General features: G+C 39.5%; 3 protein-coding genes across 3 annotated transcripts in view; 2 read left to right on the top strand and 1 right to left on the bottom strand.

Annotated features, from left to right (window-relative positions):
* The first annotated feature begins 15,659 nt into the window (after nucleotides 1-15,659).
* Nucleotides 15,660-75,418, top strand: LOC140241400 (uncharacterized). The gene is made up of 17 exons (XM_072321131.1): nucleotides 15,660-15,909; nucleotides 36,472-36,533; nucleotides 56,363-56,585; nucleotides 57,092-60,208; nucleotides 60,580-61,026; nucleotides 63,997-64,147; nucleotides 64,760-66,206; nucleotides 66,935-67,170; nucleotides 68,044-68,166; nucleotides 68,935-69,045; nucleotides 69,758-69,911; nucleotides 70,181-70,345; nucleotides 70,939-71,163; nucleotides 71,641-71,925; nucleotides 72,877-72,999; nucleotides 73,733-73,950; nucleotides 74,531-75,418. Exons 1-17 carry the CDS (start codon nucleotides 15,660-15,662, stop codon nucleotides 74,760-74,762), a joined length of 7,569 nt encoding a protein of 2,522 aa, XP_072177232.1. The 3' UTR covers nucleotides 74,763-75,418.
* A 6,267-nt stretch (nucleotides 75,419-81,685) lies between these two features.
* On the bottom strand, nucleotides 81,686-110,556 carry LOC140241497 (WD repeat-containing protein 11-like). Its single transcript, XM_072321225.1, has 24 exons — nucleotides 110,379-110,556; nucleotides 108,801-108,870; nucleotides 107,949-108,144; nucleotides 106,998-107,171; nucleotides 104,823-105,036; nucleotides 103,374-103,583; nucleotides 102,657-102,784; nucleotides 101,535-102,065; nucleotides 100,928-101,012; nucleotides 99,672-99,851; nucleotides 98,907-99,015; nucleotides 97,447-97,564; nucleotides 96,612-96,852; nucleotides 95,771-95,885; nucleotides 94,775-94,943; nucleotides 94,364-94,475; nucleotides 92,948-93,164; nucleotides 91,694-91,864; nucleotides 91,060-91,155; nucleotides 89,235-89,400; nucleotides 87,900-87,997; nucleotides 85,086-85,231; nucleotides 84,138-84,217; nucleotides 81,686-82,731 (listed from the first exon to the last, which is right to left on the bottom strand). Exons 1-24 carry the CDS (start codon nucleotides 110,441-110,443, stop codon nucleotides 82,592-82,594), a joined length of 3,831 nt encoding a protein of 1,276 aa, XP_072177326.1. The 5' UTR covers nucleotides 110,444-110,556; the 3' UTR covers nucleotides 81,686-82,591.
* A 1,882-nt stretch (nucleotides 110,557-112,438) lies between these two features.
* Nucleotides 112,439-121,265, top strand: part of LOC140241873 (alpha-N-acetylneuraminide alpha-2,8-sialyltransferase-like) — a 14,048-nt gene continuing 5,221 nt past the window's right edge. Inside the window, exons 1-5 of the mRNA XM_072321627.1 lie at nucleotides 112,439-112,641; nucleotides 114,678-114,989; nucleotides 116,552-116,699; nucleotides 118,771-118,883; nucleotides 120,075-120,167. Of these exons, the coding sequence (XP_072177728.1) occupies nucleotides 112,496-112,641; nucleotides 114,678-114,989; nucleotides 116,552-116,699; nucleotides 118,771-118,883; nucleotides 120,075-120,167 (812 nt within the window). The 5' untranslated portion in view covers nucleotides 112,439-112,495. The remainder of the gene's footprint in view (nucleotides 112,642-114,677; nucleotides 114,990-116,551; nucleotides 116,700-118,770; nucleotides 118,884-120,074; nucleotides 120,168-121,265) is intronic.

The following is a 121,265-nucleotide window of genomic DNA, read 5'->3' as shown; positions in this document are numbered from 1 at the left end:
ACACGTTTAACCAAACATGAAGGGCACCTAAAGGTCAAAGGTCACAGGCAGAGGTTAATGAACTTTAGGGCCCAATATTAAGTTTTTAGGGCACGTTTCGTTTATGGCTCGTAACTTTTGGTGTATCTGTCTGTTTGTGACCAAACTTAGATGGTAGATGTCCCTTGGGAAGTTGAAGGTTACCACAAGGTCAAAGGTCACAGACAGGGGTCAACAAACTTTTAGGGCCCAATGTTAAGTTTTTATGGCGCGTTTTGATTATGGCTCATAACTTTTGATCCCTTTGTCCGTTTGTGACCAAGCTTGGATGGTAGATGTCCCTTGGGGAGGTGAAGGTCATCACAAAGTCAAAGGGCACAGACAGGGGTCAACAAACTTTTAGGGCCCAATGTTAAGTTTTTAGGGCGCATTTCGATTGTGGCTCATAACCTTTGATCCCTATGTCCATTTGTGACCAAACTTGGACGGTAGATCTCCCTTGGGGAATTAAAGGTCATCACAAGGTCAAAGGTCACAGAAAGGGGTCAACAAATTTTCAGGGCCCATTAAAGGTAGAGAATCCCATTTGCATGCCTTAAATGAAGAGTTGTATAAATACAGTGGTATGTTGAAGAGAGTATCATAAGTACAGTGGTATGTTGAAGAGAGTATCATCTTAGAAACTCCCATAAAGTATTGAAAGTGGAAGGCAACATTTAGTACATTTTTATTGACCGTTAGATTTTGAATTGATTTTTTTTTCGGGGCTCACCGTAAATTCCAGTACATTGCTAGGCTACCTTTGCAGACCCATGCACTGCATGTGTGTCCATCATGTATATTTTGTGAAGAAAGTTCATCAAAACTTACAAACATTTCTATATACATTCTTGCCACACACTCTATTATGCTATTACATCAGCTCTTATACTTTAAGATTTGTGTTTATAGATAAAAAAAAAAAATACAGAAGACTGCAACAAAAAGGCTTAAGTGTGGCTGACACACAGAACTACTGAGTAGTTGAGTTTTGTGCATTATTCAAATTGTAGATAACTGTTGACTTCCAAATTTCTCAGCAGTGGCCTAAACAAGTCCCCTGAGGTTCATATTTCATGTTTTGCTGCATTTTGGGAGGTCTGTAAAAGGTATTCCCTACCTTTAAGTTTTTATGGCGCGTTTCGATTATGGCTCATAACTTTTGATCCCTTTGTCCGTTTGTGACCAAGCTTGGATGGTAGATGTCCCTTGGGGAGGTGAAGGTCATCACAAGGTCAAAGGTCACAGACAGGGGTCAACAAACTTTTAGGGCCTAATGTTAAGTTTTTAGGGCACGTTTCGATTGTGGTTCATAACCTTTGATCCCTATGTCCATTTGTGACCAAACTTGGACGGTAGATCTCCCTTGGGGAATTAAAGGTCATCACAAGGTCAAAGGTCACAGAAAGGGGTCAAGAAATTTTCAGGGCCCATTAATTTTTTATGGCGCGTTTCGATTATGGCTCATAACTTTTGATCCCTTTGTCTGTTTGTGACCAAACTTGGATGGTAAATGTCCCTTGGGGAGTTGAAGGTCATCACAAGGTCAAAGGTCATAGGCGGGTCAATGAACTTCTGGGAGTTAGAAAAATACCTATTTCTTGTACGCGAATGGGTGAGACACAATTTGGCACTTGCCTTGTTCTTCATATTATACAACATATACTTAGTCTTTGATACATTGAGTTGCAATTTATTTGCTTAAAACCAGTTTTGAAACCTTTTCCAGTTCAGTATTTGCTACAGACAAAAGTCTATCTAAGCTTGTATCTGCAAGAAAGATGATGGTATCATCCACGTAAAGACATTGTAAGTGACTTTGAGACTCTCGGAAGGTCATTGACAAAGATCAAAAAGAGAAAAGGTCCTAAAATACTTCCCTGGGGGACCCCTATTGAAATTGGTGCAAAGGTAGATAAAGAGTCTTTAACCTCGACACATTGTTCCCATTTGATAAGATAACTAATATTTGAAAACCACAGGTGAGCTATCCTTCTCACACCAAACCGTTTAAGTTTGTAAAAAAAAAAAAAAAAAAAAAAAAAAAGGTTTCATTATCAACACAATCGAAAGCTTGACTGAGATCAATGTAAACACCCAGTCCTAGTTTCTTTTCATAGTAGAATTAATTGAGTAATTCAGTTGCATAGATCGAGCTACGCCAACTCAGTTGAATGGTTAGCTCGAAAACCGAATTGTCTGTTCGTTTGCACAACATGTAGGTGGTCAGGTGGTTGTACAGCCTATCATAGACAATGCGCTCAAGAATTTTCGACAATGTTGGAAAAGGGAAATATAACGCTTGTTGTCATGGTAGTTAATAAACCCCCTACTTAATTAAGCACTCAGAATACCGATTCGCCAATTAAGTGCTAATCAAACGCTAATTACGACCTCAGAATATCAATATCAATTTGACCTCAGAATATCAATATCAATTTGACCTCAGAATATCAATTTGCTCAAGACCAAAATGAACAATAAAGGCATATTTCTTGTCTAAATGTTGTAATTTCATAACTGAAAATGCAAAAATTTTCGCTCCTAACGGGGCGAAAATCATAACACACTAGTAACAACATACATTATTGTATCTATACATTGATAGTAACTTAAGAGTAAATTTAGTGTATAGATGGTAGCCTCGTGTCCTCGAGTGTGCCCGCTGAAACATACCTATAGTAAACCTTACATTTTTCACTTTCTTCTTTGCTTTCTAGCAGTATAAGAATATTTTTTATTGTTCGAACTATGCGATCACGTTTAAGCTTTTAATGAGTACATTTCAGATAAATTGCAAAGTGAAAGTGGCTCGCTCGTTCTGCCCGTACTTATAGTAAAATGAAAAGTTTTCATATAAGTTATTATCATAGTCCTTCGCAGTGATTTCTTTTACTATGTTTAATTCTTCAGAAATTTAATTTAAAATGCTCTATAAAAGCGACTTTTATACTCTGTTTTTACAAAAAGTCCCTGCCGTGGGAGGGGGCATCCCCCTCCCACACCCTCCCCCACTCGGTCGCTTCGCTCCCTCGACGTGGATCTCACACCATTACATAATATACCCCCGTATGTAAGATCATAGTCCTTCCACCTGATTTTTTTCAATATGTTAATTCCCTAGAAATTTGCTTTTAAATGTTCTATAAACGCGACTTTTATACTCTGTTTTTACAAAAAGTCCCTACCGAGGGAGGGGGTGTCCCCCCTCCCACATCCTCCCCCCGCTCGGTCGCTTCACTCCGTCGTCGAGGATCTCACACCATCACATTATTAATGTACTCCCGTATGTTATGATCATAGTCCTTCCAACTGATTATTTTTCACTATGTTTAATTCCTTAGAAATTTGCTTTTAAATGGTCTATAAACGCGACTTTTGTACCCTGTTTTACAAAAGCTCCCTACAGGGGGGGGGGGGGGGGGGGGGAACCCCCGGCCGCTCGCTCGCTTCGCTCCCGCGCCGAGGATCTCACATCGTCACATAATGTGCCCCCGTTGAGATTTTGCCCCCCCCCCAAAAAAAAAAAACAAAACAAAACAAAACAAAACAAACAAACAAAAACAAAATAAAACAAAACAAAACAAAAAAAAAAAAAAAAAAAAAACAGAAGTGTTCCGGCGCGCTTGTTCACACAACCATATTGTACACACTACGTTTGGGAGAGGACAAAGAGAGAGAGAGCTGCCACTTGCAATACAAAGGTTTCAACTGTTCAATGAGAGACCAGTTGCCAACATGAACCAATAATGTACGTGTCCATCACTTGTCTTTTTTTATTCTTCCCCCTTTTCTCTCTTTCCACTTTTACTTTGTCCGATGGATGCATCCACACGCATACTAGTCATATTATATCCGAGTGTGCATTGCGTGACGTTCAAATTTGTTTGATTTGTCCCCTTTTATTGATTTCCGAGGAACGTATGGCATATTGTTAGATTGAAGTGAAAGGGACAGAACATGTCCAAGTTGAATAATGACATGATAAAATCAATTTGTGGCTCTTTTACTCAAAACTATTTGCGTCACAATCGACCTTCCTTGAGACGATTAAATAGAAGCATTTGAAAGGGTTTTAAAGAAGAACTTTGAAAAAAAAAACCCATAAAATCATGATTCCATTCTAATAAAAAAAAATCTACAAAAGCCATTTTATTTTGCAGTGAATGTCACTTAGGTGGTAGAACAAAATTATTTAATGCGAGTACTGTGCAAACTAAAACACACATACAGACACACACACAGATAATCACATTTACTGTAGTGCCTCTGCGCTGAATACATGCGGTCTACATAATACATACAGGCATACTATATTGTATGTACTTTAGTATAGGTTTGTTCTCTTCAAGCGTTTAACCGCTGTAAATAAACGACGACCCACTTATCTTTTCTTGTGTACATTTATTCTGACTTTGTCTGGGAATTTATTTTACATGAAATACACCTGACAATTCAATGGTCACATTGTTTTTTAGATGTTTAAAGGGATGGTCTATAGTAACTTTTGAGGTGAGGATTCAGTCTTTACCTTTTTGCAAGATAGGCCTAATTAGAAAGCATTCAATGAAGTAAGAGGAATTCAAAGTTCATTGGATGAAAATCGGTTTTGAAATGGCTGAGATGTAAAAACAAAACAAAGTAAAATAAAGCGATCCTAATAAAAGTTGGGTCCCACCTTTTAATAGGATTGCTTTGTTTTTGATATCTCAGCCATTTCAAAACTATTTTTCATCAAATAAACTTTGAATTCCTCTTAAATGATATGCTTTTTCATATCTCATAAAAGGTTTCTCACTATCTCAAAAATTTATCATGTAAAACTTTAAATCCCATCCCACCCAAAACTATACGACACCTTTAAAGGGGCATTACCAGACGATTTTCATAATTTCACATCATGTAGTATCAATCGACAGCTCCATATAGATTCGTGGAAATTATTGTGGTCCTTAAGCAGAGAAACCAATAAACTGAAAGTCTTAAACACATTGCACTGAATAGTGTTGATGACATCAGAGCCTCACATGTATTCAGATAAGTAGCAGTGTAATTCCATCACAATACCGCTTGCTCAACAAAATCACCTGTGTATAGAATCTATGCATGCCTTCATATTTTGTTCTGCTTCCTTCAGCCCCGACTCACGCATTCTTATGGTGAGGCTGCATGTCATTCTTGTTCATTGCAATATACATTTTGAAAACATTCTCATTCCTCATCCCAATCACTATAAAGTCTGAAACTCTGTACTCAGTTTAACTATAGTTGTTCAAATGTAAAAGTCTGAAAATTGTCCCCTTTAAAGTCCCCTTTAATAGTCATCAACAGAGTCCGTTCAAAATGTTCTTTGTTGAGGTACAGAGAACCGAGAGGTCGGAGGTCCGTGGACTCTAGCAGGCATCAGGCATGTCAGGGGCGGGTTCTGCTCGTCCGCAGCGTCTTTATGCTTAATACATGAAAACATATAGAGGAAAGCAAGAAGCTGTACATACTTCATTGCCATCATTAGTGCCGCTATCGCGAGATGAGAAGGCTATACTGCAGTGATGTCATAGAAATTTGGAACTACATGAAAAAATTATAAAGAGCATACCATTTTAAAGCATAATGAAAGAGTACCTCATGGCCGACGGAACCGCCCCTCCCACTTTTTTTTCTTTTTTTTTTAACCCTGGAAGTGCGTAAGTGGCAGTATAGAAAGAAATAGATAGAAACCTTGAAGTGTGAGCGCGGTAACATTATGCTGAAGGCCTTTTTTTTTTCCTTTTTTTTTTTTCTTGTTAGCTCATGCAGCCCGGAAGTGGCCCCCTCCACTTTTGAAAACGTTCCGCCGGCGGTCCACACCTGACTTGTCTCCTTCAGAAACCAGGGGAAATATCTTAGCCTTTGAATGATATTGCGGCAACGAAACATGTATCTAAATCAAACCTTTGAAATTCAAAGCTTTTTATTAGGCTATTGTCAGATTTCCTTAAACATTACTGATGCATAAAATGATTGTACATTCATTGAATCCACAAACATAATGTTTAGGATAAATTTCCGAAAATTCTACCGATATCGGTCCTTAAACGACCCAGGACGGTGCTGTATGGTGTAGATAACTTAAACAGGCACATACAAAAATGTTTACACACAATGATATGACCCCCCGAAAAAAAAATGAATTGAGCTGAACATGCTTGAAATAATTTAAGCAGCCATACTTCTCATGTGGATCATGTATTTTGTCTACTTCCAATTACATCGACACCGTAGCTCAATAAGGACCTCTTTCCGAAAGCTGGGATTCATCAAGACGTACACGAAAGGATTGACGGCGTTGCTGATGTAGATCGTCACCCCGAGAAATGTAAAAAACAGATAGAGGGTTTTATTGCGAGAGGCGATGAGGACGAGATTGCTCACGGGTATGATGTAGACGACGATTGTCGGCAGCCACGTCAGAACGAAGACAGTGGTGATCACCAGCATCATGTTGGTCACTCTGCGTTCAGCGGGCGAGATCGAAGATTCCACTTTGTCGACAACGTCTTCATTGGACACGCTGCGATCATTCTTTCTGGTTGACAGTTTGCCTAGTTTCTTACTGGTGGCAGAGGGAGGACCGGATGAGGGTTTGACTAAAGTGGATGTGTGAAGTAAAAGATGCGGTGAGTCTATTGTTGCCAGGCTGGTTTGAGGATTGTTGAAGGAGAACGGTGTCTCTTTCGCATCGTTATCGTCAGCTATTACGTGCCCACGCGAGGAAGGGACCGTCGATTGAGTATCTTTGCATTTCGTCTCATCGCTTTCTACAATTTCTGATACGAAACTAACGCGTGTAAGCGTTGATCTTTCGTGGTCGCATATCACTGCGACAGACATCGGACTTGATGTCGCATGACATGTACTCGCAGCGCTTGTCGAAGCCTTTTCCGTGAACGTGGACTCTGAGCAACCCGAAGTGTTGTTTCTTGTCTTGCCTGGCTGCAGGATGGAGTCTCGAATTTGCCTTTGCCGTCGTAGTGCGCTGTAAACTCGCAGGTACAATACCGTAATCGATATAATATTCAAGATCGCAATGGCGATTACCAAAAAATTAGCGTAATAAGCGACAGACCCACCTAGAATTTCGCAACGAAATACGCCGTGGTCAAAGGTCATCATTTTTATAGCGGACATTGGTAACGAAAGGAGAATAGACGCTGCCAAACACATGATGGACATCACGATCGCTCTCCTTCCCGTGAAATACTTCGAGTAAGGACGACAGACCAGCAGGTAACGGTCCAAGGCAATCATCGTCCCAATCAAGAGCGACTGCATCAAGGAGACCATAGATAATACGTTGAGGACGATGCAGAGCTTGTCGGTGTAGACTTTGCCGATGGCTGCAAAGATGAACCACGTTAGTGGCACGATGATGCAGACAAACAGGTCCGTGATCGCTAGAACGAGCATGAAGATCTGCGTGCTCGTCTTCCGATGTCGTTTCGCGACTACGCGGATGGTGATGGCGTTACTTGGGATGCCAAGCAAGGCAAGCAGGGTGCAATAGACCAGCTGCAAGACAATACTTGACGACAACATAATCATATGCTTCCTTTTCTTTGCTACGAATTGAGATTCACGTCAGGCCGGACTCCACAGAGAAATGCTACATTTTGTACCAAATTTTGAACCTATGACTGTCCGTTGCCATGTAATTCGTATTATGTAGTACTATGACGATGATAGTTATTGAATACAAATTGCGAGGAGCGATAGTAATTTTTTATGTTTTTGCATACAGTGGCATATGGCACGATGAGACGAGAATGAAAATTTCAATCATACCTGAAGGACACGCAACAAAGTCACTGTGCATGGGTTATGAATAAGACAATTGATGCCGATGCCACAAGAGTTAGGGTCTATAATCGATACTTAAGTGAATGCTGTAACGCAGCCTCTAGTTTGCAAAATCTCTTGCTCCTGAACGCTATCCTCCGATAAACAAGAGTCATCGTCACATGCAGTGACATTCTTCAAATATTGGCTGACGATCGAAACCGGTCTCCATGGAAATGTTCCCAGTGATTTGCGATGTGCGACCTGCAGGAAATCAAAACTCAATCGCAAAAGTCGTCAATTTGGCACGCAGAAGGAGGTGGCACAGGGTAACCAAACCCAAGATCATGAAATAAAGGACCTTGAATATAATGTATTTATAACAACGGGAAGGGGGGGGGGGGGTACTAGCCAATCAGGCCTAAATTGATACTCATAGCGAGATGTTCTTACGCACATTATGTTTATTATATGCAATTGGAAATGAGCAGCGCGAAACAACTCGACGAATGTGTTATTTTCCGGACATAGATTAGGCATCCTTCAATCAGGCTGAATGGGCGTGTCAACAGTATATAGAATAGGAAGAAACGACATTCGATTCAGCTTTCATGACACACTACAAACATAATCACGCATGTGTATTTTTGTTTGAATTCGGCGAAGAACTTGTCCTACTGGCAGATGAGCCTCTAACTCCATGGTCGAAGTCATAACAAATCAAACTTGTTGTAGTAAACTTTAACGAAAGTAGAATTTAACCCTTGAAATTGATGTTGAATTTGTCCAAATGCGATTGTATAGGCCTACTGTTCATTTCATACAGGCTCACGATAGTAGAAGCTATGAGGGTAAGATAGAATTGATAGAGCGTGGGATGCCCTTTAGCCAATCAAATTCCAGCATTACAACATTAATGTCATGTAGGGAGGATTAATTGAGGAACAGGAAAAGACCTTTGACCCATTTGAACACACAATTTAATATAGTACCGTCAGACTCCAATATTGATAATCCCTACATGATAAATTATTCGAAGCAATGTACAGGTAGCGTTCAATTCTTTTAGCATATTCAGACGTGTTAAATGACTAGAATTCTAAAAGATAGTACACACTAAAGGTGTGATTTAAAACTTAGAACATTGAATAAAACATGCACGAAAAGGGATTATGTATACGGTATAGCGCACGGGCTTACCAGGGTATCACGTTCATTAAAATATTGGATGGTTGTTGGCGTGCGCGATCTGTTGCCCGTATTCACGCCATCGAAATTTAATAATCCAATGTAAATAGATTTAAAATACCCTTTTTAAGGTGCAGTCATGGTGCAGTGGCACCATATATTTAATTTCATGCGGCATAGAAAAATTATATACAATATAGCACCAATAAGTCACCGATATACGGTATAGAGCAGCAAACAATGATTTTTAGCTTCTTGATATCTCGACAACGGAGCGTTACGTCCATCCAACAAAAGTTAAAGGGATCGTATAGTTTTGGTTGAGACCTAATTTCAAGTTTCTAACATTTTTGGTGAGATGATTAGAAACCTCTTATGAGTATGAAAGAGCGTGTAATTCCATGAGGAATTCAACGTTTATTTGATGAAAATTGGTTTTGAAGTGGCTGAGATATCCAAAACAGAGCGATTCTGATAAGTGGGACCCACACTTTATTACGATCGCTTTGTTTTACTTTGTTTTTGGGTGTTTCAGTCATTCCAAACCCGATTTTCATCAAATAAACTTTGAATTTCTCGTAAAATGGTATGCTCTGTACTATTTCATAAGTGTTTTCTTGGTATCTCGCAAAAAGCCCAATTCTCATCTCCACCAATACTGTACCAACCCTTTAATGTGTTATAACGTAGGTGCAGTTCACTTGTCTCATTATCTTGTTGGAGTGACATAAGCGTCTACTTCATTGAAAAAAATAAAGAGAATATGGAATGAGTTATAAAAGATTGAAAGCATGCAGTCTGAAATTGTTGAAAGATGTACGTGCAGTTTTCAAATTCTTTTATACATTTATGCCAGCTATTGTACGTGACAGCGATTGACACGAGAAATATATCAGACAGTAAGTATAAATTTGGGTGCTGTTCGTTATTCCGAAGGTTCGTTATTCCGAAGTTCGTTATTCCGAAGGTTCATTAATCCGAAACACACAAATTCGCTATACCTAGAGGTTCGTTAATCCGAAAATGAAAAAGAGTTCTTTAATCCGAACAAAGATGTGGCGTTATTCCGAAGGTTCGTTATTCCGACAATTCGTTAATCAAAAAATGAAATAGGGTTCGCTATTCCGAAGGCTCGTTTATCCGAAAATGAAATAGGGTTCGTTATTCCGAAGGTTCGTTAATCCGAAAATGAAAAAGGGTTCGTTATTCCGAAGGTTCGTTGATCCGAAATGAAATATATAATACAGGGTCCGTAACGAACCTTCGGAATAACGAGCTTTGTTTCAATTTCGGATTAACGAACCTTTGGAGTAACGAACCTTATTTCATTTTCGGATTGATGAATCTTCTGAATAACAAACCATATCACATTTTCGGATTAACGAACCTTCGGAATAACGAACCTTCGGAATAACGAACCTTCGGAATAACGAACGTAACCACATTTAGTGTGTCAGATGTGATTGATAAGACTTAGTGTTTGATACAGTCCTAAAATTTCTTCTCTTGAGTTTCCGTATTCAGCGAACCACAATCATGAGCCATCCACGAGTCACACACACATACACACACACACACACACACCACATCGTTCGATAATGACATTTTAAGTGCGATGATTTTGAACATCAAGATGAATTCTGTTTATATACGAAAGCTGTCTGAACAAAGCCGCGAGCAATGATTCAGACTGTATGAAAAGTGTGTTTTAGTATCGCTAAATCCCCAAAATGTACGTCGTGCGAACAAAGGTACACCATAATGTTCGCACGATTCCAATATATAGTATTATCTCCCAATATCTCAGTAATATTTATTCTGTTCTGTCCCCTCTTTCCGATGGCAATTATACTAAAAAAATACATTCATCTTTGAATCAAACAAAGAGAGATAGAAAGATCCATTACTAGAAACGTACCTCACCTTTCTATATGTAGAATAAAATATACAACCAAAATAATAACAACATCGCTTCTTTCCGGTTTCTGATAAGCTATATTCCTTACCATAAATTGACCTATTGTATTCATGAAGGAGAGAGAGAGAAAAAAAAAAGAGGGGAGGGGGAGAAAATGATACAACAGAGAAAATATCATAAAACTTTAGGCACACTTTATAGTTTAGAAATCAACCGCTCCAAACTACGTATGCGAAATACTATTGCTTTCAATTACTTTCGCTAAACAGTTAAGTGATTGAGTCTATACCCCGATAAGAATCAACAGTTTAATATAGTACGTATATATTGCGTGATTATATACATAGTCTTTTTTTTTTCTTTATTGTCTAAAGGCCCAACTCGACTTTTCACCGGTCGTCAATGTATCAAGGAGAATGGAGCCACAACTGTCTTATTTCCTTTGAACCCATGTTCGAAGCCGCCGCTCAAAAATATTTGAAGCATGTGCCAAACAGGATCTGCCGCGCAGATACGAAGACAATTGACTCGTGTCTCATTGCATAATCACCAGCCACTTTCAAAGGAAGATATGTCTTTGTGATGGTAATTACTTTTCCCTATCCCTTCTTATAAAACGTAGCTTAGGAGGTACAGACACGAGGATGCGCGAATAGAAATTGAGCAACAGATGCTGAAATAAAGATGAAAATTACTCGACTGGGCATACCCGGGCACTAATCTGATATACTTCAAGATTATTCCACATTAGTTTCAATAATAAAACCAGCTTTCCAGGATGGTACAGTTTTAAACATTTTCACATGATACAGCTCTGATTTACACTTTTGCACAAATTTCGGGACGGGATTGACTTTTGTTTTACATGCTTTATCATTAAGTGAAATTTCATTTCATTTAATAAACTAATAAGCAAAATATGGCCAACAGAATGATAACGTTCAAAATAAATCTTCAGATTGCTCAGCAAGACGGCGGCGTCGAACATCGATCATCAAAGGCACAAGAGATCCGAAAAACATGGATAAGGAGGGATTGCCCATTCAGCTGTGTTAGCGAGGACACCGCTGTTCTTCCATGGGGTCCCGAGAGTATTGATGAGACGAAAAATTTTCATACCAACCATTATGAATAATCAACTAATTCAATAAAATGCGATCGCTCTTTTTCCCGTGATGTACTTTGAATAAGGACGAAAGACCAAATGAAATTGGCATGTGAAAGACAGTGGAATATGTTTAATCATTCTGAGTGAATGAATAAATGGATGAATGAATAAATAAATAAATAAATAACAAATAAACAGAACATGCACATAGAAATAATATAGGAATACAAGATATTAGGAGAAAATACGAAAGTTTGCTGATAACTAGATCGATCTGAGGTATTGATAAAGGATATCTACAGCTGCAGCCAAAATAATTTTATCATCCGTTTTGGGAGTGAGTTAGATTTCTTGCTCAACTAATGCCGTAATTCTTGAATGAAACATAATGGGAAAATGAATAATTTCTTATTTCATTATGATGACATCTATGGTTCAGGTACGTTTACAGAATGTGTAATGAGAATGTCTTAATCATAACGAACACATTTTTGCACTGAATACGCACGGTAACAATTCAGTGCGTCACTGTTATATCCTTCTTATACAGTCACTGGCTATCTATATAAAATTATAGTAGTCAGAGAAACTGACCTTCGGTTGTGAAGAACAGTGCTCTCATTCGGCACTGCTGGAGAAATCCTAAGGGCGCCCTCAGTTCCCATACGATTAGTCTTGTTCTCCTTTTGTTAGTATCGTTTTTAAATGTGATTTACTCTTGTTAATCATTCACTGCAGGGGCAGTGGATGACGATAAAACTCATTTGTAAGGAATACGAATTAATGAATTTACGTGCTTTTTATGACTGGCTATTCCTCTAGGATGATTAGATACAGCTTTAATCTTTAACCGTGTCTTGATGAGAGTCATGAAGATAAATGATCTTGAAAGCGAAAGAATATTAAGCCATAGATGCCAAGTTCAAAAAATTTTTATGAGTGAGATTTTCATGACTCGGCATCTCGGCGAGCATGCATGTGCGTGAGCGAGGGAGCGAAGCGACTGAGCGAGGGGAGGGGGGTGTCCACCCTCCCACAGTAGGGAGCTTTTTCAATTTTTAGCTCTTAATGGTGCAAGCTGGTGCATACTTAAGTGACTATTTTTTTTTACTTATTTTGAAAGACAAAAGGGAAATATGCCTTCACTTGCAACTCTGACTTTAATATTTTGGGCTATGCTTCCAATGCGTGAGAAAAACGGGTGTCATGCGTGAAATTGTGAGACAGACTCTAAATGCTTGAGTCTCACTCACAATGCGCGAGACTTGGTAGCTCTGTTAAGCAGAGTGGGTGAAAGTTGAGGTGTAAAAATTTTCTACAAGTTTTTCTCACTTTACAAATGAAATTAGTATGATCGCAACTCCTGCTCTGTAATTTAAAATACAAAAAGGAACGACGGGACGCGAACCTGTCTCATAATAGACGGGTCTTCTAGTCTTTAAATCAAAACTCAAAACACATTAATTTTATCATTTTAATTGTGCATTATTGGCAAGCATAATTCGTATTATCAGAAGCTTCTGCAGCGCAGTATAAGTAGGTCCAACAAAAGTACAGTGCATAGGTTTTTGCGCTTTATGATTTAGATGGATATCATCATTTTATTATGTTTCCTATATACCAGTTGCCAGGTAATATGACAGGGCTGACTGGTTGTAGATCCGGCATGATTATGCATTTGTTGTTTGTTGCTGTTTTTCACTTACTTGCTGATATACAAACAAGTTTCGCACAACTTCGCGCAAACCAGTAGCGGATCCGGGGGGGGGGGGGGGGGGGGCTCCCTGGGCGCCCCTCCCCTGTATTTTCGCCTGACTTTTTTTTTAAATTTTTTTTTATAAGTGGATATTTTCACTGGATTGGTAGGCCTACGATGAAGGCTTAGTCGATTTCAAGGCTCCCTCAAAATCGTTAAAAAAAAAAAAAAGTAATAAAGGGGTAGGGCCTACGGGCCCGATGCGCCCCGCCTGGATCCGCCACTGGTGGTGCAAAGTGGGGTGTGTTTGTTTGTGTGTGTGTGTGTGTGTGGGGGGGGGGGGCTGTTACTGGTATCATTAATTTCTACGTTTCCCACTTTCCAGCCATATTGTACCTCCCTCGCTGGATCATCGGGGGGGGGGGGGGGGGCCACGGGGGGTGAGAGGAGCTCACCTCCCTGATCATACATACCAACCAATCTTTGTCATCTGAAAATGAGTAAGAAATGCACACAAATGAGTTTACCTGTAGGTGTCGGGGCAGTACCTTCGAAATCGCCTACACGCTAAGAAATACGGGTTCAAATTTGAACACCCAAATTGTCGCTATACAACCACCCTATAGGGTGCAACCTTGCTCCCCAATAAGCAATTTGCACCCGTAAGAGGTGCAAGTACGCTGAATTTTGCAGGGGTGCGAATTTGCACCCTCAGTTTTGTGCCTATCAAGGGTGCAAACATGCACCATAAACATACATTGTGAATTAAAAGTTTGGACCACGAGTTTCAAGGTTTTACTCGTAAGATACATTCTGATGGATGTCTGTATCTTTGTAGGTACTCTACTTGCATAATAAAAGGTGCAATTGTGCACCTCATGGTGCTGCTATAGGGACATATAGGGTGCAAATTTGAACCTTTATTTTTTTTAGTGTGTTTACTACAATCACATTTCAGGAATGAAAGAAAAGTAGTCATTCATCCCCCGAAACAGCCTGCTTGGCGCCTCATCCCCCTATTTCCCCCATCACCATCTCCAAAAACCGCGTTGTCGCAACTAGGGCCTACCTATTTTCTTCTGTGCGTTACCGAGGTTATTCACATTCTGTAGTCTGATTTGATAATAGGATTACGCACAAATTATTGATCATGTCTTTAGGACTGGAGAATCATGCCCTGACTGTTGATTGTATTTCTCTCCACGCTATCTTGCTCGCTTAAATTGTTCCTTTGTGACAAGCGTTTGAGAAAGGTTGATGCATTCGTGAATCTTTCCCCTCGACCCAAGTGCCGATGCAAAGAGAGCTTGGTAGCGCTCAGCGTAGCCGCAGACAAACCTTCGCAAGCTACTCAACCGTGACAGGCAAAGCTCCCACGCCGGCCACGGACGTAACGATGTTATTTAATACACGTTCTCTACCCTCAATGGGAAGCGGAGCTTCTGATGATAATAATGAAGTCTGCAGAAAGGAAGAAGCCCACCCGCCCTGTCAGGCGGATAAAGGAGTCACTCATCTTCTTTAGTCATTGTATTGTAAGTTAAAAGGTTTGTTTGTTTGTTTGTTTGTTTGTTTTTCATTAGACTGTTTGATTGGTGCGGAAAGGAATCGTTTGAACCGATGGACGGAGAAATTGTTTTGAAGAAAGTAGAACACTTGCAAGTGGCGACGATGATACAGTATCGCATGCTCAAGTCAGTGCAGTGACTGAGCTCCAAAAACAGGTGTTATTTCATCACGCGTGTATGTCTGCATCGATGACATCCGTTGCTCACATGTTGTCGGTTTCTTTACCAGTGGCATGACAAATTTAGGATTAATACCAGGAATACCCTCTTCCCAAGATGTTGTGGCCGACATTGATTGCAATTCGGAACGATCTCCTCTGATATGTTGATCGAGCAAACTAACCCGGTATGGCGGAAGCATCTCCTCTTCGCTCCGGATCTGGCGGGGACGGAGTGCCCGTGTCCCTGGCGAAGCTCGCGTCCACTGAGCACGGGAAGCGTCACTTCTCGGACGACGAGATTTGGGCTATTTGCAAAGAATGCTGTTCAGCTCTGCAGTCCCTCCCTATGTCGTCTTGGACGGGAATGAAACAAATGCGACTCTGTCCCGAAACCATGGTCTTCAATGCCAATGGAAACATATCCATCGTCAAATCAGGTATACTAGACCCATGGCCATTAGGTCAGACTCGGTAGTAAGAGACCTGTCCAACAGATCTGAGCCTTGTCATTCTCAAATCGAATTGTAGCACAGTACTACATTTTGTATTACATGTATATACCACACTGTTGGCGTGCCACTAGTACAAGAGAGATAGGCCTACTGTAGAAGATTTGATTTGATTTTAATTTACTTTTTCTACATGGTAGTTCTAAACATTTCCAGGCGTGAAACCTACATGTAGCTGCACATAAAAAAAAGACAGATCTAAAAATTAGACTCATGAAAGGAGAAAAGAAATTTATTAGTTATAAAACCAGTAAACAAAATACAATGAGGATCAAAGAAACACAAGGTACTTAATTAATTAAAAACATTGGAAATGCTTGTCTGTTTATATGGGAAGAAAAATATAGAGAAGAAAGATATTGGTGGCATTAGTGAACAGACTAGTATCATCTTTGCTATTGAATATCAGAAGTGTATGGCCACAGTTTTACTGGGCATTGCAAAGCATTTTGTGCATAAACTTTCAACAAGGAGGTGACTTCAGTTAGTATTTTAGAGACTCTCCAGTCATGCCATAAATGATGTTCATTATTTCAAAGATGAGTATATTAGATCTGTTTAAAGGTACATGTGTATACTGATGACATAATTAAAGAATTCAAGATTAAACAGGAAATGTAAGGTGACAATGTAGTCTACAAAGCATACAAGTATTTCATTGAGTGCTCGAGTATCGTGATGATATACTTGATAGTACCTAATTGCAAGTCTTCTGTTATACCTTTGGGTTGGTACCAGGTGCGAGCATGCTTAGAAAGTAGCGTTCATGAAAGCAAAGCACTCGGTGAAATTTTAAAGAGCATACAATTCTAAGGGATATTGAAAGTTTATTTGATGAAAATCGATTTTGAAATGACTGAGATCTCTTTACCTCCTAAAAGTCTTGGCCTGTCACATTTTATTGGGATCACTCTTTGGATATCTCAGCCATTTCAAGACCTAATTTTATGAAATAAACTGTGATTTCCTCTAAGAATTACATACCTTGTATGTGCTTTCAGATTTCATAGAGGTTTCTCATTCAAATTCATGAAATTCTTCCGTCTAGATGCAACTGATTGACAAATTGCCCTGCATCGACGTAAGCATCGATGTAAATATTTACTTCGATGAAGGGCAATTTGTCAATCAGTTGCAATGAAAGCATCTCGACGGAAGAATTTCATGAATTTGAATAATTATGCAGTACCCGCTGCATGCTATAAGGATTAGAACCAACACTTGCTGTCGGGCGAAAGCTCGGTGGTCTAGTGGAGTTGATGCCTGTCCGTTGATCAGGAGGTCATGGGTTTGAATCCCACTCGAGTATGTACACCCATGATTTTTATCATGGCTGCTACTAAAACACTGATCAATTCAGTGCTTATTTACGTTGATGCAGAGCAATTTTTTTTTTTTTTGGTCATCAGTTGCAAAGGTTTCTCATTATCTCACACACTGTGTACACATGCACACACAAAAAGTTGGAAACCTACAGCCCTATAATCGACATCTAATTCAAAACTGTACCCTCCCTTTAAGTATCGAAGTGGCAGCCATAATGTTGTATTCAGGAAGCAGTAAAGATTTCTATTCCAAAAGATCTATCGTTTAGGTAGGTATTGATTGGTATTTAAAAATCTTCACTGAAGGTCAATCCCTCTTATTTGGAATTCTTTGGCAAAATTGATCACATGGCTTAATCCAGTGTGAGAGTGAAAGGGAATCCCAATTGACTTTTCTAAAGGTCACTCTTGCATCAGCAGTATCAAGAGTGTGTGTCAGGCTCATTTTATACATAATAGTGCCAAGACTTCACGTGTATTCAACGAGTTAGGATTACTTAAATGTGTTCAACAAAAGCTTGTGCTGCTCAGTACTGGGATTACTTGTTCAGTTCAAATGTGATTGTAATAATGAAGTTGAATCTAGTGCACTATTCTTCATAAAGATCAGGGAACTTAATATTTGACATTGTACGTGTAGCCTGTCAAGTAGTTTTTAAATGCAATGTCCCTCATTCAAGACAGGAATGAGTATTTTGTCTCATACATTTTAATATCTGCCTGGTCTTTGAAGTACATGTACATTGTATTAGGGAAATACCTGCACAGCTGTCATTGTTAGCGAGTAGGATGTGTGAAACAAATTAATGTTGTCAAAGGAGTCACTTAGTAGATTTTACATTTAATCCTTGTGCCTTGGGATAATATTGCCCAGTGCATCATTATTTTTTTGCACTTCTTATGCATTTAAAAATGTTGTCTTCGTCAACTGAATATTATGTGATTTCTACATTGGCATACAGATCTACATACTATGAAATGAGTGCAAGGATAAGTTTAGTGGACTTTTCTGACCTTCAAATTTAACTTCATTCAAATTGCCTCAACCCTCAAAAACACCATTATTTTGAAATTACATTAATATTATGCCACTTGTAGGAATAAATGAAGTATCACATCTTTGTATAATTGTACATTTCACTACCATGCCATGCAGAGGATACTTCCTACAGCCCCGGTGCTACGGTGCAATTAACTCACTGATAAGAGGCCAAAGCTTTTGAATTCTTAACGGTCATCGAAGCGCTGTGCGGAGGGAAGGACAAAAAATCTCGAAAGTTCACCTCCTCGTATCTCCCTTATTTTACAACCAAATCCCTTGAAACTTCACACATATATCAAATATGAATATATCATCCTTCATATGATTTTTGGGCAAAAACGCTGATGTATCTTTCGAGATATGTGTATTTTTCTGCTTGAGTCGACTGTGGGAAAGGGTTACGATTTTTTCCCGACACAAGTCTGCGCCTGCATGAATATGCATTTAATCAACATATTACTAGTCTGTATACACCAGACTCACTACCTGCGAAGTCTCGTGTTTGTGCAATTAGTAGTTAGGTAAAAATAAGAGCAAAAAGACAACCAACTTTAAGAGAAGATACTGGACATGCACAACTAGATCATCCTCCTGCGCATGCGTTTTCTACTGGTGAGTGCACGCTTACCCAATCAGCGGTGTCAGGCTCGGCGCAATGCGACAGAGGTCGATTTTCGGTCAGCAGGGTGGTGAGTGGGCAAGAGAGGAACCCTGCTTTGTGCTTCAACTGTTTCAAGCAGCACAAAAACCAATACATCGGACTGCGTATTCCTTACGCCATGGATTTTACGTGGGTCACAAGTGACAGTGATCTCGATTTTTTCCAGACATAGCTGTGCGCCAAATGATACAGAAAAGATATTTGGAGAGCAGCATGGATATACTACCATAAGTCATATACCGAAGTTTCATTTTTGTGCAATGAAGGAAAATGTGAGAAAATAACACTTGTTTTGAGACCAAATTTTCTGTTTTGGAAGCTAAGTTTCGACATTATTTTCACACGTTTATCCTCAATAAAACCCCAAATAACTAACATTACGAGTTAGAGAATAGTTTCTTCTTCAGTTTGCTGTATAGATTTAATCATTTGATGGCTTTGAGGTGAGATATTGCGATTGTCCTGCAACACTTCCCCAGCGGTTTTACGCACACAAGCTGTCTACTTTTTGCAACTGAGGCTTCGAGGTCATAAGCTTTTGGCGAGTTAATTGCACCCTAGCGCCGCGCCTGCCTAATCCTATAAAAAGACTTCAGCTTAACCCGTTGAGGATGGACTGATTTTGCTACAACACGCATTTCCTGTAGACTTCTGTCCGAGTATACTCGGGGCTCATCCTTAAAGGTCTAGTTTAATTTTGGGAGCAGTGATTTTAAAAATGTTCAAGATAATCACATTTGATGCATATGTGTAGGTCTGTTGTATCACAAAACATCCAACCATATAAGATTATTGCAATAAAGCCTAAAATATAAGGATATCAGTATTTTTCTCATCAAACCGTAACTGTAAATGGTTAAGTCTGGAAGCATTCTTATTAACTATTGTTCACATTTTGTGTATTTAACAGTACTTAAAATCAGTTATACGGATTAAATTTTTTACAGTGGTTGTTTCTATCCCTAACTCACATTTTAGAACTATTTTAAAGCACTAATGCTGGGTTTTTGTTTCATCTGCATTATGCCTCTAATGGGTTAAACTGTGAGAACAAAAACACACAACAGGAATGAAAGAGAGAGAGAGAATTAATGATTTGATGTTTTCTCTACTCACTGTGTATTCTGTTATGATATTATGGGCAGCATTTCCAGGGGCAGATCTGGGAATTCCGTAAAGGGAGGGGGGGGGGGGGGGGGCTTTACAAAATTAAAGGAGGGTGCATGCAACCCCCATCTTTTTCTTTTTATTTCTTTTGTTTTAACAAAAATTATGGGGGGTGCTAACTGCTCCCCTGCCTGGATCCGCCACTGATTTCAATAGTTTGTTGTCACTCTGCCCAAATAAGAGCCCTGTTGTCACCTAAAACATGGCCAGTCAACCATATCCATTGATTTTTGGGTTCAATAGAATCAGATGCAGTGTCTGGTTCACAATTGCAAACATGATCCATGGGAAAGCCACAGTTTTAGATAGATTATAGAATCACTCAAAACTCAGAATACAAGCAAGCATTGTAAGAGAAAATATGCTTCAGCTGTTATAGCAGAAACTCCTTGCACCGAGGATAACTGGCTGTGGTGGGAGTTTGTACCGGTAAATGTTTGCATTCTCAAAGCCGTGTGAGAATGTTCTGTACATGTGTGAAGATGAGCAAACACACCATGCCATTATTCCCAGGTCTTGTGACAGTTAGGACGCACCTCTATTATGCTCATCACAATCACAAGACATTACCTTCTCCAATCAAAGTGTAGCTTCCACTGGCCGACGGACACAAAGCGTACATGTATGCAGAAAGGACACAGCGGACGAGCAAAATTTCGGGGATGGCTTCATCTGCTTTCATCCGCTCCAGAAATTGACAAAATTGGCGAAAATTGGCGGTAACAGAACGGAAATAGAACGGACGTGGGTAGTATGTAGCGGGGATGTTAAACGGATGTTCATCGGAAGCCTAGCGGATGAAAGCGGATGGAAGGGGATGACAGCTCCGAAGGGGTTACCGGAGATAATTGCGAAACGGACGCATAACAGAAAAAGCGGATGCAGAGTGGATGCAGAGCGGATGCAGAGCGGATGCAGAGGGGATGCTTTCAAAATGCTTTATATACGAGATGCATGCGCTTCCATCCTTTCTATTAAACGTGCTATTAACGATGTAAAGACGTTCCACGTACCATATCTTTCCTCCCTCTTTCCGTTTTTAGCTGCAGCGGATGTGAGTTGCGAGGATGCCCAGAGGATGCAGAGAGGATGCAGCGGACGTTTAAGGGATGCCGCACGGACATACAACGTTTGTTGCTCGTATGTCGCGGATTTACATCGTACACAGCGGAAAGTTCATCCGTTCTAAAAGTTTTAAGCAGCTAAAACTTTTTGCGCGGATGAAATCACAGTGGACGGATGCTCGATGGATAGAGCGGATGAAACACGTATGCGATGGGTACACAGCGGATTCGTAGCGTTTTCCAACGGATGGCAAGATTTTTTGTACGCTTTACATCCTCTTTGCATCCGTAAGTGCAGTGGGACCGGGCCTTTAGTGGTTTCAAACATGTCATAATTCTGTCAGCCAGGCAGCATGTCATGGAAGAAGAGCTTCCTTTGATTGACTGATTGACACTCAACAAGGAAGGAACCATGGAAAAAAACCCTCCTATCAAATCAAATACACACACACACACACAACACACACACACAAAATAATAATCATTGAACTGTGATTAAACACTCAGAAGATGTAATGTGATTTTAAATGAAATTGTTCAGTCACTTCCAAGATTATTTGAAGTCTTGTACAGAGACCTCTTGTTGAGAGCCTGTTTTGCTTTGTTTCATTTTCCATCTGAGAAGATGTTTGGATAGCCCAAGAATCAGCTACACGAGTTGGTCTTCCATGGGATCCAGTTGGATGTGAGGCAGGACATCTTCAGTGGGTTAAACACCCTGCTCTGGGGTCTAGCTCCGGTTTATATGCTCTCTGGTGCTCTCTTAATACCGGTAGTCTTATTTGTGAACATGTACAGTATTCATCGCATAATCGGGCATCTGATAATCGGGAACCTCGCTTAAATGACATACACTTCCCAGAAACATTTCCAATGCACGTTATTTTCACTGGATAATCGGGCGGGGACCTCTGATAAACGGGACAATTTTTCTTCAAGCGATCTTTGATTTTGTTGATATTTTACACAAAAAATCTACCAAAATACCACAACAATATTTCAAAGATTCCCTATCAGTTGTCGTTTACATCAAACTTACAAAGCAAGCTTCGGACTGGTGTGTTTTGACCTCCATCCATCCAGTACACATACATGTACATTTCAGCTCGCTGCCCGCCTTCGCTTTTCTGTACATGTGTATATATGGCGAGCTAGATCGCTACATATTGACAACACATGTACAGTGCAGTGATCGCGGTATGTAAAGTAAACAATGAAGCCGTGATGATTGAATGATTGAAGGACTTTTCATTGACGTTCCCACATCAGTTCTGCGTAATCATTTCCCATGGTTGTGGATATGTATTTATACGGAACGCCCTACGTGTCCAAGAATTCTACGAATATAAGAAAGTGCTAGCTTTTAATCCACATATTTTGTGTTCGAAGAGAGGTGACAGAAGAAGAACCCGGTTGCGATTACTCTACATCATTGCGAGAATGCAGGGAGAGCTAGAGGGTCGCGCCGAGGGGAAGCGTGGTTGTGTATTCATGTACATGTACAGTACGTCAGTATATGCATGTGTGTGTGTGTGTGTGTGTGTGTGTGTGCGTGTGTGTGCACTACATGTACATGTCGTATGCCGTTAGTGTATGGTGAGTGCTCATCGCGAAATCGGGCACCCCGCTTAAAGGGGCCGTGTTTGCTACTCCCAACCTGTCCCGATTATGCGATGAATACTGTACCTGTACACAAAACTAAACTTGGGTGGAAGAAAGCTAACTTTAAGCAGGAGACATACAGCTATTTATGGAGCTGGCAAAATTCAAATTCAAGCAGGAGAGTGGGAAATTTTGTGAATAATTTTGCGAAAATTGCAGAAGAAGAAGAGCTGGAGTCTCTGCTTGTCAGAAAGATGATTCTTTTGTAATTATCTTGTCATAGTTCTGATTTTGAATACCTTGGCAGGGTGCTGCAAACCCCTTTGCTCAGGGCAACTACTGTAACAAGCATGTGCTGTAAACCCAATACAAAATATGAGACCTTTGTCCAAATGCTCATCATAGCCTAATAGGAGAAGTGTTATTAGTGGAATTCACACTGATGCGAATTACTGTAGAGGGACACACATCTCAAGATTTTTATCACGATCCAAATCTGTAGATTTTTGCCTTTGAGACATGGACACAAAAATCCCACTGTGAAATACTGTAGTGCAATCCAGATCCCAAGAAGTCTTGCAATTATTTTGGAATTATTATGATAATCTGAGAAGCAGTGCCATAATAGACACTGCAGCAAGTGTTTGAAGGCTGAAGAAAAAAAAAAAAAAAAATCTTGAAATCTTATATCCCTTCATTTAAAACACCAATAATTAAGCAGTGTACAAACACAAGGCACTTCTACAAAGGGGCACCATTTGGGTAGATTTTGGGCATGCGCAGTTTGGTTGACAAAGTACGGTTGTATAGCGATCACCAATAAGCGCGATATTTCTGTCTATCTGAATGGGTGCAAAAACATCCTGAGATTTGGATTGGAATTTGTATCCCGCTGTTTTGTCTGTGATGTGAATGCAGTTTTGTATAATACTGCCCCTACATGATAGTGTGTTTCACACTCTAAGCTTTTGCATTTTTGGAAATGCTTGTGATGAAACTTCTGTAGCTCTCCTTGGATAAATCTGTAATTACTCCATTGACAGAAGTCAAGTTTGTTTGTTTGTTTGTTTTTATTCACTTAGAACCATGAGGTTTCTACATACTGTGGTTGTGTACACATGTTGTGTTCATTGTTACATCTGATGAAGAGTAGTGCAGTCTGTATAAATGTTCCTGACCATACAATCTATGATCCAAACACTGCAGTTGAACAGTTCTTAAAAGTTGGGAGAAAACTTTGAACTTCCAACATAGAGCTATCCAGAATGCACAAAAATCAAAGTGATCATGGCCAAGATATTGTACATTGTAAATCATTGTCAAGGGGGTCATATCTTACCCCTGACACTGAACCAAAATGCTCCTGCATGCAGCGTCCCTACTGTGTGATCTGTGTATCTTGTCCAGACCACACAGTGGCGCTGTATTGTGCTGCAGGCCGCGCACACACACAATTCTGAAACCGAGGTTGGAAAGGGGAGAATGATGTTCCTATGGCAACCATTGTAAACAAAACTGGGAGTTTGTATCCACAGGCAATTTGGGAATTGGAAACCTCAATAGTGAATGCCTTTGAATAGAAAGTAACCTACTATTTTGATAAATAATGGATGAACTTGATGAATATTATCAGTCCAGGACAATAATGTGCACGGCATTATGCTTACAGGGCTCAGCAAAGTTTTTGTAAAGTGTTTGGCAAGTGCACCTGGTGTAACCGATGTGGATCATTGGTAGATAGTAGGGATTCTAACGAACCAGATCCTGTACTCGGAGAGTATTTTGTAATCTTTTTGACACACAATCCAAATGAATGAAGATTATATAAGTCCCATGAGGTCCCTCCCACCAGACACAGACTGGTGTTTGTCCACCCAATGTACAAATCAAAGGGAAGTTTCCAATCAGAGTGGGGAACAGACATTTTGTTCCTGCATATTTAGAAAACTCAGAACCTATGCTTTTTCAGGAGTGAGGGAACAAGAGGTTAAATCCCTTTACAATGGCATCACAAAAAAGGCCTGCCGTTTAAAGATAGTCGCTTCTTCCACTCATCCAGTCTATTTGCGCTTCAGTGTGTGTCGGATTGTGTGAGCTGTCATAGACTGTATTCCGTGCAGACTGCTATGGAATGACAATTTGTGTAACCGGTACCTTTTTTTCTTTTTTTTTTTTTTTGGGGGGGGGGGGGGATATACAACCGTACATTGTATTAATCACTGTTAGCTAATGTATGTGATCTGTAAGGCAGAAAGGCACTGCATTTAAAATGCAATGCTACTTCCATGTTTGGATTGACTGTAGTAGTAAATGAATAAAAAATCAGACTGATGGAATACATGTACAGTAGTACAAGTTGAATCGTAAAAGTGAGATGCGAAAATATGACAAAGTTTAGAAATTTGCAAGGTCTACATATATTTCTTGAACAATAATGTTGGTTTCATAATTATAATTTCAACATTTCAATCCTCTTTTATTGGTTTGCACCCAAGAAATGCTTCAGAATTAGTACTACAGAAAACAGAAAACTACTAAAAATCATTTTTGAAAGATTTTTGCAAACTGTGATTCAATGCAGTTACTTTGTTTTGTTTCATTTTCAAAAGAAAGACCATTAACATGGTTACAGAAGATTTGTATGCAGGTTAGGAGAAGACTTGTGAGGTGATGACATCGTCAAATTTGCATCTATATTTTTTTCACAATATCTGTCCCAGGAAAAACATGATATGAATCTTCAAATTCTGTTAATTTACCTTTGTGTGATGAATTTAACCTCCCCCAATTTTTATTTCACTCTTGTTATCAAAAGTAACTGTAGTATGGAGTGGAATTGTGTCTCGAAGGGGGCTTCATGATATAAATTTGTGGTTTTTTATGAAGCAATTTACTCAGGAATCCCTGCTAAAAATTGCAGAGACTCCAACTCTCCCGCCGAAAACCCAAATTTGCAAAATCTCCCGTTCTCCCATTTGAGATTTAATTTCTCCCGCCCTGGCTCGTTGTCTCCCGTTGGAAAGGATTTCTTACATATTTCTGTCATATGTTGAAAAAATAAGTCTTATTAACTCTTAGATAGCACCAGAGAGCATCTAGAACCCTGGCAATTTCGCGCTTCGCACACATCAACTTTGAGTCTCCCGTTTGCTAGGGGTTTCCGGCGGGAGAATCTCCAGATCAGAAGGTACTTTGGGTTGGAGTCTCTGAAATTGTGGTTTACCAAAATTGTCAGACTGGTGTTATATGAATGCTCCAATTTGGTGCATACTGATGAATAAAAAAAAAGAAAGAATCTCAACCAAACATGCTGTAATATTGGCAGCGCTGGGTAATCAGCTGTTAAAAAAAAATGATGTTGACTCATCCAATTGAACATTAAACTTATGACTTCTTTTATCGAGGCCATTTTCTTTACACTGAGAATTCACATGGGTGAAATAATTTGGGAGGTACATAAAGATGATTGATTTTATGTGGAAGTTTGACTCCTGAATAACAATTGATGGATTTATGCCTGAAATCAATTTTTAGTACATATGTTTTTATTACTTAGCTGTGATTTGTACTTAAATCACAAACATGTGTACGTGACTAGTAGCTGGTAGGAGAAAGTTGGTGGGGGGGGGGGAGCATTCTGAGAAGGGCAAGCGAGTATAGTCATCATTTGATTTTCGTAATTTGGTGGATTGGCAACTCAGCAAGAGTCTATTTCTCATATTACTATCCACAAGGTTACGTGACAAAGTGGTTGTCATTGCTTCAAATGAAATTTTCACAAATTTTCCATCTACCAAAAGCTATCTAAAGGCATTACCAATTGCAGATTGATCTAAAACCCATCTTTTATGCTTCAAAATAGTTCTTAAATGTGAGTTACATTGTAGGGATAGAAACAACCAATGTAAAAATGTTAATCAGTAAGTCTATAATCAGTGTTAGATATTGGTTAATAAACAAAATGTGAAAAATGATTAATAGAATTGATTCTAGACTAAACTGTCTACAGTTATGGTTTATTGAGAAATATAGTGATATCTTCTTATATTTTATGCTTTATTGCAATTTTTTTTTTTTATATGTTAGGATGTTTTTTGTGATACAACTGGCCTACACATACGCATCAAATTTGATAAATCACACATTTCTTAAATCACTGCTCCCAATGGTAAACATTTTTCAGTTTTCCAGTTTCCCCATGTTTTACTGGTCCATTCCTGAAAAAGTTACTGGTCCGACAGTGATTTTTACTGACCCCCAGGGACTGTTTGACCAGTGCCAGTGTGCAGCATTGTGCGAATCTGGTAGATTTTGGCAAGAAACTTTTAATGTGTGCATGAAGGAAATTTACCAGCCCAGACCGCAAGTACACTAATTATCCCATCTAAGTAAATTTCTAGAGTGAAAAATCTCAAGGTTAATTTGAAATGGTCGTTGTCAGTTGTATAGAACTGTGCATTTCTTGAAGGGAAATGGGAATTGTATGAGTCTACATGTTACTGTACATGTATCTAGAAATATTACAAGTGTGTGTGTGTGTGTGTTTGTTTTTTTTTTTGTTAATTTGAACTTCATAGACTTTATCAAAACATGTATAACAGGGTTTTTTTTCATTAAGTTTATTTAGTGCAATTGATCTGCTAGCATTTGTTGAGTTAATGTATCTTTTCAAACATGATATGGTCACCTGCTTTTTGTTGTGAGTTTCACCATCTAGATCACAAATTCTTCTTGCCAGAGGCTCTAATTACAGTGTATGCTCATAGAGTCCTAGACAACAGTATTCCAAGTGATTGAAAGATGTCCTAGTATGGAAATACATGTACCTGAACATTGATGGATTACACATTAGTGCTATAAATCCTCACTTACAAAGAGATCCCAGGGGGCATTTCATGAAGCATTTTGTCCATCAAAGTTGTTGGACAAATTTGTTCTCAGCCAATCAGATGCAAATATTTCAGTAGCTTGTAATAGTTCGTCTGAAAAATATCGACCAAAATATATCATAAAATGCCCACAAAAAACCCTGAATTTTCTGTGATCATTTGTAGCTTTCAAGTGCCAAAACTTATTTTAATATCTCTCTGTATTGTATTTTTATTTAAAAAAATGACAGAAATGTTCAACATTTAGGTTATAGATTGATTCCAAAGCTTTCAAAGTGTACAAATGATTCATTCCTGTATTCTTTTTACCTCCAAGGGGATGCAATGCTGATATTGAACATACAACTTCCCAATACAACCAGGGAGGTTTTCTCTTGCAATACCTCCCTGACAAAGATTAGAAACTGCTTGGACAGAACTTATCATGGTCATTGCTTTGGAAATACTAAGTGTAAAACAGAATCGTTGTTGCCCTCATACTATACTAGAAAAAAAAAATACTAAATTAGAGCCATATCTCAAAACAACTGGAAATTTGCCTGTCTCCATGGAATTTTTGCAAATATCTATATTTCATGACCTTACTGACCCCCAGCATGCTAGCTATTCAGCACTAACCCTCCATTGGGATATCAACACACCTTACATTGATAACTTCCAAGTTGACAGTGAACGTGATGCTATGCGTGTTGCCTCATGACCTTTGACTCCATATGTCAGACACAATCAAATTTCTCACTCATATTGATGCCACAAGGATTTAGAATTTTCTTTTCTTGGCGATTTGTAGCAATGATTTGTCGAGCTTGCATAAAATGCGTCACTGCAATGGTCAACATTTGAAATTGATATCACATTTCTCACCTCAGAGGAAGCAGAGGCAATTTTATGTAATTATTTCAGATTTTCTTGTGATGAAATATCAATTTAAATCCCAGAGTGAGTGATTTTGTTTGAATTGAAAATTACCCATTCGTATGAAACGTAGCGAATTCACAGACATCATAAAGCAAATGATGATTTGTCGAGCTTGCGTAAAATGCAGCACTGCAGTGGTGAACATTTAAGATTGATATCACATTTCTCACATCAAAGGAAGCAAAGGCAATTTCATGTAGTTATTTCTGATTTTCTTGTAATTAAATATCAATTTAAAATCCATATTGAATGATATTGCTTTGAATTGAAAATTATCCATTAATACGAAATGTAGCGAATTCACATCATAAAGCATACATTTCCCTCACCCCTCCCATACAAAAAGCAAAAAAGAAAAGAGAGAGAGAGAAGAAAAGGAAATGGGCTTTAATGTGTAAAATAATGCTGGAATAACATGATTTCAGTGGATGAACCCATTGAAGATGAGTCCCGAGTAGACTCGATCAGGTGTCTATGGGAAATGCGTGTTGTAGCAAAATCAGTCCGTCCTCAACGGGTTCAGAACAAAAATGTGAAGTACTTGCCATAAAGATATGCTGCCAGTATCGCAATCTGAGAAAATACGAAATAAAAATCTTGGGAAATATGATATATATACGTGTATCGTTCCACCTACCCACTACAATGTAAGTAAGAATATAAGTTGGATACACCGGCCATGATTAAAAAACAACTCATTATCCTGGCAATTCATGTAAACCAAACAGGTTTCCTGGTAGACCCTTTCGACGTTTGCAGGCAAATTCCAAATGGTGGAAGATGACTTTTGAGGCCTCTGAAAACCAATGTTTCCTTTGTGCAGTCTTATAACATTGTGTAATATTCAAATTGAATGTATACTAAAGTAGATCAAACAGCAGAATGGAAAGGAAGAAGAACAACTGCAAAACAAAACAAATTGTAAAGATTAAAACTTTGTAAAAGGAGAGCAGGGTATACTTGTTCAGTACTGGGTAAGTGGAAATTGTAGGATAAGAATAACTCTATATCTCCCATTGCAATGGTGAAATATGTTGGCCTACAAACCTGTGCAAAAATGTTCATATCATTTGTGTCTGTGCACAAAGTTAAATTTACCAACAAAAATGAGACAGTGTGGGATAGATACAAAGTAGACTACTAGTATTGTTCTTCATAAATAAAGTACAGTGTGATAAATGCACTTTATGTCTTCCCTGTGTTTTCAGTAATAGCTCAAATGGCCATTTGAAAGTTCCTTGCAAAAATCATGTTTGTTGTGAAATACATGTACATGGGGGCTATCTATAAACAAGTTCTGACAATGCTACCAAATATCCTGAGGTCTCCATGTGGTACAATAACCACAGCCTTGCATTTAATCCAGACTTGGCCAGTGTTCAGGACAAAGGAAATCAATATCTGACCAGTCAATCTTCAGTTGCCTTTGAGGCATGTAGGAGAACATTTTGTTCATCTTTTAGGAGCTGTTAAGGCAGAGCAGACCCATTCCCTCCGGGCGTCTTTGTCCCCACTTAATGCCTTGTTCAGTGAAAGGAGGAGATTACAGTTGGCATTAGTAGCAGACACAGAATGCCAGCTCTCCGTCTTAAATGATTGTCGAATTGATTTGAAATGTAAAGAAATCAATGAGCATGAGTTCTAACCTCTCCCAGTATAGGCGTGTCTTCATCAGCCCGAAGTTCAAACTAGCGGGACATTTTGCGGTCTTAGAAAATAGCCCGATACAGCGAATGTGCGTCTTCATCAGCTCGAACAGCCTGCTTCGGGAAATTAGTCCGAAAATTGACGCATGCGCACTTTGCAATATTACTCTGCCTGGCTCGCGGTTCGAAAGTGGATTTCCCCGCTCAAAATCTCCTATATCACCGTATGTACGATTCTACAACCAGGGAGGTGAGCAGTACAGCAAATTCTCTCCAAAGGGATATTAATAACTAAACGCTACTCTTTCTTCTGTCCAGTGAGCGGGCATCTTATATGAAATTAACGAATTGCAATGTTTAAACAAATCCAAAATGCACACAATCTGCAAGAATCTTCAGCTAAGGTATGAATAGAGTGGACCAGAAGAAGAAGTTTACAACAAAACAAAACAAAACAAAACCAGCTAGCATGCACGGCACTGAGTTTTAATAGGGAGGTGAGAGAAATAACCTCCCTGGTTTTAAAGATGACAACAACAGTAGGCCTATAGTACACACATGTGATCCTTGAATACACCGTGCGTGTAATGTACTATACACAATCACTATAGCTGCTTGTACATGCGCTTTCCATTGCCAGCTGGCTAACCAGAAGCGTGGAGGGATCGAGAAAATTTCGGGCTGATGGAGACACACCCAAGATAGCGCGCTATTTCACGAATTAGCGCTCTAGTTGACGAACTAGACCAAGATTTTGGGGGAAATTTTCCCGATCAAATAGCGCGCTATCTGCGTCTTCACTACACAGATAGCGCGCTATTTTGACATCGGACTAGTTTGGTAACCGCAAGATAGCGCGCTATCTTGAAACTTCGGGCTGATGAAGACACGCCTTATGAGTTGGGATCAGGAAGGTGGGGGGGGGGGTAGTTAAGACAATAGGAAGAGAAGGACCTTGAAGGCCTTTGTTAACCTCTTGAATGTGAAACAGATGATCTCTTTAAAGTCCCCCCCCCCCCCCCAATAAAAAAAGAAAAAAAAAGAGAGAGATGAAGATTAGAAACAAAGAGGCTAAGTTGTAGAGGAAAGGGATTTGGGATGGTGGCAAGGTTGTTTGGAATTACTGTACATGTAAACCTGATATTTTCTAGTTTTGTACTTATGATGTACATTGTATTTCTTTCAAGAGAAAATCGATTTGTTCTTCATTCATGTAATATTTTGTAAAGAGAAATTTGGTTGTACCTTTAGGTTGACTTCAGTGAAAGGGATGAAACTCTATACAGTATAAGTTCCACATGTTTTCACAGTAGTTTTATTGGTGACAATCAAGTGCAAAGGAATGGTATACAATGTAGTTTTTGTTGAGACCTGATTTCAGGTTATTAACTTTTTTTGTGAGATAATGAGAAACCTTTTATGAAATATGGAAGAACGTAAATGTTTATTTGATGAAAATTGTTTTTGAAATGGCTGCAATATCCAAAACAAAGTAAGCAAGATGGGACCCATCATTTATTGAGATCATTTTGTTTTACTTTGCTTTTGGACATTTCAGCCATTTCAAAACCGATTTCCATCATATAAACTTTGAATATCTCTTAGAAGTGTATGCTCTGTAACATCTCATTCATAAGTGGTTCTTAGTATCTTGCAACAAGTTGATATGCTCAATCTTCATCTTCACCAATACTATACTATCCCTTGAGTTAGGTTATGGTGGCATCTTGATGTAGCTCTCTGTTGAGGTGCTGATGCTGAGAAAGGTAGCATTCACAACCAGATGGCTAAAAAAAAGTTTTCATCATTATTTTAAAGTACAAGTCATTTTTTTTTGTAATATCACAACTTATTTTATTAGGGTACTTTCCACAGTAAACAAAGAATGCATGGCAAAAAAAAAATTGACTTATGATGAGCCCAGTTCAAATGGGAATGCTTGCTGCTGTGTCACACCAAGAATTATCTCTTCCCATGCGAGGTAGTGTCTGTTTTGTCAGTTTAGCCCATGAGAATTTGGCAGTATATATTTGGGCACCCAAGAAAGAAGAATACTCTAGAAGTGAATTTGCTAAAAATGCTATCCTTTCATCACAACAGTCTCAGCATTTTCTCCTGAAGACAGGAATTGTCTCAATCTTGCACTGAACAACAACATAGGTACCTACATCATGGAATATCATTGTGAAGTAGTGTGTGTGTGTGTGTGTGTTTTTATTTGATACCATCTGAAATATGTTCTATTTTAAGAGAAAACAGAATACCTTGTCATGTAAACATTACATCACCTCCATTGGTTTTAATAGTAGATCTTCTATGAGTGATTCATAGATATGATAAGCTGATTTAATAATCATTCAAAACTTTTGCATATGAGTAGAAAAAAAATCTTGTACATTTTGTACACTAAATTGCTACGCTATCCAACAAAACATTAACAAACATGGCTACAACATTTAAATAGAAAAATAACTAGACTAGTAAGTGAAGTGGGGGCATGAACAGTAGAGCAATAGCTATAGCTCATGACTGCATTTCTCTATGCTTATCTCAACACATAAAAACACATTTTCATTACACTGTCTATGCCCGGCTGCCCTGCCAAAAAAGATCCTCATTACCTCATGAGTGAAGCAACCAGTCTCTCAATTGGAATGTTACACCATGGCTGCTTTGATAATTGAGGGACAAAGTGAATCTTTTGCCTCCCACAGAGGTATCCACGGGCTGCAAATTACAAGAAAATAAGGAGTTATTGATCCAGGAACCAAGTGTACACATGTGATGAATAGAACCAGTTTGTGCATAGTCAACATAGGCATAGTATACTTGTGAGCGCACACAAAGTATACACTCACTCTCACACATATAATGCAAAATAAACCATTCACTTGATGAAATCAGACAAGCAAGGGTCTGCAGTTTTGAATGCGGCTTGAACAACATCAGATTTCGTGAATAAAGCTTTGAGCTGAGGGTTGACTATGAGAATCATGAAAGAATGACTCTAACATGAATTGCAATTTCCAGCATGTGTTTATCTTAAACTTGAGTAAATCAAATCCACACATTGCAGCAACATTTTATGCATGAATTGAAATGTCATGATTTGATTGACAGCTAGGTCTCAAACAAAATACATCCTGAAGTCTTCTCAAATCATGGGTTTTTGTTTCAAAGGAGATGTACATTGTATAATGAGTCTGAATAGACACCCAAAGTCAAAATACCACCTGAAGTCCTAGAAGGTAGAAGTGTAACCTAGCATTATTGGGTGAGAGAAAGATACATTGTAGGAGGGCCAAGGATGAGATTTATGGAAGTGGTTCAAAGAGAAGAGCAGAAGGTGATTGAGAGTGACATTAAAATGGAAATCCACCAAAAAATTAACTTAATTCAAAAGAAAGAGAAAAATATCCCCTGCCAGAATGATACATAAATGACTAAAATTAGATGAGAAATAAGGAAGATATGACATTTTAAAATTTCACATTGTTTTCGGAAAACAATTCCTGACCAGTCCCTATGAATATTCAAATCAGGTACCATGTCATACGCTCACAATGTCATACCCTCACAATTTCTAAATTCATTTCATATACTGTATACGCTGTTATTTTCGCGTACAGATATTTTCGCGAATGACGAGGTCATAGACATTTTCGCAAGATGTTGTTTTCGCAGTCGACGCCGACGCTTACGTTAATGCTCTATTAACAAAGCGCATGGAGACAATTTCGCATGTTGTTAATTTCGCGATCCAACTGCAATTCGCGAAATTCGCGAAAATTAAACCCTTGCGAAAATAACAGTGTATACAATATACAGAAATTACAAAAATCTCATATTCCAGCTCTATAGGTATAAAAATTGTCTTACAACCACCCAAAATGAAAAGGAACAAATGTTAAAGGGAAGGTAAACCCAAAGAGCAATGTGGATTGAGTGAAAGCAGCAACATTAGTAGAACACATCAGTGAAAGTTTGAGAAAAATCGGACAATCGATGCAAAAGTTATAAATTTTTAAAGTTTTGGTGTTGGAACCGCTGGATGAGGAGACTACTAGAGGATATGACGTATGAGTGGACAACAATACAAAGAAAATATAAAGGATATTCAACAAAAATTCACTTTTCTAGAATTATGAAAGAGCAGTGGACCAAACGCTTTCAGAAAGCAGGGGGAATAATTGCTAACCCTTAACATATGTCAATATCAAGTTGATGGAATTTGTAATTTTCATGAAAAATGGATTTTTGTAGTATTTTCTTTATATTTTCTTGATATTGTAGTCCACTCATACGTCATAACCTCTAGTAGTCTCCTCATCCAGCGGTTCCAACACCAAAACTTTAAAAATTCATAACTTTTGCATCGATTGTCCGATTTTCTTCAAACTTTCACTGATGTGTTCTACTAATGTTGCTGCTTTCACTCAATCCACATTGTTCTTGGGGTTTATCTTCCCTTTAACTCCACTTTATATTGGTAAGGGAACATGCTTTCACAGAATTAGCTAAAAATAACAATTTTTCGAAATTTCATTTGTAACATACATGAAAAATTATGAGGGTATGACATCATCAACTCGCTCATTTGAATATTCAAAAGCACTGGTCAAGAAATGTTTCCCCAAAATGTGTGAAGTTTCAAAATGTCATATCTTCCTTGTTTCTTATCCAATTTTAGTCATTTTTTAGCTCACCTGAGCCAAAGGCTCAAGTGAGCTATTGCGATCGCCCTTCGTCCGGCGTCCGTCGTCCGTCGTCCGTCGTCCGTCGTCTGTCGTCCGTCGTGCGTCGTCCGTCGTGCGTCGTCCGTCGTGCGTCGTCCGTCGTGCGTAAACTTTTACATTTTTATCTTCTTCTTGAAAACCCCAAGACCGATTTTCATCAAACTTGGCAGGTAGCATCCCTAGGGGGTTAGGAACTCAATTTGTTAAAATGGGCACCATGCCCCACCCAGGGGCCCCCCAGGGGGGCCCAAACCCCCCAAAATTAAGGAATCTGTAAAAATCTTCTTCTCTAGAACCAGAAGTGATAGAGCTAAGTTAATACTATGAGTTAGTACATTGATGACTGTAGTTTCAAGTTTGTTCATGGCAGAATCAGGGGTGCCCCCCTTGGGACCCAGGGGAGGGGGGTGGGGAGGGATCCTAATGGGGCCTGAATTATACATTTTCATCTTCTTCTTGAGAACCCCATGACCAATTTTCACCAAACTTGGCAGGTAGCATCCCGAGGGGGTTAGGATCTCGATTGGTTAAAATGGGCACCATGCCCCACCCAGGGGCCCCGGGGGGGGGGGGGGGCCAGACCCCCCAAAATGAAGGAATCTTTAAAAATCTTCTCTAGAATCAGAAGTTATAGAGCTAAGATAATACTATGAGTGAGTACATTAATGACTGTAGTTTCAAGTTTGTCCATAGCAAATCCAGGGGTGCCCCTCTTGAGGGCAGGGGGGGGGGGGGGGGTTGGGAAGGTCCAAATGGGGGCCTGAATTGTACATTTTCATCTTCTTCCTGAAAACCTCATGATGGATTTTCGTCAAACTTGGCAGGTAGCATCCCTAGGGGGTCAGGATCTCAATTTATTAAAATGGGCACCATGCCCCACCCAGAGGGCCCCAGGGGGCCCCCAATCTCCCCAAATTAAGGAATCTTTAAAAATTTTGGCCCTTATTGTACATTTTCATCTTCTACTTGAGAAGCCTGGTCAAATTTTAGTAGAGCTGTGAATAATTTAGATTAGTGACTGCGTGAAAGGTGAACTTGCGATACTCAGGTGAGCGCTAGACCCACGGGTCTCTTGTTATCATTTTGTAGGGAATTCTTTCTTTTGAAGTTTATTTATTTTTGGGTGGATTTCTTCTGTTGTACCTCTTGGAGGGTGCTCATGAGAGATTAAGGTGAAATCTGTGGTTTGTTGTGATGAACCACTCAAGGAAGGCAGCTGAAGGAGATATCTGGGGATAGTAGAAATAGTAATAGTAGAAGTAGTATTAGAAATGGTGATACAAGTGTAGTAGAAGTGATGCTAGTAGAATTGGTGGTAGAACAATTAACCAGGGGTGGTGTTGTTTCTAATTGATATCACCTAAATGGATTGTTTCTTCTTTGTGTACACATGTCTGTGAGTTCTCAACTGTCTTGTTTTTACTCAATACAATTTTGCAGACAACCACATTGGGGCTCAGTACCAAGCACCTGAAGTAGCAGCCCAGGGCATATCAGAAAAGGTGAGAACATTTACTCTTTGGCTTGATACTGTTGTACAAATGATATAAAGTGACTGGAAAGTACAGTAGAACTTACTGTTAAGATATGTCAGAGCAGTGAGTTCTTTCAATTTATGTTACAATTGGCCAACTGTGGGTCTTACTGTGCACTGCACAGTTCAGCAAGAATGTTGATAGCAACTACGTTGTATGATAAAGTTATATTCTGACTAGTTTGATGCATGATATATCTCATGACTTGTCTCATTCGTTGATTGTACAATTTTCCGGTTTGTATTTTTATTCTAAAAGAAAGAGAGGAAAGTGTATACAAACATGGGCTAAATCAGATAGGTGACCTTTGACTTCTGATAATCTATGGTTAATTGTGTGGCAAGCTCTGAGTGTATTTGTATGAATTTGATATCATCAGGTTAGAAAAAGGGCATTGAACGCCATTGAGTCTGCATATCAATGGTTGATTTTAATACCCTTTTTGCCTCTCAAACTGGGGATGTATGTTGGCCACATTTTCAGTTTACATTATCTTGGATACTGGTAAATTAGAGGATGACCTTTTTCTGTCATGACACTCAATAATTGGTGGAATTAAAAACTGCAATAGCGCCCTCTTTGCTGTGCTGTTGACACACGTACACACACACACACAAACACACACACACACACACACAAAGATTATATATAGCAACGGAGTTGGCATGGGCCGTCATCTCACCTGGAACTGGGCATCGATCCACGTCAGGGGAAACCTTATGATCACTCGGCTATGTCCCCGATTCATCCCGGGCACAATACCAGTGAATTTTGCCACTGCCATCCAGTGCTGCGCTATTGATCTGCAAGGACCCGCGTCACTTCGTCTTGTCCATTGTATCGCGCCCAGCCACACAAATGGATCAAAACACAACAAAGTTCTGCTGTGTTATTAAGTCTAATCCCTTTGCATCTTTCCCTTGTTTTTCCACTCTTTTCACCAAGGAATCGGTAGATTTAGATTGGCCAGTTTCGACCATCGACCCAGGATGACTCCCATCAATTAGTAATGAGGTGGAAAGTAGCATGTTCTTTCTGCGAACTGGCTCACATTCTTGCTGCATGTAATAAAATCTTAAAAGTCAGACTTCAGACTGAATTATTAGTGTGCATTGTACAAGACGGTTCTTGAATGTCTTGCAAGCAAATATCACTTCTGAAATGCAGCCAATAATGATGGCTACCATTTCAAAACATGACACTGATCTGCTAGTCATGGTGTTAGTTGTCCATTCAAAGTCTGTTCTAATATTTCAAAATGTAAAAGTGAAAGACATTCAAGGACTTTGCTGGATATAATCTGTGTGATCATCTTTGACTAGTCTATTGTGTGATATCGAAAGATATCTAAATACAAAGTGTATCATAAAAAAAGAACACCTGAAATAGTGAAGTGAAAATTGATTTTTTTTTTTAAAGTTGTGATTTACTCATATAATGTTGCAGTTTGTTTTTGTAACATTCATAATGTATAGAAATTAGAATGTGTAGGCCTATAAATAACTGTATCCTGAGTGTACTGTTCAGTGCATGTGCCTCGATTCTAAATTCTGTTGAGCAGGCCCAAAATGCAGCATTTAACCTACTGTTACCAAAATGTAAGATGTCAAAAGTGGAAGATTGAAAAGAATCACTTATTTCTATCATTTATTAGTGAACCAAGTATCAAAGAAGTACTTTAACCCCTCCTTTCTCTTCCCAGAATACTGTACTCATGTTGGATGTGGTTAGTGATGAAATCTGGGAAGAATGCATTGTACAGTCAGCCTGCCATCACAAGGCCGTATATTTACTATTCTTTACACTGGTACTTCAAGTGCGGGAGTAGACAGTTGGTCAACAAAGCCGTGTCTTGATATGTGCTGGTGCTGCTCGTTGTCACAAAATTGATTTTTTATGTTCTGCTCAGTTTAATCCCGGGAGTTGTGCTAGTAAGGAGAAGTGTTCAGGTGTATCCATGAAATCTATAGTTCGATGATGCCTGACCCCACAGAATATTCTGTCACTTGCTCATGTGTAGTCAGCACTTTTTACAGAGTAGAGAATCATTGCCACAAAGGCAAATTTTATTAAGTTAAACAGCTAAATGGTTTTTGCTGTTCCTATAGAGATTGATTAGCTGAACATGGTCCACCTAAACACAGTATGATGATTGTATGATAGCACACTGCATTACATGTAATTGTTGCAGTATTGGTGAAAAAAAAAAATTAAACAAAAAGCCACCTTTTATAAACAGTACCAAGCTCTTATATTGTCACTTTTTGTGACTAAAGCACAGTTATGTCTTCAAATAAAGCATTATGTCAGTTTTCTTTTTCTCTCTGCATATCTTGTATAATATAACCTGTCTACACCAGTGACAGTCATGATTTTGAATAGTTGTGACTTTAGCTCACCCTTAAAGACATAATTTACCATTTGCAGATGGAACAAAAACCCAGCATTACTGCTTTAAAATAGTTCAAAAATGTGAGTTAGGGATACAAATAACCACTGTAAAAATTTAAATCAGTAAAATTGATGTTAAATATTGTTAAATATACAAAAGGTGAACAATAGTTATAATAAAAATGTTTCCAGACTAAACCGTTTACAGTTACGATTTATTAGGAAAAATACAGATTGATATCTCCTTATATTTTAGGCTTTATCACGAAAATTTTATATGATGGGATGTTTTGAAGTATGTCAACAAATCTACACATATACATTGTATATCGGGTATATCATATGCATTAAAGGTCATGTATCTTGAAATTTTTGCAAGTCACTGTTCCCAAAGGTGAACAGGACCGTTAATTCTTGTGCTGAAGACTTTGAGCACTCACAAACTTTAGGATGCATTTGGTCAAAAATGTATGTTTTATCACTTTGCACTTTTGGACCTGTGTTAGTTGTAAAGGAGCAATGACATTTCACTTCTTTTCTTGCAGTTTGTATTTGACACCTGCCAACTTTTGCCAAGTTTCAAGCCCAGTTTCAGAAACATTCCATCCCTGCATAAAATCGTCCTGTTGAACTGTCCAGGGTATTTTGGAGCTGTTGCTATTTAAAGCAAGCTTTCAAGTGGTCCTGTTTTAGTCCTCTGTTTTTCTTTCTTTCTTTCTTTTTTTTTGCAGTGCATCAGGAGGCGTGTCTTCATCAGCTCGAGCTTGAAAAATAGCCCACTATTTCTGATCCAAAGAATTAGCCCGATCAGAAAATAGCCCGCTAATTTTGCAATGAATACCAGATCAGGAGATCAGAAAATAAACCACCGACATCTTGGACTTATTTGCATAATAGGCAGTTAATTTACAAAATAGCCGACCAATCATAATGCGTTTTCATCAGCTCGAGCTTAAACATCGGCACTGCGCACCACGCAGGAACGTAGGCAGTCGGGTCGGAGTGTGTTCACGCGGGTACCATTTGTCTAAAGTGCGCATGCGCCAGCATAGGGCTTGTAAACCCGACCGTGCTCTAAGCTCAAGCTAGTGAAGACGGGATTGCACATTTCAGCTGCTATTCTTCAAACTCGAGCTGATAAAGACCCACCTAGTGTGTTACATCTCCTTTGCACCAATTTGCAGATGAGCCCAAGGGGATAATCCATCAAGATCCCCTAAATCCACTCAAGAAATGTTTCTTACTGTATATTTAAATAGATCTCATTGTTAGGGTATTGGGAGGAGTGACTTGATCTTGGACTTATTTCAGAAATGTTGCCTCTCACAAATAATCTACATGCAAAGGAGCAGTTACTTCATCCAGGGAGGTGAGTCTCACCTCCCTGCTTCATCCTATCCTGTAGACTGCAAAATCAGATTAGGATTACCTTTACTTTTACCCCTCTCCAGTGTTTGGGCAGCACAAAGTTAAAGTGACAAATGACATTATGAATTATTACCGACAGAGTGAAACGAAAGGAACCTATGTTCTTTTCAACTCTATTGTAGATATCGGTATGACAAGCCATTTTCTACCATTGATAATGATATCCAGAAGTATCCATGCTTCACTTTCTCATTTTGTTTTGTTTTTAAATCTGTATTGTACTTGTTTGTTCGTTTGTTTGTTTGTTTTATTTTGTTTTATTTTGTTTGTTAGGTGTGTGTGTTTTTTTTTTTTTTTTTTTTTTTTTTGGGGGGGGGGGGTTGTATGGATCCATTTCCCTGTTGCTGTCATCTTGATGCATGAGTCAAATGATTTATACTATGAGAATTGAAGTACCTGGTACAGTGTGTCATGCATAATCTTTAGTACCCGGTACATGTACATGATATTGTCTGAACTAGTGTAAATCCGCTTACGTAGAACTGTATTAGTAACTGTGTAGCTTCCAATCTTACTATTCAACATTTGCAGGAAGGGGGGGGGGGGGAGGTGTTAGTATTTACTATGTAAGATGTGATAGGCTAAATGAGAAATTAAGTTGGTATTAAGAAGATTTTAGGGGATAATCTTAAAGCCTTCTATAGTCTCAAATCTATGTCCTTTTCTCTTTGTTTTTGAGAAATGAATTGTCAGAAATGGTATGGATCATCCAGACTTTACCATGTTATGTCCCAATCATTATACCCAAGTATGATGTACTACTTGTTTATTTGTTTGTTTTATTTCATTTCAACTTTGGTAAAAATCGAAACATTAAATTGATCGGTAATGATTAATTAATTTTGTCTATTTCAATTAAGTATTATTTGATCATGTATCATATAACAATTTCATGATTTGGACATAGGACTTGCATTTCATCCTCAGCGACATGAATTTACATATAAGTTTAATGCATTTTTTTTCTACTACACTGTAGTTCACACTGTAGAAGATAGAGATACCTAACCATGTGACTAAATGTAGGCCTACACTGTACCTCAGTTTGAGCTTATACTTTCAGAATGTTAGCTGAGAGTTTTCATTACTTCTATAATGGTCTGTAAACCTGTACATATTAAATACTGTGGTATGCTCTAAGGAGTACATCAGTATCAAGGCTGCACTATTTGTTACAACCTTTTATCCACCTGTTGTGCACAACAATCTCCATTATTGTTGGTATTAGTGGCCAGGGGATGAAATACTCCCAGCATGGTTATGCAGATGAGCTTCTCTTGCTTTACTAGTCTCTTCTCTCCTAGTCCTTAGTTGCACTGTTTGGTTTTGATAGTCTTCTTAGTAGGCATTGTTTCAGAGACTCCAACTCTCCCGTTTTCGACGGGAGATCTCCCGCCGAAAACCTATTTTTGCAAAATCTCCCGTTCTCCCGTTTGAGATTTATTTTCTCCCGCCCTGGCTCAATGTCTCCCGTTGGAAAGGATTTCTTACTTATTGCTATCGTATGTTGCAAAAATAAGCCTTAGATAGCACCAGAGAGCATCTATAACCCTAGGAACATCGCGCTTCGCACACATTAAAGGGTGTGTACAGTTCTGGTCGAGGTGAAGATTTAGCTTTTAACATTTTGTGAGATATTCAGAAACCACTCTATGAGATGTCAAGGAGCATGCAGTTCTAAAGGGTATCAAAAGTTTATTCGATGAAAATCGGTTTTGAAATGGCTGAGATATCCAAAAACAAAGTGAAACAAAGAGATACTAATAAAGTTGGGGCATGTCGCCTTTTATTATTAGCACTTTTTTGGATATCTCAGCCATTTGAAAACCAATTTTCATCAAATAAACGTTGAATCCCTCTTAAAATTACATGCTCTTTCATATTTCATAAGAGGCTTTTCATTATCTCACTTAGGAATGTTCAAAACATGAAACCCTACCTCAACCAGTACTGTACAGTCCCTTTAACTTGGAGTCTCCCGTTTGCTAGGGGTTTCGGGTGGGAGAATCTCCAGATCAGAAGATGATTCGGGTTGGAGTCTCTGTTGTTTTGTTACATTGTTCTTTGGTCATGCGTTGCTGGAGCTGTGTATGCATACTCATTTCTCATGACTTTTCTGTTCATCTTTTCTAATGTCCCATTCAGCAGTCTGATGGATTGTCTTGTGTGAAGAAAAGGTTGCTTTAAAAATAGGAGCAGAAAATCAGAATGTATAACAAATTAGAATTACTGTCATCTAATATGGAAAAGGTGGCACAGAAGTTGTCATTTACATTGTGATTTGAAGTTATTTACATTTACATTGTGATTTGAAGTTATCTAACATGAAATCAAATGTATCCGTAATTATATCACAGCAAAGTCAAGAGACTCTAATGACATTTGAAGAGGCCTCCTCACCCAAGCTCAGACAACTTTCTGGTGACATTGTTCAGCCTCTGCAAGTATCTGTTGTGTCCCTCTTTTGATATCTTGGCTGGTATCCAAAGAACACAGTCTAGAAGTTGAGACTATGTGAATCCACAACTTGTCTCATCCTTTCTCATCAGATGTATTCACCTCTATGCTTGGGTGATTCCACTATTCAACCTCCCCCTATGGGCTCACATCACACAAAATCCCATTCCCCCTTTCCTGTCACCCCCCCCCCCCCCCCCCCCCACTTTGAATGTCTGCCTGTCAGTACTGTAGGTAGGCTGGTTCAGTCAACAAGTGGTAGTTAGTCGACCGTCCTCGTTCCACAGAGAGATGGGTAATGAGACAGGGGAAGGTATAACGAGAATAAAGGAAGAGGAGTCCCCACTCATGCCACTGAATAGGCTTTCTGCTGACGATGGGGTGCGTTGCGTGGGCATTCACTCGCAGAATTTGGAACGATGGAAGTGACGCTGGAGGTGGAACTGAGTGGTGGGCTCGGGATGTTTTCTGCCCCAAATCAACCATCATGGCTGCTTTGTAGAGTTTGGAAGTTGAGGAGTGACTTGTGATCGAGGAGTGACTTGTGAGCAGTGACATGAACTGGCAAGGTCCAACTTCATAAAGCAGAGAATTTTGGAGAACATCACAACTGCTGTGGCAGGAAGTGGCCAACTGTCGACTGGCACTGTGGAAAGATTACTGTAAACATTGTTCAAGAATTTCAGTGATCGTGAGAAGATATAGCATGGATTTATAGCAAAAGGAATAACAAGTGATCTTTTGGTTTTTTCCGAGGTGAGTAGGCCTATGTAACGATGCTATCATTATCACTGTCACCTACTGTCGCACACCCATCCCAGTTTAGCTTCATGGATAAGCTGTGATTGGGATTATATATCTTCACTAGGTTCAAGGTTCAATGCTAGTATACTGCATACATGTAGGTTTATGTTGCATGTTTGTCAGGAAGTTCCTGCAAACTTGTGAGAAAGCAAAAACTTTTGAGTATATTTTTCCTGTATCATGAAATTCTGTCACCTGGTAGCTGGGAAAAATTATGCATGAAACAATGATTTGATCACTTTTAGTATTTTAGTGATGATTCAATTGAGTTTTATATCAGTAGTAAACTTTGAATGCTTGTGCCAAGTTGGGGATTGCATTCCCGCCCACAGCTCTTTGCATGTTCAGCTGTATGGCCTACATGTCATACATGTACGCTTGCAACCTGTATGTTTGTATTCATGTGGCACCCTCGCGAAGTACGGTACATGGTGTATGCTACTATTAGTATTATTGATTGGTCCTCGTATACAGTATAGGACCTACAAACTGTGTATATGTACAAATGTTAATTCCAGTACATGAAATGATTTGGCATGAGAGAAAAAATGAGTTCATGAATGTGCAATTTTTTGTGAAATGGTAAAATAGTAAATTACATATCCGCACATACATTCGTAGCATCGTATATTTTCTTCAGATTTTGCATCAGTCCAGAAGTGCACAAAGCATTGCATGCTAATGCAATAAACCTACCAAAGAAGGACCTATATAGCCATATGGCTCAAAACATGAGGATGGTTTATTGTACGTGTATGTATTAGAATGTATTCCATGAAGGAAAAAAAAATATTTTGAGTGGAACTGGAAATATGGAAGCAGTAGAACCGTCTACATAAATATGAACAAAATTGGACAGATGGTAAGAATGTTAGCATAGTTACTGAGTCAGTTATTCGTCTATAAAATCGTTGGGTTGATGTCCTAACACTGTGTTCATTCTATGTAGATTTCTTCTCTGGATATGTTTTTTCCATTATAGTTACTCAACTAACTTTATTAATTATATCTATAAAATCAAATTGCCAAAAAAATAACCAAAACAAAACAAACAAGATCTAGATATATATAGATATTCAGAGTTCAAGATAATAGAATTGCCAGTAAATGCTTTTATAATCTATTGTTTAACTGCCTGTGTGATGCTGAGTCATAAAAAAGAAAAAACATATGATTTAGAAGAAATTTGGACCCATGTTTTGGGTTTCAGTGTGTACATTGTACACTTTGTGAAATGCACATCTATAGATGCATTTACCACGTTGTATTTAATACATAGTGTCACACTTGTATGAGGTAGTGTTTGTGAAATGTGCATTTGGACATCATCATGGTTAGTGTTAGACAGTGAAATGAGTTTTCTCACCAATTGCTACAGTAGTTTCAAATGACATTCCATAGAGTTTGCCACGGCATAAACTCTGTAGCATGTCTATCAAACATGCCACTCCTCATGCTAAGTTTTTGTGCAAAAGTATGACTGTATGAAAAAAAAAAAAAAAAATGGCAAAGGTGAATACAAGGTCAAGGTTACAGGCTCAATCACCTACATGTTAAAGCCAGACCTTTTAATTCACAAGATATGCATGGTCCAGAATCAAGCAGAGTTACAAAGTTACATCATGATTGGGCCAAGGTGATTTTAGAATTTGTGTGGGAGAAATGTTAGGCTTTAAAAAAAGAAAAAATATGCATTTTTATGCTTGAATAGTATGAAACTTCTCTTGTGGACATGAAGACAAAAATCAGATTGACTTGTCCATGGATGTAAAATATTTCATGAAAGGTCTATTTTAGTACTGTTTTTTTAATAAAACATTTCACTTAAGAACTGTTATTTTTCAATAGAGTGTATGAGAGCTTCATAGAAGACAATTGAGTCTAAATCTACAAAAAAAAAAATATGTATGTTTCCTGTTTGAAATATATATACCTGTCTGCGATCTGTATGGGCCTGTGTACATGTATGAACATAATACTGTACTACCATTGTCAAATATTGTGTAGAAATGAAGAACGCAAAACTTGCGTTTTGATATTGTTTGAGATCATAGTTCACCTGTAGAAACTGACAATTTTTGCTCTAAAATGGACACATAGGCAGAAGAAATGTGTGAAATAATGCTGTGATAACATGATTCTAGGTGAGTAACAAAGAAAATGTGAAATATTAACCAAAAAGGTACGAGGACAGTATGGCAGTCTGAGAATATATCTGATTGCGGTTTGCTACATAATGTTTTATCATAAATAATAGACAAATCAGGCCATAGCAGTATCCATTGGTCTTCCGTGTGAGTGTGAATCACATGCATCAACTATCAAATAACATTCTACCTACCCACTACTGACTAGGAGGGCTCTTCATTAATGAGATTTCTTTGCATACTCAGAAATCATTTTACTCTTTTGATCTGAAAATACTTCAAAACAATTCATTATCTTGTCAAATCGTATCAGCCAGACAAGTTTCCTGGTAAAGTTGTAGATAGACCCTTTTGATGTACATAGTCCAAGCAAATTCCAGGGGCCTGTCTCGTAAAGATTGAGTATGAGTTGCAATCAATCGCAAACTGTGTTTCATAAACAACTTTGCGATTGATCACATGTAATGCTTCATCTACTGAAAGTTACACTTGATTTTTCTTGAAATCAAGCATATTACTGTAAGTGTTTTATGAAGCAGAACTCAAAACAACATTGAACTTACACTTGATTCAATGAGTTGCACCCTCAATAAATCGAACATAAGATCAATCGCAACACTTTATGAAATAGGCCCAAGATGTTTGAAGATGATTTTTAGCCTATCTAGGAATTAAGTTTTACATTAAAAGTGCTCTGAAATCATATGAACAATCTGTGAATGACTAAATTTACCGTTCTCAATATGTCCTGCAGACAAGTCTAATAATTCAAACCATTCCAAATAGTTTACTATCATGGTGATATTTGTTTTTAATATATCTTAGATACAGACAACATTTTTTTTGCAACAACTTTTTTTGCTTGTGTGATTGTTTTGAATCCATTTAATTTTTGAATCCATTTTGCAGCTCATTCGTCAAAGTAATAGGGCCATTCATGCTGATGGTAAAAATGGCAACATTGGAAAAATTATGCCATTTTAAAAAGTTACCAGGCAACTGTACCAAAATCCACAAAAGCCAACTTAAACAGTGCCAGAAAACTTGTACATTAGAGTTTGAATAGCCTAATGTCACATACAGTTTGCTGTCTTGGTTTCCAGTATGAACCATCATACTGCTTGTCACATGACTTTCGCTCAATGTTTAGATTACTCCCCGCATCCCCCACTTTATGGCATTGCTAGCGGGTCAGGCTGTGGAACATTACTTAAATAGAATTCAGCATACATGGCGAGCTGCATTGTAGTTGCGCATGTGATGCATTTAGGGGAGCAAAAACATGCAGTTTTTCTCCTGTGCTGTGATACTGTGAGTTTTTGAAAATGCACAATTTGAGAATATCATTGCACTGATATCCCAGTGAGAATTAGTCCAATGGTTAGAATTGAGCCCAACTGATGTTAACCCGTTGAGGACGAGTCCCGAGTATACTCGGGCAGGGGTCTATGGGAAATGCGTGTTGTAGCAAAATCAGTCCGTCCTCGACGGGTTAAAAAGGATCCTTAGTGCAAGTTCTAGTAACCACTTAGGATTGATTGTGACCAAAAATTTTTATTCAAAGATCATTGATGGAGTACATGAACACCGATAAGATCACCCATCTGTGGCAAGCGGAGAGACCAAGTTACCAACTTACGTAACCCTCTAATTAAAGGATCGGAGCTCAAGCACAGCTATAATGACATAAGAAATGGACTCACTAGGTCTACAACTCTATGTCCAGCACCCTGCGGTGGACAGAGAGCTGGACAGAGAGCTGTAATTAAGTCTCTGTGTATAATGCTTGTAGTGAACTCTAATTGGCACAAACAAGGAGGTTTAAGAGATGGAGCTCCAACTGGCTGTAATTATTCAAACAGTTGTCAGTTTTCTATTGATGTACAAAAGAATTCCACAGGTGCATTTGTGCCTTTGATTGCCGGGTTTGATGCCGCTGTCTTGCTGAGCAATCTGAAGATTCGTTTTGAGCGTTGACATAAATGTTCGCTATATTTTGCTTGTTCATTCATTAAATGAACTGAAATCTCACTTAATGATAAAGCATATGAAATAAAAGTCAATCCCGTCCAGAAATATGTGCAAAAGTGTAAATCAGAGCTGTATCATGTGAAAATGTTTAAAACTGTACCCTCCTGGAAAGCTGGTTTTATCACTTTTCCACTTAAAGATAATAAAAAGTTTTGGTACCTCAAAAGTTTCGACGAATTTCCTTGTCTTGGTTTGTGTTTCAGGTTAAAGTACGTTGTCTGTGAGAATTACTCGCCCCAAAGTGCTCTCATGTCTTAGTAATCATGCAATAATGGTTTCGTACCAGAGCCGTCGTGGTACCGCGGCGAAAATTATAGTAAAATGTATGTGTATTGTACGAAACCACTGACTGCGACCAGTACCGTGCAGCCCCATACGCATAGCTAACAGCGACCAGCAGCCCCATACGCATAGCGTAATGGGGCTTTGCATTGTAGCATTCAGGATCATAAAAGAATTAGTATCGCAGGTAACAGTCAATTTAAAATCCAAAAATTTCTTCAATTTGAAGACTTACCAACTAAGTTGAAGTATTGAAAACAGGCTTCGGACAACGTTTGGTTCTGCCAATAGTCCCTTTCTGTTCGAATTGATGACTGAATGTGACTCGGTCGAGAGGACCTTGGGAGAGCTACATACACTGAATGCTACGGCCAGCTCATGTGCACACAAACATCTTATCCGTTCATGGATTTGAAATCTGTGTGCATGCATGTGATGTATTCTCATGCACTGGCTGTAGTATTCAGTGTACGTAGTTCTCCCAAGGTCCTCTCGACCGAGTCACATTCAGTCATCAATTCGAACAGAAAGGGACTATTGGCAGAACCAAACATTGCCCTAAGCCTGTTTTCAATACTTCAACTTAATTGGTAAGTCTTCAAATTGAAGAAATTTTGGGATTTTAACTTGACATGTACCCGCGATACTAAATCTGTCATGATCCTGAATACTACAATGCGAAGCCCGATTACGCTATGCGTATGGGGCTGCTGGTCGCTATGCGTATGGGGCTGCTGGTCGCAGTTAATTGCATGATTACAGACAAGAGAGCACTTTGGGGCGAGTAAGTCTCACAGTGTTAGTTATATGAAAGGTACTTTAACCTGAAACACAAACTAAGACAAGGAAATTCAGGAAAACTTTTGAGGTACCAAAATTTTTTATTATCTTTAATTCAGACAAATAAAACTGAAATGGAATAATCTTATATAATTCTTTATTAATAAGTATGTCAGATTAGTATCCGGGCATGGCCAGTCGAGTGATTTTCATTTTTATTTCATCATTTTTTGCACAATTTCTATTCGCGCATCCCCGTGTCTTTACCATTAAAATATACAACTGTATCACCTATCTTTTCAGTAGGGATGGCGAAAAGTAATTACCATCACAAAGACATATCTTCCTTTAGAAAGTGGCTGGTGATTATACAATTGTCAATTGTCATTTGTATTCCTATCTGTGCGGCTGATCCAGTTTGGCACATGCTTCAAATATTTTCCAGTGGTGGCATCAAACATGGGTTCAAAGGAAATAAGACAGTTGTGACTCCATTCTCTTTAACCTCCTTGGCACAAGTAAAGAGATGAATGCTGTAGTATTGTGTACATTGCATTAAAGGGATGGTATAGTTTTGGTTCGGGGGGATTAAATTTTTAACTTTTTGCAAGATAGGTAGAAACCACTTGTAATATATATGAAATATTAAAGAGTGTACAATTGTAAGAGAAATCAAAAGTTTATTTGATGAAAATCGGTTTTGAAATGACCAAAATATCCAAAAATAAAGTAAAACAAAGTGGTCCTATTACTATATAAAGTAAAAGGATGGACCCTAGAGCTTTATATCTATTAGGACCTCTTTGTGGTATCTTAGCCATTTCAAAACCGATTTTCATCAAATAAGATTTTAATTCCTATTAGCGTTGTATGCCCTTTAATATTTCATATTTATGGTTTCTAATTATCTCATAAAAGGTTGAAACCTGAATTCACATCTCAATCAAAACTATAATATACCGTCCCTTTAATGGTGTGTAACTCTGACTAACAGCAAATACAGTTTGAACATGTACATTTCCAGGGCAGATATTTTGCAACCGTATGAGGCAGAATGAGATAAAATATTGCAAGTAGGCAATAGTATTTGTTCGTTTGTTTGTTTGTGAAACATTTTGGTGTTTGTTTGGGGTTTTTTTTGTTGCAAAGTGATGGCAATATCTTGTTTCGAATATTTTGAAAATCTGCTTTCTTAAAATAGAAGAGTTAACAGCCTATAGCAAGACATTCTCTTTTTGTATTTATCAGTGTTCAGAATCATCAAAAGTGAAATGCATAGCAAATGAATAATAGGGAATTTTGATATAGAAATAACACAGTGGAACTTTGAAATACAAAATACAGTCTACATAATTACATTGTACTTGTACAGATTGTATGTTGCGTACAAACAACTCAAACCTCGGTCCCAAATGAGGTCTTTGAGTGTAGTTATCTATTTATGTGTGCAGTCAAATCTAATATACTGTATATGCCAAATATTTCGCGAGGTTTTTATTTTTGTGAATTTTCGCGAGTCAGCTGCTATTCGCGAAAATAAAGACGTGAAAATATTGACTCTGATCCAGATCTATATGAATGTGACGTATGCATACACCATATTTCTCTGTTCAGTACAGGACTCCATGATCGCGAATTTAACCACTCACGAAATCGTCGGGAAGACTTAATTAGCTAAATATTTAGACTGGCGATATATAAGGCGTATACAGTATTTGTGAGGATTTGCTACAATAAGTGAGGCATGTATGTGTATCTGTGAAGTTACATGAAACCAAAAACAGCATAGATATTTTTAACATAACATGTACTTTACACCTGTACCAAGGATTTACATGACACCAACCATCTTTCTCCTTTCTGGATGCCTTCAAGGATGCCTTCACGGATGCCTTCACGGATGCCCTTTATAAATGTACAGTATGTTCCCCCTAAAATCGACTTTTACAAGAAAGTCCTTTGTCTGATATTATACAAAGTGTAATCTTCTTGCGAAACTGTGTAGGTATTAGGATCCAAGTAAGTGGAAGAAAGAAAAGCCATTAATTCTTATTCTTTGGCGACAATTTGAACCGTGATCATGCTTCCTATAGCTTTAACCAGCTTGTGGATTTTCCAGAATTGGCCAGTATACAAACGTTCAGTACAAACACCTTGACAAAAGCACATTCAACAATAGCGACCTCTGCAGCAGTCACTGAGGGAAAATATACAAAGGAAAGGAAATCAATTGCGGCATTCCTTTGACACTTAATTGAACTTGTCGTGTTCACCTCGTGACATCATGGAATAGCTATTTCTGTGAATTATGTGACACAGTTCGAGCCTTTACACCTTTTTCAAAAATGCATCTGCAAGCCTTGTTTGTTTAATCTTTATTATAGAAGTAATTGGGATAAATGGAAGTCTTTATTTGGAATTCAAACCGTGTGTGATTTGAAAGGCCTGAAGAGTGCATGTCAACGTAGGTGGCTCCTATTTTAAAGGGGGAGATTAAGCATGCTGGGAGGAGTAATCAATACTCTGAGCCTACTTGACTATGACGCAATGGAGTCTTTGCAATTTCATGCAAGTGATACTAATGATGAAGACTCTGAGGTAAAGAGCCTTGTTTATGGTAAGACGAGGTAGCCATGGATCTTTTATGACACAAAGGGGGCTTGATTTTGTTATTTTGTGCTACCTGGAGTAACGGAAGCATGAAAAAAAAAAATGAAAGAATGGGGTAATAAGAGAAAAAGCAGTTCATGTTAGCTAGGGTATCTTTGAGGGTTTATGATGCAGTGGTGAGCAATCTGTACTGTCAGTTATTCACATCAAGCAGTCCTTTATGTGTCTTTTGTGTACGTTGTGTCTACGTGGGTATATTTTTGCTCAATAGACTGTTTCTGCTAATGCATTATTTCATGAGCTTGTGTTTTCCTACAGCCAATAGTACTATGAACCATTTTATAACCCGTCTTCTCCAATTAAATTTCTTAGGTGGGAATTCACTTTGTGTTCATCAGTTGTTGCTAGGTAAGGCAAACCTCTTCAAGCAAGCTTTGTGGTCGTTCCAAGTTGGTATCTCGTAGACTGGGAGACTAGATGGCAATCTGGTGGAGACTCGAGTCTCGCTGGTCAGGGAATGATTGCAGACTTTGACATCTATTGCAAACTAGCCTGGTCTCCAGGAAGTTGCAAGAAAATGGAAAATGTTCAATTTTTTAAAAAGACTTTTTCCAGTCCCAAGCTGGTCTCAGAGATTTCGCGATGTCTCAGCAATATCTCCTCAGTAGCGGTCAAGTCGCTGCTAAGATTAATTCTGTGTACAAGGTCTCCAATACCTTGCGGAGACCCATTGGTGACCTGCCGAAGGCTTTGTAGAGACACCTCCATGATTGAGAAGAGGTCAGAGACTTCTTGGCAACATTGCGGCAATGTCTTCATGACTTCCGAGGGAATAAGTCATCACCTTGTTTGAAGATGTCACACGCATCACCCTGGAGTCACCTTCTTGGTGAGAGCTCTTACCATGTTTTGGTCTTTCGAGTCGCACTAGTCGTGGTGACATCCCTCCAGTGAGATCGGCCCTTTGGGTGATCTTTTGTGAACAGAGCAAACATAGAATTTTAATAATGGAACTGCTATCATTCAGGTCACCTGATTCTACTGTATTCATCAAAACCAATGGAAATTTATTTGGTGTACAGTATGAAACGAACATAGTGAAAGTGACAAATGCCTACCTGTAGCATTGCACTGCAAGCAGACAGGATAAAAGCAACTTGTTGACAGTTGCCTCTAGGTGCCTTGCTGAGAGGCAAGACGGTGACAAGGTTATCTCTCAAAACTCATGTAGGCACTCCACTTATTGCCAAATAAGAAGGTGAGAAAGCGACCTTTTGAAACTCACCAATAGTGCCTTGTTCAGGAAAAGAAGGTGACTTGCTGAAACTTTCTGTAACTTGCTGAAACTGGTAATGGCATTATGCTGGATCTGGTGATGTATATTTGCAAACGTCAGCTTTGCCATTCTTCATGGTGTAATCATGCATTAATTTGATCATTTGGATATCATTTGAGATGTAAACTGTTACTCTTTAGCAGTATTTTATACTTCAGTTTTGAGGTATTTTTGCCATTAATACCAAAAGGTTTATAGAAAATATTACTTTTTAAGATTATATCACTATTATGTCTATTTGCACAAAAAGTATTTTTTTCCCCCAAAGTATGCCTTTTCAGCCCTCAGAATACTTCAGTGCTGTCCACAAGATTTGCATCCCTGCATCATCGTTGTCATCATTGTTGTCATTGTCATCATGGTTGTATTTGAGCAGTCATGTTGACGTACCCACCTGTAGCATCACAGATGTCTACTCTGCGTTTTGGTTCACTGTAGTAAATTTGTTCTTCCCATTTCATTTTTTTTTTTTTTTGTGTTATTAGGCAAATTTAAACAGAATTTGCTGTTGCTTGGAAACATCATGCCCAACCACTTCTGTCAATTGCTGTGAATTTGAAACAGTTTATTTTGATACCCTCTGTTACACATTGCTGAACAGAGATAATTGAAAAAGGAAACTCGGCAGTTTTATGTTCCTTGGGGCATTGATCGTGTGCTGAAATGATCTTTAGGATTTCAGCACGCATGCATGGATTACATGCTTCTCTTGAGTATTTGCCATTGTGAAGTTAAATATGTTACCACAATGCATTTGTTCAGTAGATTGATTCCATGATATGATCGCTCAAGCAGGTCGTTTGTCTTCACATTGAGTGTATTCTCAATGCGCTTTGTGGATGGATATTCAGTACTGACTGTTCTGGAACATTTTCAAGGCTGCCTCACTAGCTCAACTCATCTGTTAAAATTGTGGAAAGAGCAACTGTACATTGTACGTTGTATTTTCTCTGGTAGGGCCAATAACATAGGATTCACTACATTCACACAAATATGATGACTTACAAGATTACAAAGCCAGCAAATCTTAATGCGTCATGTTGACAGTGTTTTGTCCTTGATGTTTTTGTACCTAAATGACTCATAGTTCTGTCAAATCGCTTGCAACTGGCAATCAAACTTGGAACATTGGAACTCTCTATTGATTACATTTTGTGGTTTCTGCATGTTGTGACAAACTGGCACTCAAAAAGTCATCAAATGCTTGTTATGCAATAGAAATTTATGTCAAATGATTTGAGCAGTCTCAATGAATGCCCAGGTATTGATTAATTTTGCTTTTTATTCATTTTATGTTGAAGAAGCAAGAATGTTTACTACAAGTGGAAAACAGTTCTGAATATATGTCTGCAATTATTATGACACCTATACCTGTACTTCATGAAACCACTACCACCACCAAGAAAAACAGAAGTCTGCTCTAGTCTATTTCTTTGTGGTCTGAAGGTGTCCTGGAATCCTTTATAATGTGCTAAGAAATGTTCAGTGTAATGTACCTCAATGAACACAACAAATTTGAATATGCAAATGACTAGAAAAGAATCATGGAGACAGATATCCCATGAACAAATGGAAAGGCAGAGATATAGATACCGTAGACAAAATGTGTGTCATCCTGGACAAGCATGTTCATGCATGCAAGTACTGTATTTGAGGTACATCATCTCAAACAATTTTATCTCACAAACGATTAGGAGTTTCAATCTGAGAACCATGATTTTGTCTACTCCCCTTGTGCTGTGTAAGCATCTACTGTGTACGCCAAAGATTTCGCAAGGTTTTTATTTTGCGCGAATTGCGTGAGTCGGATGCCATTCACAAACTGTAACTATGCCCCAAAATATTAACTTTGATTCTGACATGAATGCAACATGCTGGCATACATTTCTCTGTTTCTGTGCTCCACAGTTTTTTTGTGAATGTAACCACTCATGAATTTAACCAGTCTTAAAACTGTTGAAGTCCCGATTCGCGAAAATATTAGACTTGCTGAATATGTATGGCGCACATGTATACAGCATGCTGAGTACAGTGCAGACCTACTGCTTTAATTGTTTCTCCTGGTAATGGGCAGCACACAATAAAATAGATTCACAAATATTGAGAAATGAGGTATGTTTGCATGCATATGATTTTTGCGAGCCAAATTTCATGATATTAGAATGCATACGAAAGTTCTTTTCTACAATATATGTATTGATTGTTAGAGGCAACTCGCAAAAATTTTGTGCATACAAAATGTGAACATTTAGAACACTTGGCAGCATCTGCCATGCAATTTTGGTATCAAGTGATTTAAACTTCAAACTCAATTGTGAAAGTGATGAGTACATTGTATGCATGATTTCATACCCAGTTTGTCAGTTCTGGATGGCATGTAGGGTGCTTCAATTTGACAGGTGGAACAGATCTACAATGTACAAAATGTTTTAAATCTTTCAGTTGCTTTTACTTGCTGTGTTGATGTGATGGTTGTTTTCAGGTTGTGATAATTTTCATAATTTATATCAAACATTCTAGGATTTGTAAAATTGGTGCTCAGCCAGGCCAGTTGCCTTCTCATTGGTCTTAGGTGAATCACCTTTTCCAAACAATGTCTATTGGTTTTCCATTCAATGAGCTGGTATTGTGTGTTTTGGGTCTTCTTCAAGAACCTTCAAGTGATCTTTACATTGTGCCTCTGTTGCTTAACTGCAAGAGAGAGGGAACCCCAAAGAATTGATACCTATACACCTCGGATGGTGTGTAGCAAAATTGATCACAATGGTGCTATAGCGTTGCCAAAGAGAGGTCAGTGTATGGTTTAATGCCCATTTGGAAATCTCAGACCAAGAGGTCATCAATGCTGGCATCAAGCAGATTGTACAATGTATGTCCTGCAGATTGTATGTTCCACAAACCACGGCCTGACCCATTAATGTTTGGCTCCATTGTGCATCACTTTCAAGTGGCCTTGTTGTTTATTGTACATTAAGGTTTAACACGGTGAAGCCCCAGGGATACCAGTATGTGTGACCAGTGCTACCAAGAACAAAGGTATATGGTTTACGTGTGTCTGAGCCTTTTGCAAGATTCAAGGAACATGAAGACTTAAAACTGGATGGTTGAATGTACAGGTATATGATCATTTCCAGTATCTTTGAGAAGGAACTCTCAAAAAATGACACAAAAATATGCAAATTCGTTCAACTGATTTTACTCATGAAGTCTTGCTTGAAATGATCAGCTGTAGTGGAAAGTTTACATGGGAGTTATCTATTTCCATTTTTTACATGTTTTGATGATACAGATGAACTTTGTTGAAACAAGGACCTAGAAACCGTGACAATTATGGATACGTTGCTTTAGGTTTCTTACTGTATCAGGCTACAAAAACAAAAAGTATAGAGGGATGGAACCTGCAAAGGCACGTGGTTGTAAGAGGGTTTTGCTACAGGGATGTCCGACCTCTAAATACTGAAGTGCCATTGCATACAGCAGCAAGTTGCCTAATGTGCCCATGTTCATGTTGTTATTGTCCTTTGATGCAGGCTCATGTGTACTCCATCGGAAAGACTCTACTCCAACTCATAGATACCTCAGAATCTGACCAGACCAGTGGGAGCACCCTCCAAAACTTCCTCCAACGGCTCACCTCAGATAACCCCAATTGTAGGCCCACACTCGGGGAGATCAGCAAGCTATGCAATGAACAGCTGAACGCAAACTCGGTACAACTCGCACTATACACTTCTAGTAATCATCAAAACGGTGGTAAGTATTTTGAGAAAAACATGCAAACCATTTAATTGCTGACTGCTGTGGAATTTTGTCAATTTACTGTCTATTTTTCTTTGTGTCTGGGACAATGCAGGTGACTCCTGTTATTACAAAGTCCCCTAGACCAGCAGTTTTCTTCTATTAAATTGAAATTTCATCATAGCCAAACAATAAAGTATACAGTATCAAGATATATCAGATGGTAATTTTTGGACGTGAATTTTTCCTTCTTTGTATTAAGAGTTTTGTTATAACCATGTTCATTATTAATGAGAGTGACTGCATAATGATAGTCAATGTTCGAATATTGTGTTGGCTAGACAATAGCAAGAGGAGTGTGAAACACATTTCATTATCATTCCACATTATGAATGACTAAAGCACCTGAAAGTAAGTCAATTGAAATGAAAGCAATGGAATGAAATTAGTTTGTGTGTATGAAGGGGCATATGTAATTGCTTTCTAAAGAGGCATACATTTTCCAATACTTCTTGTTTCAGATGCTGACCCAAAGAAGGGAGGAATTATTGACGTAGGAGAACAGGAAAAAGAGAGCTCTAGGGAGATTGATGCAGCAGAGCATGTGACCAGCACAATCCAGTCAGCTGTAAGTCCACAACCTAAGGCTGACTCAGAATCCACGCCCAATCCGGAATCACAAGGCCTGGTGCGCGTCAGGAATGCCTTCATCCAGCAATCCATCCCAGATTCCGCTCTTCTGAAGCCAGTTCCCATCAGGGGCAGGCCGGTGGTAACAGTTCCTCACTTTGTCAAGTCATCGCAAGTTGGGTCTGCCTTACAGAAACGAGCTGCCTTGAACAGGGCAACTCATGCCAAGATGGCATCGGGAGGTGGTGGCCCCCTCCGACCACCAAGTCTTGACGCCTTTGGGAACCTGTCGGAGCGTGCCCAGGAGATTTTGAAGAAAATCTACTCAGGGGACAACACTCCTGTGTACGAGAGCAAAGGGACATCAAAATTGGGGTCAGATTCAGACTTGTTCAAATCCACTGGGGACGGGCTTTCCTCTGGAAGTTTCCCTGGTGGCAATGAGATCAAGTACCAGCAGACCAAGAGGAATTCATTAGGATCTGCCACTGATGCCTTTGTGCTGCCACGAAGTTTGAGCCTGCAGGAGGAATACTTCACAGGAAGGAATAGCCTTGGAAGTCATGGCTCAAGTGAGCGATCAAAGAGTGCGGATTCTGATGACCCAAACAAGATTGAGGGAGTAAACATCACACCTGAGCCACCTGTCATCAAAGTGTCTCGTGCTTCCTTTGAAGCTCTTCCAGAGGAACAGAGGAATTCATTGCAGTCCAGTGTGACAGCGAATAAGGTGTCAAATGCTTTGACAAAGTTCATGAAGTCCAGACAGATTGTAGGTGCTGTCAGCAAACCTGACGAAAGGACGTTTGGTGGTCAGAATGATCCGAGAGGACATCAAGGTGTGCTACATGGGAGCGGAGAACGCTCCTTTTCTTCGGGAGGAACAGATGATGAATTTTCAAGTGGACACATGACCGATGCAGACTTGTACATCTTGGATGACCCCTGGTTTGAGACGGAGTCCGAGAATGAAGGAGACAGCAGTATCTTGTCCAGGATACGGTCCAATAGCATTGCCACATGCCATACATTCAGTTCAAAGTCATCAGCATTTCGTGTGCCACAGATGAAATCAGGTGGCAGTAGGAAATCCAGCCTCTCAAACATTGCTGAAATAAAGGAGGAGGACCAAAAGCAAGATTCATCATACTCTAGCATCAAGGACCTTGCACTTATGAGGCACAGGAGTATAAGTCATACTGGTACCTCCAGAGCAAACCCTCAACATCTTGGGAGAGATGCCAAGCTCTTCACTCCAATTGTTCTGGACAACAACACAGCTACAATACTGGACAGGCCTGTAAAATCTCCCATTGTGGATGAAGCCAAAATAAAGGCAAAGAAAGCGATGGAACTCATCAAACTTGATCTTAAGGCACCAAGAAAAGAGAAGCCACCCCCTACAATGCTTCAAGATATAGAAAATGATGCAGCTGATTTTTTGTCATCCGAAGCAAGTGACAATCCAGTGCAGAATATCCATGAACATGAAAATAGCAAGGACACTGAAACAACTCCAAAGAAGTCAGATGAATCAAACAAGCTTTTAGGTGAAGAACTGTCCAGTGATCAGAAATTAAAGCTTTTATTCCATAAACATGGCTTGGGCTCCCCCAAACCATCACCCTACCCCTCTCCCAACCCTGTACCTAAAGTTGCTGTTCCATCAGAGCTGGCAGATATCTCATCTTCCAAAGCCATCTCAGAAAACCATGGAATGTCATTACTGGCAACAAGTATGCCACATGCACAAGAGAAGGACCTGAGTGAGTGCAAATTGCCAAAGGATCAGAGTATTATCCACCCTGTTACTGGTGTACTTAGACAAAGTGACCATGATGTTGTGGAAAGTACATCTTGTGGTTCACCAGTATTCAAGATGAAGTCAGTGACAGTAGTTCAGCATTCCCCTCTTACCACTGCTGCCAGTTTCTCTCCTGTTCAAATTCCAGGTGTGGAAGATAAGCCAGAAATCTTGTCAGAGAGCAAAGGAATTGCTTCAAAGAGTCTTTCATTAGCTACCAAAGAAAGCGTCAATGATAACCATGAAAATGTCAACAAACAAATCATCACCAGTCAACGTAATAAGCAAGAGACACTAGATTTGGGCCCTCAGGGACAAATGAAATTGTCTGAGATTGCCCAGGATGAGAATAAGATGGAATCATTATCAAAGCCTGCTGTTGAGACAGCAGCCCCAATGGCCAGTGCCAACCATGTGCATGAGGCCAAGGTGCAATCAGAAAATGGTGCTGTCAGTCTTGTAGAGGGAACACCATTGCCAGAGACTGCCCATGGGAGCACAGCTGCACAGTCACCTCTACAGCAAGGAACTGTTCTCACTTTGGATCCTTCTTCAGGCTTTGATGCAAGTTCATTAACTCTGAATGCTGGCAACGGTCAGGGGTTGAACTTTCCCATTCAGGTACAGCTGCAGCAAGATCCTCAGACGGGCTTGTTCAGGGTTGTACCAGTTGGCATTCCCCTGCAGGGACTTCCTGTGCAAATTGGATCGCCCCAGACCGTGTCCTCCGGGCAGTCAGTAGGCGGTGGTAGTGATGCCGTCTTATCTCCCGTGCAGGCCCAAACTCCTAGCCCTACATTCCATCTTGGAACATCCACCCCAGTCAGCGATGGTAAGCCAATGCCTGTCAGGACAGTACCCAGGAAAAAGAAACATGCAGACACCAGCAGTGACCCAGACTCCTCTCTCTTGCCGCAGAGACAGCATCGCAGTCTGACAGACAGAAAGAGAGACCATGCCAAGAAGAGGGCAGAGAGGTCAAAGTATGCCGTGTCTCCACACAAGAAGGCTTTGGGTAAGCTTGCTATCAGTCATCTCACCACCGACTCTGAGAGCAGTGAATCTTCATTTTCCAGTCCTGCCCCAAATGGGGGTCTGGAGAAAGGCCAAACCAAGCCTCATCGGAGAAAACCCACAAAGACATCCTCAGCCAGTTCTTCACATGGTGATTCTGACTCTAGGAAAGAAAGGCACCGAGAACAACGTAAGTAATATGAACTGATACACTGTTTAGAAATAAAAATTTAGAGATTTGAACAGAAAGTTTTAATTGCATGGTAAACTCCATTTAGGCTTCAGACATGCAAAGAGCCAATGCTGAGCTTAAGAGTGTGAATACTTGAAAAATGAAGAATAAGGAGAAAGTGCAGTGGTGCAGCTCAGGGTCAGGTACAGAGCTTGTGTATGCCAGTGCAGAAATGTGATTTGTAAAGTTGATGCAGAGGTACATTCTCCTTGTTCTTACTAGAAGGTGGCTTTTTGAGATGCTCAATGATTTTTTTCTCTTACTGATTTCATATTCAAGAAGACCTTTCATTTGTTTGAGTAATGCTTTGTCTCTTAAAAAACTGACAGCAAACGGTTCCAGATCACCAAGGGTAGAGAGATTGAGGGTGGAAGGGAACCGATCTCACGCTAGATCACAGAGCAAGTCTCGAGACAGAAGCAGGCAAGCAGTGTCATCCGCTCTGACCAAGACTGGAATGACCACTCTCCAGGTGGGCGTGCAAGGTCAGTCCCAGCACGGCCAGCTGATGGACGACATGGACGACACTCGACCGATCCCGGCCACCCAGATGCCGAGTTCCCCCATGTCTGTATCCATGTCATCGCCCTCCAGGGACAGTGGGGTCAATCTGCGCTATGCGACGTCCAGTGGAGAGGACCTGCCAACTGTCCAGGAGGCCCAGCTTGCCGATGCCTTGCAAGGCAATGCGCACCTCAAGAAGGTGATCCGCCAGATCAGGCAGGCCTTCGCATTTGATGGATACCTCGAGAATGGAGTGGAAGACTTGCACATGGGTACGTGTTACATTGCTTTGGTATATTTAATTCCTATTGGCTCTATATCAATAGTAATGCTATGTGATGCAATCAGAATTAGCCACCAACCTTTCTATGGTGGCCACCTGTCTACTAAGGCCATCTTTTTGTGTTTGTCTATAGCAGTCACTACACACAGGGTTGTCAGTATCATTATACCCTCAGTGATCTATAAAAAGACATTGATTTATTAGAAGAGGGGTTAAGGTCTTTGGTTGCAGCAAGAGCAACACTCTGCCACAAGAGTATACAGGGTAGCAACATTTTGAAAACTGTAGCTGACAGTTATTGATTCCTGTGGCCAATGTACAATTTAAGACTTGATGAGGCAGCAAATTTCTATAACCCTTGCCCCACGAGTCATTTATCTCATAGGACCCTGTGTCTGCTTCATAGAACGCAGCATCATTATGTGTATTCTGCTTGAGTGCACTCGCAGTATATTAAAGAATCAATACATTCTATCAAGAGATTCTCGATAGCAAGGTTAGAGAAGAAACCACTGTAGATACACACTATGAATGTAACAGGAATGACCAATGTAGCTAATTTTGTATGATATGATCTCTCATACTGTTTTTATTAGCTGCATCTAGGTGTCACCAAACCCAATTTTCTCCCTCCAAGAAGTTGTCTTCAGTCAGCAGCATGTTTATTTTGAATGAAGGATATGAATATCTAATGAAGTTTTTGCTACCAAATTGAGGTAAATGGTTTCCTGCGTAACACTTACCAAGAATTCACAGTAAATTGGCAAATACTTACAGAAAAAAACAATAAATGCTATGCGAAAAGAAACATGAAGCAGATGATAAAAGAAATATTTCATTGTTTTGTAGATGAGACCAGTCTCGAGATCTATAATTCAAACATTTTCTGAATTATACACTTGTATTTTTTCATGGATTCATGGAAAGTTGACTTTCATTATTGGTATAAAGAGTACTCCTGGAGTACAATATAGCATATCGTTGCTGGGGTGACAAGACCTTGTATCTGCAATTTTGGTGAAAATGACTTTTTTTGATTAATGGTCAAATAATGGGTTAAGTGATGTCCTGTCCAAATCCCAACCGTCTTACTCCAAAAAAGAAGCCACCACAGCATGTCCGAGGAAAGGTTATCTCATTCGCCACAATGCTTTGGCTGCCATGTTTTTTGGCTCTCCTGAACATTTGACATAATTTGTAGATTCGAGGTCTTGTCGCCCCAGCGACGATATATTAGTTGTTATAGCCACAGAGCTCTGTAAAGAAAGTAAAAGATATGCTCCCATAATCAATGCCTGTGAGGTCAAGCAGGATGAAATCAAGTTTTCTAAAGTGTCATTGTTTGACAAGGCTAGGGAGGGGATGGGAGGGAGAGGGAAAGAAAGAAATGGAGAATGAGAGACCACCATGTAACTACTTATTTTGAAGGACACCCAACATTCTTTGGGTAACAGGTTCATTTGAGTTGTCACTATGTGTATAGTTTGGCCACAGCACTACTACCAATTATTCTGCTATATTTTTGTTTTAAAAAATGGGGAAAAAATGGCTTACTTCATACTTCTTTTACAGCTTATACTAAGTTACTCATCAGTCTTACATGTTGCTGACATTTACATCGAAGGAATGAAGTGGGAATAAATGCCTTTCAGTGACATAGAGAATGTTTTTCTTCTTCTTCTTTAACGAGCTCAGCTTCACACTGTGGATACATAGTTACATAATTGAGCCTTGGATATTTTTGGCACAATATTTCATTTCCTCCACATGAATATCATGCAACAACTCATTACTTGGGAACCACCAAAAGACCAGTTTACTTGCATATCGTAATTCAAAAAAGTTGCTCTGGGCATCTAGAAAACTGGCTTGAGGCTTGCCTGGCAAAGCAACAAACAGTGCATGTAAAGTAGAATCCTGGAATTGAAATGTGTTTTGTGAGAACAAGTGAATCGAACAGCTCATTGTCAGGTTGTCTGGGAGGTATATTCATAACTCTGAACACCTACATACACGTAGGCGAACTGGCCAATTGTATTCCGTTGTAAGCACACGTCTGTTTTGACCATGAAGTAAAAGGAAATCCATTCTAAACATGACAGAAAGAATGTGAAATAGCTTACCTGGGAGACAATCAATACTGCAATAAAGACAATTGTTAGACAAATAGAAGACAAGATTTGGATGTTCAGTATTGATTGGAAGCCCAAGAACCAGCTCTCAGTGAAACAAAAGACAAGTGGCACGGCGGGTGTCTGATGCCTTGGATTCGGCAGAAACAGACTTGAGGACACATTGTGTGTTGCTAGCAGGCACTGCTCTTTAACATGCTGATGGAATGTTTCATAGATTATGTAATCTCCATGCTTCTCAAAGATGAGGTGAAATGTCACACCATGGTTGACTTATTCAACAGTCACATGTGCATATTAGGTGGACTGATGATAGCATAGTCCACAAGTCTTCTTGTAAACCGCACACAGCCATTCACTATATTACCTGTTTTGAAATGAAACCTACAGAGAAGATAATATCACTTGCATCAAGTCATAATATTTGTAATGACTGACCTAAATATCGACAAACTTACCTCTCTTTTTTTCACCCAAAAACTTAAAAATTACACATTTTAATCAGGTTTATGTATAGGTGAAATGACTGACCTGTGATTTTTGTTCTTTTCTTTTTTATTAAGGGGGAAGGGAGGGGGTTACAGTTACAATTAGTTAAAAGTTGTACTCTATGTCAACCTTTCAGATTGTCTTAAGAATGATATCATTTATTGATATTGTGCAGAGGGAGAAATTTCCAGTGTTGTTCAGTGCATATGGTATATAGATACACATCGTGTATTCTGGTTATTAAAGCCGCGACCAATGCAGATTAGATGAGTATTGTCCTACCTGTGGTATTTGGTCCAGTTTCTTGACCACAAATGTCCAAATGTATCTTCCTATAGCCGAGTACATTGCGTCACTGGCCAGTGTCACGTGGGTCACATTTGCCAGTGCCGTTACTGAGAAATTCTGCGACCTCTACTGGGAGGAGGACTTATTGGAAGGGCTGTATGAAGCTGTCAACGGCCAGAAGCCAGTGAAACCTGCTACTGTGTAAGTTTACTGGACCACACCAGTCAAAGATCATGTTAAAGGGATAGTTTCATTTTGGTTTCTGGGGCGAAAAGGAAGCATGGAGAAAACATGAGCCATTCTGTGATTCAAACTTTCTGCACCACCTGTAAAATGACCAAGGAAGGTTACTGTTTGCAGTGACTCATCTGTTTGGATTCTGTGATTGAAGTGTTGATTTGGTATCCATAGAACAGAGCGAAATCATTTTGTATAGATATCGTCCTGTAAATAGCTTTCAAAAATCATTGATTGTCATGTGCTACTGAGCTGGTTGTTTGGTCGCTCTATTTCTGTCACATATTTTGATAGTGTCTTAATGGCATCAAAGGAAAAATGTCTGACATGTGACACTGTATTTTTTGTACAACGCTTATGGTAGCACAACAGCATAATTTCTTACCATCTTGTGTGTCTCAAAAGCTCACTTGGTATGTAACAAATCTTTCCCACAGAGCCAAACTCTTGTTCAATTCTCAGTACATTGCCAAAAAAAAAAGAGCATACAATGTACACTGCAGTTAAAAGCAGAAAGTGATACAGTTTAATAGTAGTGATGATTGACTTGAATTTTTGACTGTCTTTGTATTTCAGAAAAACACCATCATCCCAAACAAAACCTAGTGGGGGAAGAAGAAAGTCCAAAGAAAATGTATCTGAGCAAGGAAGACAGAAGCCCTCCTCCTCATCAGAGAAATCTAATAAGGAAGGCAGCAGGTCTACCTCCAAATCAAAGGATCGGACTGAAGGCAAGAGTACATCTGTGGAGAGGAAGACAGGCAGTGGCAGTAAAAGCAGTGGTAAAAGGTCAGAGGAACCAAAGTCAAAGCGACCAGAAAGTCTCAAGGAAGAACAGCCCGACAGTGCAAAGAAAACTTCTGCAGAGAGGAAAACAGCAGCAGCGGAGAAAGACAGGCGGAAAAAGTCATCAAAGGAAGATGGGAGCAAGGAAAGGAGGATATCGTCTTCTTCAACTGAGACACCGCGGCCGTCCTCTTCATCGTCAAAGCGGGACAAATCACTGCAGAGGAGTAATCATGAATCTGAGGAAAGGGTCACTTCTCCCTCTCAGAAATCTGGAGATCAGAAGCACAAGAGATCCGAATCAACGGAGAAGGAACTCAGCAGTGCTGTGGATGCCAAGGCACCGCCTAGATCACCAAGGACCACAAGGCACCGGACAAGCAAAGAGAAGACACAAGAACAGGAAAAGGAGAGGCGTACACACCGCGAGAAGATGGGAGCCCAAGATGTGGCCGCAACCGATGGAAAGGTTCATGGAGTAGGCAAAGACAAAAAGGGAAGCAGGGAAGGGAGAGAAATGCGGGAGGGCAGATCAAGCAGGCAAGCCAGGAGAGCTGGGAGCAGAGAGACACTGCCAAAGGTGGATGAACAGGAGGTGCCAGACGCCTCACCTACAACTCAAGCGGGTGCCAAAGCAAGAGGGGTGACACCTTCTGTACAGGAGCAGGCTCCTTCTCAGAACAGCATGGTGCAGTCAAGAGAGTCCCTGCTTTCCTCCTCAAAGGACTCTCTATACATGGACCGCTCTCTGCTCAGCCAGGCAAGCCAGGACTCTGCCATGGAGAAGCTGGAGGAGAGTGTGATGTCAAGCACAAGTGACCTCTCCGCCAGCCTCCCATTATCACCACCGACGAGCCCGCCCGGCACGTCCACGCCCAACCTCAACTCAACTCTCCCCATCACCAAGTCTGAATTGAACCAGTCCAGGCTTATGCAGTCCGGTGTGACACCGAAAGGCAGTCAGCAGGCACCCCTCGGTAGTGCCGGTCGTCGGGACAGCATCGCTTCCTTCAGCAGCACCTCATCGGGAACGTCCTCAAGGACCCAGCAGAGCCACATGAGCAGCTCCATAGCAGACTCGTCCTCCATGATGGAGACGTCGGTGGAGGAGGGCAGACTGGTGGTACCCGGTGGCGTCATGTGGTGTGGGGACCGGGTGGACCCATCGGTGGCAGAGTATGCCCAGAATCTGACTGGCTTTGGGGACACCCAGAACACCATAGAGAGCAAGATATTGGTGAGAGTCCTTTCATCAGTGCCATTTTGTACCTTGTGCAGTTTCATCATCAGCAGTCAGTGACAGATCCAGGGGGGTGGGGGTGCACTGGGTGTGCACCCCCTCTAATTTATCTGAAAATAAAAGAAATAAAAAGAAAAAATGAAAGGGGATATCTGCACCCCTTTTAATTTTTTATGTTAGTACCACTAGAAAACTGTACTGAAGCCCTTTTTTATTTCTTTTTTTTTTTACTTGCTTATCAGCGGATGAAACCCGGAAGTGGCAACAGAAATATTTTTTTGCAACCCCCCCCCCCCCCCCCCCCCCCTTTACGGAATTCCTGGATCCGCCCCTGGCAGTTTTAACATTTCAAGTATGCATGGCTGTCATTGCACCTTCAGTTTGCTAGTACGCAAACAAGAATGATGTTGACTGTTTGCTGTTCACTGTCAAATATGTTACAAGTAAAAGTATCGGGGATCTTGAATCATTGAACACTAATTTCATTTAATCCAATCAGAGAGTATACATTATGAGGTTAGTAAAATTGTGGAATGACCCAGAATAACTGGAAATACTTTCCTGACTCTAGGAATATTTTCTTGTTTGCATATGATGTGCATGGGGTGTGAAATGCAATTTCCTCCTTCATTAACCTTTGTGTTTTCCATGTGATTTTCTCTGCCACTGAACTTGATATGCCATCTCTCTTGAAATCCTTTCCATCTTTCAATCTGACCTCACAGGAAGTGGATCAGCAGTTGACCCTCGAGAAGCGGTCGCGCAACAAGACGGCCAAGTTCTACCGCAAGCTGCAGGAGAAGGGTTCCTCCGACAAGGCCATGGTCTCCAAGGTGGGCCAGGACCTGGCGGAGACCACCCAGAAGATCGAGTTCCTGGAGTCGGCCAAGCGGCACCTCGAGATGCTCTTCGCCGAGCAGTGGGGGCTGGAGTTCAGCCTGCTCTACTCCCTGGCCACCATGTGAGTGATGAGAGGGAGAATTTACCCTCAAAGAGTTGTTGAAATGAAAGACATCTGCTAAGGCTGCAGATTGGCAGATCTAAATGAAATTTTAACATGAAACTTCAAAGAAATGTACAACTGTTTGAAAGATGGAATATCATAAAACAGGGCACTCTGCAGTTGGTTAAAGGCTCTTTGTCCATTGGCTAACTACACTGAATGTGATGTTCAATAACGTCTGTTTCTTTTAATGTATGCCTTGGCAAATAGTTAAGAAATCAGGGACATATACAGTTGTATATGATTACACTTAAGCAGGTGTGGCTCTAGAAAGTACATGGCATATTGGGCACACTGTAAGACAAGATAAAGTATTTGAATGGTAAGTACAATTTGTGCAGCAATTTAGAGGGAGTGTGTGAGTTCAAAAAATTTGACAAGGCGGCTAACAGTTTCTACAAATCAGCGGACATTCTCTTTCATTACAAGAGAAGCATTTAAGTTTTGGGAGTTTCCTGTGATTTCTGGATAGATTACTCTCATGTTAAAGACCAGTGTAGTGAATGCTGTGCTAAAAAGGGGACTTCCAGGGCCAAGAAATATGAAACACGCAAAGACATATACTTTGTGAATATCATTTGTAGAAATCATATCATTTGCTTCCTTGGCCCAACAAATAATTTCTCGACGATTTCAAAAAAAAAATCCAACTTTTTCTGCTGTACTGGATCTTTAGGAACACACAACATGGTATTTTATATCTTTATGGAGTGTGATGAAATGACAGTTGTCAAATAGCAGACTATCTTGGCATTACAGTACAGTGTGTGAAACACTTTTGTGTGTATACATCAGTATGTTCATACGTTTGCGACATTCTTTCTATAACAGATCTGTGGGTGAGATGTTGACCAGGAGGCCCGATAACCCTCTACTGACCATCCACACCATGAGAGTAACCACCACACTGCAGGCCGGAGAAACCAAGGGACTTTTCTCCTACCTCTATGCAAGGTGAACTAGTATTCATCTCTCACAAATATGAAATTGAGTTGAAGGCAGTCATCGGCATATGATACCAATTTTTTGTGACATATAGATGATAATAACTGCAAAGATGATGATGAAGATGATTGGTCATGTGGATGCTGATGGTGTTGGCAACAATGGTGATCGTAATGGTGTTGATACCAATGATAGTGACTTTGATAATGGTGTTGGTAGTGGTAGTGGCAGTGGTGATGGTGGGTGTTACTGATGGTTCTGGCAATAAGTATTGGTGTCAGTGGTGGAGTGGTGATTGTAGTAAGGATGATGATGATGATAATGATGATGATGACGATGACGACAATAGTGATTACTGTGATGATGATGATTGTGGTTAATATGATGAAAATGATGGGAATGATTCTACGATTCTTTTTCTTAGCATGTTGATGTCCACTGAATATGCGACTGAAAAAAATCAGGAAATAGCAAAACACATTGTCAACAATAACAACAGCAAGGATATACACAGAATTCATTGTTTGAAGTCGAAACTTATTGTGTGACATTTTAAAATCACTGAGATACAAGTGGCTCGTGATTCAGCTTTAAAAGAAATATCAAAAATTCTAAGAATATGTTTATGGGTTCAAAAGGAAATTTTATCCCTGAATATCAGTTCCTGACCTGATACTTGTTAGTTATATAGATGTATTAATGTATAGGTATAAAAATGAAAGGATAATGCACAATGTTTCAATTTCTTTCTTCTGTCTCTTTGGTACTTTAATCCAGGCAAGCACTGTTGGATGGATACTTGCCTCATTTCTTCTATACCTACCACTATTTTGCCACCTGTCGGGAACTGCTAGACTTCCTCACCAGCAGGTTTATGGTTGCATGCAGGTAAGGCTATTGTTATTTTTTTTTTTCCACAAAGAAATTTTATTCACTTAACGTTCAGGTACAAAATTAATGTAACATACAATACATAAATACAAATAATACAAAATTGACAGGCAGCTACAAAACGTCTAAATAATACAAGTATGATTCCAGTTAATATTAGACACAAAACCTTTAGTGTTTTCAGACATATATTTGTCTACTTTCTTCGCTTGCTTTAAAAATTGACAAAATTGGCTAAATTGTAGTGATTTCTTTTTATTTCTTACAGAAAATATAAAGTATTTTGCATACAAATAAACCTTAGTGTAACACTTTGGAGTTTCTGTAGAACCAAGTATAAAAGCACTTTTAGTAATTTGATTTTGATTCTGCAACATAATTTCGGTATTTGAGCAATAAACCTTTGGTTGTTCTTGCTCTTGTGCGCTTGTTTTGTTTGTATTGGTTTTGGTTTATAATGAAATCCACTAGATGCTGCAGTATTTGCTTATAGTTTAACACATAAAGCTTTAAATTGCCAAGATACTGTTATTCCAAGAGTGTTTGTGCATGGCACACCCAGCTCTCGTATGTAATGGTTTAACACCCTGTATTTGATGTCCATCTTGTAATAGTCCATAGATATCATCAGAGCCAATGAATTTCTGAATCATAAATGATGAACCTGCATAGATATGTATCAGTGACCATGTCTCTATTCATTTTGCAGCATGAGGACACTGTATGGAGAGAGTGACTTCTCTACAGCCATCATAGCCCGAACCTTGGACATCTTGCATGTGTGGGTGGAGGGCTTCTTCGACATAGACTTCCGACCAGACTCTGGTCTACTGCAGGACCTGGTCCTATTTGTCACCGAAAAGGTAAGCTGAAGTTGGCACGAGGTGTGTACTAGTTCCAAGTGAATTCTCTTGTGTTTATCAACACTGTCAAGCCTTCATCGTGGTATTGATGGTGACTATGGCAACAAAGTAAAAAAAAAAAGGGAAAAAAATAAAAATAAAATCCTGCTTGTAACTTAAACTGATATATTGATTTTGTGCTCTGGTTCTCTTTGACTGGAATCAGTGAGCTATTCCTGTTGTCAGGATCTGAGTTTGAGACGATGGCTGTTCTCTCTGTCCTCCTCCAGATTGTCCCCATGGAGCCCCAGAGTAAGTTCCTGGTCCAGCTCCTCGAGAGAAGACAGCAGGAGGCCCTCAATGGTCTGACTTCCGTCGCTGCCAGGGTTCAGAACTCGGAGAATGCCTCAGGGCTACCCAGCACAAATAAGACCACGGTAAGCCAGGTCCAAAGGGTGAAAGCCAAAGTGCTATTGCATTCACTGTGAGAAGGGATTTTATCCTGTCTGTCGATTCTAGATTGAGAGCCCTTCACAGCTTTGGGCTAACAAAATCTGCATGGAATAAAAAGGCAGCTGTAGAGTTGTCTAGACGTCTTAGCACCATTGATCTTGCAAATAACTTGACATTTTGTTTTGAGAATATACATCAGCTTGGCTGAAATTTTGCATTTGCAATTGATCTCTTTTTAATACAGAGCTGACTCTTTGAACACCTATCACTCTGTGTACATGTCTATCTGCATAGCCGTCTATGCTGCTCTATCTATCTTGTGAAGTCTGTATTCATCTTTTCATGTATCGTTTCTAAAAATCTGCCTATTTTATTTTTTAGTATACATGTGTAAAATCATTGATGCATGCATTAACGTATCTATCTGTTTCCCTTTCTATAATGCTTCAGTTAACTTTCATACTTCATTCATCTGTCAATTAATTAATTTTCCACTTTAACTGTCACTGTCATTCATTCTGTGTGTCCCTATCTATCTGAACGCTCCCGCGCATTGTCTTCCTCATGAATTTGTCTTGTCTCTCCATCCAAACAGCCCCTGCCCTGGCAAGCTGGGGGTGGTTCCCACTTGGAGAGGGGAGGTGGTGGTGGTGGTGGGGGTGGCTTCAAGGCCACCCTCATGGCTTGCTTCGTGAGGAAGCCGGCCAAGCAGCAGGAGATGACCGCCTACAACCCTGCCCCTCCCCGCCAGTCTGAGGGCTTCCACCTGAGTGAGCACACCTCGCAGACTGTTGCCCAGGTCTTGACTCTCATCCAACAGGTGAACTTTGACCCTCGAGCACAGGGAGTTCCCCCTGGCATCCTTTCGTTGACCTTATGTTCACTCAAAAAGGATTCATAGATTGTGATTCAGTCGGTGTGTACAAATATCGATGAAAAATCACTGATATTGCATAGAGGCTATAGATATTTGCTAATATTAATTAGCCTAACTTAAGAATGATTCCTATTTTCAAGATCAAGCAACAACAAAAGTGATTGCTTTAAGATTGAATAGTGAGAATAAGTGTGTTACGTAGGTTACATGCTATTTGTGCTACTGAGAGGCTTGAACCAGGACTTCTGTTTCATGGAGTGTACTTAATCATCAGCAAAAAGATCAATTAAACTGGTTTATGTCACACAACTGAATAGTAAAGATACATCCTTTTAAGAGTGTGAGCAATTTGTGGTCCTTATCTAGGTGCCATAACTGTATTCTGTACGTTCCCCTCCTCTTTTTTTATTTTTCCACCAGTCTCTGTTCATCAAGGTTCATCCCGTCCACTACCTCAACTCCCGCTGCAAGGGTATCGGTGTCAAAGACACCACAAAGTCACCCTACTCGATCAAGGTCCAGCCCTCGCCCCCTCCCGCTGGGAGCAAAACCGATGGGCTGGTGTCCGGCGATGGAGGGATGGAGACCAAGAGCCTGTTTGCAGAAACTGTGGCCGAGGGGAAGGAGATCCGGGACCTGATTGACCTCGGGGAGGTGGTGTCCCACTGGGTCTCTGCCGAAGTCGTGTCCTCCAGCTCAGCCAAGGTAAATTTTCTCCAAAGCTCCTGATGTTTGGTGTCAGTTTTCTTGTTCTTGAATGACCTGTGTGTCCCTTTAAAGATATTGTTTACTGTAAAAGTGGATATTTTCGCGCGACTAATTTTTCGCGCTTGGCCGGGTCAGAAGAGTTTCGCGTGTTTTTAATTCCGCGGAATCTAGACATCACGCACAGGAACATATGGCAAGCAAAAATATTCGCGGGATTTTATTTTCGCTCTAGTTTCTGGTTGCGCGAAATGCGCGAAAATTTCAACACCGCGAAAATGTCCACTTTTACAGTACCATATGGAGCAGTGATGTAAAAAATGTTTGAGTTATTACATTTGATGCATATGTGAAGGTCAGTTGTATCACAAAACATCCTACCATATCAAAATTTCGCAGTAAAGCATAAAATGTAAGGAGATATTACTATTTTTCTTGATGATCCATATCTGTAGATAGTTTACTCTAGAAACAATTTTATTATAACTTTTGTTCATATTTTGTATATTTTAACTGTACTTAACATTAATTATAGTGATTAACATTTTTACATTGGTTGTTTCTGTCCTTAACTCACATTTTAGAACTATTATGAAGCACCAAAACTGGGTTTTTGTTTGATCTGCAAATGGTAAATAATACCTTCAATTTATATCATGCAAGCGGCATCACAATTTTCTGTTATTCCATCATAATTTGTACACTGTGTATCTTGCCTATTCAGATACATCATATCATAACACATTTTCCACTTTCTTTTATATTAGACATCACCATAGTTGTTCTTGTGTGGTGAAGAAGACAGATATTCTATGCATAAATTCCGTTATCTCATTTTTTGCAGCCGGTACATCCTTGAAATCCCAGCCTGATCGCAGAGATTTCAAGAAATTTCTTCATGATATTGGCACTCAATTTATTTCGATTTATTTAATCTTTTACTTCATCCAGGCGCAGGTTGCCATCCTGAGCAAGTTCATCTCTGCAGCCAAGACGTGTTTTGAACTGCGCAACTTTGCCACCTGTGTGCAGATTCTGGATGGCCTGGATAACGTTATCGTCAGACAAGTTCCTGTGAGTGACACATTTTATAGATCCTCATCTAGTCCCCAGAACCATTGTTTCTAAATCATTGAGGTCTCTTTTCAAGCATCCCTCTGCGAACTTTTGATTGCTGTTAATGTAAAATATTTTTAACATTGTAGGAATGTTTCACTTGTCTACAGATATCACTAACGAGTATATACATGTACAAATGTATGTCCTCCGTGTGCTCATTTGGTTAGTTTATGTTGTGTGCTGAGCAGGCATAGTGAGAGCACAGTAATAATACTTTCAAGTGATTACTAAATCTTCTACCAAGACTGTGGAAGTGGAGTTTTTCGTAATTGTATACCATGGTCAAGTTTGTTAACACTCTGTGTGCTTTGAGAGCTGATTGGCACCCAATTGTCACCCGATTGTCACAAAAAGCCCTGTAGTATTGTATGCACTTGCCAAATCCCTTAGCAGATAAAGGGTTAAAACCAGGGCCCCATTTCATTAAAGATGTTAGGATAGCAACTCTTGCTGGAATGGCAACTTCCAATAGCAACAGCCAGTCAGGAAGCTGGATTCTTGTCATTACCGTGACAATTGTCATTCCAGCTAGAGTTGCTATCATATCAACTTTATATGAAACGGGGCCCTGATCAGATCAGATCAGATCAAATTTGATCAAATTAGATCCACCTTTAAAACTGAGTAAGTGAAATCTCCAGAATACCAGCTTTCAATGTATTCCCCCTTTTGCCTCCCTCGACATCAGGCCTGGCGGGACATTCCCTCCAAGGTGGTGGCGGTGTACGAGGACCTCAATGCCTCCAGGGTTCTCCTGCAGGGAGACAGTGAGTATCTGGTGAGGGGTGAGAAACACAAGACCTGCCCCACCCTACCGGCCACCCTTCTCTTCCTGCTCCATGTCCAGCAGCAGGAGATCGGGGGCTTCCAGCTGACCAACGGCATGCACAAGTGGACCAAACTCAGGTGGGTGCCATGGCAACCATGCTTCAGAAACCTCAAGCTTTTCTTGATCTTTCCTCATATGAATCTATTCTCCTCCTTAGGCCTCTTTTACAATTTCAGTACAAACTCCAACCTCAGCTATATGGCCATCACTTTCCAGATCTCTCTGTTATCTGCATATGGGCTGGCACAAGATTGTCTTTATGTTTTCTTGCATTTTCTGTTCAAAATCTTACTGAAACCAAGCACAAAACAACAATCTTTTGCAAATACTAGACGATAAAAGAGTTGGGACGTAAATGCCAGTCACCATGGTGCAATGTCTATTTAGATTGTCTTATCATGAAGATGAGAGAGAGAGAGATATTGCAGGTTTTATTAGGCCCTATGTCTTTACTATCAGCAAATGATCTCGAGCGTAGGTAAAAGCAAAAAGACACCAGAGTTCTTTAGATTATTTCCAAAATGTTTTATACCTTGAAGTAAGCTATAGTAACTCTTTATTACTACATTCCAGTCTTTTTGTTCAGATCCATTTTTTTCCCTTAGATCATTTGACTGTGATGCACTCTTTAACATGTTTGCCAATGTGTCACCCCAGGTCTATTGCCAAGCTTGTGGACCAGATTCGCATGTTCCAGGAGCACTCGTACTCCTTTGAGCTGGACCCAGGCCTGGAGGGGTTGCTACGGCAACGGATGGAGGAGTTCAGCAGTCAGGACATCCACGTCCTGGCTGCCCGCCACAGCTCCAACTACCACCAGCTGTCCTCGGACAACAAGGGGCGCAAGCTGGCCTCAGCCTTCCAGAAGATGACCGTTGGTAGGCACTGAATGCCCCATACCCAGACAGAGACAAATTTCTTCATCTACCTCCTGTGTATTTATTAATTCAATTTATCATTATTATTATTTTTATCGTTCTGCTCAGTCAAAATGCTCCATCTACCAATCATTATGAAGGTGATGTTAAATGTCATGCTGCTACAGCCAAGATTTTGTTCGAAATGTCTCATGTTCTGGCTTAAGAAACAGTCGGTCTTGTACGTTTGTAATGATTCTGCTAAAGCATTTCCAGGCAGCGAATAAAGAGCAAGTCAAATGGTACTAACAGAGTGATCTTTTATCATAAAATGATTGTGCAGAGGAAACTCAAGAATACACTGTGATTTTTATTCCTACTTGATGTGGGATACAAATCTCTTTTTTCCCTTTCATATCGATAAGTTAACATTAAGAAGATCATATTAACTTTTTTTACAATTGAGATGTTCAATCAAAATGCTTGAATTTGATCTCTCCTTGTTCTGCAATATGTAAGTGAAATTTTACCTTCAAAAAGACTCAAAGAATTAATTACCTCTCCATGAGAGTTGAATTTAAAGGAAATAAAATATTATATACACAATTCCCTGTGTGTACACCCATGACTTTGATTGACATCTATTTTATTGTGTCTCAGCATGAAATAAGAAATAGTTTGACAAGGTTGTTAAATTTTTTTAGCAGCATTTTGCTGCAGAAATTTGATATTTAAACTCACTTGTGCCAAATGATCAATATAATGTTAAGTTTTGTTACATTTAAAACTATGTCACATTGCAGGGTGTGTAAGCAGTCAAATGTGGACTTATAAAGAAATTTCTGTCTTAGGGTGCTGTGAAAAGGAAATTATGATGATGAAAGAAAAATCTAAGAAAGGTGGTAGCTGTTATAATACCAGACATATCAAGGAAGAATCACAAACATGTGACTAATGACTAGATGTGAATAAATGAGTAGTCAGTCCTGTGAAATCAAGTCAAGCATGAGTTGTGAGGTGTATGTGGAGGCCAGTTTTTGGTACTCATCAGAAGAAAGACTCTTTCTCCTCAATCTACAGGGGTTTCTTTTGCTACAGAGATAAAAATTTATAACTATTTATTATGCAAGCTAGTCACAAGTCTGAGGTTGAAGATCAAGTTGAAAAGTTTTTAAGTAATAAATTTGGCATGATTTTCACCTTTCTTCTTCATGTCATTTTAAATCAGGCAAATTGATTTAAAGAACAATTTGCTGAAGATATGCAGTTTTGTGTTCCAAAAAGAATATTTTTTCTGGTGAGACTTGGACACTGTCTGAATTATGCTTGTCCTCATTTGCTGTCTTCCTATCAGCGGTTCTGTAACAGGATACCATCTTTGTTCCCCCCCCCCCAAGTATATATCTAGGTATTGCCTTTTGAAAATGACTCACTAATATGAAAGTCACAGAAGTGTATGAAGAGTTCAGTGCAGCAGCCACTACCTCTCTGCAGAATAGCCACCATTTGTATTAACCAGGAATGGGATGCAGCTCAGCAATACCAGTCTGGCATTCACAGCTCTTTAACCCATTAAGGACGGGCTAATTTTGCCACGACACACATTTCTCATAGACCCTTGCCTGAGTGTACTCGGGACTCGCCCTAAATGGGTTAATGCGCTCATTGTGAGAATTCTGAATCTGAGTTTATGTACCATCACATTTATGACAGAGCTCATTCCATCCTGTGACAGTATGGAAAGGATAGCTTATGATATAACTTTAGAAATTTCAGTTCTATGAAATTCCAATTCTCAGGAATTATTGCTGAAGCGTGAAACTGCTGAATGTCAACCTTGATATTTAACTAGTCTTGTATTATATCCCACTCGGTGAAGCCTGATATGACAATAGAAGCACTGCATAACATCAACATGGTGAAAAAAAGTACAAGTTGATTATTTTTTCCAAGATGCATCTGTTGCATCAATGTTTTCAACCTTATAATCAAATGAAGTAGTCTATTTTGACAAGGCAACTGAATGATCCTTAGTGATCTTGGAGTTCTCTCCATGCAGTAGTTTGTTGATGGTGTAGATATTGCTGCCCACAAGTGACCAGCAAACCACTGGACAAAGACCACAATGCTAACTGCTTTGCGGTCTGCTATGGTCATGCATTTGACCACACCTCTTCAATACAATGTGTCCCTCAGCGAAGTCAGAGCAATCGCAAGGTTGGAGGGAGATGATATGTGGTAAGGCTGAGAGAAAACATTCTAATGAAACTTTTTTGAGATAGAGGCTTCATTCATCTGATCGCAATGAGGCTGACTACATGGGTGCTGTTCGTTATTTGGAAGGTTCGCTATTCCGAAGGGTAGTTATTCCGAAGGGTCGTTAATCCGAAACACGCAATTCTCTGTACCTAGAGGTTCGTTAATCCGAAAATTAAAAAGGGTTCGTTAATCCGAAAATTTGTGGCGTTATTCCGTAGGTTCGTTATTCCAAAGATTGGTTAATCTGAAAATGAAATTCGGAACAATGAACCTTCGGAATAACGAATCTTAGGAATAAAGAGCCTTCGGAATAACGAACCTTCGGAATAACGAGCTGTAACCGACTACACAGCAGTACTCTTGTCAAAATGTTATTTATCATAATGTAGCCATGGGGTTCTTTGTTATTGTCCATAATGCGATGTCTTGTGATTGGCTGAATGAGAAAAAGAGTAGCTTTGTCATCAACTACTTTAGTCCAGGATTGATTGAAATGAATCTTGAGGATGACAAGAAATTATAATTGTTGGAAATTTCAGAGTCAGTTAAAGAATGAATACTATCAATGGTAATATCATGTGCTGAAAGAGAGCTATGCTAGAGTAGCAGGGAAAATACAGACTTATTATACTGTCATGACATTTTATCAAGTATCAACTGAATTTTAGATGTGCCCCTTAGTATTCTCTTGAACCATTTAATGGAACAGTTATGATTTACCTCCATGACAGTATATTTTTGGCTTTGTCAAAAGTTATATATTTGTGTACACCAGAGTATATTGAACAACCATTTTGAAATATTGGTCTTCATTATTGAGCCATCAGAACAAAGGATTACTTTTGTCCGTGATCAAATGCCATTATGCAAAAGAGACAAAAATTGCCTTAAACTTTGTAATATCACGAAAATCTCCAACATTCCATTGTCTTTCATCATCTTTATCTATTCCACCTTGACTAAAGAGAGAGAACAAAGGTCACCTTGTCTTTCACAATTCAAAATCCGTCCTGTGGAAATGAGTTGTAATTCAATCACATGTGGTATTAGTTCCACTCCAGAAGTATTGCTAAATCCTCGACAAGTAGTAGTGTAAGCAACGTGAAGAATAACAGATGGGACTGTGGTATGTGTTCCTATGTGTGTGTGTGATTATCATATGTTGTCATCGTGATATCATTTATCAGTGTATTGACCATTGCTGACCGGGTCAACGGTTCAGACTCCTTTGCTCTTGTGTATATTTTATCATGTATGTACTTCATTCTTCATGGGAAAAAACAAACAAATAAACAAAAAACCTATACTTGTACCAATCATCCTTTGCTGTTTGCAGATGGATGCACGAGTGTGCAGGTATGTTCATCAGTGGAAAAAAACAAAAAGAAATGTCACACAAAATCATCAAATCTTTCATAAGGTGCTGAAAATGCAAGGAGTGTATGGATGAGATTGAGAAAATTATTACTGGAAAGTTGACCACCCACGCACAACCCAAAGTTTGTCTCTGGCAATGAAGTGGTGTGTAAGGCAAGGGAAACAAAGTTTGTGCCTGTATAAGTGTAGCTGCTTACTGTCATTCAGTTGACCTTTGACCTCCTGTATTACTTTGAAGTATGTGTTGATATCAGTTTGTCATATTTGTATGATTATATCCACTTGGCAAATGCTTTCAATTATGAGATATTGAAGCATTTCACATCCTTTTGTTTGTACTTCCTATTTCTTTTCATTATGAATATGTTTATGATTTGTGTTTTTTCATGATGCTAGGAGACTTGACCATTTTGCTACCTTTTTTTTAATGCCCTGTATATAAAGTGATGTATATATTTGTACATTTTCGATGTAACATTCCAAGTTTTACACATAAAAGCAAGAGGTTTATTTTGTATATATTTATACATGTACATTTGAATAAATGTCAACTGAAATTTTCACGAAATCTGAGACTCTCGGGTATCAATGTGTAGCTGATATTGAAACTTTTCTCCACATTTTCTTCCTAACAAAAAAAACAAAACAAAACTAGAAAAGCACTCTGAGAGCGCAGACCTCCGCTAAGCATGAAGCTTATTTCCACCACTACACTGATCATACAGGTTTGTTCTCCCATAGAGATATCATACGTACACACAACATTGGTGCTAAAAGTCGCCAGATTTCCAAATATAGAAGCCTTTGTTACGTCATAAGCCTTCAGCTGCACCACGCGCCTCGCCCCAGCAGAAACTAGAGCACGCACTTTAGTGCGCGCAGGCAAACCTCAAATACGCGCAGCCTGAACTCCCAAGTTCATTGACCCTACCTGCCAAAACATTAAAAATCCTTCATAAATTCCCCAAGAATTCTCGGATCATTACCAATAGTTAATCGTTTATTACATGTGTCATTCTCAACCTTTCCTGCAAGTTTCATCCCAATCCGTTAACTACTTTTTGAGTTATTTTGCACGCGGACAAACTAACTAACGAACGAACGAACAAACACACAAACCAACGGTAACGAAAACATAACCTCCTCCCTTGGCGGAGGTAATAATAATAATAATAATTTTCCTCCTTTTTTTGTGGAAGGAGAGGGAGGGGACCATATAAGGGAATTTGAATTGCCTATGACAGCTGCAAGTTAAGCTTGCAATAATTTTTAGTTTCTGTTGTAAGGTGTGCGTTTGGCATCCATGGATGGAGTGGTTGGAAAGAGGGGACAGTATGGATGCAAGTTCACTTTCTGGTACTACTCTGTTCTGAGAAGTCTAGAGACTGTAAATTCATCTCACATTTCTACAGGGGCACACCATGGTCAAGATTACCCCATGGTGACATAAATCTACTATTGACAAGACCCTATGTACAAGTAGTTGTTTATAACGTGAAAAATAACAATTTCCTCAATAGTTAAAACATCGAGGGCACTGCACTGATTTCTGTGGCAATGGCAACTTCTGGCCATCGGCCTCTGGTTATTGGGTACACCTACGTGTACATGCATCTCTGACCAAAATGTATGGAGCAAGTCTTAGTGGAAGAAACAGGAATAGTGACATATGAAAAAAGCAGGATGGCTGCATGTAAAAAAAAAAAAATTAAATTATATATATATATATATATATATATATATATATATATATATATATATATATATATATATATATATATATATATACATTATATAAAATTTTAGACTAAAATTGCTACTTGTAACTTGTTTTCATGCAGTCAAGTCCACATTAAAAGATGATAATTAAATAAGAAAAATTTTATCACTGACGTTTGAGTTTCATAGTGTAAAGTCATGCTGTCTAGCTTGCAGAAACGGTAAATTATGACCAGAAAGAAAAGAAAAGTTTCTACAAAACTACTTGAGCTTTTGAAACCATCACAGATTTCCATTTCTGGTCCAGCACATCTGAAGTACATTTGCTGTGAACACATTGCTACATCTCAAAAAATAGCCAGGGATTGAATTCACAAATGGACAAAATGAAAAAAAAAAAATCAATCTTCATGGCATTTTCAAATGGATTTATTAATGACACAGCATTTGCTGGTGAGCATATCAATGAAATACAGTACATGTATAGAACTGCTACACTTCACTTGGTGCATTAAACATGAATAGGGCTATATACATCAAAAGTTAGCAGGATTCTTATTTTCTGAATGATAAACATCCAAGTTTGCTCTTATATACACTTGATAATACATAAACATGATTTTCACCTCTAATATTATCCTGCACTATCTGATATCTGAACACATTCAGGCATTTTAGTGCTCTAAAGGGTGCCAATGGCAGTTTAGACAAAAACAAAAACTTTATTACAATACCATCATTTTTTTTTACTTTCTCCCGTCATTTGTACATGTACACATCGAGATGTTAAAATGTTGGGAATAAGGTCAAAGCTCAGGGCCCTTTGATGGGATTACAATTTTTGGCAAGCAAAGAATCAAGCTTTAATACAACCACATTCCTGTTGATCTGTGGCAGCAAATAACCCACTCGTGTCATTGACTGCTGGAACCTGAAAGCTCCTGTGCAAACTCTATGGGAATTTCAGAATCTTTTTGGTCATGGTTTAATCCTTTGATCTACTGATATTTTGTCAACTTTAGAAGAGGCTCAAAAGAATTCACAATTCATGAAACTGATGAATATTCCTGATTTGCCAATGTGAAATCACACATATCTCCCCATCATACAGGACACAATTGATGCTGTATAATAATAATTGTTTCTTTGAAGTATATTTATGAGAAACATATCTTATTCTGTTTGTACAAGAAACTGTCAATATTGCTGATAGTCCTTACTCTAAGCTCCTACCTCTTTCAGATGAAAACTTCAAACAAACAATGCTGAAATTTCAGTCAGAAACAGGGGAGGTACAACAGGCAACATAAAAATAGACAAACAAAGTAGATCTACTCTTAATACTAGCCAAACTTGGAACTAAAACAAGTTTCAAGTCTCTTCCCCCTCCCACCATAGCTTTCACTCAATTCTATTCTTTGTTCTATCTTCCCAATACATCTCCCCTCCCCCTCTCTTTTCTCTTACACACACAAATACACACATACAAACACATATGCTCCCACTTTCTCTCTTGCTCTCCTACTCCCTCTCTCTTTTCTTTATATAACACACACATACATGCTCCTCTCCACCCCCAACACCCCCCCCCCCTTCCTGGTCTTTCCCGCCCTGACCAACAATAAACTCTTTTGGAATGCTTTGTTAGTGTGGCATACACAGGTACATGGATTACAAATAAATAATTGAATTAAGCATATTTCTTGGAGACTACCGTGAATCATTGAGTCACAGAGTCTGGCAACCAGCAGGTAGGTTTTCGGTTTAAAGATGTCTTTAGTAAATAATCATTTTAATTGTATATGTATTACAAATCATATTTATACATACTATCATATAAAACCCAATGGCAAGTTATGCAGAGAATCATGACAAAATAATATACTAGATATATACATATTTCTTTCTTTTTTTTTTCACTGGAGTATAACATACTCGTGCAATAAATTATATAAATTAGACTTGGATTTGACGTAATAACAGATGTCACTGATCGTAGTTAGGTAAGTTTACTCAAATGTGATCAAAATTCATCACCCATCGCAAACCTCAATAATAATGGAAATAATATTGTGAAAGCAATACAACGAAATGGCAATTCGGTCATCGTCACTGCCATCTGCTGCAAAACATGAATGTCTTTTAAAACACTGATCGTATTCTGTGGCAAGTTTGAAATCTTGATCACAATATGAACTACCCCTGAATACTCCCAGCCATGGCAAACTTGAAGTTTGTCACAGCTACGTGTAGTGTCAAGCTTTATACTGTATTTACTTTATTTTGTTGTCTTTTTTACTTCAAATTTTGGCTTTGGAAATTTGGCTTCTCTTGGTCACCATATACACTGTACACCTTGCATGGAGTTGTTGAAATCACAGAGTTGCAACACAAGAAATGCTAATAACTGCATTCCGAAGGAAGGCCACCTTGGCCCCTATCCAGCGAGATGCACTCATCGCCATGACGACAACATCCTCCCAGCACTGCCGCTGCAAAGGAGTGGTCACTCCATCCACTCCAGGTCCTGCATGACCTTGTCCGCCTTCTCGGCAGCCTTGTTGCAGTAGTGACCGTAGGCCTTCTTGTTGCCCAGGGCCAGCAGGTAGCGGGCGTACTCCAGGAACACCTTCTCCAGCAACGACTGTGGATGACCAGGCTTTGGGGTCAAGGAAAAATCTCTGCCCTCTTGACTTGGTTGGTCATTGTGGCACTCACACACGAAGAGATTGCCTCAAGGGCAATTATCTGTGAATGCATTTGGAGCTGAGATTTTGTCAAAATGTACCATGTTCTTCAGGCAGTTTTTACCACAATGCTACAAAGTGACAGACAAATCCTGTGATTTTATATTATAGGGGTGCAACCATGAAGACACAGACAAACAAACATACAGTAGATACACATACAGACACAAGTAAGAATAAGTACTTCTGTCATTATTGTTAGACACTTTTACATTCACTTCAAACATGTCAACTGACAGCAACTAAACATTCTCTTCATATGTGTTGTTTGAAAATTTGTGTGGAGATGCAAATGAGGAATAGAGGTTTGTGGTATAACACCATGTGTATGGTAGTCCTTGAAAAGACTGCTGGTTGGCAAAAAAGAAGACCCTAGAAAGAGGGGAGTGAAGGAGGAAAGTGACACAGCGAGAGTGTAAAGAAGGCAAACAGTGATAGCCGATGGCCAGCGGTGAGCTGGAGTTGAGGTTGCACTAATGGAAACTCACCAATGGCCTTCCACTGTCACTATTTGCCTTTCTTACACTTCTCCAATGTCACTTCCCTCAATCATTCCTCTTTCTATGGCCATCTTTCACTATTATCAAAACAATGGTCCTTTCAAGGACAACATACACATGGAGTTACAGCAAATGTTTCCTCATTAGCTACTAGACAATTAAAGAAACTATCAGATGTTTTCTTTCCTCGATTTATGAGTAAGTCAGAAATGTTGAAGAGTTTTCATGGCTCAGTGGGTAAGACCATTTCATGAAACTTTTTGTCAGATAATTTTTCTGATGCACTGTTATAAGCTACGGAAATCCTTGCATCTGATTGGCTGAGAGCAAATTTGTCACAAAAAATATCCGACAAAATGCTTCATGAAATGCCCCCCAGGGCTATCAATTTGCAAGGTCCCTGGTTCGAGTCCCCTGGCTGTAACAGTAACAGTGATCTAACACTAACATAACTGTCGCAGTAATCTAAACTAATATTGTCAAATATATCATCAATGGGGCGTCAAAAGTTTGTATCTCAAATTTTGGTGAAAATGTTTAGATTAATCATCAGATAATCAGTCAAGTGATATCTGTTCCAAAAATTCTAGCTGTCCTTTCAAAAAAAGAAAAGAGAAAGAAAAGAAGCCATCATGGTATGTCAAAGGAAAGGTGATCCCATTCATTATAATGCTTTGCCTTTCCATGTTTGTTTGTTGTTAATTTTTTTTTTTTTAGCTCTCCTGAGCATTTGACTTATTTGAGATACAAAGTTTTGTTGCCCCAACAGTGATTAATGCCAGTATCAATAACCACAAAAGGATATTTGTTTCCTCATCTTCAGGCAGGACTGCAAATTCCAAGCAAGCCTCGGCAAACATGGCTGCCCGGTCGTAGTAGTGAAGACTAGACAGAGAGAGAGAAGTAAAGGCATTGTCAACCACAGCAATACAAGGAAAAGATGCACACAAAAGTGAGGGCATCATCACATCAAACTGTCAGCAAATTGCCAAGTGGAAGAATGCAAAGTTTTCAAAAGTGGGGGGGGGGGGGAGTATAAATTTCTGGTGCCATTTCCGGGTTTCATCAGCTACCAAGCAAAAGAAAAAAAAAGTCTTCAAGGCAACTTTCTGATTCCACTTTTGGGTTTCTTCAGCTGACAAGCGAGAAAAAAAAAGGGGCCTTAGCCGCGTTCCCACATCAAAGTGGTTACACCCTATGTAATGTGCAAAAGTGTGTGTGGGGGGGGGGGGGGGGAGCGAGCCCCCTCGGCTCCCCTGGTTCCGCCGGCCCTGCTTATGGAAACTTTTTACTTCATGCCTTATTACTTCATTCCTGACAAAATAGTGCAGTCATGACATTACATGAAGTCATCATCTAACACCATTATGTTAGCTAATCAGTTTCAAAATTGCCAACACCATTGACATCAGATATTGATTTATACAGAATCATTGGTGTCTTGACTTTTGGTAAATAATGTGAACTGTCATAATCATCTGTACTACAATTATTATCATCACAGTATAAGTTATTGCTATCATCATCACCATCATCCAACTCATTAAAAGCAATATCTCTCTTCCCATCATCATTAGTCAGCAATATAATTTTTGCCATCATTATATCATCATCACCACTGTAAACAACATCATCATCATCACTGTCATTTTCATCATCATTTTCACCAACGTTATTATCACATCAAACAACATCACCATCCTCATCGTCACTTTAGCCAGAACAGTGCATGGATGGATATCGCCATGGTTACCTGAGAAGCATCTGGAGGACTTTGGTGAAGCTTCCCATGGAGAGGAGTCCCAGGAGAGCGAGGCTCTTCTGGTTGACACTGGGGCTGCACAGGTTCTCCACCCATCGCCGCATCACCTCCTGGCACTCGGCATCACTGAGGCGGACCTGGATGATGGGAAGGGGGGGTGAGAAGAGGACCAAGAACATGGATATCTAATTTCATTTGTAGAAGGAGACAAATTGAAGAAAATTTACACCTGAACATGGATATCTATTGAGTATAACGGTCACAAGTGCAATGATACAACATTTTGTGCGAGGTGACAGACGGGTCACTCTTACTCAACAAGGCAGGGCCGAGTCGTATAGTGTGCCTCATCTGTCACCGAGTGTGAAATCTTGTTCCACTGCATGAGTAGTGCTGTTATTCATATGCTATTTGTATTATACAACAGCTTGGATGTCAATGAATGTGGTCCATGCGGATTGCCAAACAAATTACAGAAACGGCGCCCTTTTTTCATGAAAGGGATATTATTATATTACAGTACAATCCTAAGAGGAAGCAATGGGTTGCTGTTGACAGTAAATAAAAAACATGTTGATCTTTTAGATTTTTGTGGCTTTTTTTTTTGCATCAAGCCAGATTTTGCTGAAATTTCTACCACTTTGTTCAGCTAATCTTACTCTACTAAAAGGCAACATGAAGATGGTGTGAAATTACAGTATGGTTTTAACAGTCAGGTTTACACTTGAGCTCTCTTTCTGCCTAAAACAATGTGCCACTGTGTGACCCAATCTCATTCCCTCAAAGTCCAATCATTCAATCATGTCTAGTTCTCTCATCTCACTTGTTACTTCTATAGTTTATCACAAAGAGTTATAAAGACAGTACCGTAAAACGGGGTGAATAGGGACAAATTTAAGTTCTCATGATTGTATTTTTTTTCATGCAGCCCAGAGACTCAATCTTATGTGGTTATTTTATGTCCACCTAAAATACCTTTAATATGTTTTTTGATAAAATGACGCTGTCCCTGTTGACCCCAAATTTGGGGTCAACAGGGACAGCACTAATTTTGATCCAAAAAAAGCTGTTTGGAGGCATTTTTTTTTTTCAATCCATCCAATGAATTGGATTAAGGGAACAACTACAGAGTTTAAAAATGATATACAAACATTTAAGAGCAATCTATTCCATTGTTAAATCAATCTTTAACAAAAATTGCAACAGCCCAACAAAATGAGCTGATATAAAAAAATGTGACCCATCAGGTCAAAGGTTAAGATTGAAAAGTTAGTCAAAACTTTACTAATCCATTGAATTGCACTCAAATATGAACCCACTTCTTCTTCAAGTGGCAAATCATGATGTACAATCTTATTCATACACTCTAAATTCAGTGTAACTTGACTCTTATGATGTCGGGGATATTTTGGGAGTTCTTACAGCAATTATAAGCTGGCACCTATAGTATGGGTCTGACCCAAACAGATGTGTTATTGGCATTAAAACATGCAGAAGACAGAGAAAAGGGTCATGAAATACAAGTGGAAAAGTCCTAGCCTGTCTTAGGCGGTGAAAAGAATTCCCAAGAGGGTGGGTGGGGCCGGGGTTCCCAGACCCTTCCTCCCCAAGTTAGGGTTCAAGACAGCAAAGTTGGGCACTCTCATCTATGTACACAAAAGTGAAGCCACATATCCAAAGATCTTATTGCTCTCTTGTCAGGAGATTTAGAATAAAAATTCACACTTTTGGAAATAGCTGGACATAACAAACATTTCAGAGCAATTTATAACATTATAATAGTTAATCATACAGAAAATTTAAAGGGCCAATCAAATGACACCATGGTGTCCCTATTCACCCCAGTCTAACTGATTTTTTTGCACAAGAGAAGAAAAAATGTGCTGTCACAAATTCCTGTTGGAATATTCATTTCAAATTTAAAGGTGTGTTGTAGGACCTAATAGGCTAGATTCATGAACATTTTCAGTGAATTTCATTAATCAATGGCCACAGGAGCAGAAAAGTTTTGACCGCCCTGATTTTTTTGTGATTTTTTGAAAACTTTTTATTTGGACCTCCTGTCCCCTTTAAAAAATTTTTCACATCAGGAGGACCACTTTCTGGACACTGTTGGATGGTCCTTCCATCCTGTGATAAAAACAAGAAAAAAAGTTCAAGCAAATTTGAAACATGCACATTCAAAAAACTTTTCTCGGTTTTGTCCCTATTCACCTCGCCGTCCCTATTCACCCCGTTTTACGGTACACAACATTGTTAGCATTTCATTTTCAGAACAGCAGCTTCTCGTTGCTTTATTGCCTAGTCTAGAAATGCTCTGGTTTTAATGACTGCCACTAAAGGCCATAGTAAAATGATGTTATTGACATCATTTGTTTGTATTACATTACAATGCCAGCAAGCATCGTATCAACAAAATCAGTTTGTGTGTGAGCTGATATGTGAGCATGGCCTGCTAACCACCTGAAATCAGGGAGGTCTTGGTGAAGTTTTCTAAATAGAATACTGTAAAAACCAACTTGCCACTGGCATTCAATGCATCATGTGGACAAAACATTTTTTGCGAATCCTGGCTCTGATTGACCAAATTCCTTCATGCATTTGAAGAATCCCGGCTCCTCTCAAAATTTGCATAAGTTTCATGCACTGCAAAGAGTTCTGGTTTTGCAGTATTCAGTATTGTCCCACAATTGAAACAAAAAAATACTGATTGCTTTGGTATTTGGATAAGACTGCAAATATTTGAACTGCAATAATGGCTGTTAGAATTCACAAGGGTAAAACTGATACGAAGTTGGAGCGTACCTTAGCCAGCCACACCGCCTGGTACCATTGGCTGTATGTCTGGAGATAGCGGCAGGCATCAATTCCTTTGTTGATGAGGCAGAGTAGCTGGACTCCCTCTGTAACCATGGTAACAAAGAGATGGCAGAACCCAACAACAGCAGAACATTAGTCTAAACAAGCATGGCTTTCTCCTGTTTTCCAGTCGAGTGCTATTTCTGGCACCATCCAACATCACAGAAGTAATAGTGTAATACTATTGACTCTTAAACAAACTCATTTGGACTAGTGACATTCACTTTGTTCTGTTGATATTTTGGTAATATTTCAGGGTTTGTAAAACACCAAAATTCAAATACAACGTTTTGAGAAATCCGGATGGAAAATATGACTGTTTTAACAAGTGTCTGTTTTTTTCTTTATTATCATTATATGTGTTCTTTACCTAGACAGCTTACTGATTTAAGATATATCAAAGTATACGGATGACCTTACTATTATGTGGGTGGTTAGGTGTAAGTCCCAGATAACAGCCAATGATGCAACTATTATTAACAATATGTAATTATAGTTAAAAGTCCCAGAACACATTGTCACTATATTGGTCTTCTACTTTGTTTGTTTAAAACAACAGAATATTCATGGACTTGATTCTTACATAGAAATATATGATCTCATGCGAATGATACATGAAAGGCTTTTTTTTTTCTCTTCTCCTTTCACAAGGTGGCACAAGGAGAAGAGTAAAATAAAACGCCCTAGTACATAATTTCATGAAAAACTAGAAAAGCACTCTTAGAGCGCAGACCTCTGCCAAGCAGCTACTTCATTTCCACCGATGATCTTGTTCTTCCACAGATATCAGTGATTTCCACCCATACATACTAGTATGCATGCTGAAAATCGCCCGATTTCCCAATATAGACACCTTTGTTACGCCATAGACCCTCAAGCTGCACGGCACGCCTCGCCCTAACAGAAACTAGAGCATGCACTTTAGTGCACGTATAAAAACCTCAAAAATGCGCAGCTTGAAATCCCAAGTTCATTGACCCTACCTGCCAAAATATCAAAAATCCTTTATAAAATCCTTAAAAATTTGTGGATCACCACCAAAATTTAATCAGCTGTTCCTCGCGTCATTCTCAACCTTTCCTGCAAGTTTCATCTAAATCCGTGTCCAAATTTTTTAGTTATTTTGCACACAGACAAACAAACAAACAAACAAACAAACAAACAAACAAACGGTAATGAAAACTAACTCCTCCCTTGCGAAGGTACAAAAACAATTCTACTTTGCAGCTCTGTGAGGGCTACTACCTTCTAGATTTAGTATTCCTTCTAGTATTCCTCTACCTGACAGTTTTCCATTGGCAATGAGGCTGGTAGCCACCAGCTTGATGGTACTCTGGGAGGAGCCGGACTCCTGCGCCGTGGCAACCAGACACGCCCGCATCAGGTCCAGGAGGTAGCTGTCATTATCGGGTTCTGTCTCCAGGAGCAGCTGCACAGCCCTGTCGGTCTGCACGGGAGAACACGATGAACAGCGAAATTCCAGTCAGGTCAGAGTGTGCTCCTGATTCCTATGCCAGTGCGTGCCGTTCACATTCAAATTACCATGTTGGTGAATGGTAACAGATACTGTGGTAATTTACTTTGAAACATTCACATTCACAAATTCCCGTGGTATTTCTGGCCTGTAAGTACTTCTCTCCGAAGTAAGCATGGCGAACGCCAGGAGAACACAGAAAGTAGTGTGTAAAGCAAAGATAGTAGAGAGTAGAGGAACATAGGAAGGCGTGTGATAATAATGGAAACAAAATGGCTACCCTACATGACGATACAAAAGAGAGCTAAGTACAAACTCAGTACACCTAGAAACATCATCCATTTCCAAAGGTAGTGGTATTTTCATTATCTTAAAAAGATTTAAAAATTATAGTCTTAGCTTTTTTTTGATTAAGGGGATTATTTTGAAGAATAAGATTTTAAAGTAATAAGGATTATTTCGTGGAGGTAAAAATTTGGCAACAACATGAGCTAAAACAATCAAAGACAATTGATAAACAACAACTTCAAAGACAGCACGTCTCAGGCAAAGACACACATCACCTGAGACGCGCTGTCTTTGAAGTTGTTGTTGTTGTTGTTTATCAGGTGTCTTTGAGTGGTCTCAGGTGATGTGCATAATATGCTGAAGGACCACGTGCTGTCCATTTATTTTATACAGGATTAGCACGCACCTTCCTGTCTTTTCAGTTAAGCGTCTTTGGTGTAAAGTTACATAAGAAATACACTGCTGTATAATCAAAGGTATTTTGTGACACCATTCAAACTCAAATCTTATATGCACATTTTGTGCAAAGTTTGAATTACCTCCCAAATACCACAGTATTTCATGATACATTTTGTGGTGTTCTTGCAGTTACACAGCATTACAACTTACTGCATGAGGTACCGTGGTATATTTATGTAAATGTGAATGCAAATAATACTAAATGCACAAGAGTGTCATCCTGTTCTGTACTGCCTGTCATATAACACTCAACAAAGCATCGCAGGATCAGGTTGACCAGAACATTATCTATCCCTTCAGACTTTATTATGTTAATTTGAAGGTCCTCTGAAATACATGTACATTATCGTATGTTCATGCCATCAACTTGCCTGTCCATACACATGCACAAGTACTGTACAAGCTGAAATTTTCGCGGTGGTTTTATTTTCTCGAATTTCGCGAATCGCCTTTGAACCGCGAAAATAACAACACGCGAAAATAAAACGCGCAAATACTGTAAGTATTAAAAGTTCAGTTAGGCTCTCGCAACCGCAAAATTAACAATACACGAAAATGTCCTCCGAGTAGCAATTCGCGAAAATATTTGTACGCGAAAATTTCAGCTCATACAGTATAAATCAAACCTTGTTGTAATGTAATGACTCTTTTGACTATAAAGAAATTAGCCCAATATTAACTGCATTAAACACTACATTGTCAACAACAAGTCAACAACTTGGTAGAATATACTTTCAGATTTATACCAGCATTATTTCCCACGAAGGTACATGTACATGCATGATATCAGTAACATTTGGTCTGGAAAGTTTTGGTTAGAAAATGTTACAATGCTTTAGTCTGTCGCAGTCACATGCTGCATGAAGAAGCTCAAAGCACATGTACCTGTCCGAGAAGAGTGAAGTTCTCCACACACTTCATGGTGTGCTCGTACGTCGTGCGCTTCCCATCATGCAACAGAATCCTCTCCAGCTGGTATTTCTGCGTGTTTGAGGTTCAAAGCAGAGAAAGACTGAAACGTTTTCTTCTTGCAGACAATGCCCCTGATTCCACTTTGCTGGCTGAACATGTCAGCACATTGCTAGCAACAATGCACCAAGTTACACTGAAAAACACAGGGAAAAATCCACATAAACTGAGCATGATGATTTTCTCACTTTTGTTCTTCTGACTAAATGCTATGACTGGAAAGCTAGAGAGACATCTATAGATTAGCCCTAGGTTGTGACTCCATCCATTTGAGTGATTCTACTTTGGCTGGATAAATTGAGAATTATGTGAGACATGAAACTATCAGAGTAAGAACTCATACAATCAAAGTAGCAGGGTGAAACTCATTGTGAATGATATCTGTCCTTGCATCACTCCTCTTTGGTGATAAATTAAAATGGCATCTTTCATGTGAGAGGGAAGGAAAAGTTTTGAATTAAGGCCCCAACTTTACTGTCTTAATGAGTCAAACATGTCAATAATTTCTTGCCGTGCGCTATTTTGGGGGTGTGACCTCATAATCGCTCACCTTGAATGTGCCGTTATCGCATAGCACATCGTAGCACATGTCAAGGGGGAGGTCCCGAAGGGCGGGGCTTGTTGGCTTGAGGGGCTCGGTCTGATGGAAAGGGGAGGGGTCATAGGGTGGCTCCACCCCAAACTCAGCGAGGGGATCATCCTGTAATAGGTCTTCCTTTGACTGTGGAGAAAACACAAATATTGCAAAGATCAGCAATCAGCAATGTCTATGGCAGTCTGAAGAATCCCACACTGCATGAACATTTCATTTTCAGCAGAATGCAGCTATGTACACTTTTTCTATCTCAATATTTATGGAGTACGCAATCCACAGTCAGAACAATCACCTAACTTTTACTTATTCACTTGTTTAATACTGTATATGCCGACTTTCTCACAAGGTTTTTATTTTTGTGAATTTCGCGGGTCAGGTGCTATTCACAAATTTAAAAATACACAAAAATATTAAAGGCATAATTTACCATTTGCAGATGAAACAAAAACCCAGCATTAGTGCTTTAAATAGTTCTAAAATGTGAGTTAGTGATAGAAACAACCACTGTAAAAATTTGAATCCATATTATCAATGTTAAAGGGATCATATAGTTTTGGTTGAGACCTAATGTCAGGTTTCTAACATTTTTTGGAGAGATAATAAGAAACCTCTTATGAAATATAAAAGAGCATGTAATTCCATGAGGAATTTAACATTTATTTGATGAAAATTGGTTTTGAAATGGCTGAGATATCCAAAACAGAGCAATTTTAATAAAGAGTGGGACCCACATTTTACTACGATCGCTTTGTTTCACTTTGTTTTTAGATGTTTCAGTCATTCCAAATCCGATTTTCACCAAAAAAACTTTGAATTCCTCTTAAAATGGTATGCTCTTGACTATTTCATAAGTGTTTTCTTGGTATCTTGCAAAAATTTAAAAGCCCAATTCTCATCTCCACCAATACTGTACCATTACTTTAAGTATTGTTAAATACACAAAATGTGAACAATAGTTATAATAAAAATGTTTCCAGACTAAACCATCTACAGTTATGGTTTATTAAGAAAAAATACTGATATCTCCTTATATTCTAGGATTTATTGCGAAATCTTATATTGTGGGATGTTTTGTGATACAACAGACCTACACATACATGCATCAAATGTGATATCTTGAAAATTTTTAAATCACTGCTCCCACAGGTAAACTGGACACACAAACAGACACCTAGAGCTTTTCTGGCCAACTGGACAGAGATTACCCACCTTTCCCAGGCTCTTCTTGACGCGCTCGACGCGCAGATAGTAGAGGGCGACATTCCAGAACTCCGCCTCCGCCTCGTCCCCGAAGAGCCTGGCTGCGATGAGGCAGCGCTGGGCGGTGCCGTGGGGGCACTCCGGGAGGAAGCGCCGCACATCACTGGGCATAATCTGAAGCTGCTGGTTGACTGATTTAATGATGTTCTCATCATCTGGAGTCTCACTGTAGAGTTTTAAGTCAAACAAACATTTAAAAGAACAAGGAAAAGTAGAAATTACGCGGTGCGTAATATATGTCCCCGCCGGAAGTAGCATTTAGTAGCAAAATGTACAAGAAAGGTAAAAAGATCAAGGTCAAAGGTCAAAGAAGTCAAAGGTCAAAATTCTGTGTAGAAGTTTTGAAGCCCTCACCTAGTGCCATCACATAAAGCAAACGGAATCAAAATCGGGTTTGAAATGGCGAAGGAGTAGCATTTTGTAGGCAATGTACAACATAGGTCAAAAATCAAGGTCAAAGGTCAAAGAAGTCAAAGGTCAAAATTCTGTGTAGAAGTTTTGAAGCCCTCACCTAGTGCCATCATATAAAGCAAACAGAATCAAAATCGGGTTAGAAATGGCAGCGGAGTAGCATTTTGAAGCAAAATGTACAATATAGGTCAAAGGTCAAGGTCAAAGGTCACAACTGAAATTCTGTATAGCAGTTTCAAAGCTCCCATGTAGTGCTATCATATAAAGCAAACAGAATCAAAATCGGGTCAGAAATGGCGAAGGAGTAGCATTTTGAACATTTTGATCACACATGGACGCACAGACGGACGGACAGACGGACAGACGGACAGACGGACACACACACGTATGGAGCCCGTTTCATAGTCCCCTGCTCGAACTCGTTCGGCGGGGACAACCACTAGAGAAGCACTCGGAGAGCACAGACCTCTGCCAAGCAGCTCATTTCCACCAACATACAAGTGTACACATATGCAGAAAATGGCCCAATTTCCCAATGATAAAGAACCCTTTCTTGTGTCTCTACCTTTGCTTCCTGATGAACTTTGGGTGCCTGCTCAGGGAGCATATGCAAACCTTAAATATCCGCAGCTTGAATTCCATTGTTTGTTGACCCTACCTGCAATACATGCATGCTGATCAGCTAACCGATCAACATGGAATCTCGATAGTATTCGTTAAAACATGTGTGTACAGCTAGAAGACGTGCACATCAGTACTGGCACTTACCGAGCAGAACTTAGACGCACGGAGCACGAGTGCCAAATTGTTATAGAGATATGATATGATCTATCGAAACATGTATACTTTCAGGGGCTATCACAGGTGAACGATGGCTGTCTTTTGTGTATTCTAGCTGTACACAAATTCAATTTCCAGGGTATTGGTACACTTTAACTCAAGCTTGGAACTCACTATTCACTGGTGAGCTGTAGGGAGTAAGTCTTGTTCCAGGGCTGGTGCTGCATGGTGTATTTCATGGCCAGGGCTGCCTTGGGTGACAGCAGGTATGGGCTGAACACGGGTTCTGACAGGAGCAGAAAAAGAGCCAAACATCAAAACTCAAAAGTGTATCACCATTCACTGTAAAATGGAAAGTTACATAAAATGCTAATTTCACTCACACAAAGTAAACAAATGAAATAGGAGAAAAATTTATCACACTACAAACTGTACAGTATGAAAGTGACCAAATGACTACTCAGAACTGAGAAGGTACTTCGGAAGAGCAAATGGATGTCCAGAGTAACTGGATCACTTTATAAACAGATGCGACATAAAGACCGAAGTGGCTTGCTGAAGACTATCAAAGTAGGCTACACTCACCGACAAACTCAGCATCGGCTATTGACCAGCAGGACGTCTTCAAGTGGACGTCGTAGACGCGCAGGCAACCATCGACACTGACGATCACAGGCTTGTCCGAGGCTGCCCAGTCCATGTCCACTGGTTTTCGGTCATCCTTACTGCCCTTCAACGAACTCAGGGCCTGCATCTGAGGGGTTTTTGAAATGCCACGAGTCAGAAGAAGGTCACACAAACTAAAGTCATGTCGATTCAGGTTATCTAAAGGTCATCTAAAGTCATGTGGATTCAGGTCATCTAGTGTAACAGGTCAAGGAGCAAACTGTTACACTCTTATTGCCAACAAAAGATATATCATTGTTCCACGGAACAACACAGTGAGCAGAGTGTCTGATAGGAATCAAAATGAGCTGTGTGTGCCACAGAAGTCAAAATGAACTCAATGCATGCAACTACTGATAGACAGGTTTTCGCTGTCCACAATAGGTGGGTCACAAATTTTCCAGTGAGTGATCACCACTACCTTCCACAGTGAGTGCTTCAGAGCATGGACAGTTTCAAAGACTTGTGCTCTCTGAAAGCACGAGAAATGATACCACTCAGATAATTTGATTATGTTGTTTTCATCATGTAACTTCACATTATCACTAGAGTCAACACTTAGTGAAACTGAACACATCTGTGTTGCTAGGCCCAGCACACACACACACAAAAAAAACACCAACAACAAAAAAGAAATACCCCATACAGTAAGGCATTTCACTTGTACATCCTCCTTTTTTTTCATATAATTCTTCTCCCAATGCACTTTCTGTCTCTCCTTCTTCTTTGAAACCTTCTTCACTCTCACCTGCCTTTTCTCAGTCGCCATCATTAAACTTATTTTGAGAGCTTGCTGTAAACCGGTTGAAGATGGACTGATTTTGCTACAACATGCATTTCCCACAGACACCTGCCCGAGTATACTCTGGACTCGTCCTCAACGGGTTCAAAGGAACGGTGTGATGGGCCTCTTACCTCCCTGCAGTCCCAGATGTCCACACCATCATTCCAAAGGAACATCAGCTTCAGGTTCCCCTTCCCAGGACCAAACTTCAGCTTCTTAATGTTGGATCTGTGCGTCGGATAATTCCTGGTTCAAAAAAGGGGGGAAACACTGTCAGAGGCACATTCCATTTCTGTTTAATCACACCAGCATATGGTCAGTGACATCACAAACTATTGTTTCATAATCACATACCATGAGCAAAGTGCATTCCCTCACAATGGTTCATTAAGGTACTGAGGAAAATGAAGATCTTCTGCTTGGAAAGATGATTAAACAAGGAAATCTTGGCCTTGATTTGATTCTGTGATCTCTGACCTCATGACTCCAAGTCCAATCCTTTTAAGGACAGAGATGTAATGGAATGTTTCCCGAGGACACATCATGTCATTCAAATGTTAATAGTGGTGGCAAGTAATGGCCAAAATGGATGGACAAAAGAATGGAGTGATGGATCAGGGACCTGACCATACACATATGCTTGTTCCAGATTCTTAGAGATACCCCATTTGAGGATGGAAATGGGTAGGATTTTGATACCCTATCACAGGCTTCTGGAAGGGAAACCAGCAAAATTACCCCCTCCCATCCCTTTTCCCGAAAAATCAGGAATGTGCGCGCAGTACAGATGACCAATGGGAGTTGGGGGGGGGGGGGGAATGGGGGAGGGGGAATGGGAGAGGGGGAGGGGGAGGGGGAATGGGAGAGGGGGAGGGGGAGGGGGGCTGGAAATCGGGGAACAGAAAAACCAGTAACCAGAAAGCATGAAGGGATATAAAACCATTCTCTCTGCCCTCTGCCCTTTGACCTCACCTTGATATCTTAGCCTTGAGATCCCAGACCCCGAGGTTCCCGTCTGAATCCGCCATGACCAGCGTCTCTCCCTTCCAGGCGATGCAACTGATGGTCGTGAGGCTGCTCTCCGACGGCAGCTTGGCGCCCTCATGGACCACGCTGCCCTCCACCCAGAAGTGGTGCAGCACCCCGCTGATCTCGGCGAAGACAAAGTGCTCCCGGACCGTGGGAGGTATGGATCGGCTGTCAGCACTGGATTCTGCTGGATCAAACGTCATCACAACCAGCAACCCACACATCACTTGTACAATTTGAAACAAGTCACAGAAATCACTGTTAAATTCTAATTTTTAGTTGTCATTATCTTGTAAAAGTCAGCTAGCTTATTCAAAGTTGATGCTAAATCAACTCAATACCATTTTAAACCATGAGTACTTTCTACTTCATTTAATGAACACTTTGGACAAGTTATCTGTAAATGAACTGTTAAAAAAAAAGAAAAAAAGAAAAAATTAGTTTCTATTTCCTTTTACTACTACCACAAAAACATAGAAATATGTAGTCATCTTATCTATACTGATACCTGGTTCTATAACCAACCCTGTGTATGATGCATTGTTGATTGTTAACTTACATGTAAACTTACATGTAAATTCACTGAAGTAAACATGACTAATATACTTTTAAAGTACATCTTGCACTTCAAAGTTGGTACCTGAAATACCAAAAACAAGCATTGTATTTCACAACATCTTTTAAGCCAACATTGAGCATTACAATTAACATCCCCGTTGAATTCAGAGTGGACTCTCTGTGCGGACTTTGACAATGCATAATTCCAAGCCCAACTGACCTGCCAGGTGGATGGTACTGCCCATCACTCCGCCATCTAGTGTCAGCATGCTGCCCATTGTGTCTGCTGATGCGGACGATGCCGCGGCCTTCTTCTTGTGATGGGAAGGCGACCATTCCTGTGAGAAGTCAAAGATAATAAGAATGATGAGGAAAAATAAAAATGGAATAGTGATAACACTACTTCTAACAGCATTACAGACAAAGAACAAAACAATGATAGGAAGTAAAACAAAGAGATGATTATGGTAAAATTGAATATACATAAGTCTGATTAAATGTAGTCATCACAATGATATAAAATTACTTTAATGCTCAGGAACAGGTTCCATTACTACTAAGCAGATGAATTAAATTTGTCTTATGAAGATGATGCTTGAGACTTTTCATGATAAGTTGTTGTTGTTTTTTCTCCCTATCTCTCTCTTTCCTCTCTTTCTCTCAATAAATAAAAAGAAAAATAACAAAAAATGAGAAAACAGGAGGCTTCAAAATCTGCAGTCCAAATTTCTCATGTGAAGTCTTATCCCAAACAAAATCAAGATTTAAAGTTATTGATAGCCATATAAGAAACAAAAAAGATCTTTAAAGAGAGAGAGAGAAAAAACCCCATAAATAGTACTAATATGGCCTGTTCTGTTTGATAATAATTCAGAAAAAAAACCAAAGACATAAAAGTGCTGCTTTGGGAAATACAACATGGTTTTGCAGATACAGTGCTTGTTTCAAAAACTGAAGAGAAAACAATAAATCAGATACTGTAAAAGTGGATATTTTCGCGCGACTAATTTTTCGCGCTTGGCCGGGTCAGAAGAGTTTCGCGTGTTTTTAATTCCGCGGAATCTAGACATCACACACAGGAACTATTGGCAAGCAAAAATATTCGCGGGCTTTTATTTTCGCGCTAGTTTCTGGTTGCGCGAAATGCGCGAAAATTTCAACACCGCGAAAATTTCCACTTTTACAGTAAGAAACATTTACTCTCACTACAGTGGTCTACAAGCAGCGCTCTACAACTGAAATCTTTATCTGATGGGCAGTCTGCAGACCAAACAGGCTCTGAGAATTCTACTGGGTGTGTCAGGGATTCATTTCATCTGAGAAGATGGCTGGATAGTCCATACTCAGCTTTACTAGCTGGTCTTCGATGAGTCCAGTTGGATGAGACGCTTCACCAGGTTATGCACCCTGCTCTTTGCAATGAATGACTGAAGCAGGCATTCTGACGAGTACTGACTCTCTCACACATGGGACCCCCATTCTATGTCCTATCCAAGGGACAGAGTGTTTTGCCTCTTACTACAGGGGACAATATGACTATACACAACATTGCTCAGTTAGACTTGAGAATTGAACCCATAACGCCAGGTCCTTTGGATTTGGAGGCAGACTCACTACCGATTGAACTAAATAACTACCCTATAAGGGGTTCTGCAGGGGTTCAGGAGGACAACCTCTTACCAGAGCTGTAATGATGGGGAAGTGTTTGGGCATCTCCCTCAGGAGGCACAAGGTGCGCAGGTCCCAGATCTCAAACGGCTTCTCCTTGAACATCACGATCAGGTACTGCCTGCAGAGGGGAGGGGACAGACAGATGGTCAGATGGATGGTCAGGTGAAATGGTGCATGAAAAGAACGGACAACTGAACAAATAGACAGATCAAAAGGACGTGCTAGAATTGATCTCTGAACAGAAAGCAAGCCCAAACGGCTATTGAGACAGAAAATTATGTTACACAAATGAAGAAAGGTTAGAGGAGAAAACTGACGTGTAAAAGGATAGCTTTAACACATCATTATCACTGAGCATACAGAAGAGCAGGAGACAGACAACACAAACAGACACATCAACTGATGGACAGAGTGAATGAGTGTGTGCTCACTGAAAGCTGATCAAGGACATTGCCAGTGTTGAGAAAAAAAAACACACAAATAGCCGTTTTCCCCTTAAGAAAAAAAAAATAATCAATTAAAAATAAATCAATTAATTAAAAAGAAAAATAGGCCTATATACTACCATTCATCACAGAAGTATAACATTTCAACAACATGCAAATACAATTGGTGGATTCGAGCTTGTGGATTATCATGATAATTCTATTAAAATGTCATATAAAGACAAATGGTAATTTCTTTCTCTCAGAGAAAATTCCATGGCAACATGATAGGCACTGCCACAAACCCGAGGAAATAATGATATGTTGCCAAGCAACTGCATCAACCTACTTGAGGTGAGAGACCCTCAGGGCCTCAATTGGAGGTTCGTCACCCTTGTTCTCTCGCAGCACAGTGGTACGGCCCGTCTGCATGTCTAACAGCAGTAGCTCATTGCGGACTGTTCCACTGCTGGATGGGTTGGGGTAGCTCACGGATAGGAAACTGGTCAGACTAACCCATTCAATGTGCCTGCATCAAAGTATAACAATTGTTTTTTTTTTATTATATTCATTGTAACAAGTAATAACAACATGAAAGCAATGCAATAGTAATGAAGGTATGTACTTGAGAAGTAAATATATTCTAATATCTCTACTTTCATGCCAATTTGTCTTTTATGTATCTCTGTAAAGGCAATCACAGTCTTCAAGCCATTGGATTTTTGGTGGTTTCCTCGACATATTATTATTGTACATGAAATATTGGCTGTATTGCTTTTAGGAAATACATACTTGAATTGAATTGAATTGAAGTGAACTGAAAATATTCATGCGTTAGTATTTCTGCACTAGTTTCATGTTGTGCAAAATGTGTGAACATTTCCAGATGATTTTGGAGTGAAATGCATTAACAGCAATACTACAAGTCCTGTGAATGCTACGACTACTTATACTAATATTATTAGTTTTTTACAATACAAACAATAATATGAGTGACATAAACACTAAGAATATGCCTTAAAGCAATGCTTGGAGTATTGATTGAAAATAACATAATTACCAGTTTTTCTATACGAACACAGATAAACAATATTTTCATGGCTAACCTTCAGAGCAATGACCTGAACCTTGAATCAAAAAAAAAAAAAAAAAAATCCTTCAAATTACCAAGAGGCCATTAGTGAATAAAATAAATAGAATAGATACGAAAAAACGAATAAAACTAATAATGTTAATACTTAAGTTCATGTGACTTAACGGCTGGAGAGTGGGAGAAAAAAAGTATTCGAAAAGGCAAAAACCTGGCATGGTGCACAAACTTACTACAATTGCACATAGAGTATTTGCTGACATCAAAAGAAAAAAAAAAGAAAAGAACAATTCTGGAGATACTACATACATGTACACCCACAATAACACATCACATTTTAAGACCTTAGTGGGGCAGCCAATAATACCTTGCCTTCTGCATTATCAACACAAATCATCTGTGTGTCTGTGTGTGTCTGTGAGCTTACAATTGTGTGTGTGTGTGTGTGTGTGTGTGTGTGTGTGTCTGTGTGTGTGAGAGACAGATGTGAAAATAAGGCAAATACTTTGCATTACCTGACAGTTGTAGTGTGAATGTTGTATTCCCTGTAGAGAGACCCAGTCGTCAGGTTGTAGACTTGCACCAGTCCAGTCGACGTTCCTTCGTGATAGACCCAAGTCACATATAATAAACAAGTCACACCATACATGCAGTCTACTACAAGTACTTTCAGTTCCTTCCACAGCTTTTGAAAAATCTGAAGCAACTCTGCTAGAAAGGGATGTTTTCCAAAGTAAATAATAAAAACTTCCCCTTCCCCCTCCTTCCCCCTAAAAAGAAAACTGCTTTCAATAAATCCTGCTCACCCATGAGGAGTAGACCGACGTAACACAGAGTTTATATATCACTCATATCATAGACATATATATACGTTGTACCCAAGTAGCTGTATATCTAAGTGTGATATGATGACAACTCCATACTGTAGGAGTACAGTCATCTAACTTGAAGTGAATTTCTTCAAAGGTTTGAGAAAATTAAATCTAACTTCCATTTGCTAGTGAATAAGCCGGCTAAAGGGATTACTCAAGAGCTGAGAATGTGAGGGGTGCAATACAGAAGAGAAAAAAAATTGTTTCAGAACAAAGATGTTTACTATCAGTGACAGTCATCTAAATTTACCTATGGCAATGTGCGGCTTGTAGTAGTGGACATTCTTGGTTGTCAAGGGCGGGCACATCCTGATCACCGATGGAACGTCAGCGATGCCACTTGACAAGCCCGTCATGACAAACTTCAGGAGCACGGACCGTCCGTACTTGATGCCGCCATCCGTGACGGCATCTGGCGGACAGAGGAGATCAGCGATGGACGTCTTGGGGGCGGGGACGAGGGAGGGCTTGGCGGTGGAGAGCAGCGGGGGCAGAAATTCAAAGTCGCCGTTGAGGGAGGGCGGAAAGGCTTGCCCGGGGGAGTGGAGGGGGGACAGCACCAGCTGGGAGTGGTTGCTGCCGAGGCTGGCGGCCGCGTGATCTACGGTCAGCAGAGTCCAGAAGAGGATGCGGCCGTCGCTCATCACGAGGGCAGTGTGGCACTCTGTCACCGGACTGCACGACAGGCCAAATGTCCGCATGTGCTTGGTGACACGGAGGGGGTCAGATTGGCAGCGAAGGTCATAGGTCACATCCTGACCTTCTAGGGTCATCTCTCCAGCTAAATCAGAAATACAATGCTTGCAGTTTACACACTCACGAACTGGGTACTCTTCTTGAAATCACATTCTGTTTACATACTACAATGCACATTTGCAACAGCAAAGCCATAGTAAACAAAATACACTTAAAACTTTCCATACTAAGGCAATATTAACCTGTTAAAAACAAGTCCCGAGAATACTCGGGCAGGTGTCTATGGAAAATGCGTGTTACAGCAAAGTCAGTCCATCCAAAACGGGTTATAAGGAACCAATGTCCATTCATCACATAGCAACTGACTAGATGGACACCAAAGAACAAATCTTGCTCATATCATTTTTTTCAACTCAAAAAGGTAAAGACATACTGTCACATTGAAAATGTCAGAATCACATGAGCATCTGCTATATATTCAGGACAATAAAATCAACCCATACAAATAAAATTCATAACTGTGTAGAAATATTTCACTTTAATTACTATTTGTCTCAATTAAGCACTCTAACTTCATTACCTTTCCTATCTATGCAGTATTCTAAACATATATTACAACACGACACTATGGACACTTGTATTTGTAACCACCAGAGAAGTTAGACTGGAGTCTTACCCCCTGTACTCCCATAGTACTGTTCTGATGGTGTGGATACCGAACTGGGAGATGTGGTCACCAGTCTCCTCCTTACCCTGACACTAATGCTGCCATTTTCATGCAGACACATCAGCACATCACGTTGTCTGTAGAAACAAATGAAATTGAAGTAGGGGGGAAAATTGTCCAGCTATAAGGTACCAGTTTCAAGTAAAGGACTCTGAGATAGCACAGTCCTACGCCAAGCAACTCACTTCCATCAATATTGTGATTTCCTCCCTATATCATAGTCCTACATGCAAATCACCAGCATTGTTAGTTTATTCTGGCTATTTATTGTGGAGTTATATACACATATATGCTGAAAATGGTCCTATTTCCCAATGATAAAGAATCCTTCTGAGAAATTTTCAAAAAAAGAGAAAAATTCCTGGATCCAGTGATCAGGTTGACAACCAAAATTGAATCACGTTTCTTGTGTCATTATCAACTTTTCCTGAAAATTTCATTCAAATCCATCAATACATTTTTTAGTCTTTCTGCCAATAAACAGACAAACAAACCAATGCTGGCAAAAACATAACCTCCTTGGCTGAGATAACAACAAATTACACACACTAGCCTGCAGGGATTAATGTGTGAAAAGGAAGATCGTAAGGCGAAGATGGTTCACAATCAAATGATATCACGACATGATATCACCTCCAATGCAGGAAGAAGAAAAAGGACACTGACCTGCAGGGCCAGACCTGTTGGAAGGGGGACCCACTGCGCTCCATCGGGATGACGCTGACCGTCTGATAGATGGCCAGGTCAAGGATCAAGACCTCTCGGGCGTAAACCAGCAGCAGGTGGTTCCGGCGGGCCCGCATGTAGGACAGCTGCAGGCACTCGCTGACCCCCGGGAAGTCAGCTTCATCCTGGGAAGAGGTTGTTGTCCTGTGTCTACTTAGTCGAATGGATGGGGGAACACAGATGTGTGATCTGCTTGTTACATTGTACAAGGAACTTGTGAAAGTCAGTGCAATTGAGGAATTAGGGGAATATATAAAAGAATACACAGTATTTGTAATATACTTACAAAACAACTGAAATTATGGCATGAACGTATGTGCAAAGAGACAAGTAGCCTGAGCCTGACACTAATGTAAAATTTGAAAACTGATATATTAGTAAAGCAGTCACTGAAGTATAAATAGTGCACATTACACATGGCGATGGTACAACCTATTGACCAAATGGTAACTTAGGAACAGTCTGAAGCACACCAAGCAAAGCCGAGTGTTTTTTAGACTATTCAAAAGTTCTGGAGGGTGAATAACTTTACTATAATTCCCGATCATGTAATGTGCATTATTTGTTTTATAAAATGGTGACATGATCTAGAATCCTTGGCAGCCATTTTCACAAGATTTCCAAGCCAGCACCAGCTCCTAAGCTGCAAGACTGAACCACACACACAAACAATTGCACTGCATATAAGTAATACAAGGGCAATAATGCAGCCTAGAGCAGACAAGTAGTTACTACGTGTACCTGCCATTAGTCTACTAATGCCCAGTGAAAAGTAAATTTCAGTCTTTCTGCAAACTTAGAGAACTGTCAAGTGGAAGCTACCAGTCAATCATTTCATTAGGAGACATATCACTATATTATAATTTGTGATAACATAACAAGACCATTTATATGCACTACAAATGGTACAGTAGAATTAGCTACATACTGTATCAGCCATATATTTAACATGTCAAATTTTTTTGTTAATCTGGCCTTCCTTACAGTTTCACTAGTGACTTCATTCGTAACTGTAGATTGCAGTAATGAATGGACAAATGTATGTGTGCACATTGCATTGATGTCAGGGTCAGATTTAATATTTGCGTGCATTCATATATTCGCAAATACTGTAAAACATGATATATTCGCGGCATGAATTTTTCACGAATTGGAGCCGACTGCCTTTTTTGCAGCATGAAATTTTTCGCGAACTGCCACTGGCATTCAATGCATATAGTGTAGACAAGAACTTTTGCGTGCATTTTAATTTTGTTAATCTTGGCGCTCGCGAAATTAAAATGCACATGAACATTCCTCGTTTTACAGTAGCACCTAACTCACAAAATTCACAAAAATAAAATCCCTGCGGAATATATGGCATATAATAAGGTAGCTCATCAAACTCACTTGGCTTTGTTATCGCCAACAAGAAGCCGAACCCTCTTGAAGGCGGTTCGGGCCCCGCTGGCGCTGCTCCCCCTCCTATCGCTGGCCATGCTTCCCTGTGTCTGGCTGCTGCCCTGTGGGCTTGGTGTAGTGATGTAGAACTTCTTGCCGTTACTAGAGGGAGCCCTCGCTGCGCTGAAATCGTTGATGAACAGGATGCAGTCATTGCCCAGTACTGGTGTGGTGCAGAGGGAGTAAGCATCGAAACAAAGAATATACTCCAAACTCTGTACGAGAGCGAATCAAGATGTTGGTCCCATTTCCCCCCCCCCCCCCCTTCACTTTTAAGAATATCATATACGTTGGTATAATCTTCAACATTACAAGCATCTACCCGTTGTGGTTTTCAATACAGCACAAATAAGTGCTGCAGTAAAGTCACCATTCTGTCTGTATTGTATCAATATGACAGTATGGCATTCACAAGCATATTACATGTAAACAATGACGCACTCTGACATTGCAGAGAACAAATAAAAAAAATAAAAAAATGTTGCTTCATGATATGCTACATTCTAACTAACAAGAGCTACACCACAGTATACTTTGCTGACAATTGAATAATCTTGCTCTTAAAATGGTGGCATCCTTATAATGTGAAACATTCAGCTTTGGCATATGAAATAATTTGTAGATAATGTCTACATACTCATCACATAAAAAACTAGAAATGTCGCCTGGTATGCCTCCGCCATAATGCATGATTCTCTTAATAGGTCTATAGTGCATGTAGACAATGTGTGATTACATTTGCACAAAATTAGCAAAACACTAAAATGACACGTTTGTCACAAATGTGTTGAATGTTCACCTTCCTTAACCTAGGTTTAATTGGACGAATGAGAGAGCATGCACATTATGTGTATTTGATGATCTTAGGAGTTTTACTTGACTTTGACCCCTTCATAAGTTTATGCATTGAGTAATTTTCAAGGTATGGAGAAAAAGTGCAATTTCTTTATTGAATAGTTAATTGTTACCATTTTCACCTGGCCTTTGACCCTTGACCTTATGACCCTAAAATTCATAAGAGAAACATTGTCAGGCAGAACATGCATTAATACTGTAAAACATGATATATTCGCGGCATGAAATTTTCGCGAATTGGAGCCGACAGCCTTTTTCGTGGCATGAAATTTTCGCGAATTGCCACTGGCGTTCAATGCATGTAGTGTAGACAAACACTTTCGTGTGCATTTTAATTTCGCGAATTTTGGCGCTTGCGAAATTCGCGAAATTAAAATGCACGTGAAAATTCCTCGTTTTACAGTATGTATTAAGTTTCAGAATACCTTGAGCCACTTCCGAGATATGGAAGAAGAAGTAAAGTTCAGCCTGTTCACTTGATCTTTGACCTTTTGACCTTTAACCTCTTTGGCAAAAAAAAAAGACCACTTCCCAGAGAATCTCTATTGGGTTATTAAACATGCATACACCAAGTTTAAAAAGAAAATAATCATGCAGGCATTGCATAAATATGAGGGATATAGTAAAATTTTGAGGTGTTACCCTTGACCTTTAACCCTGACCTTTGACCCCATGAACCCAAAATTCTCTAGATAATCACTGCTAGTCAGTACATACATATATACTATGTTCCGTGAAGAGACCTTGAACCATTTCCAAGATATGGAGATAAAAGTGAAATTTTAACATTTTACTTGACCTTTGACATTTGACCTCATGACCCCAAACTTTCACCAGAGAATCCTAATTGAGTAATACATGTATACACTAAGTTTCAAGAAAATATCTTCAGGCATTGCATAGATATGGGGGAAATAGTAAAATTTTGAGCATTTGACCGTGACCTTTGACCTTTGACCTTGAGCATGTGCACCCAAAAGTTGATAGGCACAACTTCACCCCCTAATACACATACATGCCAAGTTTCATGAGGATACCTCAAAAGGTTTTTTAGTTACGCTGTCCACAAAAATCATTACGGATGGATGGACAACCCGAAAACATAATGCCTCCGGCACCACTGCGTGGTGGAGGCATGAAAAGTTCCATTCATGGAAGTAACCTTCTTGATGATCCTAACAATAATTCCCCATTCCATGTCTTCACGTACAGATTTAAAATCAATCCCTTATGCAAGCGACGGAGGGGGGGGGGGGGGTGCGCACTTACGGGTCAAGTTGGAGGAGTCAAAGGGGTCAAAGGCCAAGCAGTGGAGGGTGTCAGTGAAGGTCTTCTTCCACAGTTTGGTTCCCGTGTCTGCGTTCCAGAGGACGACGCTGTATGGGGGGTGGAGAGCCACCAGCAGGTCGTGTGATGCATCCTGAGTGGCCAGCCACTGGAGGTCTGGGGAGAAGTGACCACACAAGATGGACATTTCAGGCTTGGTCATCAAGGGGTGCTCAAAACACATGATTCTACCCTTTCTGCCCCTTACCACAGTTCAGCATTTCGGATTGTCTGTATACAACGTATGTTCTTTGTTGATACTGCATGAAACCTTACTGCCAATGCACAGAAAATATTGCATCATTAAGATCAAAATGACCTCTACATGTATTTTATAGAATTGTCTCAGTGGTAAACTCAGTTGGTTTGTCTCACTTGGACACTGGTTAAAATTGGGGAAAATTACATTGACTGTTAATTGACTAGCTGGACAAATTTCACCTAAATGCACCAGCTCATGGAGGGTTACGCATAGCCATGGACAAAGCTGTCTTGGCACACTGTAACACTGTAAACAGCAGACGTATATTAACAGTTTCATTGGATGTCATGGCTTAGTTCTTGCTTTCCATTGATGCCCTTCAAGGCTGTGGACAACAGTAATGCAGTTCACTTAAATCTTTTGAAAAGCCATATAGTGAGTTAGCTCTGCTGGTAACCACAAAGACATAGAGATGTCCATAAACAAATACTAAGATCTTGACAAACTCAAAATAACTGCACTAATCTCTTAACATCAAGAGAATTGATGTGACACACTCAAGCAAAGGCACTTTATACATCAAACACGAGGGCAAAAAGTAGCTAGAGACCATTCATTTTTTAGAAGGACACTTATAGAGTATACTTCAAGAAGAGGATCTTTAAGGGTTTGAAGTGATTGTGGAACATTACCCTGAACTGGTTTACTGCCATCAGAGAAGCTGGCCCTCTCAGTAGCTGCACAGACATCCCAGACAATGATGAGACCATTGTTGTCGGCCGAGGCCAGTCGCAGTGTGTAGGGTGCATCGATGGTGTGGTGGTAGTTCTCCCTGGCCCACTGCAGACGTACCACGGGGCTGCGATGCTTTTCAAGGGTTTGGATTGTCTGGGGATCGGTCAAAAGTGAAGGGGAAAAAAATATGCCAAAATGATATTTCACTATATCATAGTTAGCTTTCCATTTTTGCAGACAGGAAAGGTAATGGAGTACAAATTTGGATGTTCATTCATTTTGCTGTTTCTGTGATGCAAGCTGAAAAGGACATCATGAAAATGACCAAGGGTACCTCTAGTTACTGAGATTACAGAGGGAATTGCATTACTTGTATGTGAGTACAATTAGTGGAAATCTATTCATTACAAACAGATATTTCTTAAAACTTGCAGCGCAACACTTATCAAGTATATAAATAATCATAGAATTAAAGCGCACAAAAACACTTGCAATGTGTAACAAATAACAAACCATCACCTCAAATACAAGGTACAATTTGTACTACTACATGTAAGGACAATAGATTAACATAAGGCTGTGGAGTTAAGTTTTTTTATGCATTTAGTCTCAGGATTTGCAGAACAACACTGTAAATTTAAAGCACTCTGAATAAGCATGAACATTACGATAGTACTGCACAGCAAATACTGTTACTGGACTAAAACATGACGAAAATGTAGATTAGATAAGACAGACAGTTGTAGACAGGCAGATGGTTCATGGATTGACAGAGAGGGTGCCATACTGGCTTGTCGACAGGTCTGTACCTGAATAGTTCTTGTATCCACGACAACCACAGATGTATGGCAGCCATATGCAAAGAGATTTTGCCATCCCCTGTGGAGTTTGAAAGGAAAATGGCATTAAGAGTACTTGTTATCTGGATTCCATTGGTGAAATTGAACAACCAGTGTAACATGTACATGTATACAAGTACGAATGACAATCACTGGATGAGAAGACTACAGTAAGTACCAACATTTTGTGACGTCACATATTGACAATGATACATGGAAAATATAGCGAAAATTCAACATATTTTCACTTTTCTAGCAGAATGAAAGAGCACTCGACTACCTCTTGCAGAAATGTTGAATTAGACGCAATCGAGAAGGGTGCGGTACCTCACCCAATTCTCCATAGAGACAGTGGTTAAGAGCTTCAATACAGCGAGGTATGGGACAACCTTCTGTCTGTCTCCTCCGGAAAGCGATAACGTCAAAAAAATAAAAGACTCCTCCGCTTCGGACAGATGGATCTTTCTGTGGCTATCCTTCTACTCTTAACTTAGCTTTGCTTGGCCTTTGTATTTTACTGAAACAAACACAAGCATGACGACATTACAGTAGATCTAATACAAGAAGAGTAGCTGAAAACTTTAGTCCTTCTAAGTTCTTTCTAACGTCAATTACGGTATGGTCCCCACTGCGGTAAGGTCGCCAGACATTCACATCGCATGTAACGCACGCCGCGATCGGAAATCAGGTTGGGCGACGGATTTTCATCACTCTCAAAATACATTCGTAATTCACCTTTTTCCTCCGTAAAAACACAAATAATTTTAATCAAAATATATTTTACCATATGTAACAGGTGATAAAACCATTTTTAATGCGAGGATGTTTTTGATTTAGAATGGATTTCAGGTGGCAAATTAAGGGAGATTTTCAAACGCGGTGACCGACAATGCCTCCTTCATTGAAGCGTATGTTCATGATGTTACTATGTATAACACACACGCTAATAATATGTGGCCGGCTAGGGGCGGTGAACTAATTCAGTGCCGATATTAGCTCGCCAGCCCGGACGTGCGCAAGAATTACACACAAGTGGCGACCATACGGTAATTGACGTTAGATCTAGTATGTTTAAACTTATTCTAGAGTTCTAGTCCTCGATACTGAAACTCAACTCCCATTGCATTGCATTGATAAAGGGTAACCCCGGGATCGCGGTGACCAGTGGTGACGCTGTAACCAGTACGAGTTTTTTACACCGGTGTAGCGGTGTGGTTAATTTCTGTGGACGTGCACACAAAATCTGTAACGTTAATGAAGAACCTAACTGCGACCATCCCGAACCCACAGTAGGCCCTATAAGTGTAGCTGTGTGAATACGGAGCGCCCCGCCCGGGGTGACGTTGTCGTTATAGATCTAGGCCTAGGCTACTCAGTGTCGCATCCCCTCTAATCGCAGCAGCGACCCCACACGGACAAATACGTATGTTACAGCGCCCCGCGACGGGGTTCATCCCCTCATTCATTTGTCATTGTCGGGTTTGTCAAGCACTACTCAAAATCTAGTTAATGGGACTAACAAATAATTACGGCAGATTGTCTACTCACCAGTCACACGCCCCCTTATTCAACGGGTGCAATGCCCCAGTTATTGTTCTTGGTGATATATTCATAACAAACTTGTTTAAAAACGTGATGAAGCCAATAAAAAGTGATTGAATAACTCATCAAGTACTGTGCAAAGACAGAAATTTATGTTTTATCGGCGGTTCTCGCAAGCATCCTCACTGCTTCCAACCTGAAAAGACCAATACCCTTTGTACGAAAGATCATACATATGCCGTACGTAGTGTGACAGGAGAATATACTGACAAGAACTGATACCATTCTATTGTATTTACATTTTGCCCACCACTGCACTCTCGACGGCTACCACACATACATACATACCCAGTACATTATACTGCACCCGAGACTAAATCCAATGCCTACCCACAGCACCAAGGTAAACAGCGCGCGTACCTGCTGTAGCCCTAACGTTACACATCGACAGTCAACCGTGGTATGGCTTCTTTCTCCAGAGAGAACTAACGTTAGAGAACTCTTCAACTGCGGATCTGAAATTCATTCATCTGAATGTTGTGATGTGCAGCGAAGACGATCAAAATCCTTGAAGAGATGAACGTATTCTTTCATATGACAGAATAATATCTTCCAGTAAGTGGCACATTTTCAGTAGGAAAACGTCCCTGATCTAACGTTGGATTCTAATCTCGGTGAAGTTGCAATTAAATTAATGTACTAGGGCCTAAAATAGATTCATGTGGATTTACGGTTGCACCACTGCCACACAGTGACAGTGTATTAACGAGGAAATGTCAAGACTATCTGTACATTTGCAAATGTGATGATGTGATTGTTAAAAGAGAAAGCGGAATTGTGGAAAATGGTGACGTGATATGACAGTTACTAGACATTTGCTAGCGGTCAGGTGTATAATAAAGGTGAGATGAGCTGAGTCTCTCGTCATGGCCTAAGACAAGTTAGTAAATTGTGCGGTGATATCAATTCGGGAAATCCACTCACAAGGGGGGCCCCTCCTTATAAGTAACCCGTCCCCCTTATAAGTAACCCCGTCCCCCTTATAAGTAACCCCCGGGGCACCCCTTATAAGGAGTCTCCACGCTTTTTTGCAATGCAACGCGAAAATGAAAGGACTGCGGCAATTCGCTTGATTATGTCCATAAAGCTTCAAAAGTTTCCTAGTTACTCACGAAATTTGAGCAAAATCGGTTTGAGGCATCATATCTAAAATCATGGATTTAAATGCGATGTCAAACGACCCATGCGAATGCTGAAATGCGAGCGATTACTGGCGTGAGTGTCGCCAGGCGCGGCGGCGCGGCAATGCTTGAGTGCAGACGTGGCGACTGAGTACGGAGGTCAGTCGCCACGTCTGCACTCAAACATTGCCGCGCCGCCGCGCCTGGTGACACTCACGCCAGTAATCGCTCGCATTTCAGCATTCGCATGGGTCGTTTGACATCGCATTTAAATCCATGATTTCAGATATGATGCCTCAAACCGATTTTGCTCAAATTTCGTGAGTAACTAGGAAACTTTTGAAGCTTTATGGACATAATCAAGCGAATTGCCGCAGTCCTTTCATTTTCGCGTTGCATTGCAAAAAAGCGTGGAGACTCCTTATAAGGGGTGCCCCGGGGGTTACTTATAAGGGGGACGGGGTTACTTATAAGGGGGACGGGTTACTTATAAGGAGGGGCCCCCCTTGTGAGTGGGTTTCCCGAACTGATATGTCACGGCTGAAAACCAACTTGTGCATGACTTTTGATATATCACTTAGTTTTAAAGATTCCAATAGCAATACTCAAAAAACAAAAAAATAAAAACCTATTTTCAAAGTAAGAATGAGATGTTGACCTATACAATGGTATCAGTTTGAACCATCGATATGAGAACACCCTTCAGGTATAAAGATCCAGTGAAAAATATGTAGGGGGCCTAGACGTTTGGGTGCAGCGTCGTCAACTAGCTTTCTCATTTCAGTTATGTAATTTCAGTATGTGTGGTTTTCGTTTCCTCATTATCACCCCCAACAGGAAAAATGTGAGCAGAATTTGATATATTTCCTAAGGAAAGGAGGAAGAATGATAGAGCTTTAAACAGAAACAACGTACACTGAAAGCTACACATCTTCATTCAGCATGATTACGAGACGATGGATGCGAATTTTGTTCGTCCTCATCCTGCTTTTGGCTTTGGCAAAAGTCTGCTTAAGGATGATCCAGCAGGAGCCTCGTCGCAGTGTGGACAGCGACTTTGAGTTTGCAGCCCTCATCAGAGAACGAAGGTAATGTCGTTCACGCGACAGCACACAGACACACAATTGATTCAAACCTGCTGTAATGACCACCTGTCTGCAGTACAGCCACCACCTGGGGGGTGGGTGGGGTGGGGGCTGCTGCCCATGATGACCACACGGAAATCCCACATGAAGAAAATGAGTAGTTAGGAACCGGTGCGCAGCAACCACTTGCCTAATGTGGCCAGCGCAATGACCACAGATTTGGTTCCGACTGGACTGAAGAGTGTGCACAATGACCACCTAGCAGTAGCATGCAGTAGAGTGACCTGCTTATGATAAATGCTTACAATACATTGTCTACAGCTGAAAAGAGTGGGTGATTGTTTGAAGGGGCATGGGAAATTAGCGAGCTCAATTTCTATGACTTTCGTAGGTGTATAACTGTGTAGCATAGTGGTGTACATTTAATCATATGCGATTTGTCTTCAATGACCACATATGTCAAATTTTCCTGAAGTGGTCATTCTAAACATGTTTGACAGTACATTGTACATACTGGGAGACAATTGTATTGCCTAAGTCATGATTTCTGTTTCATAGTGTATTCCAACTTTTTTTTTTTTGTATTTCCTTTGTGCATGCCACTTATTTGAAGGATTTCAACTGCATGTATAAAGTTAATCCAAGGTTTTTTTTTTATTTGTTGCCATAGTAACAGCTGATTACATTGAAGCTGCACCAAGGGCTTCCTATGACAAACTTTAAAAAAAAAATGCATTCAAGTTACATTGTACTATTACTACATTTATCATTGCAGAGATGCCAAGTTCAAAAAACTTTTATGAGTGAGATTTTTATGACTCGGCGTCTCGGCGCTCGCGCGCATGCGCACGCGAACGAGGCTCCCATGGTAAGGAGCTTTTTTAAATTATTAGCTCTTCATGATGCGATGTGACCTATACTTAAGTGACTATTTTTTACTAATTTTGAAAGGCAAAAGGGAAATATACCTTCAATTGCAACTATCACTCTAATCATTTGAGCTATGCTCCTTATTTTTGGCCCAAATTGCAGACTTCACCAGATGCGTGAGAAAAATGGGTGCCATGCGTGAGATCGTGAGACAGACCCTAAATGCTTGAGTCTCACGCAGAATGCGTGAGACTTGGTAGCTCTGTCATTGTCAGATGGAAATTCTTATGTAATCATAGATATCACATGGTACCAGCTGCTCAGTTCCCGCTAATTTATTCTTTAAGCAAAAAAAAATATAATAATACATGAATGAATAGATAAATAGATTGAAAATAATAATGACAATAATAATAATAATAATAGTAATAATAATGATAATAATAATAACAATAATAATAATAATAATAAATAATAAAAATAGTAATAGTAATAATAATAATAATGATAATAATAATAATGATGATAATAATAATAATGATAATGAATACAAATGAAAATCATGGAGTGATTATTTAAACACCAGCTGTGTGGTACAAGAGGCATAACTGGCATTGATGCACACAGCTACAAATACATTGAATAATTAGGCTGGTCTTAAAGCACTAGAGAAGACATTTTTGTTTTCTTTCAATAGAGAGATGGGCTGCAGAATGGCTTTGATACTGTCAGACTTCCCATCAGAAAGATGCATTTATATACAATTACAAAGCAAACTTTGGCAGGGGAAGGAGAAGGGAATATACGGCGTGTATGTTCTCAGAGGGACAATTTTTTTTTTTTTTGTCTGTTGGGGCACCGTTTGCTTCTACTTCAGATATATTCCATATGATTGTTACACTGTATATGATACCAGTGTCTTAATGCTCAAACTCTTATAGCTATGTTTTAATGAAATTATTTCTCTTTATTGCTCAGGTATTATGTGTAAAACTCTATTTTTTTGGTAAGTTTGGATTGATTCATCATTCACTTTTGCCTTATGAAGGAATATTTGAAATAATAACCCTTTTGCTGTGTTTGTGGAAGAAAAGTCTGCTTGTTATTGCAACTTATTTTGTTGTTTTGCTTTGTTTTTGTGTGTGTGTGTGTGGTTTTTTTTTTTATAGCGGTGGAAGAAAACGGATACCCCCAGACTCCAACTATACAGACACGGTGGATGCTGGTGACAGGTTGGACAAGGACCTCTCAGTTAGTGGCAATCAGAACATCAGTGGAGGCAGCGAGACATGGAGAGGGCGAAAGTTTGTTGGTCCCGGGGCCATGGGCCCTAAAGTCGCTGAACCAGAGGTCCTTGACCCTGAAGTGGAGGCCAGGCTGTGGATGGAAGTGACCAATCACTCGGCCCCACAGATCGAAGAGATGAGGGCACTTGCCAAGAAGCCATGGAAAGCCAATATTAGTGGACTCACAAAGTTCAGGTGTGTGCATTTATCTTTTTACTATAAAAATATATCCTTGTATTTTTGTCATATATGTCTGTGAGATGAAACATTTGTAGGAACATAAACTTAGAAGGCTTCAATGTTATGTAAGGTATAGACACTTCAGTGAACCCAGTACGAACATTCGTGAGAAGAATCAGGCGCAGTACTTATGGAGACAAAAATTTGGTTCATATTTTTTTATCGGCACTTTTGTTGCATTTTTCTGGAATTTGGTTATCATCATCTATTTTTGTAATTACTTACACGTAATGCAAATCAACAAATTTATGTCTTGACTGTCTGTATCAATTTGAAGTGCAAGTACCGGGTCGTGAAAACTCCCTTATGTTAACAATAGGCCCGATCTTGCTGTCGATAAGAAGTTTTGCCACGAGCAGAAAAAAAAAGAGACACAATGCGACAGAACAATGACAAATCAATGCTGTTGCATTCATTTCAAATGATGCCCCGTTCTTTTGTGTTATTGATGTTAGTCAAGCAGTTGCATTTCACACCAAACAAGAAGGAGTCAAAAGAGAATCCCATACCGTGGAGAGGACAAACGTAGTAAAGGAGCTAGTCATCCAAAAGGAAACAAAGATAATCACAAGAAAGACTTAGAGGTCATCAAACAAAGGAACTAGGTCATGATGTATACACAAGAAAACACACAGAGGGGCAATATCATTATAGATACAGGTGAAGAAAAGGTGAGAAGTATGTATTGATTTGCCAGCATTACAAACACCCCTTTTGTTTGGGTGGAACGAACACAAAAGAGGGTTGAGGCAGGTTTGGGATGAAAGGAAGTTGAGGTGATACAGGATATAAGAGAAGGACATAATACATTGGGACAATAGCTATTCATGTCAGGACAAGAAAGAATGAGAGTGGTGAAGAGGGTTAGAACAGAGATGGCCATGCAGAATAAAGAAAGGTATCTTTTATGTGTGTAAAGGGTGAGAGGGGTCACTATCACTAGAGGTATGTGTGCAAGAAAAGGAGTAGACGTCATTGACTCACAGCCCCTAATATCTATCTGTACACCAACAAAAAAATGGTATCAAAATGATATTTGAGCGTCAGCAAGTATAGCAACTTCCTTTTCAAAGAGACATCATCGATACCATTAGAACTGTAGAATGATTTTATTATATGTATATATATATATATATATATAGTTCTCTTTATTTCATTAAAACAAAAAAGGAAGTTCAGGAGTTTTGTGTGCAGGGATATCAGTTGTTACTTTATTTGCAATATTTTGCGCTTTTTTTTTGGGGGGGGGGGGGAATATTGAATATGATGGAAAATACTGGTTTTCCCAAATTGTATGACTACACATCCTATTGCAGGAAAGGTAAAAATACTGTTTTTCCACCAAAAGCATGCTTTCTCAGCCCCCCCCCCCATACTGCAATGCTGTTTGCGAGGCTAGTTTTCCTGTGAGTGTGTCTGTGTCTGTATTTGTGTGTGTCTATGTGTATGCAAGTCAAATTAGAGAATAAGTGTACAGCAATAAATCATTTCTTTCAACAATTGTTTTCTGTGTGTAGAGAGATGCTGCAGGACAATAAAGTGAGTACAGAGGATGTTCTTCTCACACAAAACAACACACGAGTTGGAAAGCAATTGAGATTTGCCCTCAACCGCGATGCCTTTGCCAACATCACCAATGAAATATATACTGACTTTCTTCCAAAGGTGAGTCCAGCATCTTATGTTTACATTTACATGGGTCATTCAGACTGCCGTTGACAAATTGCTAAAATGGGGGGAAAAAAGGAAAATAAAATGCCTAAAGGACATTTATTTTGGCGATTTAATTGCAGACCAGAGTGTAATTATTTTTTTTTAACTTTGTGCTGATGTTTGCAATGATGATTTGCAATGAGTCGGCTCACCACAGAAAGTTGATAATTATTTTCACATGGCTTTCACATAAGGCTTTTATAAAAAAGAAACACATTACTGTATACGCTGTTATTTTCGCGTACAGATATTTTTGTGAATGAGGAGGTCAAGGACATTTTTGCGAGATGTTGTTTTTGCCAATTGACACAGAGGCCTTCATAAGCACATTATTACCTTTGTGCATTGTGACATTTTCGCGTGCTGTTAAATTCGCGGTCCAAATGCAATTGCTGAAATTTGCAAAAATAACAGCTTATACAGTATATTTCTGTAAAAATGTAGAAGTTAGTGAGCAACTGTGCCAAATGCCATCATAACATTGCCAGAAAAAATGTGGATTGAGTGCAATTTTTCTAACATCTTGTCAAGTTTGCTGTTGGAAAAAAACCTGATATTTGTCCACTAACTTGGAAAGCTGCTTTTTGTGTCAAAGCTGTATGTTGTTGTTGGATACTCCAGACTACAGAGCCAATAACAAAGATGCCGTTTACTGTGGGAAAAACTCACAATGTTTCTCTGGTTCTGTGATATTGTGATTTTCTAATGACATAGTAAATGGGCACGTGAAATCATGCAATTTCTACATGCCCAATATAATATTTTCCAAGTGAAATGAAGACTGTATTCAGTTTATTAGAACAAAATCAACATTAATCAAGCATTTGTGGTTCTGAAATGGCTTGCAACACTTCAAACATATCACATTGGATGATGTACAGGGCATGTACATGTAGCATGTACATGTATAATGTACATCTTGCTCGGCAACTGCTTGAATTTGTTTTACTTTTTGATATTGTGCGATACTTCCTTGCTATCAGGTTACAGGACTTGGAAGTCTACATGGTAAAATGATACATAGAGTAATGTACAATGTAGGAGGGACAGGATCACTATACATTGTGAATGGCAATACATGTAAAATACTGTAAAACAGGAAATTTTTGCATGTATGAAACTTCGTGAGTTTTTGCGACTGGCCAAGATTTACAAAAGTTAAATGCACACAAAAGATTTTTTAGTTATCATAATGCATTGAATGCTAGTACAATGCTGTACACTATACAAGTACTATGATATAGTATGCGTAGTTGTGCATTTTTGTTTTTGTTTTTTGAACTATGTGTGTTTGGTAGTGCACATTCAGTTTTGCTGTGTGTTTTAAAAATTGGCCAGCAGTGTGTGTTCAACAAATCCCTGTATTAGTAGTACCTTACAGTATACTCATAATTTTTTTTTTTGTGGTTGGTAATTTGCAAAAATGTTGTGCCGTGAAAAAGGCAGCAGCTCCAATTTGCGAAAGTTTCATGCCTCAAATATTTTTGGTTTAAGAGTGAATCACAAATATTTTGCCAGAGAAGATAATAATATCAAAAGCATGCTATTTGATTAGATGGTGGTGAAATTTTGTAACTGCTTTGATGTATCTGCTGTATCAATTCAATTCAATTCAATATATGTTTGTTAGCAATAAAGCAAAAACATGCAACTCAAAAGCTGAAATTGTTCATTTTACCAAACATGTATGACATTTTTTTTTTAAATACATTTTATGATGAAATTAGCTATCAGTATGACAAAAAAATAGTGTACAAGTGGTGAAAAATATTGAACAGTGTTAAAAAAACAACAACAAATCACAAGCCATGAAATAACTGCACTAAGCATGGCCTGGTTTGTGATGACAAGTAGACACACCATTTGATGGTAGCCTTAATCCATTTGTTTTTAGTCAAGCCTCGGTTATTTCAATCAACCAAACAATTACTATGCTTAACAGTAATATTTTTTTTTTTTACATCAAACATTGCTACATCAACCAATTCATGATTAACGTAACTGTGTGTTATTCCTTTGTCAGAAATCTTCACTGTCAAAGATGGAGCTCCCCCGCTGTGCAGTCATTGGTGCCAGTGGGATACTGCTGAACAGCCTTTGTGGAAGTGAAATAGACCACGCTGACTTTGTATTCAGGTAAAAGGGGGGGGGGGAGACTTATTAAACTGTGCTCTTGATTCTTAGATGGGGACCAGTTTCCACAAGAAATGTACACTAGTCATCATTTGTTCCCCATCAATGTGTGTGGTCCATATTCAAGAACAATTTGATTAGATTATAGATTATTGTTTCAGAGTTTTGGGTAGGTTTTTTTTTTCAATCTATCACTTTAATATTGCAGTTCAAAGATGTATTAAACACTTTTATATACACAGTGGCGATATGCCAGCTGTCTTTAGTTTTGTGTTTCCTTTTATTGAATATGTATCAATGTACTTGAAATATGATTTTGTCAAATGGATTTTACTCTTAAGGTTGGATTGCATTGTTAATCATTACCCTTAATGAAAGACTCTTCAAGAGCCACTGTTAACATGCATTTTTAAAAATGTTTTTAGGGTGTAAGTTGTCAGACAGAGCAGAAATGAATGGACAATTATTAATATGAGCATGATAGTAGTGAAGTTAAAGGTCGAGGATCAAAGATTACTGGACTTTGGTTAAAACTGTTATCCATGAGCCATAATTTTGGCTTAGAATTTTCATGATCATATTATCTAGTTAGTATGATAGATTTAAACCAATTGTTAATTGCCTGAAATGACAGAGCTGAAAGTTAGTAGATCAAGGTCAAAGGTGACTGAACATATATATGCTAAAATGTTGTTTTCTGGCCTTAAGTTACCCTATGTTTAAAATCCAAAAATAATGTAATTTGCTTAAGGAAATACATAACTTTGAAAGTATTCTTGTGTGTAGATAGGATGTATCCAACTGCTGGATGTACATAGTAGAGCCAATTCTGGGTCGACAGTAAAGAGATCATCAAGATGTAAATGAAGGACTATATGGCAGTTGAATTGATTTTGTGAGAAGCGAAGGCATACTGAAACAGCAGAGCACAATATTTGCATTCCTCTAGTTTCAGGTGTATTTGCTGGTTAAATGTATTAGCTACCTATGCCTAATACACACAATAGCTTTTACAATGCCTGTTTTCAGTTTCATATTTCCACTCATTGATTTTGTATAAACGATCGTAAAATATGATGTTGCCATTATAGATTTCACTCATGAAATTTGATTAGATTTTCAATTATTATTCTAATCAGTGGGGTGTAGCATTGTCCGAAGGTGAATACCAAATTTTTTTATCATCCTTTGCAGATGCAATATGCCAACTCTCACAAATTTTGAGCGAGACGTTGGTGGCAGCTCCAACATGACAACAATGAACACCATGACGATAGTGTCACACAGGTGAGTCAGGCTTGGACAAACAAAATTTGGAGGAAATTCTAGTCCCGTGGCAGGATTTAAATTTTGTTGGAGTTGTTGTGCACTAAACACACCTATATCTTATTATAGCTGCATTAAAAATACAAATGCAAGGCTTATATGTGGAGGTGGAGAAATGCAAGGAAATGTTGCAGAAATCCTACCCCTTTTTTATGCCTCCGCCAACGAAGTGGCCGGAGGCATTATGTTTTCGGGTCGTCCGTCCGTCCGTACGTCCCGTTCTGTTTTTGTCGATATCTCAAGAACCGTGTGGTGGTTTTACATCAAACTTGGTATGAGGGTATATCCTGGGGGGATAATACTTTGTTTGGATTTTAGGGTCATGGGGTCAAAGGTCAAAGGTCACAGGTTATTTTGTGAAAAAAAAGTTGAAATTTCATGTTTTTCTCCATACAATGTATCTCGCAAATGGTTCAAGGTTTCTTCATGGAACTTAGCATATATGCATGTACCGATGGACAGTGATTATCTAGGGAAGTTGGGGGTCATGGGTCAAAGGTCAGGGGGTCAAAGGTCAAGGTCAACTTCTCAAAATATCACTACTTTCCTTATATTTATGCAATGCATGAAGGATTTTTTTTTTTTAACTTGATGTATGCATGTATTACCCAATATATATTCTGTGGGAAGTTTCTTGCCAAAAGGTCAAAGGTCAAAAGGTCAAAGGTCAAGTGAAAGTGCTAAATTGCACTGTTTCATCCATATCTCGAAAGTAACTCAAGGTATCATCATGAAACTTACATATTTATGCATGTTCTACCTAACAGTGATTCTCTTTGGAACTGTGAGGTCAAAGGTCAAAGGCCAGGTTTAGATAATACCATTTTACCATTTGATACTGAAATTGTACTTTTTCTCAATACCTTGAAAATTACTCAATGCATAAACCTATAAAAGGGTCAAAAGTCGAGTAAAAATCATCAGTTCCCCAAATACCTGCACACTGACTTTTTAATCATTCATCCAATTGAACCTAGTTCTAGGAAAGTGAACATTCAGCACATTTGTGGCATACCTGTCATTTTGATATTTTGCCAATTGTGTGAATCTGTCATCACA

The sequence above is a fragment of the Diadema setosum genome, chromosome 18 (genome assembly GCF_964275005.1).
Source record: "Diadema setosum chromosome 18, eeDiaSeto1, whole genome shotgun sequence".
Lineage (NCBI taxonomy): Eukaryota > Metazoa > Echinodermata > Echinoidea > Diadematoida > Diadematidae > Diadema > Diadema setosum.
This window is presented reverse-complemented; position numbering and strand designations above follow the sequence as displayed.

Excerpts from the sequence above, each read along its gene's own strand:
- LOC140241400 (XM_072321131.1), top strand. The coding sequence starts at position 15,660 with ATGGCGGAAGCATCTCCTCTTCGCTCCGGATCTGGCGGGGACGGAGTG. Across the intron at positions 15,910-36,471 it reads CATATCCATCGTCAAATCAG|ACAACCACATTGGGGCTCAG; the intron begins GTATACTAGACC and ends ACAATTTTGCAG. Across the intron at positions 56,586-57,091 it reads TAGTAATCATCAAAACGGTG|ATGCTGACCCAAAGAAGGGA; the intron begins GTAAGTATTTTG and ends TTCTTGTTTCAG.
- LOC140241497 (XM_072321225.1), bottom strand. The coding sequence starts at position 110,443 with ATGAATATATCACCAAGAACAATAACTGGGGCATTGCACCCGTTGAAT. Across the intron at positions 94,476-94,774 it reads AGCCGATGCTGAGTTTGTCG|AACCCGTGTTCAGCCCATAC; the intron begins GTGAGTGTAGCC and ends TGCTCCTGTCAG. Across the intron at positions 84,218-85,085 it reads GTCCTCCAGATGCTTCTCAG|TCTTCACTACTACGACCGGG; the intron begins GTAACCATGGCG and ends CTCTCTGTCTAG.